The sequence below is a fragment of the Poecilia mexicana genome, unplaced genomic scaffold, assembly GCF_051168715.1.
Source record: "Poecilia mexicana isolate PSO_F unplaced genomic scaffold, ASM5116871v1 scaffold_1, whole genome shotgun sequence".
Lineage (NCBI taxonomy): Eukaryota > Metazoa > Chordata > Actinopteri > Cyprinodontiformes > Poeciliidae > Poecilia > Poecilia mexicana.
The window spans coordinates 11,070,832-11,183,695 of NW_028263370.1; the positions used below are offsets into that span (position 1 = coordinate 11,070,832).

Consider the following 112,864-nt stretch of genomic DNA (forward strand, 5'->3'; position numbering starts at 1 on the left):
CGTCAAATGCATACATTTATGATGAAAGGACGTATTAAAAACTTGATGGAAAGCCTTTAATAATACAATAGTGTAATTAAGCAATAATTTTCAAAGCCAGAAGGGTCCTGTGTGAAATGTCAAAAGACCTTAATTTATTAATCAATAACAGAGCGAATTTCATTGCAGAGTGCTAAAAAATCCATGACTTAGCCATGTATTCATGGAGGCAGACTGGGGAGACTGAGCCTGATTCTTAAAGAGGTTTTAAAGAAATGCGTCCTAAAGACAGGAAATGCCCCATGGGCATTTGGCAGGATTGGCCTGTTTCTTTTGACTGGCACCACATTAAAAGCATCTTTACTTCTGATTTTCAAAAATTACACAAATGAAATCACTTTCAAGATTAAAGTACTGTGCTGCATTATTTATCTTATCACCTTAAAAGTACTACAGTGAATATTGGTCAGGTCTGTTCAGTCAACGTTCAGTTGTGGAGAAACACACTCAGTAAGGTCATAGTACTTGTATTTATGCAGAATTGTATAGTTCATACTGCCTCGCTAAAGTATTCCCACCCGAATGTTTACCACATTCGGGTGGGAAAGTTTTACTTTAAGGTTTCTTTTTCACATGCAAACAGAACTTTCATTTTGTTTAGAGTAGCAGGTGCTACCTGTAACACTGATTTCGAACGTGTTTTATATGAGGGTCTCGTAAAATAAACATGTTTCCAACACATCTTACACAGCATATTGTGTAAGGTCTTACCATTAATAACTGGGGGTAGTTGAAGTTGCTCCCACTTCCCCAGTGGTAATTCTGACTTCAGAGAGCATTACATTTTATTTTCCTGTAGAATTTCCCAGTTCCATCTACAAATGGAACGCACCATTTGCTTTTAACAACAAGAAAGGTCTACAAAAACATTCACATCCATCTAGGCAGACAGGCCTGGGGAGCAAGAAAATCATTAGACAGAGGGGCACCCTAGAGGCCCATCATAATTTTGGAACCTGTAGAGATCCACAACTCAGGTAAGAGATTCTGTTAAAACGACAACTACTGGTGGTGCAGGTCCACAATCTGGCTTTAATAGCAATGATGGAGAAATTAAAGAGTCACAAGCCAAGTACAGGTCACAGCTAACCTACAGAAGAATGTAGGCTGGTTAGATGCTCATGTACATGCCAAACACCATTTATAGTGGAAGAAAAAGAAAATGCTCATCAAATTAAACAAAGTATGGTCACCATGAAACACGAATCATGCAGTGGGGCCACTTTTCATTAGCAGGATATTCCCGCTGGATGATGATAATCATACATGTGAAATGTTGAGACAAAGCATATTCATGTTTTAGTATGACCTAGTCAAAGACCTAAATCCATTTTAAAAAGCATGACAAAACTTGAAAATGTATGTTTTCAATTCATACTGGTGGCTCAACAAAATTCTGACTCATGGATGCTTACTAGGAATGCAAACTACACTTTTCAGACTTTTACTTGAAAATAATAAAACAAAAACATGCATCCTTCCCCTTCAAATTCACATGTGTACCGTTTTGTTTGTTCTGTGACTTGAAACCCCAGTAAAGCACACTGAAGATTGTAGTTGCTACAATCTGAAATCAAGAAAGTTCCACGATCACCTCTGTATATACTTCAATAATGTTTTCTGGTTACCACAGTTCATAAACATGCATCAAGATATACTTCTTTATTTACTTTAGGTGTGTAAATAATTTTGTACTTTTTTCTGTGTTGGGTCTGTGACAAATTGTCCTGGCCAGTATAGGCTGCAGTGGGCTTCCGACCAGCATGGTCTAAGTGGGACAAAGCTCATATAGAAAATGAGTGTGTTGTATTTTTAAAATGGCCTGAATTTTAAAGGCACAGTGCTTAAAATGCAGTGGATTTACCTCACTGTAATCTAAGGCAACAGCAATCTAAAAAATGTCATCTAAACTGTATATTTGGAATACAATCCTTCATTGTATTCCTTATCAATAGCCTATCAGTGCTTCTCCATGTCCATAAAACAGTTTTTCTCTCTCTTCATGTGCCTGGTCTCATGATAGTTCCCTTTCATTTGCCACTGCTAATTAATTCATTGTATCACTGTCTAAAGTAGACATAATAAATTGCCAGAGAGAATTTACTGAAATACAACCCACTCAACTGCCTAAGGCTTTCCAAGACAGCAGTCAATACAGCTGGGTGAGTGTGTGTGTCTCACAGAGGTGAAAATCTCCATTTATACCAGAAAATAGCTGTTTTAACTGGTGATAGAATGCCAAATGCATTAATGTGGACAGCACATTTGTAAAAACAGGATATACTGCACAGATTAAAACAAATCTTACAAAAAAATAAAGCTAAATCCATTCTGTCACATGAATATGACGTACAGTACACTGTGTTACATGAGCAGCTTCTTGGTGTTTAAGTAATACAGTCTGCTTGCTGACTTATGTGTGTATATGTGTGGGCATAGATATCACAACAGCAGGCAGAGAGGTGTTGATCACTTATTTGGCATTTTGACAGTGATAAAGGACATTTGTTGCCCTTGGCAATACAGAAAAACACACAAATATACATGCATGCATCATTTTGGCAGTCAGAGCTTTATAAAATACATTTATAAATCCAAAAAGCATCTCTATTTGCCCATATCTCTGACATGATTCCAGGGCATGTGCAGTAATTTGACAGGAAGCAGCTGAAGTATGGACCGTTGATCCATCAGCAACGTTTCGGCAGATTTAGATTTTATGAACCACAGCGCTGCATCTTTTCACATTAGCCCAATCTGAACGCATCTTTTGTTTAAACAGACATATCAACATGCACAAAGACACTTCGGCACGTTGCACCAGGCAGAGTTATTACATCCTTAGGCCAAAAAGCAATTAAACAGAAGAAGATGCCTCATAGATCACAATTTCAGCAGAAGAGGTACGGAAGAAGCTAAACAGCATCAACACTAGGGGTGGGAAATAAGATGGGTTTGTTAACATACTTGATGTTACAATGATAAAATAATTAAAAAAATTCTATATTCAAAGCCTTGGATTGCTTTTCAGCTGAGGGTAAGTTATGCCAATTTTATCCACCACTCCCACACAGAGCCAGCCCAATGCATAAGGGAACTAAGCTGCTCTTTAGCAGTGACATGAGGGACAATTTGCAAAGGCTTGAATTTTAACATAGTTCACAAGTCTAAATATTTACATTATTGAGAAGGAATATTAGTAAAATTGATTTGAAATTTTCAGCATAGATAGGGTAGAAGCTTTTAAATTGGTAAAAAAAAATTATACTTAATTTTACATAATAGCCAGCCACTCCCACCCTTTATGAAATTGTATTTTTCTTAAAAATGTTTTGAAATTGTGTATAAATACAATGATACCAAAGAATGTTCACTTATATATATATATATATATATATATATATATATATATATATAAAAAAATTCCCTTCTCACCCTCTGCGGGTGGTCTCTTTCATCCTCTGAGCTCGGGTCCTCTACCAGAGGCCTGGGAGCTTGAGGGTTCCTCCAGTATCTTGGCTGTGCCTAGAACTGCACATTTCTGGACTGAGATGTCTGATGTTGTTCCTGGGATCTGTTTGAGCCACTGCTCCAGTTTGGGGGTGACTGCCCCGAGGGCCCCGATGACCACAGGCACCACTGTGGTCTTCACCTTCCAGGCCTTCTCCAGTTCCTCTCTGAGGCCCTGGTATTTCTCCAGTTTCTCATGCTCCTTTTTCCTGATGTTGTGGTCACTTGGTATTGCTACATCCACCACAACGGCTTTCCTCTGTTCTTTATCCACGATATATATATATATATATATATAAAAACGATTGTTTTTTCAGAATCTCAAAAAATGTCAGAGCTTCTTTATCCATCAACTCAGCAAACTACAATGCATTCAGCTCCAATTGTTTACAGTCCTGTGGAATTACTGGTTTTCTCCCTCTGAATATTGCAGCACCAGTTCAGAAACCACAATGACTCCTCTCATGCTCAATGTTGTAAATTTAAAAGGTGGGTTTGGCAAGTTATGACAATTCAGGCCAAGAGTAAGGTCAAAAGGAATTAAGAAAATGTGAATTTCACTTGTTTCTTACAAAAAAGTGTAAAACAAAAGTTTTTAAACTATTAGGCTGACATTTGTATATTTTAACTGGACAACAACATACTTTACTGTTGCTCTATTGTTTAAATCTGAGAAGAAGCTGTTTTGTTCCTTTGTCATTTGAAATTGTTTGCTATCCAGCTAGCTTTCAATCACCATGGGGGATGAGTTGCATTCAGTCAAATGCACAAAACCATAAAACAATCTGTGCTTTAATTTTGTGTATTCTAAACTTCCACATGTTGAGTGTTCTTGAGTATACGGAAATCCAATAATTATTCACTCATAATGTGGTAAGAACCGTTCATTAAAAGTGATGTTTGATTAAACTTCATTTCTGTATTTATGTCATCCTTTCCTGTATTTCTTTGAATGTTTTTTTTACAGTCGGTGTGGTCCCTTATCCGACTCCCCTGCTAATTCTGATCCAAGATGAACCTTTATCCGATTGGATCTCTCTTGCTCCCAAGGGCAGGGTCTGGAAATAGGCTTATGCTCTGATTGGATCGTTAGCCCCTGAGGGAAGGTATAAGCGAGGTCAAAAAAGAAAACTGTGCTGTCTTTTGGCTGGGCCACACAGGGGGCCTTGCCTTCATACACACACAGTCACACAGATAGCAAATGCATCAAATCTTTGCAAAGATGATAGTGAAGTATGATGGCACCATAGAGGGCAAGGCAGAGACATAAGAATGGTGTAGTCTGGATAAGAGTAACCACTGGGGTTTCTGAAGATCAATCTGCAGTTTTGTGGTGCTTGGAGTCTCTGGGTGTAGACATGGCATGATGAGGGCCTGGCTCCAGTATATGATGTGTACGTATATTAAATATTGAAGGGTCTCTCTTTATTGTAATAAGAAAGTAAAGGCAAGTGGAAATTTACACCGCCAGTCACAAACTAGAAAGCTCTGACATAAAAGCACAAAGACAGCCCATTGCTTCAATGTCTTTCCACCTTACTGTTACTCTCATGTTTAACTGATGAATCCTAATTTAAATGTAGGATAGGAGCTGGCAAGTTTACTTTGTAAAAGTGCAAAGATTTTTTTTATTTTTTTATTATTATTATTAGTCATCTATTTATACAGAAAAATCTCTTGAGACTTGCCGTCTCATTTATTTGAGACCTGCTAAATCTTATCTTCATGGTTTAATTGTTGTGTTACCACAGCTACAATCTGATGCTATGAGTTTAATTTTTGTGTCTGACTTCTTCACAAATACATCTCAGCAAATAACCAATTATCACTAATTGCTTTTAAGCTTGGCCAATTAAACTTGGCTCTCTTTCCCAGATTCCGGCAAATCTGTATTAAGATGCTGTGGTGGGGATGTTCTTAACAGGAAGAACGACTCCTACATCATATTCTGCTTATGGCCCCACATAACCTTGGGTCATTTAATTACAAATGAAAATTGCACCTGTAATGGACAATGAGTCAATTTGCCTAAAAAAAAAATCATCATCTTACCAATGACAATTATTTGTGTTGATTTGGTCAGCTAAATTTTCTTGCTGTAAAAGTATTTCTTGTTTAGTAATGTCTACACATTGGTGAAGTATGTTGATTTGCTGGTTATGGTAGCGAATCCAATATAAGGAATACTCTGAATGCAAAAGATCTGACTGCTGGTGCGGTTTATTTACATCAACTTTATAAAGTTGAAAGAGTACACATAGAACCAATCATACTGAGCTAGCATGTTTCAGACTTAAATAGAGATCCCCCCCCTCCCAAACCAACATAATTATTTGTTCACAGAAATATGTGCGTTCACATCAGTCTTATTGAGTGCTCAACACAAACCACTAAAAGCGCAGCTATATTTTGAATTATATTTTCAGGACATTTTGACCACCTGCAGGCTGAGCAAGCGGTGACGCTTTTATTTTTGACATCAGCCATATTCCCTGGAAATTAGTCCTCCTAGAGAGTTCATACAAAAGCCGGTACAAGCGAACCTGCTCTGCAAGAACACCTTCCAAATCGTCCAGTTTTAGTGAAAGGTCTGTGCTGAAGTATATAACTTCAGAAGTGCATTGCCAGACACCGCACCACGTGAAGCCAATGCGTGAAGCGTGGAAAATGGGACAAGTGCACGCGCCCTGGCCTAACCCTATTTAAAATAAATAAACAAGCAACACTTAGCCTAGCTGGGGTGCAAGTAACACCAGGCACCCCCTCACCCATGCTTACAATACAGTGGGGGGAACCCTGAACTAACTAAAAGGCTATCAAAGCAAAGATAAGAGGTTGGTTCATGTCAATATAAATCCTTGTAGAATTTTACTTCTGGTTTATCTGTTAGTCAGATGCTACTTCACCACTTTCATTTCATATTAAACATGTCTCATTTATTATTTCTAGAAGCATGAAAGGCCTGTGATAACATACTGCCAGGTGGTTAAATGTTAATGTTGGAGGACAAATTTAAACCAGCTATGATCCTGCACATTTGTATACAAGTTTTCATTTCTATGGTCTTCTAGCAGGCATATGTGGACATGTCTGCACAGCCAATAAAGATGTAATAGTTTGAAAGGCGATATGGAACTATGGCTTGTTATAAAAGGGTAAGCCATAATGATTAGAACTGTTAGAGAAGATGGGCAAACAGAAGAAAGGTTTAAAAACCTGGCGGATGAAAGCACCAGCATGAGAGGAAGGATAACAGAGATAAAGTCAATAAAATGAAAAGACTATTGCAGGAGATGGGTTTATGAAATGTTCAAATTTACAACAGTTGTAAAATCCACCATGATGAAGAATAGGCATTATGTTTGAGAACAAATTTAAACAGAATTTAAAGCTCAGACCTGAAACAAAGCATATGTGACTACGCATGACAAAACCAGGAGACGTCTACCCAGGGGCGTTTGGAGTTATTTACAGATTCTGAAAGTTCGTATTCTAAGCTTTCTAGTGATGTCAAACACAGAGAAATAAAAAAATATGAAGAAGATATGGCCATTTGAATGTTGGCACACTGTCCTGGCGCATCACATATAATCTGACATGATAGATTTAACGCCTTAAGATCATTTTTAGGGGATGCTTTTCACCTGACCAGTAAAATATGGGTGTCAAATTGTTGAAAGCAGAGGACAGTTCATCTCGCAATAATTGGCTGCTTCACTGTCATTAAAAAGGTCCACAACAGTCAACTGCTGATGCCTCAGAGATAATTAGAGGCACTAACATTTTAGTATCCCAGCAGCTCATGGAGCACATTATGTAGAATATCAGAGCACACACACACACACAGGGGGAAATGATGTTTAGACTTGGTTTGATTGAGGTTATAGATTTTGTTAGGAATCGGCTATCCTGCTGTTCTTAGATGTTTTAGATAATTACCTGGGAAATCCTAAAGAGAATACATCTGAAAGAGGGAAGAGAATTTCATTATATTTAAAATGTTTAGCATCAGGTTAACAAACTGTTCAGTTAGAATCATGTGAAAAGTTTAAGCAATTAAACAAGCTGAGTAGGAATGTTTGCAGTAGCTTCTTCAAATTATACGACTCTAAGCAACTTTACTGGCTCCACAGGGGTTCTTACCATTTGATATTACAGTACAACTGCATGTAATATTATAGCCTTACATTACTTCATTAACAGACAGCTCCCTTTTTCATCTTTCTTGATCAACATTACAAAACAATGCAACTTAACAATAAATGCGCAAAAGATAAAAAAAAAAAATACACCTACACAAGACTCTGTGTGGTGTCCCCTTTCCCATGTGTCAAACAAAATGTTCACCAAAACACAAATTATATGCAAACCAAAAGTATTCTGACCTGATCACTAACAGGATATACCCAATCAACAGGGTCAGTTGATGCAGCCGACATCTCCGATCGATGAATGAACACTTGATGCTGCTCCTGGGAGGGGGAGACAACAGGAAGAGCGCTTTGTGGTGCTGCAGAAGGTCCAGGGATGTGATTTAAATAATGCATCTGAAGAGAAAAAAGAAGAGTATGAGTCCAGAAATAAAAATAAAAACATAAGAAATGTCCTATGTTCACTGTACATGTAAAACACAAAGCGATTTTTTTTCTGAGATGCAGTGAAGAAATGCACTTCAATAGTATATGGGAATGTTATAATGATGCTAAGCTGACAATAATGCATACTGTTATGAAATGAGCTCACACAGTTGACTTGTCTTGATTGCTTTAACCTGCTTAAAGATACTGAGATCAGTGACCAGCAATGGTGTTGCATTGCTTGCAAGTTGTGTTGTAAGAAGGCAATATTTGTTTTGCTTCACGTTTTAAATGTTTTGGCACAGTTGCAGCCTAATGAAAAAACAAAAAGTGTCACTTTAATTACGAGTCCTGCTATTTAGGCTTGTGTGTTAACTATCATAAAATGTAGAGTTTGACTTGACAGTTGAAAGCAATAAAACAAATTTGCTAGGCTGTATATTGCCTAGCTTATTGTTTGGCTAGCAAACCTAGCTGCTACACTACACTCTGCTAAATAACTAAACCAACAGGTAATTCCATCACATTATTTTACTTTACCTCTATTTTTGTCACATTTGTCACGTTTTTCCTCTTCTTTTATTCTCTCTGAGAATATGTCTTCAGAAAGCATCATGTCGAAGCTTAGGAAGCTTCGACATGATGCTTTCTGAAGACATATCCGCAGCAAAACTCACCCAATCATTTGGAAAGAGCGAACAGCGGGAATGTCAGTGAGGACCAACAGAGCGGTGAGGGGAGAGTGGCGCATGCGGTGTAGCAACCAGCGCCGTTGGTTTGTTCCGGCCAGCGTATCATTGGCGCTGGCCGGAACAAACCAACAAGTAGAGAAGGAGTGGGCGGAGCTAATCAAAGAATCATTATTTTTAGATGTAATAATATTTTTTGATGTGCAGTTAATTCAGTGCAGAAATTTTCATGTTAGGAAATTGTCACCTACAAGTTAAAAAAAAACGGTGAAAATCTTTTTTTTTTCCTCTTGCCGCTTTTTATGGCACCCCCTAGAGTCCTGGTAGCCTTAGCTACGCTGTAGCCACTGCTCTGACAAAACAAATTGTATGCACCAGAAAAGGACTTTAGATGCTTTCTTTTCTATGCTTCTAATAAAACTCTGTAAGAGGATGCAGATTAGAAAACGGAGTCCGTAATTCCTCTAATTTCAACTGAGTTTCTTCTTATTTAGGAAGGCTGCAAATCTTGTCCCAGCAACCAAACAAGCAACTTTTCAAACTGATTCGCCCAGTCAGTTTGTTTACTTCGGGACTCTGTGTTCGCCTTAAAATGTCTGCAGTGGATGTGTCAAGTTGCCCTCAGGCTGGCTGCCAGCTTACCTGCAGAAACTGTCTTCTTTTGCACAGAAATAAAAATAAATAACCACGCTGTCCACAGGAATTTATTGCTTTGCTGTGATGGATATCTCCCTTGGTATGCTCAGGTGACCTTCCTAGTTAACCTTCCTTTTTGCTACTGTTTAGCATCCCAGTAAGAGAACTGCCCCATGCTTAGCCATGCATACCAGCAATATTAATAACATGCAGGCAAAGGGGAAAAAGACATGTGCACACACTGGCATGCTAAAGCAGACACAAACAAGTGAAGCCATGCATAGCAAATGTGTGGTGGCAGGTCAGATTTGCTCTCTAGGATTTGAGGAACTGAAAAAAGTGGCAAACAGTTAAGTGCACTAAAAAGGTGATGCCGCCTCCTGTAACAACTTTACAGTTCAAAAGACAAAGTAAAGAACCAATGTGACTAAATATTTCACAGAGAGGAGTGTAAAAGCCCAAGAAAATTGAGATAAGATGGAAGAAATTGACATTTGAAATCCTGTATTTGAGAAATAAGTCAGACAAGCAGAAGGGAGACAAAATGAAACAGAGTGAGACAGGTGAGGAGGGAGAGCATATTTGCTAACTCCGAGAAACAAAAGTCCACATTTCATCCTGATGACAGCTAATCGATGAAGAGAACAGAAGAAAATATGATAACATGACAGAACACAAAGAGAGCACATGCTGAGGTTGGACACGGAGGTAATAACGCACAAACATACTCAATCTACAGCACACACACAGATTTTAAAGGTCATCACTAAGTCTGCCTATACCCTCAAGACAGCTGGCAATCAATAGCTGAAAGAAGACAACAGAACAATAAATAAGGAGATTGTTTTTTGTGTGTTTTTTTTTGTAGATATATTATTATTATTACTTTGTTTGCTTAGAGACAAGAAAACTTGATTGTTGTTGTAGCTGACCTTAAAATACCATTAGTGATCCAAACAACGTTGGAGAACTTTTTAATACGCTTCTTCTCTGTGCAGCCATGAGTAGACTGTCAAATGGATATTTTGACAGCCTGTACTCTCCCGGATGATGCAGAATCTTCGCACTTTTAAATATGTTACATTGTGTTTTATCTGCGATTTTACCCATTGTCAAGATGCTCCTGGTGTAACCAGTGTGTGTAAATCTATTGACATCTTAAGGCCTCTTCAATACAGTTAATTTTTATTCTATATTACTGCATCTTCTAGAATCACCAATTTTTGGGTGGATCCTGGAATGAGATAGGTCCAGGTGGTGTTAGTTTCATAAAACAGAAAATGAAAGCTGAAACTAGGTTCATCACATTGCTATTTAGGGTGGCTTTGGCTTACAAATTCACAAAAATAAGCATATAGTGCTGTATATTTACATTTTTTTTGTATTTTTCAGATGCTAGTTATTCAACTGTAATCAGACAGGAAGAGGACATGTGGCAAAGGGACCCAGGATGGGAGTCGCACTCAGGAGGGCCACATCAAAGTCTGCAGCCTCTGTATACGGGGTCTCCACTCTAAGCACAACCCCATGCAACGCCCACAAACATATTTTAAATTTCAGATAAAACTAACCTGAGTAATTTAAAAATAAGAACACACAATTTCTTTAGCAAAGTAAAGAAACCATTCATTTCATTCTAGTTCTGTATAAAAAGGTTGTTTCAATCTAAAGCTAATAACCGACAGTGTCACCTTTGGCTGCAAGATCTTCCATCAAGTGTGGCAATGACTCTTTTATACCATGGGGGAATTTCGACCACTCTTAGCATAATTATTTTTAATTTAGCTTTGTTGCCAGATTAATTGCAAGTATGAATGGCCTGTTTAAGGTGTAGCTAACATCTCTCTGAAAGCTCAATCTCGCCCCTGGCAAAGTTTGAAAAATTCCAGAAAAGTGAGAGGAGCCAAGAGACATGGTCACCTGTGGTTGTGGGGATGAGCAGAGGGGGGTAACATTTTGAAAGAGATGATCCAAAACCGTCGGCAATACATTATTTCCAAATGGAGAAACTTAAGGCTATTTTACTGCTTGCAGAAAAGAATCCACAGCGACACTAAATATAACACACCACAGCACATAAAACTGTTACAACTGGTGAGACACTAGAACATCTTTAAAAAATGGAAATACTTTCATTCTGTTTGAGGCAGTGGCGTCCAAACTCTTTGCCAAAGGGGCCGCATTTTTCATGTTTAGAAACGTTGTGGACCAAATTTATTTAAATCCATAAAAACTTTAGTGTAACACTTTCACTTGTACCTGCATAGCAATAAACTAAATACTCAATACACATGAGTAATAAAAACTTACCGTATACACTGTGTTGTGGTTAACATTTTCTGTTTAAGATTTAGTTTGTCTTTAATTATTATTTATATTTAATTATTGATAAGACCAATGAAAATTCAACCATAAATGTTTTTAAATCTTTTCTTACCACTTTGGCCAAATTTGTATCATTCCTGAATTGTGGTTGTAATTGCGGTTGGCCACGATTTGGAAAACCCTGGTTTAGTGTCTTCTCTGTGCAAATCTTCATTTGACGTTCCACATGACATTGTCTTTGCACCTCATCCCTGCAGCACAAAAATAAATGACCGCTAGAGCGAACGCGCAAGTTTTAGCAGGAGTGCGAAGTAGGAGCAATGGGTGAAGTAGAGCTCACCCTCTCTTTCTCTCATCGCTGGTGTCAGGATGAGGGATATCCAAGTGTCTATGCACCTGTTGATGTGAGGTTCTGTGCTGGAGAGGCACTCAAATCAAGTCTGGCAGAACCCAATAAAATGAGAGCTCTCATTTATTTTGAGTGACGCTTAATGAAAGTAAAATGGCTTTACACAAGTGTGTGTTTCCTTAAGAGAGCACATCTGCAGGGGATTGTGTGCACCCAAGGATGATTCGCAGTTTGTTGCTCAAATGCAAACATTCATTTTTCTGTTGAATTAATGAGATTTTGAGTTCGCTACGTTTTCTTTTTTTCTTTTTTTTTCTTTTTTTATTCAATATGCTAATTTTGCAGGACTGAATAATCCCCTTCCATGATGCAAAACGGACAAGCGGTAACGCGGGAAGCTTTGCAAGGACACACCTCAAGTAAGCAGAAGAGAAATAACATTAGTATTTTGCTTGTATCTTACCCTGTGCAGCAAAGATAGTAACGGAATCTCTGAGGAATTAAAGTCAGGCGAAGTCTTTCCTACCTCGGGGTATGTAGAAGAAGCTTGAACAGGTGCTCTTAAAACCTTGCGTGTTTAGGGAATAAATGTGAAGAGTGAGCGCAAGCATTGTCTAAACTAATTATACACACACACACACACGCACACGCACACACAGATGGCAATAAATGACTGTGTTTAACCCCTGTGTTTCCACAAACACACCCTCACCATCTTAGCCGAGCATAGGTGACACAAACCGTGGTGGCTCCAGTCATCAAGCAGACAGTCACACAGTTGTGTTATATCGGCAGCACAAAGCAACACACACAGAAAGCAGGCTTTGTCAGGGACAGTCACGTCTCTGCGCTTGATAATCTATCTCCATTAGCCACAAGTGATAGCTTCTGATTAATAGGGGCAAAGCCAATAAACACTCCCAAGTACAAAAACAAACGAAAATACTGATATTAGCATGACACCACTATCAGCGATCATTATGATGTATCACTGCTGTGCAGACTGCCAACAAAAATACAGTTTGTGCAAATGAAATAGTAGTTACTCTTATTTATTTACTATTGGTGAGTGAAAATGAGAAAAAAGAAATTAGCAGTGCTTTTTTAAAGGGAGGTGTTATGTAGGATCGATTTTTTGTTTTTAGCTTCTTATCGTGTTATAATATTATTCCCTCATCAAAAACAAACCAGAAGTGCTGCTTTGATTCTTTCATTCATGTTTGCAGAATCCTTAAACCTCCTGTGGCAGCCATTTGAGGGAGTCTAAACTCTTGCACTCACAAAGCGCTGCATAGTTCCACAAAGCTTCTCCTTGGAGCTGCAGTCTCCATATAAATATTATCTTTATTTTTTATCTCACAAATGTGTTTGTGTGTGTCAATCATGAGTACTATGACAGCGTTATTGTCACGAATCAATACATTAGCCTTCTTCAAAGTTAGCCAACACTAGTTATCTAACCAACTAACTTAGAGATAAGGTGAGAAGGTCAGATATCCGGGAGGGACTCAGAGTAGAGCTGGTGCTCCGTCATGTCGAGAGGAGGCAGTTGAGATGACTCAGTATCTGGTCAGGATGCCTCCTGGACGCCTCCCTGGTGAGATGTTCTGAGCACGTTCCACCAGGAGGAGGCCCCAGGGAAGACCCAGGACACATTGAGGATGTTTCTCAGCTGGTCTGGGAATGCCATGGGTTCCCCCAGAGGAACTGGAACAAGTGGCTGGGGAGAGCAAACTCTGAGCCTCCTTACTTAGGCTGCTGACCCCGTGACCCAACCCAAGATAAACGGAAATGGATGGATGGATGGATGGATGGATCACACACATACACACACTCACATGCGCGATACATATAGCATAACAGAATAGAGACAGTAATGTTAGCTAGCCTGGTTAGCTCGCTAGTTTCAAGAAATGTGCTCTTTTCCATCCCCCTCCCATGCACACACACACACACACACACACACACAGACACACACACACAAACACACACACACACACACACACACACACACACACACACATAATAGATGTTAACATTGTCCATTATTGACATTTCATCATTGTTGTTGTTAAATTACTGTTGTTGTCATTTTGTTTTAAAAATGTTCTACAAATTGTTCTAAAAACATTTAAAAAAGTGAAAGATGAAAATATTTCAAACATGAAATAATTCTTGTATGAAATTAAACACAGTAGAAAGTATTATACAAAACATTATTTTGAATCAAAATAACAAAAGTAGCATAAAAACACATTAATTGTAACCCGGGTCAAAAAGAACCCAGTCACAGAAGACTGTATAGTCAGTCACTCACGCATCAGAGGGTTAAAGAGACAGAGGCCAATTTCAAGGCTTCAGATAACTTTTGACATTGCACACAGATGCTGTGTTTGGGCTGGATAGTGGCGGCAGAGCTGAATCTGACCCAGAATAGTTGCCAAAATATGAGAAATAGTACCCCCGCAAAAATGTGCTTGCTCTATTCCTATGCAGTCGAAAAATTGCTAAATTTACACACGTCATTCCAGTATGGGCAAGATATGTAATGGTGTAACATCTTAAATAATATGTCAGGTTTAGATGTGTTACAAAATGCACTTCATCTCCAGATATTTGGACCCTCATTAAAAGGGCTTTAAGATACATTAATGATCTTTTTTGATAGCTTGCTTTTTAGCAAAAAATGATCTATCTATCTATCTATCTATCTATCTATCTATCTATCTATCTATCTATCTATCTATCTATCTATCTATCTATCTATCTATCTATCTATCTATCTATCTATCTATCTATCTATCTATCTATCTATCTATCTATCTATCTATCTATCTATCTATCTATCTATCTATCTATCTATCTATCTATCTATCTATCTATCTATCTATCTATCTATCTATCTATCTATCTATCTATCTATCTATCTATCTATCTATCTATCTATCTATCTATCTATCTATCTATCTATCTACCTGATTTTGCCAGCAGATCCTGCTGAATCCTTCAGTTTGCCTTCTATTATATAACCAGAAATGTATTTGAGTCAAGAGGTTGTTGAATTTTTTTTTTTTTTACTTTTGCTCTGAGAGCCAAGAGCACACATCGTCTCAACTCTCCCTGACACAGCCTCAAGACACTGCAATTTCATTTCTGCTTGTGTCCAGTTCAATTCAATCCAATCCATATTTGATCTCCCAGATGGCATGCAAGCACAGTCATGTGTACAGCATGTGTGAAGGCCAGTACGTAGGAAACTGGATGACAGACACTCAAGCACACCTAAGCGAGACAACAGAGTATTATTTCCCCGGTGATTTTGAATGGCAGGGTTGAGTGGGAACATTGAACCAGATGCTCTTTAATCCTGTAATGAGAAAACCAGCCAGCCACACATGCCGAATGCACACACACTCGCACTGAAGCAATAATCTGGTAGACACAATGCTGCTCTTTTAATCCTGATCCCTCTCTCACTCATAATGATGACACTAAGACTCCCTCTCCTCTGTTACAACTAATCATTTATCTGTTTATCTGACTACGCACAGTGAGAAACACAGATTGGCTTTGTGTAGCCGTCTGTTCCAATTTAATAGCATGGGAAGAGGCTGGTGAACAGAGAGAAAGACAGATGTGCTGAGAAACTGTTGTACACTGATTTCGGTTCCGTCATTTCCTTTGTGTTGAACAGACTGGCTGAAGTTTTACAGCATACTTTTGGCAAAAAGTATTTGCCCCCTTATAGATTTCTGTTTTGTGGGGATTTTCAGTCATACTTAAAATGCTGGTGTGGTTATCCAAACCCACGTAGCCCAATGTGAAAAAGCTATTACCCCTTGAAACAAAACCAGACCAAACTTGGTGGCAATGATCAATCCACATTATGTCACTGATCAATTTTGACTCACTAGTCTTTACACAATTCTTAAACAATTCAAATGCAGACTTGCTGGTGTTCTTCAGATCATTGTCCTGCTGCATGATGCAAGCATTCAAGCTTAAGGTTGCAAACAGATGGTCAGACATTCTGCTAGAAAGCAGGATTCATGGTTCCATGACAGGATGTCATCACAGTCCTGAAGCAATATCACCATAGCATTACACTTTCATCAACATGTTTGACTCTTAGTATAGTATAATGTTCTTTTTCTTAAATGTACTGTTTGTTTTATGCCAGATAACAGAGGCCTTTTGTATTTTACGATGTTCTGGGTTATTTTGTGACCTCCTGGTTTAGTCATTAATGTGCTCCAGAAGGTTTCTTGGTGGGCCGGTCACTGCTGGGAGGACTCCCCTCTGTTCCATGGTTTCACATTTTCTGAATAATGGCATTTCTTGCGGTTCACTGAAGTCACAAAGCCTTGAAAATGTCTTTTGTAATTTTACTGGGCACTTTTAAGATCCTTTAGCCTAGTTCAGATGTATTCAATTAGAATCTTCCATTATGTTTCTTGATTCTATTGGTCAGACAGCAAGTAGGTCTGGTTGTAGCTAGTGATCGGCTTTTCAACAAAAGTTATTACTCAGATTTAGGATTTATTAAGGGTGGTATGAATGTTTTCCCCTTAGCAAATGAAATTATAATTTAAAACCTGTTGTTTGTATTTATTTCTGTTATCTTTGCCTAGTATTATAATTTGAAGAGCTGAAAAATATGTTACAATAAAAAGCAACAACAAAAGACACCTACTAGGAGCCAAATACCTTTTCATAGCACTATATATATGAATGTCTCTGCAATATCAGATGCAAAAACTGCAACCAGCCAAACAGATTCTGGTAACCAAGCAACTGATTCACTCCAAAATCTTTTAAAACCTTACATACTGCTGTCATTGTTTCAGAAAGTGTATGCACAGCAACACGAATGCAAAGACACACAAACGCAGACCCACAAATCCCTGTGTGGAAAGTGTGGTATACTTAGAATATAAACACTTCATTTCTAAGCTGCAGAAACTTTGAAACATATTCTCTCCCAGACATGCTGGCATCCAGAAATAGACGACAGCAAGAGCACATCATACGCTTTGTTTAGACCCAACGATTGAGATTGTACGGATGGAGAGAGCCTGCTCGTATGCTAAGTGAAGAGAGGTAACAGAAGAGAGGGACATGGGGAAAGGAAGGTAATCACAGTTCCACCCAAACAGATCTCTCTCGCTGTGGCACAGCTAGGCTAAAAATCAATAACGCTTCTCTTTTTCTCTTTTTCCGTCACCAGCATTGCTAAGAACAAACTTTAACACACACACACACACACACACGCACACACACACACCTACACACACACACACACACACACAAGTAGACAAATGCAGACAAGCACAGACATCAGACAAAGCACAAATCACTTAAACACGCTCATGCTCCGATTCCTGCCTCGGGGGCCTCCAAGTGCCACCACATAGATTCGATCAATACAAGTAATATCAGAGTTTATGCCATTTGATCGCATTTGATGTGTGCTATTTCAACCATGTTTTTTCTTGGCAAAGGGAAAATGTACACCCACACTGATAAAAAAACAAAAAAATAGCTGACACATACATACCGGTTAGCATGTGAACGGCTCTCGCACAGATGCCCACACAGATGCAGAGCAGTCAGAGGAGTGAACAGGAGTGAGCTGGAATCTGCTCATGCAAATCAGCTTTTTTTTTTTTTTTTTACAAGCATGCTCCATTTTTAATCATTTTGAACGTGTGAACCCAAACATGCAGACAGAGGGCCTACAAGTAGGAGAGATGAAGGAGAGATGAAGGAATTTAGTTTTTAGAGAGGCTCAGAGAAATCGGCTTGCCCAACTCTGATGACCGTGCCAGCGGAAAGTTCTCTCTAATCAATGAACGTACCGTGCCAATTGTTTGAAAAATGTTCATATTTTAGCCACAGCAGTAGTGCTCATCATCTGCCATCAGAGGAGATGACGGCATTGGCATTGGAATGACAAGCTCCTTAAACTTTGGAGCGGCTACGTATGCAGCATTTTTGGAAAACTGTAGACAGTGATTTTACAGAAGAGCTATGGATTCAACACTTTAGAATGGCAAGCTAAACTTTTGATGAACTGTACGACGCAGTGAGACCTCTTGTGGAACCAGCTACACATAGTCTAACGAGATCAATGTCTACAAATAAGCATGTTGCTGCTGTATACAAACTGGCATGACTTGTGTGATGCCAAAAGGTGTTTTTGCTGCAGTTTGGCAAAGTATGCAAATTTCAATGTGGCTGAAAAGCCACCTCATCCTAAAGAAAAAAACTTTTCATAAAAAAAAAAGCAAGTTTCTTTGAAATTGCAGTGTTTCCTAAATAAGCAAATTTATTTTCATAATTCCAATTTCACAATTTTGTGGTCAACAGAAAAGCAGCTTGATACGATAGGAATTAGCATTCCTCAACCAACTTCAAACTGTTTTTGGTGCAGAATGTTGGACACAGATTTGAATAACAGAAATACTGCAGTAACAGAATGATGAACTAGATATGAATTATTTGTTAGGACAGTGAGGATGCTGCAATCTCACTGTTAGTCAATAATGACACTAAATGTTTTGGCAGTGGGAAGACTTGAGTGAGTGAGACAGGCATGAAAACTAATGGAGGTCTTCTAGTTTTCCTAAAAATATACATAAACTCATATTGTGTCTCCAATAACTCAGCACTGTTGCAAGTATTGAAATCAGGTCTTTACGTACACCTAAATGCTTTTGTTTTAGGTTTAGGGTTTAATGTAACACACTTATAATTAGGCATTATGCTATCGTAATCAGAGTTAGCATAAAAAGACAAAGAATCACCAAAAACAGAATGCCTCTTCCTCACATACAAGCACACATTTTATTACAAATTTAACAACAATCTCACCTTGTGCAATACATGCATTTAGACCTATCCTAAAATAAATACCCAGTGTGTCTCTTGTGTGTGAGTGCGTGTCAGGATAATGGCTTGTTTGTTTGTTTGCCGTTTGACACCGGTCCGCCCTCTCCTATTGATTAGTGCTCCTGCCTCCCTCTTTAGATCTCCTCCCAGTTGGCTGGTTATGAAAACACTATTGTTGGAGAGACAACTACTTCACCTGAAAGCTCCAAATGCCCAGTGCTGTGACTTCACAGGTCGACATAAGGCATTCACATCATCTGAAATCAGAATTGGATGCTAAACAGCAACTGTCAGAAGGGTTTTATTCTTTGTTTTTTAACACATTCCCATGTAAATTCTGACAGTCTCTCTGAGAGATCTGATGTAAAGTTTGAGGTATGTAGGCTGGTTGAGCAGATGATGTATTACAACCTGTCTCGTGAGGCTAAAACTAAGTACCCCCAGTGCTTCCAATAAATCTATGCGAACCATTAGCTGGTGGCTTGGGATTCATCCTAATCACTTAGAAACACATATACTTTACAGCGTTGCACAAGGTTACAAATGCTGCACCCTTCCACTGGGATCTGTGCTACTCAAAATCCTGACTTTCAGCAATATATTGTGGGCTTACATTATATTAAATAGGAGTAAGACAAACTCTTACAGTTATGACTCAGTTTTATATTGCTCAAGCCTCAAACACAAGTATGGGGCGTATCAGAGAAGTAGGTATTAAAAAAGTAATTCAAATCAAAACCAGAAGCTTGGATTTGTTCCAAGTGGAGCGATACCAATTTAAGTTTTCCCTATTTTAATTTTGATGATTATGGTGTGCAGCTGATTAAACACAAAAGTTAAACTTCTCGGAAAATTAGAATATTGTGTAAAATGAATCAAAAATCTGATTTTTATTATGGAAATGTTATGTCATGGTCATGTCATGACCTAAATAATCATGGGAACCATTGCGGGATAAGTGATAGCTGTCTGGTAGACAGTCATTTACACAAAGGACGACACTCCACAATAAGTCCATGCTAAAGAAGCTGGTTGTTCACAGAGTGCTGTACCCAGGTATTGGAGCAAAATTTATGGAAAGATTATGCAAAGCATTTGTGCTTGGGGCACCCAAATGGCTAGCACATGGTCTAAGTGTGTGGTAATTGTCCATATTAGAAAAACTACTAATAACTCCATTAAAGGGACTTTATGGAACTTTATTATAATGACATTCCCTCATCAAAAACATACCTGGAGTGTTGCTTTGATGCTCGTTTAGGAAACCCCTGAATCTCCCAATGCAGCCATTGTCATGGAAGATTCAGGCTTTCATGACAGCCATTGTCTTGACCTGAAATATGACAGTCTGTGTGAAATTAATCTGTTTCTCTTTTAAATCGAAATGCAATGTTTTCAATGGTATTCCTGAGACATGACTAGCTCATATCTCTACTTCCTACAGTTTCTTTCCTCTCTATTCTTTGCCTCTCTACATTCCCTTGGAGAAAGATTGTGACCTATTAAAAGGACAAGTCAGCAAACTGTTTTGCCAGTCTAAATATTGGAGAATATTCATATTTTTTTGTTCTTTGTCCTTCACTGAAGTGCACATTCACCTGCCATTTCTCCTGTCACCCAAACCTTTTTGTTCACCTCCAGGGTCTCATTTATGTGAGTCATTAACATGTATTACTGTCTCATTTGCTTCCATCTTCGTGCCAAACTCCTCTCTTTAACTTCTCTGTCGATCTGTCACAGCTCCAACGCATCATCAAATACAAATCCAGCGAGAGAACACGGTGAGATAAGACTGGAAGGTGAAAAATCAGTGCATTAATAAGCTTATTGTAAATATAGAAATGGAATAAGGTGAGGAATTTAGAAGGGAGAAAGGAAGCTAAAATGAACTGAGCTAAGGTCACTGATAATTGGATCCTGATGATATGTCGAAACTATGGTTTTGCTCTTACCTGATGCAAGTGAAAACACTTATCCAGGTCGACATTGTGGGAAAGAAATAACCAATCTTGACAACTCTTTTGAAATAATTTTAAAAAATGCAGATTGACAGTTCATGCAGTTCAGTACAGATTATCTGGATACGTCGTCACTTTGCCAGAATCTGGAAAAAGATGCAAACTCTCACCTTCAGTTAAATGGAAATTGGCTCATTTGGCGATGTAAGTCTTGCCCACCCGATGATCTTGCAGGGTCCCAATCAAGAAGGAAGCCACAGCTCCACAATCAACATGTTCAAGCTTTACTTTGAACGTGCTGATTTCACCAAATTTTACTGAAATTTGCTGCTGCCAACATAAACAAGACAAATATCTTTTTGAGAAGTTCTATGGTCAGATAAGAGTAATATAAAGGTTTTCAGCTACACGGACAAGAAGTATGTTAGCAGGAGACAAAGTGAGCTTTGGCAACTTAACAACACCATGCATTATAATTAAAGCCCAAAATTAAATGTTATACTTATTCCCATGACAAGTGGTAATCTTCTGACCACAAATGTTACTGAAACATATTTAACTCTTTTTTTTTTAGACCTGGAAAAAATTAGGAGAATTTCCAAAGAGTTCACATAATAAAAATCATCAGGGTTTTTTATTTAAGTCAAGTAAAAAGCCTTTAATTTGTTAAAGAAAACAATATCTTAGGGGAGCTAAAGCTAAAGTCATTTTTTTATCCTTTCCAAAATATATATCCAGTATTCTTTTTTCTCAGTCAGATGCTGCTTTTCAGAACCAAATGATAATATATCCATGTTGTTTTGGAAAGAGATTGCTACATATAGTGCTCAGATTGTGACTCAGTGACTTCTAACAATTTATCTGGATTATAGTTCAAAGGTGAAGACATCAAAAGAATGAATGAGTGAAGTAAAACATGCTCCCATTCAAAAATGCATTTCTCAACAGACTATTTCTGTGTGTGTTGGATCAGACACATTCCTGGACACGGAGACACACTTTTACTCACACACAAAGAAAGTGAAATATAGATGAAACCTGAAGCAAACACAAACATCAACACCATCTGAAGAACACAGCTGCTGGACCGATCCCCTTCACCTCTGACAATAGCAGGTCAACTGCATCTTTATTTCAGAAATCAGCCCCATTAATAATTCATAAAATTCCATCAATATTTCAGCGATAAGCAGTCTTTATTTCTGTCCTGCCGGTAAGACTAAATCATTAATGACCTATGGAACTCCAAAAAAAAAAAAAATAAAAATACAGCAGAGAGTTAGTGTGCGAGTGTGTGTTAACGTTTCTTCGTCCGGGCATGTGAGCTGCCGACACTGGCCATGCAGGTCCCTCCTCCTCTTCCTCATCAGTCCTGCTTTGACGCATGTGCAGCTATCCTTCAAATCACTTCTGCAATGGTGATCCAACACCCTGGGCAGCATGGGTCCAGTCCACTGATTAAAAGGAAATTAGTCTTTATTTTTAAAACTGGATTATCAGTTGAGACTTGTCTACACTCACACAGAGGGAGGTGTCTAATTTTCGCAATGAAACGGCTGTTACTGGGAGTAATGTACTGGACATGCAAAGGTTTTCAAACTGTTGAGGCCCCATAAATTATTTCAGATCTCATACATTGAATTTCAGAAATTAATACCGACCTGAACCTTTTTCCACATTTTGATACATTGCAACGGTAAATTGTGATTCTTGGGAATATATTGAGTTTAAGTACTTAGTTGTCATCGTTTTATCGTAGACCCCAACAAATAAATGTGAAGCAGAAGAAAAATTGCACATGATTTTCAAAATATTTCCAAAATAAAAATGTTCTCTGTGCTGTGCCTTATTTATTAGAAGGGCCCCTTTTATGTAGACACCCCTAAGTAAAATAGGGGTGTGGAAGAGCGTTATTGAGAGAAGTGCCCAAGAAGGACCATGGCAACTCTGAATGACCTCCAGATATCACCAGCTCTTCAGGTCATTCAAAATTAAAAAAAACATTCACACTGAGAGGCCCAATCTGACTTTTTTTCCCCATAAGCAAAACAAATAAATAAAATCACACCCCGGCGTCTTTCATATGTGACCCTCAATCACACATGTTGCCCTATCTGACGGTTTTCCAAGTGACGTCAGGCTGAACAGTCATGTTGTATTTATTCCAACTTTTGCATCATCGGTTGTGACAAGTTTGCACTGGAGGAGGCGGGGAGCTGTGAGATCAAATGTAAACAGTGGGGGGAAACAAGCATGTTTAATATTTGATAACTGCTTGCTCCCTCCAATGTTCTGTTAGTTTCAGCTAACTCTTTAATCAGACGTTGTGCGACACAACGCTTCTTACATGTAAGTGATGTGGATTAACAAGGAACTCACTACGTCGGTCTTCTTTAAAAGAATAATAATAATAAAAAAACTTGCCACAGCCAGTATTTACAAATTTTACTGCTAAGATCCCTCATAGAGCTGGTCACAATTTTTATTGGTATAAATAGTTCAACAGTTTCATTATGAAGACATATCTGCCATCATGTGTAACATCAGTATTTGTTTCCATAATGTGATGTCACATCTCTTTCAGGTGACAGAACACAAGAAAGTTGAAATCTGTATCTGAAGCAAAGATGAATGTACTAGAACTACTCTTTTTTTTTGGATGCTTCGACTTTGTAGCTCTTTATCACATCTAATTTGCTTTATTTAAGCCTTTATTACCTTATATTTTGTTTACCCTGTAAAGAGCGGACACCAAAACTTCTCATAAGGAGCTACAAACAAGAACAGCCCAAATGTTACCAGTGTTAACTGTACCATTGTTTGAGAATCATGTTAAGATGAAAGCATTGCTTATTCAAAAGTGTGTAGAACTAAATCCAACAGGGAATGATCACTATTGTCTCGTAACACAGCATTCTAGTTCCACTTCATAGCATTGTATATCTGGTGGTTGATAAAAGGTACACAGCGACAGAAAAAGAAGTAGAAAAAAACTGTAAAACCTCAAGGAAGGATGGTTTTTTTTATGAGAGGTTTCGGACTGTGGACATGACACAGTGAGGCTTTTAAATGGCTTAATTCCAAATGAAATTCACAACAAAAGCGAAGTTTTTTTTTCTTTTTTTAGTTTTACTTATGTTTTTGATATTTTTGCTTTTGTCTACAAACATAGGTGCAAAAAAAAAAAAAATCTAAAACAGATATGTATTCTGGTCATGGTGTTTTATTTTAAGCCAACACGTGTTTATGTAACTGGAAACAAGACATTTGGATGACTCACGGGTGGCTTCTATGTGCATTCGTCTGTTTCATCGCAGATGTAGTGGAGTTTAAAAACACATTGAGTCGATGGGTTCTGCCAATGTCATTGACAATATGCGATGGCTAAAGCTCAGGCAGCGCTGAAAAAATTGTCAAGGAATCTCATTTCTTCACCATCACACGCAAGGACAAAAGTTATGGGTACGCTAGTGTCTCTCACTTGTCTGTCTTTTATATGACAATGTCCTTTTGGTCAGTGCTGGATCTTAATCGCAAGACAAATGCATCCATACACTTCATCTGATTCCATAGCCAGTGCTGTTGTGTCACATTGTAACTAAATTGTAGGTATGAGACAAGTCATACAATTGATGTTCGTAGATGTTCTGCATTCACAGGAAGGGAAAATCAAGTGACTTGCAATTGGTTGCGCTAGAGTTTATCTAAGCGGTATCAGAGTAAAGAGGGTTGAATGCAAAGGCGCGTCCCTTTTCCATTTTACTTTTATTTTTACAAGTATAAGCTACCCAGTGTTGGCTCATGGGATTTGATTGAAATCACCTCATCAAAGTGTGTGTGGTTGTAAAGTGACAAAACACAATAAAGTTGAAGCGAAATGAAAACTTCAAGGCTCTGCTGGTGACTGTGGAGCATTAAAACAAACATAAACACATTTACCGCCGCTATCCAAACTGCTACCGAATTTAGACGTCAAAGAATTGTTCAGTTTCCACACTCTTGCTGACACAATTAACTCAGTACAAAACAAGACGTCGGGGAGGGGGAGACGAAATTCTGCATATAAATTAAACAAAATGTAAATGGAAGTAAATGGGGCAGCGATTGCGGAGGCCACACCAGCGTCACTAACACGAGAGCTCGCAAAATTTCTTCACAGCTCCATGATTTCATTGTCATTAATATTCACTGACCAGAATGGATGAGCGTAATAGCTGGTAAAATGGCCCGACTGTCAGAGAGCAAATTACTTTCATTTCAACGCAGTGCCACCAAGCAGCGAAAGGCAATGACATGTAAATAGCAGACAGGGGAAAAAAAGAGAAAAGAAGAAAGAAAGGCACTTACACAGAAGTCATTGACATGTAAATACCAACAGAGAGGAGATGGAAGATGAAAGCGGGAGAGAGAGTCAGAGCGCCAGAAGCCTTTTTACTTCAGGAGTGCTGTAATTGTCTTCGCTCTCATTCATTTTTTAAACATTTAGGTGGAGAGCTTTGATTGATCGAATCACGCACGAGGCATTATGTTTCGAACACGACCTACGAAGAATGAAAATGACACCCTGCTTCCTCCTGCTGTCTCCACCCAAGTGCCGCTGCCACCCATATGAAACAGAGTTGTACACGAGTCACATAATATCCTCTCTTCGCACTGAAATGGCTTCCTCAGCGCGTCAAGCGCCGTGCTCCGCTGGCTGCAGCCGTTCGCCACTGCATTCCCGTGCCTGTGTGCTGTATGAGTGATGACGGGGAGCAACTGGCTTCCATTGGGATCTAATCAAATGTGAGGGTCCATGCGGGCTCGCGGCCTGATAGAGAGGCGCTTTAACAGAGCTGCTCAGGGGAGACTCATCCATCAACCTGCAACCAACCAAAGAGCAACGGGGCTACTGCTGGCAATGATGGAGAGCCAGCTGACTGACTGGATGGAGGCACGACAGTATGTATGGACGTGTGTCTGCACATGCGCCGCAGACGCATCAGTGTGTGGGAGCAACAGATTGTGATATAAGAGAAGATAACCACGTTATCCCATGCTTTACCCCCCCGAACAGTAAAATGAGTTATGTTTGAAAGCCTTGCATTGGACAGGTTTAGCAACACAGATATCAGTCTGGGCCTCCTTGAAGACGGCAGTGTGACAGAGCAGAGCGTCACACCTCCCCATATGCATAGATGTCCACCGCCATCCTTGTTTTTGAAAAGTTTACCATTAAAGAACTGAGTCGCCGAGTCTCCACTGCAACTATTAGGCACGCTGTGCATGCCGACTAGTTGTTTTAGAAGACATGCCAGAAAAAATAGCCATATTTCTATCTCAAACTCTGTCATGAAAATTTTGCTAAGATCCTCCTGGCACTTTCATTTCAGCTGTTCAGCCTTATATTAGATGAGACAAAGTTTGAGCTTTTCAGGTGGGTGGGTTTGTTGGGTATCATAAGAAGTGTATGTGGAAAGGAAACTTGCTGTTAAGAATGGTAGCATCCGTAGGTGGGCCCCATGTGGGGAAAAGGAGGGCCCACATGGGTTTGCCCGTGTAGGGCCAGATCCCACATGGGCCCTAAGTGGGCCCTATATGGTGGTGGCCCACATGGGTTTGTCCATTTAGGGCCCATGTAGGGCCCATGTGGGCTGTGGCCCTACATGGGCAAACCCATGTGGGGCCATCGTGGAACCCACGGACAAACCCATATGGGACCCATATATCAGCCCTCCTTTCCCCCACATGGGGCCCACCTAGGTATGCTGGTGGGCCCCTGGTAAGGTTTTTGGTTTTTCCGGACGAACCCCCAATTCTTATTATCCGGCTCAAAGGCCACAACAACTAGGGAAACACCCTATATATAAAAGTTTCTTAAATATGTGTTTATTTAAGGTTAAACTTAAAGTTTCTAATAGAGGTAAGGGCAGTGAAATTGGTGGCGCATTGTATCCATGAGTGGGAGACGTGGTTAAAGTGTTTTAATGTGCAATCAAAATAATTTTTCTCCACTCACTAAAGCTTATGTGTAAAGCAATAGTGATAATGGTACTATTACTGCTACCATTAGCGATAAAAATCCTGGAAACAGCATCAAGACTGAAGTACAGCAGCATCATGCTGTGTGTATGCTTTACTGCAGGAGGAGCTGGTACACGTCACAAAGTGATGGCTTAATAAGAAAATAACATGATTTGAGACATCTCAAGACATCAAGCAGACAGCCAGCCTTCAAACCGGACTCAGATCAGTTCTGTCAGTAGGAATGGGCCAAATTTCCAGCAAACTATTATGACGTTCCAAAGTGATATTCAAAATATTTGAACGAAACTATACAGTGTAAATTTTAAGCAATTAAAAAACAACTCTGCTTATTATTTTTTGTATTTAGGAGAGATCATTTTGGAAATCCCAACTGACCAAAAACAGGAAAAGGTAATTAGGATTAATGTCAGACGGTGGGAAAATGTATTTTCCTTTTACACATCACACATAAATATCTGGATTTAGATGGAAATGTACTCAAATACATATTTTGCTCCTGCAATACAGCATTCTTTTAAAGTTTCTCACACAGCAGGTGGTAAATGTGAGTGCCACTGTGTGATAAAACAAAACAGATAGAAAACCAAGAAAAAAATGAAACAAAACGAAACTGATAAGGATCAAAGATAATACAAAATTTAAATGGTATGAAGGTGTGTGGGTGATTTTCTAGGTGAGTGTGTTTATCAGCGCAGATCTGCCTACGAGGGCAGTACCTAATCACAGTGGAGGTTAGATTTTTATCTCATCCCCGTCTTATCTCCAGAGTCCCCTCTCTTTCTTTATCTTTTTGTCTGACTGTGGGCCTCTCAGGCTGAGACCCGCTACCGGGGAAAGAATTCAGATAATATTAGAGAAACGATTGTTTACACACACGAACACATATAGTGCAGAATAACATGTTTTATTCTTGGTCTAAGTGAGGCAGTATGGAAAGTTCTGCAAGAGCAGGAGTAGGTGTTACGATGTTCTTCAAGCATGCCAGGGACAACTGTGTTTATTCTCTTTTTTCTTATTTATTCGGTCACATTACCTCTGCGCCTCGTCCCTGCAGCGACACAGCTATAATTCACTCCCCTAATTAAATATCTGGCTGCAAACTCAAAAGCCTGATTTTCTCCAATTGAATTTCCAATTCCTCACAGATACGCTGCATCAGCTTACGGATTCAGCCAGGCTCCGGGGTTGGAAGGATGCTTGGAGATGGAGGCTGGAGAGGCAGTAGATAGAAAGTGGGAAGATGTCGTGGGTGTATAGTAAAAGAAAAAAACAAACAAACAAAAAAAAAACAAAACAAAACAAAAAGGAAGAGATATTCAGAGAGGAACAGAAAGTAAATCAGAGAGCTGAATCACAGAGAAGCTTGAAAGATGTATCCAGGGCAACATTTGGCTGAGCGTCTCCTGCTGGGCGTTGTCCAGGCACTTAGAGATGGGTGACACATGCTGGCATCTGTTTGTTGTGTGCATGCGTGCGCATGCATGTGTGTGTGTGTGCGTGTGTGTGTGTGTGTGTGCATAGGGCCGTGTGGTCACTGGAGTTTAGAGATTACAGCAAGAGGTGAGGCCAAACTGACAACAGCTGCTGACTTACAAACCACATGACATTGATTTATTTTTGATTCCAGCCTAATACCCTTCCCTAACCCCTTAGCGCTCAGACACACTTGTCCACACGCGTACAGTTATAAGTCAGCATGATTGATATAAAAGCTGTCATTCTCTCTGCCAGCCTGTCGGGCTTCTCTTATCTCCATGGAGACACAGTGACAGGGCTTCATCCATCCCAAACACCCCCGACACAAACACATACATACAAATGTGCACAAACACACGCGTGCTAGCGCATAAAAAGTACACATTTCACCACATGCACAGATTTATTTATCTATATAGCCGTATATGAGGCCCGCATGCACAAATATAGCACATGCTAATTATATTTTTTTCTGGCTGCAATTATTTATTACCTTCCTTCGTCGCCTTCTGGCTCAATCTTATCTTTGAAGCAGCCGAAGAGAGCCCGTTTCTCCACAAGAATCATTTAACTTTTATTTGAAATCTTCACTTGAAGGCCCTTTGATTTTGAAGGCTTCTCTTTACCCACCGACGGACACATCTGTCATGCCGAGAGTGGGTCCAAAGAGTGTTACCGGAGGAGGGGAGCTTTAATTGGAGTTGCAGCTGTTGACGCACAGGAGCAGAATGGCAATAACAGGCACACTTTATATGTTGTGCCACACTTTTTCTCATGACAGCTACTGTAAGATCTTTGCAGTTTTGGCATCTGAGTCGGAAGTTTAGTCAACAGGCTCTTCAGATATTTAGTCAAACCAGGGAAGCAGTTATTAGAGAAGTAAAAAAAAAAGTGAATCAAATAAATAAATAAAAGCTAAACGCTACAACTCAATATTTTTTTATGACATGCTACTACCCTCTAGTGGACAGAAAAGCAGCCTGCAGGGTTTGTTTTGATTCTGGTTTGAAATGTTGTACATGCACCAGAAGTGGTGCTTTCATTATCAGTACATGCTTCATTTTATTCAGAGTTATGGGTGAGTGTAAGGGGGGTCGACATGTACTCCTTGCTTGCTTACACGTAGTCCCTAATCAGCTCAAAATCACCATTTAACCTAACATCCACAGACAGGGTGTTCTTAATAATGACAGCGAGTCTCATAATTGCATGATGATGTAGTTTTGTAGATTAATGTCTGCAAAATTCTACTGGAAGGGAACAAGGTATCAGATCACACCTCTGTCCAGTGCTGTTAGTCATATGCAAGAAAACACTAAGTACTGTAATGCAAAAAAAAAACATTTTGAATATGGATTTCTAATGATTATCCTGCATTTAGATCCACATTTCTTTTAACAACTGAGACCACCAACACAAAAGGACCATACAGCACGATGCTGAAACCACCTTATTCGTGGTAGACATGCTGCGTCAAGTGACGGGCAGTCTTAAGTTTTCTACAACGCAAAGATTTCTGTGATGTGGCTCATAATCCTCAAATCCTGGTTTCATCTGACCAGAGCACCTTCTTGCACAAGTTTTCTGCACTGCCAGAAAACAGACCCCAAATGAATCTTCTTTTGAATTTCTTTCAACAGTGGCTTTTTTTTTTTTTGCCATGCGAACCAAATCTCGTCTCTCTTGTTTCAACAGTTTCTCCCACCTGAGCTGTGGCTCTCTGCAACTCCTCCATAGTGACCTGCACCTCTTGCCAGCTTCTCCATGCATGAGGAGCGGCTGTTCTTGCCGGCTAACAAAAAGAGTCAAGTTTTAAAACTTTATTGTGTATATTAAAATTAAGAAACAATCTTTCAAGTTAGTTTTGACAATAAATAGGCAAAAAAGGAAAATGTTTCATCACACATCTTTAAATATTAAAAAGACTTTTATATCAAAAGCTCTAATTTTATTTGAAAAATCATCTCATAATCTTTCCCTGTCTTTTTTTTTTTTTTTTTTTTGCTGTCATGCATTGTCAAGGTCAGTCCGATGCTGAGACAGCCTTTCTGTCCCGTCAAACCCGTTTGAAGAAATATTACACACTCCTGGCCGGATCTATAAGTAGAGCACTTGGAATATACTGCGACAGAGACAGATAAGCACTGAAGGAAAACCATCACTCATTTAGGGCCGTTTGGGTTAAGTCAACAATTTCAAAACCGGCCCACACCACCCGGGCATTATAAAACACACAGACGCACACAAACACTTAAAGCCTGGCATCCTCCTGCAGGACTGCAGCACGCCCTGTTGTCAAACTATTGGCAGGTCCCGACTTTTGTTGGGAGTCGGGACTTTACTCGCCCCGTACGATGTGCGTCCACTTAGCTCCGCACAGTGTTTAATTGGTCTGAGGAGAGGTGGGGGGGGGGGGGGAACAGATAATAGGCACTTAGAAGATGTGAGGAGGGGTGTGTGGCTAAGAATGAATGAAGGATGTCATGAATGATGCCCTCTGTGCTTTCTGTGATATCACGTTCCTCTTTAACAGTCCAGACCTTTAATGCCCATCCCCCGCCCCTTCCTGTCTCAGTTAACAGGAGTGTCTGAATTGGCCACCAGCAGCAACAAAAGAAAACAACTTCAAGAATGTAAATTAAACATACTGCAGATGCTTTTGACTTGCTGTGTGTGTGTGTGTGTGTGTGTGTGTGTGTGGGGGGGGGTGTGTGCGTGTGTGTGTGTGTGTGTGTGTCCGTGTGTGTGTATGTGGGCTACAGGGCCCTCCAGGCAGGGTGAATAATTAACGGGGCCAGTGAGTGAAGTAGGGTACCAGGCAGGGTGTTTTGTTACCCCCGCCTCACTCAGCACGAGCAAACAGCATTAGATAAGCCTATCTCTATCCCCCTGACTTGTGTGCATGTGTGTGCGCAGTTGGGCCACTTTAGATGATTCAACCATTTGATACCTTCAAAAGCCTCCTGCAGCTCGGTAACAGTTCCCGACAGAAAGCCTAGACATCCCTTGTCAAACGAAGATGGGCTCCAGCAGCTGCAGCCACTGAACATCTTGTCACGTCTCACAAAGTTAAATATATTTCTTCCGTCAATACATTGAAAGGAAACCAGCTTTTAGTCCAGAGAAGAAACATGTAGTTTCACACCCCTTGAATATTTATAGTTTTTTTTTTTTACATGTTAAAATCACAGTCTTTAAAGTATTTTTATTGAGATTGTACGTGACAGACCAACACAAAGTAGTGCGTCACTGTGGATCAGAGCAGTACAATGCGTGTTGGTATTCACACACCTGGTAGAATCCAATTGTCTTCAGGGGTTTGTGTGCATCTTTAACTCGGTGTGAAAGCAGGGGCTCTTGGAAGACCTAGAGGTTTGCTAGAAAACATTAGTGAACAAGCAACATCATGAAAACCAAGGAACGCAGCTGACAGGCGAGGGGGACAGTTGAGGAGAAATTCAAAGCAGCTTTAGGTTTCAAAACTGTGGGGATACTTTCTTCCAGCTTTGGACAAGGGAGAAGAAAGGCGGTGAGACCTGATGGGAAGATGATGGAGCTAAAATACAAGGCAATCCTGAAAGAGAAGGCTTAAGGCTGAGAAGGAGGTTTCAAACATATTCAGATATGTGGAGGTTACACATTTCCTGCATCCTAATTATCCACTGCTCTGTTAGTTTATCAGATAAAACAATCTAAAATCTAAATCAGTCTAATAAATTCTGAGCTTTGAGGTTGCCGTGTAAAAGAGTTTGAGGGTATCAAAGCTTTTGCGAATCACTGTTTTTGAGACATTTTATCTTAAATTCAGAGTAAAACGAGCCTCTCATTTATTTTAGAGAAAATAATTTTTCCCCCCAGAATTTAAGGGCTGCATTTTGTTTGCAAAGCTAAGTGCTGCATTCTGTCGGGCTGCACGCTGTGCCCTAGCTGTTACGAAAATACAATGACTTCTCTATTTAGCCTTTGTTGAACTGACAGGCTGCCACCCTCAACTGTTGTAAGGCAGAGACGAAGTCTGTGAAGGAGAGAGAAGAAACAACGAGCTGAGAAAGTCCGCTCTGCGAAATGCTCAGCTTTAGCTTTCGTTGTCGGCGAAGTTGCGTTAGACTAAAATATTCTGTCACACTCAGTTGTTTTCATTGAGCAAACAAAATTTTTAGCCCCACTTTTTATTTTTTTTATTTTTTATTTAAACCACATGTATTTTACTTGCAATGAAGCAATATTTGTGAATAATTTCTGCAGGTTTACTGTAAGAGAAGATAACGCCACATTCCGACATTCCACACCCAAAGTTTGCCTTCCATGTTTGCGAGATAGGAAAGAAGGTTTCCATCAGGTCTGCAAACAAAATATTTGACTTTTATTCAGCGTTAGTATTTTGTTTACATTCTATTTACAACATAAGACACGCATTGGAAGTCGGCGTGGAGGGGGAACAAAAGAGAAAAAAAGATATCATCCCGTAAAGAGGGTAAAACAAAAATCTAAACAGCGTCAGAGACAAAAGGAGAACTTTTACATCCGAGGTCCAAGAAGAGAGCAAAGTATGTGCACCAGTGGAGGCAGTATTCAAGCTGATGACATACAAACTTCACAGGACTGGTGATGTGAATCTAGACATTAAAGAAAAAAATATCAACGCCTTCTTTTACAGGTCGGGGCTACAATATTAATACTGCAAACAATGACAAGGAAGGAATATCAAACGTGTACTAAACTTCAGACCCTGTTCATAGCCTGTTGTAGCACCTGCAACGCCACCTACTACCAGAGCCCGACTGCTGATATCATGACAGATGATTACTGAGAAAGTTGATTCAAGTATGAGAGTCTGTTGTTTTTCAGCAGGGCTTGGTTTGTGTGGTGCAAGTGTAAATGTAGCTCACAGAGAAAGAGAGATAGAGAGAGAGATCAAGTTTTTCCCCCCCCTTTAAGTTGGTTATTTTATATTGTTCAAATGAAAATTTTCTTTAGTTTAATACTTACAGCACCCTAAAAAAAAATCTATTGCCACCCGTTAAATTTGTGTAAGAACAACTTATGAACATTTGCTGCAATTTTACAACTGTCGATGTCGGAGAATTTTTATTTTTATTTCCCTTTATGTCTTTTTCACTCTGCATAAAAGTTGGATCCTCATTTCAATCCATCTGTCGCAATTCTATGCTTTTTTAAAAACTCTCTAATTATTGCTCTGATTGGGTTTTCATAGGAACTTAGCTGATTAGCCATCATCTTGTAATCATGTTATTTATCTGGATTAGTTTACCGTTGGGTTCTGTTGTTTTTCCAACTGTGAAGAGAAATTGGCTTCTGCGTCAGATTTGTTTGTTGCAGAAAAACAAAAAGTTTGGGGCTACAAATGGTTCTTAAGGAAGTAAACCAAATATAGAAATTAATCATAAAGGAAATATTGGGGGGTGCCAAAAATTGCTGGAGCTGTAATTCAGTTAATTGTCCCCACACGCTTGGCCCCCATCTGAATAAATGCTCTCAACCTGAAGGTTGGATTCTCTGAAAATGTTCACAGTGACATTATACTACTGAAATGAAAGAGTAATTTATTTCAGGGATATTTTACAAAAAGCATGGAGGGTGTCACTGATCCCAGCTTTTACCTGTGATTGAAGCTTATATGAGTCTGAGTAGAAAGCATACACTATACCCGATGCCAAAGTGTTACAATGAGCGGAGGTTGCCGTTGCCCGAATATTCCCAGCTCTATGTATACTTTCTTTTAGCTTGTGTCACATTACAAGAAACTATAAAATCTTTTTTTTTTTTACACTATGGCTTCTTTTGATCTTGTTTCACCCATCTGTTCCTAAGGAATGCCAAGAAACAAGATAAACGGGAAAAAAAAGTAACAGAAGACGGCTTAAAAACACACAATTATTTGCACGTTCTAATTTCATAGAACAAAAATGTCATCGAATCTCATAGAGCTAACCGTAGAGCCATCTCATTCCCATAATCAGATTAACGATGTGTGACGAAACACAGAAAAGACAGAGAAACATACAGTGCACTCAACAATTATTGGCACCCCCTGGTAGAGTTTTTTTTAAGTTAGAAAATAATTGATCTTTTACTGCAAGCAGCACAATCAGACACATAAGAAGTTTACTGTTGACTAATGTTGGTAATGCTTCTCTTACCAACATTTTCCACTGCAGGGTGGGAAGATGATCTTGGGCTAAACGTGGTGCAACGAAAGCCCATTTTCTGACATAGTAATAGTTCCTTTCCCATTTGGAAGAGTGGCCAAGAGAAATAGGTCCCTGCTTTATGTATACATTCTCCTAGAAAGTATGAAGTCTTTCATTATTGTGACGTTTACAGACACTGGTCAACTTCAATTGGGATGAGTAGCATATGTGCTGCTTAATGTTTTTTTTTTTTTTCCCCTCCTAAGTGACCTTGTTTGTCACAGTTTAAGTTTTTCCTAAAACTTGTAATACTGTCTCTGCTGCTGATATTTTCAAGCTTGAATGAGTAGCAGTTTTCTTCTACTTATTTTCTTAACTTGTTCTCTTTTTTTCCCCATTTGGAATATTGGCTAAAAGAAAATGGCATCTTGGTGATGTTTCTCCAGGGAAACAAAGTTTTGGGTTACCTATGAATAGTTCTTAGACATAGAAATTAAATGTAAAATTAAATTAAAAAACACCATCAGGTATTGAAATAGGCCTCTGTGACTTCATACACATACTCTAAAGGGAAACAGGTCAATTATTACTAAATGATCATAAAACATTTTTTTGAAGAATGGCTAAAACACATATTGTGAATTTATTATGGTAAAGTGTAAGAATAATTTGTTCAACAGCTGCTTAAAGATATCTAGTAGAGATGCCAATAATGTGGAGAGCCCTGTAGATTTTACATAAAGCCTTGAGAAGGCACTTCATTCAAGCGTTGAAATTATAATAAGTTCTATAAAGTCTGCTGGTTTGCACATGGATGGCAACAGCAATGTCTTCCAGGCTTATCAAAGTAAAGCTGTGGGAAAAGTAATTTAAGGCTAGCAATCATGACGAGTTGAAATTAGTGCACAGAATTTAAGTAACAACTAAATAATGGAGAAACGATGTACAAAGTCAAGTGCAGCCCTGACAATGGCAACAGGGTAAGAAATCTTTACTGCAATAAATAGATTACGGAAGCAGAATGAAGAAACGGGACTACGGTAGCAACAATCGTAAATGAGTGATGCTCTGACTCATCCTCGATCGCTGCTGTCAAAGTTGCTTGTTTCACTAATACAAGGAGAGATGCGATCTCGGAATAAGGAGTGTACGTCCACCGTCATGCTGTCACATCTCTGACCGACAGATGAAATAAATTAACAATAAAGACAAGGTTAAAAAGGTCCATCATTAAAATGCATTCGAGCAGCAATAAATAGATTTTTCTTCTGTTTACAGTTATCACCAGACACTTTAAAACACAGGATCAATCCAAAGCAGTTTGATTTGTTGCTTTTGTTCTTAGGATGAAGGCTTGGTGGTCCTCCCTCTGCTGAGGAAGCCAGCAGGGAACATGGAGTAGATGAGATGCTCGTATAGATGTGTCCTTCCTTTGTTTCATCCGTAAAAAAACAACTTGCGGTGTCTCGCTGTAGCTGTGGTTATAGTTTTTTTTTTTTTCTTCTTTTTTTTCTGTTAATTCTGCCTCATAGCACAAACATTCATCTAAACACACACATACACACAACAGATTTGGAGCACCCGATGCCTTGCTGTCCCCACACAACGCAGTGTATCCTCCTACAGCCTTGTGCTCGCTCTGAGTAGCAGTTGCCTCGTTGACACAGACCTAAGAACAGCTTTTGCTCCACGCTTTTTGTCAAAGCAATGAACCAAACCTAGAACTGAGTCCTTAGGGCAACTTCTTCCTCACGTCGCCATTCAGAAACACTAATTTATCTTCTTCTCGGTTTTCAAGGAACCGTTGCGTTTGTGCTTCCCGTTGGCAATGCTCTCAGAGTGACAGTGTCCATTGGTCATGCTGCCGTCGACTCTTCTGCTGTGGTCGCCGGCCTTGCCCCTGAGGAGACGTACCAACCTACGCAGTAAAAACACTATGAGGGCGCCGGCAGCTGCAACAGCAAGAAGGACGTCCACAAGGAAGTACTGGTAGGGGGACACTTCATACACAGCCGAGCGCAGGTGGTTAGCGCCACTGTGACGGAGGATGTAGCCGATCCAGTACACAGCCCTGGTGACTGGGTGGCCTGGCTGGTCTTTGTGAATGTTGGAGAGGAGACGAGCCTGCTGGCGGTACCTGGGAACAGGAGGACAGCAGAGATGGGGGTTAAAAAAAAACACACCCAAAAAAAACATGGGGACAACTCTGACTATGAAAAAAAAGAGATGCAGAGAACACCATTCCCCGTTACAAACTACACAACTGCGAGCTCCTTTGGCTTTCTTTAAACACTGGAGTTTGTTCTGCCAGCTACATCGTAGAACATTACGTCGGGTCTAAGTCTACCTACACCCAAAAGCTGAAAATGGCATGCACCAAAATAAATCTTGGTTTATGAAACCATGAGCACACACACCAGAAATCAATTTCACCTTTATAAATAGCAGCTGCAACTCGTTTGCTGCATCCACCTCAGGTTCTGGCCCCCCTACACACCCATGTTCAACCATGGAAGGCGAATGCAGCTACCTTGTGAATGTCGGTGCATTTCAATGAGTCAGCAAACCAATGTTATTTCATGGTCAACAATGGAAACGGCAGAGAAATGAGTAAAGAAACACAATTTGACAAGGCAGAACTTGATGTGAGTGAGGTGGAGAGTTGAAAAGCTGTCACTTATGGTAGCCACGGTAGTGGCGTGACAAATACAAGTTACACACTGCCGCCAGCATTTTAGGAAGCAGAAGGTTCGCTCCACAGTGGAGCGCTCATGGGTGTCAGCGGTACTAAAATGCGCCTTCTCTGCGCTTTTTTGGGCAGTGGCTACACCTGAGGCAGTAGCCACTGCCTCCTGAAGCTTTCACTGGAAGAGTGTTTCAGCACCTCAGGCCTGAAATGTTTCAGGCCCTGGTTGTTGCATACGCCATGTTTGTAAATGTTTGTAGATTGTCGGAGAACAAAATCTGAAAAATGGTTTCAGATTTTTATTTGTAAAATAACTTTTCTTCTCCTTCACAATTATTTTATTTGTGTTGGTCTATCACATAAAATCAAAATGAAAAAACAAAGATTAATACATTTCAAAGCATTGCGTGAGGTGCTTACAAAGAAATGTACGAGTAAAGATAACACCAATCAGTCCAACCTGGGGTCGTTGATGACACTGCTGAGGGAAGCGTAGAGATCTTCCTCCGTCATGTCTTTCCAGTGCAGCATGACTCCCATCCCTTTGGCTGCCACACGAGTCATGGTGTCATAGTGGTCTCCGAAGAGAGGCACACCCACCACCGGCACCCCATGATACATGGCCTCGTAGATGCTGTTTAAGCCCCCGTGGCTCAGAAAGGCCTTAGTGTGAGGATGGCCTGGATGGTGGGAAGCATAGGTGTTGAAATTATTAGTAACTATTAACATGCTGCGTTTCCTGCACTCCTGTTTTGATATAAATATTTACAGTTCTCAGGGCAGGTGACAGAGACTCATCATTTTAAGTGGAACATATATTTTAAAAACACATTATTTCAAAAGTTTCTCCATAAAATCTTGATTTTATCACCTCTTTATAAAAACAAAGCAAACCTAAACATGCATTTCCTTTGTGCCAACAGAGTCACTTACTCTGACCTTTGAAAAAGGTCAAACATGAAAATGTGTAAATATTTGCTAACCTTTGTTCACACATCTTTAGAGCAGAACACGGATAGCATTCACATTTAGATTTCACCACTAAAGTGGCTAATGAGTCTCTGAAACGTCCATCAGGCACAACCGGGTAAGTCCCATTATCCAACTGTCTATCTATACATCTATTGGCTGGGCGATAAATCTATTTTAACTATTACTTGATTTTTTTTATTTTATTTTTATTTCTTTTACCATTGCACTGTGTTTTCCATAGTTCATAGAGTTATCAGCATGGCCAAGGCTGTCAATCTCATTTGACAAGAGTGTTTTACAGCGTCTGTTTATTTGGACTTTGAATTCAGGCCAACTCTACAATGAAATGCTCTTTTCAGGGACCATGAAACACAGTACACAAAACCAGGCTAAATATAAATGGTACGCACTCACCCAATAGGTCATTCTGTGGCATCCAATCAACAAGCTTGGTGTTGTTGCCAAGGTTACTGGGTGCAACTCCAGAGAATCTAAAAGAAAGACAAGGAAAATCATAGTGAAAGGACCCGACACTGAAACAAGTTGTTCAGAAGAGACACACAGAAGAAAGGTGAATCTTTTTTTTTTTTTTTACTATTGGGACGTGGTTAATTTCCAACCTGCAATATTTTTCAAATGCACCATGTCTGTGGCACATACAACACAATGCGAGTGACTGAAATTATTTGCATATATACTTTTTCAGTCATAAGAGATGCTAAGATTTAGACAAATCAAGGTCCTAACAATACAAACTAAACATTTATTTCCTTCTGTTTTTGCATAAACACCCCTGTTTCACAATTGAAGCAGAGGTATTTATTCAAAATGTCTAGAAGGCAAATATTGTTCAAAGTACACATAGATTTAGACATGTGTTTTTAAGGTTTCCATGTACAGTTAAACGAGAAGCCATTAAAATCAATCCCCTAATTGTGCACAGCATAATTAAACTGCAAGTGCTAACAAAACTTCTTAACAAGGTAAATTGCAATTCAATTAAGTTCACAGTTGTTTTAACATCCTTTTATACACTCACACAGAGGCTCGATGTACAAAGGGAGGAAAATATTAATACATTACTCACACCAGAAGCAAGTTCTAAAGTAATAACTCATGATGTCATATTGTTTGCATAACCACACGCCTCATGGACCAACCACTAACAAGCCTGTCAGCTCGGTTGCTTATGCATCAGTTAATAGATGCCATGTATGCACAATAAAACAATGCCAGAAAGATCTGTGGATACTGTCTGCGTCTATTTATCTTATTTAATCAGTGAGTAAAGGACTCGGGTTAGATTTTTTTGTATCACGTTAAGTCAAATGTATTTGTACAGCACATTTTCAGCAACAACGCAGTTTAAAGTGCTTTGCATTATAGAAACATACAGTCATCAATGATGAAACAAGCAATAAATGTTACATTTTGTCAAATGTTTTCATGTATATATTTTCTTGATGGATTTTGATATCAATATTAAACATTTTGTAGCTACTTTTGTTCCACCAATAGCCACTAGGTGGTGCTTGTGGGTAAATAAAACAATGGTATAATCTTATTTGATTAAATATAAGCTTTTAAATTATTAATGAGTGGATTTTATTATATTTACAGAAGTTCCTTCCTTCCCAAAAAAAAAAATCTCTATGGAAAATTGATAAATTTTGCATGCAGTGTTCACCACCATTTATTTTCTTTAGATAACGATAGGATAAGAAAATAAATTCTGCCTATCCAAATACATTGTTCATAAAATAGTGTTTCACAATGATTTAGTTAAAGAACTGGATGACTCCCAAGTTATGAAGGAAATGTGAATGGAATGCATCTAAGTATTAGAGTTTAATATTAACTGGCACTGTAAATGGCAGCAGTCTTTTCAGCAATTTCTGTGGCTCTGAGGGGAAGAGGATTGATGTATAAAGAAAAAAAAACAACTATTCATATTGCAAACTGCACCTGGTAAATCATTTAAAATAATGTCATAACCAATCTGTTTTTTTGGTTTGTTTTTTTGGTTTTTCTATTTCAAAACAATTGCAAAAATAAAGTAGTCATGATGATTTTTTTTACCACTTCTAAACTCTAAATCTAAAAAATGTAAAATCAAAATAATTAACTCTGCTGTGCTTGATTATTATTTATATCTAAAGCTAAAATATAAGGTTGTTGTTTTACATGTAGCTTTTTTTTGACCAGATAAAGATAAAGAGTAATATAGTTTTATTTTCTTTCTGCAGGCTACAGGTGCAGAAAGTGGGTGCTGATGTAGCGTGACATTGACTAATGATCCTGCTATTCAAACTAAGTATTCCTGGTATACAACAAATCGGCCAAACGTCATAGTATGAAAAACACCGGCATACCATGATCCCTGAGCCACAAAGCTTTACAGTGTTTGAATGTTCCCTGACAAATTGCTTGGAGAATAAAAGAAATATTTTAAGTCTGATGAGTCCATAAAATGTTGAGTCTTTTCTCTTTGGGGAAGTCAATGCATTTTTGGGAAAATTAAAGTCTCTTCAGAGCATATCAGTATTTTCATCAATACAACTTTACTGGAGCTTTTTGCAATACATACAGGTGTTGCGCAATGTTACCAGAACCCACAGGTATCGGCAGATCTTTGATCACATTGGAGCTGATCATGACTATAAACCGATCCCTCCATACTAGAGGGATATGGAATATAACCCAAAAACCTTTTTAGCTGAGCACTTTTTACTATGTTTGCCACTATCAAATGAAATGTTTAATCAAAGTATGCTGCTCTTCTGAAAAAATCCTGGAATGGACACAATGTCTCAATAGTAAAAATAGGCAAATTTCATTAACGGGTGAATCTGAGAAAACAAAAGGTTACAGAAGGTTGAACTGGCAAAGAGTGACTGAACTGCATGACACAGACCCTTAACACTTGTCATTGTGTGAAAGCAAGCAGAGTGCGAGATCGGTGGATGTGAAAGAGTGCGCGTGTAAAGCATTTCCGTTAACGATGCATATGCATGCTACAAAACAACCTCCATCTGTCCATCTCTGTCTGCTTCCCTCCGTGACTCAAAGTCTTTTATCCAGAGTCAACAAAGCCTCGTCTCATTGTCGTGCCAATCAAAGCCGGCATTCATGGAGGCATTTATCAATGAAACAATTCATTTGGTTTGATCCCCCTTTCGAACACATTGGCCCTCCATCTCTTACATCCTCTTGGTTTTAATAAACACTGAAAGCCTTTAAACAGAATCTTCTCTTTGTCTTCATTTATGCATCAGTTCATGGATTTGATTTTGATTGTATGTAAAACAAAAAACAAAAAAAAACAAAAAAGAAATCAAATGTGACACGGCAACACAAAAACTACCCTGCAGTTGAACAAGGCGTACATGACCATTATGTGGATGTGAGGCTTGGCTGTGTAAATATGCAGATCATGGGAACATTTAGTAAATGGGAGCAATAAAAGGTGTCGTGTTCCATGTGACTGGGATACTTCTCTCCTGTGGCACGACAAAAAAAAAAACAAAAAAACAATCTTATCAGAGTCATGTTCACAACAAATAGTCAACTTCCCTGGGTGCTGCATAACTGACATCAGCTTCTCGATATTTTATCACTGCAATCCAGTTTCCAAAATAACAGTGGTTTAGTTTGCTAAATTATAGTAAAGGAGAGAAACAACGCACCAATTTTTAGCTCATATTTACATTAAAAATAGAGAAAGACAGCATGCTGCATCTTAATTATGAGAACTACTGAGCTTGCTATACGTATAAAAGAACAGAAAGAATGTGCTGCACATCTAGTCTCAAGATTATTGATATCTGCTTCTTAAATCACAAGCCAAACAGCACCCAAACGTTTAACATATGTCGTTTCTCTTATCTCCTGCACAGAAAAGGCATTCTCTTCCCTGTCGTCCGTCCTATCTTTACAAAGTTAGGAATGCGGTTTGTCAACTTTGAACTTTATCCTTTCACCGCTTCTTGTGTGTTTATTCATGAGGTGTGGAGTCTAAACAAAGATTCGTTCATTAAAAAAAAAAAGACTAAGTCACAAAGTGAGTGAAGGGAAAATGTGGGATTACTTTTCCTAATCATAGGTACTTACTTATTGTGTGTTATATAAGTTAACTAACAAATATAGCATCAACAAAACTTAATCTATAATCCGATTATAATTCATTATGGAACATTAAAGCAAAGGTGAAAGAAAACATGACGATCGATATAAGTTGTCCCTAAATTTGGAGCCGATAATGTTTGTGCTCACAAATATTCCTAAATAAATGTCAGCAGAACATTTTTGATGGAAAGGTGATGAAGAGTGATGAGTATTACTGTTGGATTCCTAGGGAGAGGACATTATACTGGAGGCCAGTCAGTTTTACGATGAATTTCCTAATCATGTACGGGATCAGAACAACTCAGAGATCTGGGTCACTGCAGTCAATGACTAACAACCGTCTAAATATACAAAGATAAGAGTTAAGCATTAACATGTTCAGAGGCTATGTTTGGAATCACAGCCCCTCCATTTCTCTCTTTACTCACAATCTTTTATTTCTTCTCTTATATTGTACTTACAATAAAGGCCAGTGTACATCTCATGCTTTTATTCCCACAGTTTACCTAAGGCCTACCTTACTTTGCAGTCATACCTACCAAAGCACATTGGCAATTACTGTAGTTATCCGTCTTCATGTGTGTTACAATACACCAGCAAAGACGAAGTTTAGAAAATAAACTAATCCAGCTTTTTATACTCTTGTGATCTGATGCAGTAATTAAAATGAAATAGTTCCTTTGCTAAAAATGGAAGTCATCAGGTTTGGCAGAGGCAAGTCTCATGATGTAAAGGAGATCACTGCGCATGAGATGACTCCAGATATTACGTACATGTGGGTGGGTCCGGACTCTGAACTTAGCAAACAGCCCAGCACTGAGGGACAAAGGACTGCCTTTATTTTACAATGCTCCTGACCAGCTATATAGCTGATTACGGGGTTCCACGTCATGTGACATCAAGAATGATGAGTGTGTATATATATATATATATATATATATATATATATATATATATATATATATATATATATATATATATGAAAAAAAAGTCCTGTTCAAACATTATTCTGTGACAGATGAACGGGTGCATGCGAGCATTACCTCCAGATGACACGCTGTGGCAGACGGGCCAGAGCTCCTGCCAGTTTGTGAGCAATGTCCTGGGAGAGATACTTGACTCCAGCGCCAAACGACACCACCACAAAGCCATGCTCTGCTGTGTCGTTCACCAGGGCCTGAAGATACTGAAGGAACAGAGACAAAATAGCCACAATAAGCTACAGATCCAGAACAGCATGCTAACGTACAACCCGAACTTTGTTTCTTCATCTCTTCACAATCATTCAAACCATCTTATGTTTGATTGATTTGATACTATTAAGGAAAAATGTTTCAAGGAAAAATGTTTCAAATTACAATGAGGCAAATGTCCCTACAGGGACAATATAAAGTGATAGTAAAAAAAAAAAAGAACAGTATTTATTTCTCAGTGATTCTTTTCTGGATTTACAAATTGAGAAAAAGTTATTGTATCAATAGCTTTATTAAAGACCATATGCGATGTTGGAATGCGTAAGTGTTTAGTCTCTAGTTGGTACCAAAGAAATATTTCTTTTGGGAATAAATTTAATATTTCAATTTTAGCTTAAGACCCTTACTCTGACCATCTATGTAATAAATTACATACATTTTCTGATGCACAGTCTGCGAAAGATCAGGTTGTTTGTGAGCGTTACACAAGTTTAGATTATTAAAACGGACTGCATAAAAGAGCTGCACAATATATCAAATTTATAGACCAGCTGCAGATTTAAGAAACTGCACAATGAATGGGAAAATACGTAAAAGTGTCGACTAACAAAGACGTATCTCTAGTTATTCTGAAAGTATGGAGAGCAATGAATGACAAAAAACTTTTTTTTTTTATAAAAATTGTTTTATTAGTGCTATGTCTAGAACAGCAAAATATTCACAGGAAAATGACAAGCTGTATTTTTTTAGGTCATAAAACACACAAACAAATGTGGGTAATCTTTCTTTCACGAAATGCTAAACTTTTGGTGAACTGACACCAGTTAACAAGGAAAATGGAGTTTTCTTTCTTTTTAATACTGTAAACATTTTTTTGTGGATGTTTTCAAAACTGCTTCTCAGCACAATTGTGATATCAGTTTGTTATTTAAAAAAAGTTTATAAAAAAAAATTCTGTTCAGGATACATTTGTAAAACTTTACTTGTCGGATCTGGCATAATGTTCCACCATTGTATGACTATATATAGTATATAGTAAGAAGTAAAAATAAGGCAGAAAGCTTGTGGGATTTTATATTTGTTATTGAATTTTAATTGAACTAGATTTCTTTGAGCACTCAGCCCCATTGGGACATTAAGGCAGGAAGCTACTTCTGTCCAGGTTGAGTTCCTGGAAGACAAAAACTGGTTCCACGATCTCGTCAGGGGACTTCTTCTCATTTTTGAGAACGCCCGCTACTTGGAACCACGGCTGTCATATTACAGGATGTCGTTACACAATGTGAATTATTTCTGAATAGGCATGAAGAGGAGCTAAAAAAAAAAAAAAAAAAAAAAAAAAAACTGCAGACGTTCTCCATTTCGACTCAGCAGAGTAGATATTTATCTGAATTAATTTTTTTATAACATTTTTTTAGAAATTTTCTCAAATAAAATATACATTGCAACCCACATTATTTAAAACCCTTTACAAATATATAGCTATTTTATTGCAGTAGTATAATCTCTTCATGACAAATCCAACCTTTAATTTGAGACTGTTTTTCAGCGTTAAGAAATAGTTATTTTCAGTAAAATCCCTCGTTCCTGTAACGTAAAGAAACCCAACAAATACAGAAGAACATGCCATCAGAGAAAGGTGGATGTGCATTGAAGGGGAAATGTCTACTGGTGTAAACCTGTCTATAGAGTCAGAGATATACTTCAAGTCTTAAAACTACCAAAACAAAGACAACCAAGACTGAAGAATAACTTCAGTTTTTCTTCCCACCTATCTAGTGAGCAGAATGTCAAGAGAGGTAGATAAGGCATAAAGAAAGATACAGCAAAAAAAAAAGAAAAAAAGATGAATCTATTTTAAGTTTTCCTTGCCCTTCTTGGTTGGGGTTGCCAAGCATTCAGGAGGGCACCACAGGTAAATTGTTATGGGAGACTGTATCGATGAGCAGTGCTTACAGACTAATTAAGGATGTTGAAGTCACAGGAGAACAGGACAATTAGAGGAAAGGGACTGTCGGTCCAGCTGCAGCAGCTCAGGTCGGCCCTGGCACGGAGCAACCTCATGGGCACACTGGGCCCAGTGTCCCTGCGGATCAGCCCTACCATCCCTACAACGCAGCCTTAGTGACCTCTTAAAAAGAGTCCCAGTGTCCCCAGAGTTCTCCTCAGAACAATGAGCGCGTTCTCCCTCCACTTCCATTATGACTCCCTCCACACAGTACGGCACAATGCTCCCTATTCGCCTCGAGTGGCATTCCTAAAACCCCCAGCAGCAGATACCGACGGCCCGCGCTCTCAATGCCCAAACGTTGAACGAACTCCCGTCACCGCCCGCCTCTGCTCCCCATAGCTCCCATTATCATCTGCTTAAAATTTACCATGTGCATTCAGCTCTAGCCCGTCCTAACCCCCACCTCGGCCATGAAGGCTCACTCTGTTGCAGGGTGTGATAAGATATACATAGTGATAAAAAAAACGAGAAGAAATACACCCAATGTTTTGAAAGAAAAGCTGAAAAGACTCCCTAAAAAAAACCCAAACAGGGATAAGTTATTAACGGTGTGCAAATTCAGTGTTTTAAAACAAAAACCTAAAAATATTGTACTTGAATGCTAGACAACTTTAGGAAACAAATTTGCTTGTTTTGTGAAACAAGAACAGGTTCTTGCCTTCGCCCTTACTGTAAGTATATTTTGTAACCTAAAACCAGCAGGGACTGATGATGCTAAAGAAATATCAGTTAGGGAAAAAAATCAATGTGGGAAGGAAAAAAAAAAAAAGTATTTTCCAAAGTACAACTTCAAAACAATGAACCTCTCCTCAGTCAATGAGGGAGCAGGAAACAAATTTTGCATGTGAGGCAACACATTTCCATAATGACATAGTTACCCTCAAGTCATTATGCAGCACTGTATTTCAATGCCATGGTTACAAGCACTTAGCTCTGGATATTTATGGCACTGCCTGTAAGAAATGTAGATTTCTACAACTTCTGTTGTAGTGGAATAAGAGTATGAGAGTCCCACAGGATAACATTCTTGTAAAGAAATACCACAGTATTACTGTATTTAGATCAATATTAAAACTAAATGTGTACATCGATCTATTCACTTTTATGTAAAAGCCAAACAGCCACAGTAATTCCTTCTGCAGATAGTTTCAGACCTCAGCATTGAGATAATTATTAGAAGACTTTTATCCTGAGCCAGAGAAATCCAGCTGGGACTGGGAGAGGTGAAAAAAAAGTGCATTCTGTGGGGGAAGCAGCTCTGCTGTTACTTAAGCAACAGCAAAGTTGCTTCCTCCGCACAGTCAGGCTGGATGGATTTATCAAGCTTGACTCATTAAGCTGATCAAAAACATTTCTGCGGTTATTTGCAAAAACAAGAATTTCTTCTCTTACAGAGCAAATTAATAAACGCCAACAAGACAAAATGTGGAAATCCTAAAAAGTACAAACATGTACTTTTTAAAACTTCTTACTTTTTCCATCTCCCTTCAACAAGCCTGACTTTCTTGAGGCCAAAGAAAGTCAGATAGTTTATAGTTTTTTTTTTTTAACTATCTCATATCACTGGATGTGTACTAGACAGAAAATCGAACCGGTCTCGTTTTGTATAGTGAATTAATTTATACCAACACGATGACTGTATTTTGGACGGTGTGTGCTTCTAAACGGCACACACTTTGAAAAGTGAAGAGTGGAACGCTCATCACCGGAGCTAAACAGCAACTTTACATAAACTGATCATATTTATGAGGCAGAATGAGTCTCTGTGAGCAATCTGTCAGAGGATGGGTAGTCAGTTTCCAAGTATTATATTTTTTTATAACAATAACAAAATGCTCTAATGATTTATTTTAGCAAATTAGCACACTTTTTTTAGTCATTACTCAGGCTGCTCACAATTAAAACAGCCGAGTAAAAAGATTATACTTATTTAACATACAAAAACCCATCCTAGTACAGGTAACGGTATGATCCATATTATGTTAATATGAACTTATTTACAATCTATAATGCTGTTCTTGTAAAAGTGCCTGTTTCTGGACTGAGATGAGCTCCAAATTTGTCAGGATCATAAAAATGCCTCTGCTTAATATTAATATCGGGTGGCCAATAATCAGGGTTCAGTTAAATTGACTGCACTCTAGTTAACTTAGCTTTCAAAAGACATTAATAACAGTAATTGGTGTTGCCCTTTAGCTTGCAGCCGGCTGTCTTCAGTGTAATCAGAATGGGGTGGTGGTGCTCTGAAACAAGTAGAGAGGCGCGAGTGTGGAGCAGCTTTGCTCCAAACTCCACTCGCTGCAGAACCTTCTCTGGCATTTTAATGAAGGAACTTTGAACTGTAACAATGGCATGATGAAAAATTAGAATAGTTTAGAAACTGCAGCTTTTTCAAAGCAGTAACATTCCAGCCCATGTTTTATTTGCTGCTGTAAAACGTATTTGACCCTTTACAGATTAGGATCAAACACGATTTAGTACCAGATTAAGGTTAAAATTAGAAAATGCGTAAAGTTGTTTTCAAATTATAATTTCATCTTGTAAGAGAAAAGAGCAATCGACACCAATGTGATAATATAACTGCTCTGCTTGTTAAACCATTAATTAGTGGTTCTTTTTTTTCTGGACAGCTGAGCTTAATTTCAGATTATTGCCTGACCTGTAGTACTACGAAAAGTGTTTAACAGAATCTGAGTGACAGACATAAAGTAGGCTAAAAGTTTTCAAAGAGCAGCACATAATGTCCTGATCTACAGAAACTCAATCAACGATTAGAAACAATCTCATTGACATATATTATTCTGAAAATGATTTGAAGGAGCTGAAGGCATTTGTGGTGCTTTTGGACTCCAGCAAAACACACTGAGGGCAATCATCCTGAAGTCAAGGAATCATAAAACAGTGATGAACCTTCCCAGAAGCGGCCAGTCTACCAAACTTAATCCAAGATCTCATCAACAACTCATCCAGAATTACATAAAAGCACCTAGAATGATATTTATAATTTCGGATGTCACTTGGCTCAGTTAAGAGAAGTGTTAATGATTAAGCAGTAATCACAAATAAGAGAGCTCTGCAAAGAACAGCGGGACAAATTTCCCCCATGAAAAGGCATGACGGCAGGAAGTACAGCAAAATCAGTTTCTAGATTTTTCTTTGATATTATTATTCGTTTAATGATCTGTAAATGTATGTCGAAAAAGCAAAACTGAGAAAATCTTCATGGGGCAAATAGATTTTTCACACCATAAACATGCATCTTTGCACTGACCTGTGGTAGTGGGCTCGGGGGTTTTGTCAGGATGCCTCCGATGTAGACGACATGAGGGAGGGTGGGCCTTGGGAACTCCAGAGCCATATCAGTGCACAGCATCCACAGCCTACTCCCCTGCACCAAGTCGGCCATGGCCGCGTAAGGCTTTACTCCATGCTTCTTCATAATCCGGTCATATTTTGGTAACACAATGTAATGGACTCCAAACCGCTGTGCCAGGTAGACGCCCGTGTTGGCAATTCTCTGCATTAAGGACATGCGGTCTGTCAGCAGTGAGTTGAATTCTGGCACGTACGACAACGGCGCTGGCGCTCCGACTTCAGCAGGGTACCACAAGCCTGTGCTGAAAACAGCATATTGCACGCCCAAGATATGAGCAATGACGAAACCGCACATTTCATTGGGGTCCACCAGCAGCAGGTCGAACTTGGCCTCCTTCAGGCGGTTCATTACTTCACCATTGCCGACAACAGCATCGCAGTTCTGAGAGTAGTGGTCAAGGATGTCGAACAGTTCAAGAAATGTCAAGCGGCCTGAGAAGATGTTGCTGACTTTGGACTGGAGGAAGTTGTCAGCTGTTGTGCTGTTAAAGATCCCTGGATAGCGCTGCAAATGGTAATGAGGAGAGGGCGGGACCTCACGGCCCTCTGAAACTAGAAAATGTGTCTCGTGGCCCTCTTGGTGTAGTGCCGTCGCCAGCGTTTTGAAGATGTAGAGGTGCGATTCGAACATAATGGGTGGGACCACGATGATTTTACCGGCCCGTGTCGCACTGGGACTCCAGGTGAGGAAGCTGAGAATGAGCAGCAGAGACGATGGCAGCAACATGGCTATAAAGATGATTAAAAAAAAAAAAAAAAGATTATATGTTAGCAATGTTGAACATAAAAATGGCAGAAAAAGAAATCCTTAAAAATAATGTACCATGAACAGAAATTATTTACTGCACTATGCAATTTATCTTGCATTACTTAGGTGTAGTATCTAAGATGATGTCATACAAATTTTAAATTTAGAAAAATACAAAAAATGCATTAATCACAAACAACAGAACAATGCTTATCATAAATAAACAAAATTAGTATTTCCTTGAAAAATCGGAATGAACCAATTAACGGTCTCTGAGCAGGAATTATTCTTTTATTTCAGGATTTATGCATACATTTTGATGTTTATCCATTCCATAATGGTGTTTTATTTGGGAGACTTATTTTCTAAAGCTATTTTACATATTTCATGGACTTTTATTTTTTTTAACTGTTTTGATTTCAGGCTCTTCTCAGCTCACATGCCTATATTCAGGGGGAAGGCAGTAGAGTTTTTTTATTTGGAGCAGGTCTGGTGGTGCAGAACTTGACCAAGTGAATTCACATCTGTTTTGAACAACCAGTCCCTCCAACCTTAACGGCCAGTCATGAATCAATTGGGTTCATGTAACCAGTCAGAAAAAATTGCTTAGCGGGTAACATGACAATGGCAACATGAGAACTTGAAGATGGTGTGCTGGTTTGCTAATGAAACTGAGTGACACCATTCAACATCCGATTTTTATTCGCTTCTGCCACATCAGTATGCCAGGTGTCATGTGGGCAAGACAGGCCTTGCATTCCCTTTGGAGCTGGGTAATTATGGTTTGTTCATGTGTTCTGATCAGTCCCTTCAGATTGTCAAGAGCTTATAAGTAAACGGAGACAAGTTCCTATACTCCAAAGAGATTCCGCCTCTTACATTGGCCGGTACGGTACGTCAGCTCAAGCCCTAATATAACTTGAGGCTACACCCTCATGAAGATGTTGACGTTTGCTTCACTCTGACCAAACCCACCCCCACAGAGGAAACTCTGCCCCTTTGTTTGAATATAAAAATATGTGGCATAAAAAGAACCAGAAATTAAAATGGAGTTTAAAAAAATAAATAAGTTCATGAAATACATAAAGTTGCTTTACAAAATACGTGCCTCAAAATAAACACTAGTATGATTTCATTTTGACTGAAACAACTCTCCATATTTCCTACAAAATACAAACATAAATGTGTGGAGTTTGCTAAACACCACGGGTATTTTAGCTCAAACTGTAAACATGTTGTCATTTGGCATTTCTGCAGACGCATGATCCAAAGCCTGCTCAGATCCCCACAGGAGAGACTACAAAATCAGCCTCAATGGTCATCAAATAAGCCCTATAGAACATCTTTGCCATGAGCAGCAGAAAGGTCTGTGGAAGAACCTGGAAATCTTTTGTCCTCTAAATAAATGTTCTATGATAAACAACAGCAGGAATACATTTTGAACTAAGTAAAAGAAAGCCTGACATGAAGCCTTCTCTGCATACATATAATATGTAGGTACACTGACATAAAAGAACAACTTGCACAGTTTGATGAACACGGCTAGGCCAGCAACACTGGCTAAAGGGCACCTTAACAGTATAAACACATTACGTCTAACCAGAGGATGTTGATTGGGGGTCTGCAAATGATTGTGTATCCTAATAAATAATGCTAAGTTTACAGGTAGACTACCGAGGGTGAGAAAAAAACATCTTATCTTTATCTAATCATTTAAAGGGTGAGGTTAAAGAAGCGGTCAATGTAAATTATGCATTTTCTGTTTCTTCCATAAAAATCTCAGCCTTACAGAGAAGATGTGTCAGCATTCATCTAGTTGTTTTTCCTTTAGACAGATTTCATTTACTTGACCTCCCTCAATAATCAAACGTTTTTCTGTCAGCTTGCTGATCATCGGCTCCGTTGGCCGATTTAACAAAAAAAAACAAGTGTCGAATCAAATATAGTTCTTGGAAAATAAAAATGGAACAACTGCTTCCAAACAGACTCAACATTTAGATTTGTGCAGCTTTTATGTCTTTTAAGCTTCTGTTTTGGTTTGACGTCGTCGGATTAAATCCCTTCAGTGTGAGCAGGGCCATCGCTGACATGGTGTGGGTAGTACCAACGTCACTCCAGTTAAACCTCCGGCCGCTCTATTCACAAACACAACCACAAAGAGCCTTTATCATGCCACTGCTCCTATAGGCCCACTTTCATTCCTTGTGGCTCTCATTTGTATTAATGATTAACCACCTTATGACGAGTTTCAGTTATGTTGGTTATTTTAAACGCCGCTGTATGCTCTCTTTTTACAGGTTGCTTCACCTTAGAGAACATGCTGACATTTTAGCATAAAAGTGAAGAAAAAAGAAAAAAAAACATCACATGAGTAGGTCTGTGGTTCTACATAAAAAGAACCACAGACGTTTATTAGTTTTCAACAAAGCTTTTTTGCAAAAGGAGAAGACACAGCGAACCGCTTCGCTCACCGTGCATTCTGAAAACAATCAGAGCTCGTCTTTTATTAGCAGGGGAGGGAAAGATAAAATGGAAAAGCAAGTTTTGTCTCTATACACAGGTCATCTAGTCCTTTCTCATGAGAGCAATTTCTACCAAAGGCGGGGGAGCATTCTGTTAGAAATAATCAAGCTGCAGAGACATTCTGTAACTGTGAGTCAAAAGTTTCAATGTAGCATTGATTCACACACAGTAGAAAGCTAAAACTAAATGAAAAACAAATTATTAATGTAAAACTACTGACAGTTTCCTGCAGTTACCTTTTAGGATTTTGTCATGTTGAAACAATGCACTTCAATTTATTTTATTTGAATTTTATGTGATGGACCAGAAGAAAAAAAAGCCATTTGATGAGAGAAATGAAAATGAAACATGTGACATGAATATGAATTCAACCCCCTGTACTCTGATACACCCAAAACAAAATCCAAAAGTGATAATTTGCATTCAGAAGATGCTTAAACATTAGGTAGCATGTAACATTAGATAGCAACATTTAAAAATGCAAAGAATATGGTACAACGTACCCAGATATGGCCTTCGAGGGAGAGCACTAAGGATAGAGGTCCATGAAGAGTTTTAGAGAGCCACAGCTCAGGTAGAAAACAGCTGAGAGGAAAAGTGTTAATTGTACACTTCACAGAAAAGGGACTTGGGGAACAGTAGAAAGAAGAAAATCAGTGAAGAAAGAAAACCTCAGGAAGTTATGTGTTCTAGGCTGGACTAAGTCACGTAGGGAAAATGGCAAATGTGGAAGAACATGCTCTGGTCAGCCGAGACCATCGCTGAACTTTTTGGCCTACATGCAAAATGACATCAACATGTCCCTGAACACATCATCACCAAATGGAAACAGGATGATGGAAAGTAATTTTTTGAGAAAACTCAATGGATGGGAGGATGTACAGGGCAATTTGTTAGAAGTTGCAACAAAATTTCACCTTCCAGCAATAGAACAGCTTAATCTAACTGAACGTCTTTGGCAAGACTTAGACACTGTTGTTCATAGATAAATCTAGCTTTTTTTATTTTGTAAAGAACTGGTGACAATTTTAGACTGTAGTTGTGCAAAGCTGGTAGAAACATGCCGCCACAGACCTGCATCTATAACTGCAGCAAAGGATGTTTCTACAAAGTACTGACTCAAGCTGCTGGAATAAAAATGCTCCCCACAGTTTTCAGGTAAGTATTTAAAACCTAACAAACAAACAAAAACACAAATTTAAAAACTATGTATCAATATTTTCCAATTACATTTTATCTTAGTTTTAGTCTGGGATTTCCTTCAGTGTATTCTAAGCCTGGCGAGCCACCAGGCTTTACTTGTGCCCCCATGAGGCTTAGCATTGTTAATTTATTAAAAAATAATAATAATAATAATTCAGTTTGTGTTTTATATGTACACTGCGTTACAGGGCTCTTTGCATATTCTTTAAAGCATCTCTGGAGAGACTGATGATGTGTCAGCAATACTCAGACCCAAAGCAAAAGTGTTTAATGATCAGTTCTTTGCATCAGTCCAGTAACATATCAAGTCTTTCGTATTTTATTACTAGATGTATAAGACCTACCGCTAGCATGAGCATTTATCTGTATCTACATGAAATGACAGAATTATCCTTTCTGCTAGCCAAATATCTATTTTGTAGTATGTAAACTATGACATGAATAAGTCGTCTATTTGTGCACAGTATGCGCCTCGTCCCTGCAAACAGCTGTGGCTCGTAAGAGGACTCAAGACAGGTCATCATTTTGTTTGGCACTGTCCAGAGTATATCGCAACAAGCACTCAAAAGTCCAGACTGTTGACAGTAACTATAGAAACCGGTCGCCATCTACCCAGGACTCTGATGCGTCATGACTTAAATTACTAACAATCGGGTCTAGTTACCCCGAGGCAGCTTCATGTGGATGAAGGGGATCGTTTGATAAGAAATTTTGTGGAATTTTGCAACAGTTTGGAAGAAATATTTACTGGGTTAGAGATGTACCTGTAACCATTAAACGTTATTCCTTTAATGGAAGTATGTTAAAGTTATGGGTTTAAACAATTAGAATATATATATATATATAGATATATATATATATATATATATATATATATATAGATATAGATACTGCGCAGAACCCTCAAGCTCCCAGGCCTCTGGTAGAGGACCCGAGCTCAGAGGATGAAAGAGACCACCCACGGAGGGTGAGAGGGGAATTTTTATATATATATATATATATTGGAAGAAATATTTACTGGGTTAGAGATGTACCTGTAACCATTAAACGTTATTCCTTTAATGGAAGTATGTTAAAGTTATGGGTTTAAACAATTAGAATATATATATATATATATAGATATATATATATATATATATATATATATAGATATAGATACTGCGCAGAACCCTCAAGCTCCCAGGCCTCTGGTAGAGGACCCGAGCTCAGAGGATGAAAGAGACCACCCACGGAGGGTGAGAGGGGAATTTTTATATATATATATATATATATATATATATATATATATATATATATAAAAAGGAAATTTACCAGTAGGAACATTAGCAACATACAATCTTGTTTAAAATTACTGCAAAAGTTCTCCCTCTAATGACATATTCACTGACGGAGAGAGAGAGCAGAAAAATCTCACAGTAATTGGCAGTTTTTGTGTAACTAATGACCAGTTTGACTTCAGCAAACAAAATATACCCTACAAGCACCCTGCAGTCAGAAAATGTATTTTGTACCAAGGGAAAAAAAGCCACAGGACACCTAATTGTGTTGTTTTTCTGCCTTAGCTCCATGATATACATCGGTCAAACAGTACAACAGAAAGGCCTAATCTGTGTGACACGCATACAATATGCATGTGAATATTTAAGCCATTGAAATACTTGGCTCATCTTGCAACTTCCTGTTTTGTCTCAATGGAAAGCAAATCTATTACAACACCAAAAGAAAGAAATGTATAACCTGTTTTGTTATACTATAATTAAACCCCATAAAAATGACGTTTTCTTGATCTAGAGCAGAACTGCTTCCACAGTAGCGAAAGGCGAATTTTACTTGTGTGTTCTGAGAAGGTCAGATCTTGACATCAAACACGTGGCAGGCTCCTATCTTTTCAGTACTGTAAAAAAATAAAAATAAAAATTCAACAAGACTTATCGAAGGTGTGACGTGTCTTCGCAGTACGTAGAAACACGTACACACACATACAAACAAAGTGGGTTATAAGAATGAAATCATGTCAGCTTTGCAATCAAAGTATGACTGCATAATGAAAATCTTTCTAAAAATAATGATCTAACTTGCTAGTGCAGTTATTCCAAGGGTCAGTTTTTAAAACACCGCACACATAAAACATTGCAGCACATTTGTCAGCAATATGACAGTGTGTCCAGTTACTTGTACTACAAAACTCTCAACAGCAAGACGAGGAGACAGCAGAGCAGTTAACATCTTCAATAGTTTTGAAAACAGAATGGAAGTGGAAAGAAAAATCACCTGACTTTCCCAGGCCACGGCACATGAGATGCTGTTTATAATGGCAACATGATCTCTCGGCAAGCCCTTATCTTTTAAAGCTTCATCAGCATTTGACAGACAACCACAGGTCAACTTATGCATACGGTTAAGTAACACCTGTAAATATTAAAGTTGTCCAAAGATGGACAACAGCACTAGAAAGAAGCTACTCTACATTTAGCTGCAGGAGTCCACTCATGTAAATCTACTGTCCTTACCTTATATACTTTTTGCTAATTTACAGCCATCAAAATACAAAAACTAGTTCAACAGGTATTGCCCAAGACGCATCACTTGTAACAGCGATAACCCCAATGGTGGCTTGATGATTAAGGGATAAGAGTTAAATAGTTTAAAACACTGGGTCACAAACTGTTTTTCAGGTCAGAGGCCAATGGAAGATTAAAAAGTTGCCGTATTGCTATAAGCAGACTGCATGTAGCTAAATTAACATAGTTTTGTTACTGTGTTAAATTAACACATACCTGAATCAGTCAATGTGTGACCCAGGTCAGAGTTAGCAAAATAACCAAAATTATTTTAGAATACAATCAAGCTGGCATTAGGCACACAGGAAGAAGGTGCACATTACTAATTTCCCTGATCTCTTCCACCACAAAACCAATCTTTCATGTGCTCATCTGCAGCAGTTCCATCAGTCAGGGTTAGGTGCGGGTCAGTACCGAGGTACACAGGTTTTTAAGAAGGTTGTGGTTTCCAAACTACCAACATTGTCCAACATGCTAATCTTCCAGTTCAAAGTTCTTTCAGGGAGGTGATAGTAAATGTCAAAGAGAGACCAACTTTTTTTTTTTTTTTTATTGCTGTATGCTGCCGATTACCAGGATGACAGCAAACTGATGCATGTTTTCTCCACAAGTGAAACATGGCTGCTTGACGATCTTTCAGGTTACATCGTGGAAGCTAAAGGACCACCATCCATTATTCTTATTAGGGTAACACAGTTGCGAAACTACAAGCTAAAAGCTGACTGGCAAGTAGTTGGAAAAAGCAAGGCAAGTGGATCAAGTTACGCATCTTTCTTAATAATCCATCTATCATTACTGTGATACTGTGCTGTTTTTACTATAGGTCGTCATATCAAAAGCATCTTATACCTGTGTCAACATCCTGTCCAGCTGAATTTAACTCATATCATCACAAATAATTATTGGCTTTGTGAGGACTCTGAGATAGACATTTTTTATTGTTGAAACAATGCCAGAAATAATAACAAGAGGATAAAAGTCATCTCACACTAAGCAGGTGGATTACACATTTTACTCTAGCATGAATAGCTTACTCCAATTCCTGCTCGAATTGGACATTTAAAGCCAGGCAGACTGAAAGTAGCACTTTTTAAGTAATTATGGCAAAACTTTTGAAATACCTCAGTCATTAGAGGCAGTCAAGACATTTACACCAACCATACATTGGCGACTTCCAAAGAGCTATGCCGAACATAGAAATGTTGTGTCTTGTCTCCCAAGAGAAAGTTAGTAGGTAATTTAAAGCATCAGCAGCAGACAATTTTTATCAAGTTGCTTGAGTGACGATTACTAGCTCCATCATTTCCACAAAAACAATGTTTTATCTGTGACTGCGGGTTGCACTTTCAAGAATTTATCATGACAACGTGAATAAACTGAGAATATAAGTTACATTTTTTTAAATCAAGTTAATAAAAGCTGGGTGCTTATTTTTGAGATTTTGGCTTCGCAGAATCATTTTTGACTTACATAAAGATGACTAGATTGTTTTTAATCAACCAACTAGTTTGTTAATCATGTTTTCATGTACTTCTGTACTAAAATCCAATAAATTTATTATGTGAGAACATGCCTAATTAGCATGTGCAAAGACTGGTTTCCATCAGAAATAGTAAATAATGTATATCTTACTGTTGGGATTTAACTATGTTTCCTTTGAAAAATAATATAGGCAGTTGTAGTGCATTGTTCTTTGTCACAGATTTTAATGATAAAAATGTCATGCTCTATAGTAATGAATGTGACCTTTGGACTGAATAAAGAGGTCTGATATGTGTCAGTTGTGTGGCATTTAGTCGAGCCATTAAAACTAGTTGATTATTCATTAAAGAGCCCTTGTTGAGTGAAATAATTTGAAAGGAATTTGTATCCTAATCTCAGGATCTAGCTGTAACATTTTACCTAAAAAAATAATTCAAGCAGAAATGTCTTACTTAATTTTTTTTTGCTATATGCTATGTTGTAAAAGGCACATAATTTTTGTTAAGTTCACATTTTAGCTGGTTATAATGTAAATCAAAGGCCATAAATTAAACGATTTTTTTCTTGAAAACACAGTTTCTTAACCCTGATTTTAGTATTGTTTGAAATACTTATAGTGTCCGTTTCATTTCTTTGACATGCGCTTCTCGTTGTAAGTTAAAAAATGTTAACACACCCATAGGCCAGCTAGACGGAAAGCAACAATTTGTTTGTACCATCAGGTGATCACTATCGTAGTTTTGAAAGTATTACGGATGACTGTAGGACGTCAAAAATGCTGCGTTTACTATCAGTTTGTTACGTTCGAACATCAACATTAAACGAATACATGCAGTGGCAAAACGAGCAATCTAGACATTTAGGCAAAAGCTGTTAGAAAACTCATGTGTCATTCATGGAAAATTTCACACAATTTCAATTATCCCTGATTAAGTTACCTTTATGTCAAGTAAAGGCATTTTACCTGACATAAAATACTTTTTTACGTCAGGTAAAACGGATTTTTACATACAAAGCAAGATTACAAACTATAAACTAATGTTTAAGACAGTGATCCTTATGGACTCAAACATAAGACTTTACGGGTAAACGAGGAAAAGAACAACACAAAAACAAAAACAAAAGCACTACATAATCGCTGATAAGTAAATTTCGAGTATTGATGATTCGCAAAGTTCCTGAACGCAACACTGGATCCCGGCTACACCTGTGAGTCTGCAATAAGGATTCGACTGTAACGCAATTTAAATAAATAAAATAAACAAACTGACAAATACGCCATAGGAACAAAGTAAAGTTTCCCTCACTCATGACAAAATAACTACTTAAATTAAACGTAGCATGTAAGAAGAAGAATGGGGCGAACAGTTTGGCTGTGTTACCTAAAGGCAAACTGTGCTGTACACCTGTTGTAAAACGCATTTTCATTGGCCTTACCTTTAAGACTTTCGGGTAAGGAGAAAGAAAAGAGAGGTAAAATTGCAGTCCCGAATTTACTGTGCGGAGTTTCAAGTGTTAAAACCAAAGAATAGACTTTGGGTGGGAAAAAAAACTATTAGCTGAAGTTTAAATGGGTCCCGAGAATCGAATACGACAGAGGAAAGCGTGAAACTCGCTCTCTTCCTTCAGGGGGGGTGGTGGAAGGCGGGACTTATTAGTGTTCCAAGATGGAAACAAAGGGAGTGGCAAAAGGAAAAAAAAACAAACACCGACTGAGTAATTGGGTGACTCAGGTATAAGTGCTGGGTGTAAGAGCCCGCACAGGTAGGCTGTTCTGCAAGTCGGTCCATGGCTGCTGATATTGGAAGTTGGGATAAGCTTAAAGGTCACAAGTTCCTTTGAAAGAAAAGGAGGTCCAAAGTGCTACATTTCTACCTGAGCCACACGACTGGGATCAAACAGGTTGTTCAAGAAACACGCAAGTCCTATGCAAAAGTACTTGGCCTGAGTCTTATGATTTATCTTTTACTATGGGTGTTTTTTTCATTCACTTTTTGTTCTGTCTAACAAATGGTCATTTTCAGATCAAACCATTTTTCGCCAACAGCACTGGCATTCATGTGCTTCTCAGTACTTAAAATAAAATAAAAATTTTACTTTTTCATCATTTGAATTAAAAAAGTGAAACTCTTATATTATTTAAATAATAAATCAAAATAAGTAGTCTGATTTTTGCAGAAATTGTATCTGCAAATCATTGTAGAACTAAAGCGCCAAAAGGGTCTTGGTCATACCTTATAAAAGAAAAGCATACAGTGTCTTGCATTTTTTTCTGCATTTTTTTCTTGTTTTTTTTGGTGGTACAAAATCAATCAGAGGGCCACAATTAAATTCTCCTGAAATAGAGAGCTCTTGCACATTTAAAGAAACAAGTGGAAAGATATATATCTGATGTCTTAGATAACTAAGGCTTACCGCTAATAAAATTCCAAAATTCAGTTAATATTTGATGCACAAGACAAAATAAGTAATTTTAAGACAGAATGACACAAAAGATCTTTGCTAAATAAGCTGGATGTTCAAAGTGTGCTGCATACAAGCACATTAATGAAACATTAGGTGGAAGGAAAAAATGTGGTAAAAAAATGTGCAAAAGTAACAATGATAACAGCACATTTGAGAAGATTGTTAAAAACAACCTCATTCGTGAGTCAGACTGAGATTCACAAGGCTTAGACTTGGGCTGAAATTATTGCTTCAAGAGCCTCTACAAACAGACGTAATTTGAACATTGTCTACAATGATGTTTTTTTTTCTTGCTGTATGCCATGCCGCCTCCTAAAGTTGGCTCACTGTGTTTTCTCAAGTTTGCAGTCAGTACAGATGGCATCCAGGAAATTATAAAGCCTTTCACCTGTTCCTCTGACAAGTTTTTGGAGAGATGCTGATTTAATTTTCCAACTGGACCACCAAAAGCACCAATACCTGAATGGGCCTCAGGCTACCAAGCTTGTTTGACCTAAGACACACAAAGAATCTATGAAGTATTATTAAGAGTAAGATGATGATACCCCACCCAACAATAAAGATGGGCTGGAGACCAGTAAAGCGGCTTAGTCTTCCTCAACACTCAGCATTATCACAGACTGATTGCCTCCATGCAGCTGCACATTAAGGCAGTAATTCACACTAGAGAAGCCCCAAATATTTGAGCGATTTTGTTTCTGTCATGTGTCAGGACTTTGCAGAAATTCTTTCACAATTTATTTAAAAATACTTTCAAAAACTGTTCATCTGCATGTATTATTCTGAAGCGTTGTACTTCCTCTTTAGTAAACTGATTTTGCACTTGTCATTTGTTTAAGGGGACGTAACTCAGTCCCCTTAAACGTGATAAATAAAATTTCATAATTTATATATAATTGTGGAAGGAGTAGAAAGTAGTTTGGCTTTTTTATAGTAAAAAAAAAAAAAGGATAATGATGAACATTCTCGTTTTAAGTTTTTGTGAAAATTCTGCATTATATTTGCTCAAGTGTATTATATGAGGAGAATTGCACACCAAACCTTGATGCAGTATTTACAAGAAATGGGAGGACAGGGTTAACTCCCCACCTGCAGGAAAAGTGAAGAAAAGGAAAGATGCTTATCAGGCAGAAAGGAGGTGAAGATGACAAATCTAAAGGCTGAGTTCTTTGTCACAGTGCTGACACTAAAATTTAACTGTCACACTGTTTACATGACAAATACTTGTAGGCAAGCAGCAGTACAACAAAGGGGACAGCAGAGCAATTTCGGGGGAGCAGTGAGGGGAGGTTGGGTGCCTTTGAGACTAGGGCCGTGATGTGTGTAGTTAAGACACAAATACAGGTCTCTTCTCCAACAGTAATCCATTTGTTAACTGCCACACACACACACACACAGCCGCAGGCTGCTCATCCCTTTCGATGTATTTGCTGTCCTCTCTATCCCAGTTCCTCAGCAATGCCATGAGTCATCACATAATGCTGCCTAGCTATTGGTCAACGTGTCTCAGCGTTCACTTGGTACTCCAGTGGAAAAAGGCCCTGTATGGGAACTCTCAGCAGATGTGACTCCATGATGTGCTTCACACAATTTTTCCCCCATCTTACTGTTTTATTCCTCCTACAATGCTATTGTCTTTCCCCTTGCCTTCTACCCCTCCTTCACCCCAACAACCCCCTCAGATATCAGGTGCGTTACCTGAGCTTCGTATCAATAGTTTATCACCCTGGGACATCCAATCTACGGAGCACAGCGGAACTCTCCCATGGAGAGTCGTGGTGGTCACGTCTGTGTCTGTGTGTGGGACAAGAAAAAGAGAAAGGTGGAAGAAATGGTCAAACAAAAAAGATGGAGCAGATGTGTTTGGGGATTGCATTGGGTTGGGATGAAAAACTGACACCAAAGCCTAAAGGTTTAATGTAGGCCAAGATATAATCTGTGCAGGCAGAAAACGTTCCTTGAAAGTTCAAATTTTAACATTTTTGTGTGGAACAACACCAAACTAGATAAAGAGAGCAGCACCACAGTAAAAGTTTTCTTATTTAAAGTGGAATTTTAAAAAAATGAATTAATGGAAACTTTTTCTCAAGTCCTGTACTGACATCTAGAGGACAAGTTAGGGAATAGCTTTGATACGGATAATCGCTATGTATGTGAAAACCAATTTCAAAGTCAAACAAGGAAGGGATTTTACCTTTGAAATGTATTAACAAATATTGAGTATTACTACAGTTTCTGAGAGATGTTTAAAAATTACTACAACCTATTGAACAGTTTACATACACTCATTTGGGACAAAATGAGTACACAGTGGAATGATCATACCAATTAGCAACTTAAAAACAATAATGAAGTGCACAAATTTACTTCATAAACTTCACAAATATATGGTCAATATTACAGCTTTGTGATGATATTGTACCTACCCTATAACATTTTTTTCATTTTCTGTTTTTGTTTCAGCTAATCAAAAAAAAAAAAGAAGTAATATCAAAAATTACCAATATATATTGATCAAGACGGTGTTATTACTTTTGTTGGCATTTCGAGTAACCATGGTGAAGCAAGTAGCGAAAAACGATCCAAATTCAAATTAAAACACATTCAAATTAATAGTAGTTAAGCCCCTTTCGCACTGCAAGGCCCGGCACGGAACGGACCGGCACGCTTCTGTCCGGTTCCACCCGTACTGCAGCCCAGTTGTGTTTGCATAACTGAGGGCGGCATCGAAGCTGTACCTGACGTCATTATTTTTTTAAACGGCCGAAGCCTTTTCCTCAGAGATGCAGTGGAAAACTTTCTCATTCCTCGTTGACCGATCTATCTCATTCTGTACTCGTTCATCAGCGAGTAAGCGGAGGAAAAAAAATTAACTCATCATGGGACCAGGTAACAACAGAATATTGAGAGGAATTCATCGCACATTAAAAATAGTAATAAAATATTAAAGAGAGCACTCTTTACAAAATACAGTAAGAACAGTTTAGTGAGAGCCAGTTTGACCCGATCAATGGCTGACTCTAAACCAATCAGCTGTTGAATTTTAAGTAGCCTCGCTTGGCCGGCCCGATTGGAACCACAGCTCTTGTGGTTCCAAGGAGCCATGTGGATCATGAACTGCACAATTCATGAAAAGTGGGATTTTCGACAGCTATTTATGAGAGGCCCCATGGGCCAAAACCTACAAACTCTCTTACACGTGATAGTAGTGTAAGAGAGTTTGTAAGTTTTGGCCCTTGGGGCCTCTCATAGGGTGCGTTCACACTGCAGCCTGAAGTGACTCAATTCCGATTTTTTTGACGTAATACGACCTGTATCCGAGCTTTTCATGGCAGTGTGAACAGCACAGGTCGGATTCTTTTTCGAATCTGACCCATATCTGATACGTATCCGATTCAAATGCGACCTAATGTCCAGGTCGCATTCATCCGAACTTAACGTCACTGTTTCTCAACAAATCTCACTATTCTGCGTCCTGATACGCACAAGCGGGAAGAAAAACAACAACCATGACGGATTATATGAGGATTAAGTTGTTAATATGCTGCTCTGGTTGGACAACAACTTCAAATATGTAAGATCGGAATCTGATCTGTGCTGTTCACACTGCCATGAAAAGATCGGATACAGGTCGCATTACGTCAAAAAAATCGGAATTGAGTCACTTCAGGCTGCAGTGTGAACGCACCCTATGTTACGTGAATGAATTAAGGCTTTTTACCTCACATGTTTGTGTCTGTTTGTAACTTTTGCATTCTGTATTATATATAACATTAATGTTGTCTCCTTTTTTCACTATGCACCCTGTCATCCACGCTTCTTACTTAATAAATTACAGAGTCTGACAGTCATTTGTCCTGTGGAGGAATGAGGATTTGATAAGCACTGCCACAAAACATCAAATCTTAATCATTTAACTGCCTGCTTGATAGCATCAGTGAAGGTTTAATGGCTAATTTGTTCTTATCAAAATTAACTGGAGACACTGGTTGTGTCCTGGTTTCCAGGAAATGTAGTACAGTGGTTAAAGAATTATGAGTGTAATGTCTCATACTATCCACTAGGTGGAGAACAAACTCAGTAAGAACAATGTTCTCGTAAGATAATACACAACAGTAAAATGAGCAAGGAAATTCAAACTAATCTTTTCCAAATCACAAACGTGTGTGTGTTTCAGAGGTTGATTTATCAACAGCGTATGATTTTCACAGGCTCCAATGTCCATCATGTTGTGTTCCAAGCTTATAAGGACTTAAAAGAGAGGACTTAATTTCTGATTTTCTCAGATTTTTAATTTGATTTATCCTGTAGGTTTGACTAAAAATACCAACTGTGTTTTCCAATAATAGGTAAAAATAAATAATCAAAAACATCATCACTCTGGTTGCAGTTTGCCCTACCTTTAGAGCCATTTGACTGCAATGTTTAGTTGTTGTTGTTTTTTTGTTTTGTACAATACTGTCATTTATTTTTACTAGATTTGATTAAGCTGGAGTAAAGTTCAGCTGTCTGAAATGATATTTTCTCATTCATATTATTTAACTTAAGCTAAAGTTTACAAAGAGGCTACAAAAGAACAATATTAGCTTATTGCACAAACACATGTGAAGGGTACAAAAATATAACGTAGTAAAAAAATAAAAAAAATAATGACATCACTCAATCTGGAGATTAAGAACAAAATTTAAAAAGGTCAAGTAGTCAAGAGAGTACATCTTATACTTGTGAAAGTTTTGCTGTAATAGCTAAGGTCTCAAAAATTTATTTTCTTGAAACATAAAAACATAAGCACTTCTGTGCAGTGCTTTGTGTTTCTTAGTGTGCGCACAGACAAGAGACGGAATAGGCAGGGTTAAGAGGACTGCTGTCCTCCATAGCAGCCATTTTGAGGATATTTGTGACTATAAGGTCAGTGTTTTAGCCTCAGGATGAAAAGCTAACAGCAGAGTAATGACAGAGGGGGAAACTGGAAACAGGAGATAAAGCCAAATGGGCATGGTTGAAAAGGTTGATTACAGAGCCAGTTTGCCATAAAGCAAAGGAAGGAAAAGAAGGAGAGAATAAAGAGGCTGAGGGAGAAAAAGAGAAGTCAAAAAACAAAGATATCACTGAGAGAAGAAAGGAACTAAGTATTTACCCACAATGAACTACGCCTTTGCTGTTTTATGTTTTATGTGGATTTGAAAAAAATATTTTTGTTTCCTATTCCACAAGAAAAATTCTTCATTTCTTCAAAGTTACAGATTTACCCTGGAGTTATTATGCATTGCGTCCACACAGTTTAGGAAACATGGCACTACAACATTTCCAAGCAACACTGGAAATGTGTCCTTGTGTGACATCACTGAAAAACAAAATCAAAAGAAACCAGGCAAGATAATGAAGAAGAATATTCATCTTTCCAAGTCTGGTTTACCTTTGCAATAGTCAGTGAAGCAGCAGAGGCCCCCCGGAAACTCAGGAGGAGCAGCAGAGATCTGCAGCTGAGGTGGAAGAATATGTTGACGTGACAACGATTACACCCTGAGCAAATTGTGATGGAATAGACTTAAGCACAAAGCTTCTTTCCATCTAAAGAAGCAAAGTGAAACTGTTACTAGAAAAATGTTCACATAAAGAAAATTGTAACTGAATATGGTTGTGGATGGTAACATGGGCTGAACAATGTCTTTCTTTAGGTTCAATTTGCATGGAACAACAATCAGCTGTAAGCGCAAAAACATCTTAGGTAACAGAAATACAGACCTGAAAACAGTCTGTGTTTAATGGTTTAATTTTTTAGCAAATTGTGTTGTCAAAAATAAATTTAAGTGATGTTGTAATTTATTCAACATGATTGTGATCATTTCAGTTCTTCACCCTTTTCATTGTTTTTAGACATTTGGCTTACTTTCACTTTCTCCTTACCTTACCACCCATTTTTATCTTATTTTCTCTCTCCCTCCATCCTGGTGAGCAGGTGCACAGTGACAGAGTCACTGAGCCATGAAATCTCTCCTTCTCAAGACACGTTTCTTGCCTCCCCTACTCAAACACACACACACACACACACACACACACACACACGCACACACACACACACACACACGCGCTTACCCATGCAAACCGTTATTTTTTTTCTACCATTTTGCCATTTTCTTCTCTCATTTACCTTATCCTTCACTCCCGGCCTGATCAAAGATTCAGAAAACAATGTGCAGTCTTGATTGTTTTACTGAGAGGATTACAGAAATTCTAACGCCAGTGGGATGGAAAATGTTTCCAGAGTTTCATTAGCAACAACAGAAATCTTTGTATGCACGCCCATGCATGTGTGTACTTGTGTGTGCAGCCTCTGCTGCATATGTCTCTGACCACATCTACATCTTTAATGTCTCAGACTGAATAATGTATGAACCCTGCGGGCTGGAAGACGCACATACACGTTTTCCACCGACACAGAAAGCACAACTAAACACTCGAGCCACAAAAAAAAAGTTCAAACTAAGTGTTTTGTTTTAAGATAAAATCATCTTTTGTGGATCAAAGAAAGCAAAGCCGAGCTCAGAACAGACCAACACTTCCTGTTCTTTTAACCATAGTGGCTTTTCTACTACCAGTTTCCTGTTTACATGCTGCAAATTTCCTCTCGACATGAATTCAGGCTTCACATAAAATGTCTTTCTTCTCTGCCTGCACCTGTACTTTTACGTGCTTTTGCAGCTGACCATTCAGCTTGTCACTCGTCTTGTATTCCCCTCTCTTGTTGTTCCCAGGCTTCAGCCGCGAACAACTTAAAACTTCTAATTTGACTTTCAAATGTCTGCATGCTGTCATTTTTTACTTTTTTTTTCAGCATACCCACACACACTTGGCTTTTCCCCGGCCTCTTATGAAGATGAAGATGTGAAACTGAGGTCAAGGTTGGTTTCCACGGCAACGATGCATAATGACGGCATGACCCACCTGACCAGCAAGCTTCTCTCCTCCGCTGCTTTGTATGAAGACTGCTGGAATTAACGAGCTTCCGCAAAGCTGCAAGTGATTCCTTTAAAAAATTGTCATGTTACTCTTTATTTAAACACCACACAACATTATGCATATATTGGTTTATCAAGTTTTTGAGAATATGGATTTCATACACAATGCTTTATTAACTTTGTTTTGGAGTTTGTATGCTTTTAATTGCTTTAAACACAATAAAGTGTACAAACCCCCAGACCAAATGTACAATATAATATATTAAAGGGATGATATTAAATTTGTTTTGAGCTTAGTTGGAATCATTTTGACGGGGGCAAAAAATCTCTTAAAACAATCCTGACACAAATAGATTCTATGGTAGCTACCTAAAACCTTGAGAGCTTTATGTTCCTATAAAACCTGGAATACAACAGAAAAAAAAAAAAAAAAGCGGCCACTGAAAAGCCATCCAAACAGCAGGATACGGCGCCCTCAATTATTCTTTCATACGTGAGACAATGGTTCACTGGATAGTTTAATGAGGAGGAAAATAAGTGACTCACTTTGAGTTGTGATGCATATTTATTAGGCAGGGACCCAACTATTCAAATCAGTTTTTAGGACACATGCAGAGCGCATATTTTAGATAAACCTGCTTCATAACTCTCCAGGGTCCCTCGGCATTTCTATTTTTTTGTGTGTGTGTGTTTTATTTATTATTACTTTTTGTTTGCATATATTTGCTCATGCAAAAAATTAAAAACTAGCCTGCTTTTATATTGTGGGGTGGATTTAATTTTTCATGAATGTTTTTATTCAAGTCTTTCATAAGACAGCAATCTGTGTCTCCCTCTGGATTTTGCAATTCGTTTTGTAGGTTTGCCCTAGCAAAACACTTCCTTTTTTGAGATATTGGTGTTAAAATGTCTTCAGAATTTAATATTTTATTATTTTCCATGGAATTAAGGTGTCTTTTTAAATCTACTATAAATCAGCAATTTTAAGGGACTTATTTTTTATATTTTTAACTGACAAAATTGGAAATTAGCAGGTTAAAATTTCGGGAGATTTAGACATTTGTTATTTATTTTGAGAATTGAAGCTAATGCATTTCTTAAATTGGATATTCTGGTTATTCTTGTTGTATTTTTGTCTTGCGACTTGCTTTTGTGTCCGCCGAAAGAGAAAGCCACCAGCCTATAAGTAGAGACTAGCTGCGTTTTGAACTTTGCATGTCCCAGAGCCCACTAACCCCCCGCAGCGGGCGGCTGCGCTATACTACAATCACAAATCAATCAGGATGGGCTATTAGGAGCGTGGAAACCGTGCTATCTTGTGGCGTCACGTTAGACTGGCTGCGGCTGATCTCTGCTGGGAATGTGAGTCACTTCTGGCGCAAACAAAGCCCACCCAGTCCCTGTTGGGATTTGGAGGGTTAGCAAAGCAGAACAATAATAAAGGAAATACAAACTTTTACTTTTTTTTTTTTTTTTTAATTCTCAACATTTTTTACAACGTTCTTTATCTGTCAGTTTTAAATCATATTTTCAATTAAACGCGACTCCCGTGTTTACTTTAATGAGGAATAGGCTTTTAATCGGTGTAGCGACAGAATGATAGTAGTAAACCTCTGCACTGAAGAGACGGAGCGCCGGGCACGCGTACGGTGCCTTGCGCGCTCCCGCCCGCTGCTGCGCACAGACAGCCGGTGCGGAGAGAGAGAAAGAGAGAGAGAGAGAGAGAGCTGCTATTAGTTGTGACAGAAAGCGGCGTCAAGCACATACCGTCTGAGGAGCAGCTGCTGCGACAAGGTGGGTTTAAGGAAATATATTTTATTATGCTCACACCAAGATTCGTTTGGCTTGGTCGCATATTTGGAGCGCTTCTGTTTTCAGCGCGGTTGCCATGTCCTCCAGCTTGATCCAGCGTCCTCCTCTCCGCGCTTGTTGTTGTGTATCCGCAGATGCTGAGCGTCGCCGTGCTGTGTGTGTGCGCCGTCGCCTTCGGGCACGTCTCTGCTCGCTCGGACAGCGGCAATTTTCTGGACGATAAGTGGCTCACCGGAAGATGGGATAAATTCAGAGATGTAAGTGACGTTTCTGGGTTTTATTAGCAGATAATACCCCCCCACCATCACCAACATCACCCAACCCCCATCCTCCCAAGTCCCCCCTTTTTTTCCCCTCCTCACAGCCTCACGCATTGGGTTGAGATCATGCGCTCCTCGTTTTCATCTCGTTGTCTCAGCGACGCGTCACGGGTTCCTCTGTTATGTTTGTCACACGTTCATCAGCCTCTTCACTCAGGCTGTGAACAAACCAACAACCATTCAGGGAGGATCCTTGCTTGTGTGTGTGTGTGTTTTTGTTTTTTTGTTTTTTCTTTTTATAGCTGTGTGGTTAACAGCGGTAGCCAAGGCCTCAGAGACACAAAGCTGTCTGTGAGTGACCGAAAAGGGCCCAAATAGGTAGAGACAGGGCCGCACCGAGGTTGACTGGGACCCTGAGGAGAATTGGATCTGGAAGGCCAGTTTTAATTGACTCTTGTTTAAGCATCGCAAGGTGCAGCTTACTGTTGTTAATAAAAGTTACAGATATAAAACCATTACAATTTATCACCATAGTGTTCTAAAGAAAACTTTTGAGTCGTCATAGTTTTTTTCCATAGCGCCACCACCTCTCCCCCCACCTGCAGCTGCACTGTGCTAGTCCACTGTTTGTAAGAGGGTTTAAATAGTCAAAAGGAAGAAGAAGAAGGAGGAGAAAAAAAAGCATTTGGAATTAATTGTGAAAAACGCTGTGAGTCAAGGAGTGGAAACTAATTAAGGTACTTAGGTTTCAAACTGCAGTGTGCAAAATGTCTGTTTGGGGTTTATTTGCACCTCGGCCAGTTTGGTACCTGACTTACTTGGATACTTCAGTTTGAAATTTTCAGGTGAACTTTTTATGTGTACTTTTATAAATGAGGATTTATAATAATTTTCTATATTAGGGAGTCATATTTTGTAAGAGTGAATTGTCCCAAACATGAATCAGAACCTGTATAATTAGAAACAGGGTTTAAAACAAGATTTTAGTTAAATTCCATAAAATAACATAACATATAATATAAAAATGTACTGATGTTTGAATTGCCGCAGGATGACACATGGCACGGCTGCCTTTCTGCTTTACTTTGCATGTTCTCCCCATGAACATCGGTTCTCTCAAAATACTCTGGCTCCCTCCCATCATCCAAAAACATGCATGTTGTGATAACTTGGCTCTCTAAGTTGCTTTTAGGTGCAGTGAGTGTGTGTGTGTGTGTGTGTGTGTGTGTGTGCCAGTTTCTGCCATGTGTCTCTTTCTGTGTTACCCTGAGGTGGAGAGGCGACCCTTCCAGGACGTAGCAGCCCTGTCCTCCACTTACCACTCAAGATAGACAGATAAACAAGGAAGAAGAAAATACGAGATTTGCCCATTTGTGTATTTTACTTCACAATTAATCAAAAATATTTGTCATCTAAGATAACTGCATTGATACACAACTAGATGTGGGATGAGACAAAAGGGGAACATGTGGGTAAATGGGGGAGGGGGACTTTACCAATTGGCAAAGGGGGGAATTGACCTGTAGCTGTCTGGTAAGCGACCAGCTGTGGGCCGGCTAGCCTGACCGATAGCATGGCTAGTTAGCTAGCAAATATCAACTTGTTACAATTGTAGAAAAGGGAAATACCAGAAAATAAATAACAACAAGCAATCGGATGATGTTTTACAGTCGTGTTTTGAATGTTTGTGCAAATAGCGCGGAAGCCGTGATGTTTTCGCTCGAGGTCATCATACCACGAGAATCTTACAGATTTTCATTCCTATTTTAAATTCTGGTTCTGCTAAGCACATCTATCAACTTATTCATTTAACATATTTAATATTAATTAAATTCATGTTTAACATTTTAGATTCTAAAAAAAATAATTTCATATGAATTATCTGAAGCAATGGGGAAACTGGATTTTTAAAAATGTGTTGGTTCAAACTGAGTGAATTTAAAAGTTGACATATTTTTGAAAACTGGACCACAAAGCAAACAATGAAATGTATTTTTCGTGAGAATTTTGCGGCTCTTGGCAACCTCTCACTGGCCTCACTGGCAGGGGGTTAAACTGTGTTTTATTTGCTCTAGTCCGATGATCAAAGTTCTCTGTAGGAATACAATAAGAACATTTGAAATAGGACCAAAAATTTCGCATCACCAGACACATTTTGGCTACAAAGATGGCCCATAGAACGTCAGCCTGTGAAGAAATATAAGCCAAGATGTTGCGAATATATTATTATTTCCTATTTGGTTTTGCATAAATGATATAAAAAAAATCTCGAGGACTTATTAAAACACTGAAATGTAGAGCATGTCCTCTTGGACATGGCATCCTTGTGGGATCATTAAATGAATATTACAGGCTGTCTGTCTGATTAGGCCTACCTGTAGCCTACATATGCTTCCCTAGTGATTTGCCTCTTCTCTCAGCATAACAGTGATTTACTGTGAAGTGATCTGGCTGATTATGCTGCTGCTGAAAGCCCTCAGCAGCAGACTATATGTCAGCCACCATTAACCTGGCATGCTAAGGCCACTTAGGGCATTAATGCTCCTGCAGACTCTGGCGGATAATACCTCTGATCATGTGGTCCTGTTGCTCAGTTTGCTGCAATTAATCACCCTCCTCTGCACTAATTCCTGTATCGATTAAACAACCATTTAGTAAGAAAATGCTGTGCTTTTTTTTTTTTTTTTTCCTTTTTAGGAGCGTTGTTATTCTTGTTTTGTGCACTGGGGGACTTGAATGCTGCTTCTTAAGATGTTTTCAGCAAGTAGCCGCTGCTGTTGAAAACTATTGAAATTACTGCTCTGTGCTTCACATGGTCTGTCTTCTGCTAAAAAAAGATATCATGCCTCTAGCCACGCATTTAATGGCTCCACAAGCGCAACAGAGTGCATGCTCCTACTTGTACTCACAAACATACACACACACACGCACGCACGCACGCACGCACACACACACACACACACACGCACACGCACAATAACAAATATGAGCTTTATGTGCAGCAAAAGGATCGGCGTGCACATTAAGCCTAGAAACCATCTTTTTGAGAAAAACTTGTCATTGGATTGAGTCAGAAAAACATCAAGGTAAAGAATTGCAGTAAAATAAAGCTACACTCCAAACTCAATAGAAGGTCATTTCCTGTGTGCTACAAATGTAGGATTTATAGCTCTAGAGCCAGAGAGAGATACAGAAGTGGTGTTCTTTCTGTTTCTTATTTTATTCGATTTTTCATCTCCTTTAGTGTCGGGACAGACGTTTTCTCTGCTAGCCACGGCAAAGCCCTTAAGCGCAGGTGGACCCATGTGATACGCCTCAGGTTCTAAATTGGATTATGCAAATACGCATCCAGGAACAAAAGGTTGGAGAGTAAATTTTACCGGCCATGTGTCTGTTCTATTTATGGTTACCTCTTTTCCTGAAATAAGGAGACAGACAGTAAAACAGACAAAGCCCCTTGCACAACTATCCATACGCATTTTTCACATTTTGTCATGTCACAGCCACAGATTTTTTTTTTTAAAAGAATGCATGGTTCAATACAAAAAAAAACAACTAAATTTGAATATTGTGGGCTGTACACATAATCGGTAGAGCTGGGTAATAAAATTAAAGCAATTTTGATTTTTCCTTGATAGATATATGAGAAAAGGTTGATGTAAGTCCTTCAATATAAAGAAAAGACGATAGCCAGTGATAGTAAGAGCTTGTCCAGTTTGGAACAATCATATGACTGGAAAAGACAGACTCAAAGTTAGGTTGACACATGCAGCACAGTAGCAGTCAGACAAGCTAACTTCTAATGTTTGTGCAGCTGCAGCCTCTTAGTTCAGATAAAGGGTACGGCATGACGGGAAAAAAAAGAAAAACAATGAGACATATTTAACAGGAATAGTTTAGTCATGTGAAAGTATTTTGGCTATTTAAAGTTGGACAGAAAACAGAGTAGCATGCTCTGCAAATTATGTTCTGATGAAGTAAATGAATGTCACCAATCAGTACTCCCCTAATTTGAATTTGTTTGTGTCTGTTTATTTTAGTCATTCATTTTTATTTTGTCTTTGAAAATGGCTAAACTATACAATGAGGATATAAAGATTGAAATTTGTTTCCTTTCTAAGCATAGACAGTGTCTATTTTACTGTTTTGATTGTTTTCCTTGAAAGCTGCTAAAATTTTCATTGAAGATATCAATTTGTTTATTTTGTCTTTGCCTGTTTATATTTCTTTTTCTTTACTTTACTAAAATAAAGCAATATTTCAAATGGGATAAACAAAGGAGACATTTTAAGAATTTATATTTAAATTCCTATTTTATTTATTTGACATCAACAAAAAGTGTTTTTGTGTTTAGTCTTTAATATTTTAATTCTAATATGCCTCTTTTATTAACTCAAAACATGGAGCTAAATACAGGATAATGACGTATTTGAGGCTGAAACAGACTTGACACTATGGCAGAAGTTCACTTTCCAACAGACCTCTAAGCATACAGCCAGAACTACAATGGAATGGTTTAGATGAAAGCATATTTGTTTTATATTTGTGCCTTAGAATGATCCCAAATTTATAGCTAAACTGAGAATCTGACATGAAAGACATACAAATTGACATGCACTAAAAATCTAAAGAAGCTTCAGTTATTTTGAAAAGAAAGACTCTTACTTGTTAAACGATAAATAGAAAACCATCATTTTCCCTATGTGGCAACAATTGGGCGTTCTCACGTAAAGCAGTATGTAGGTATGATAATTTGTTCATTTTCTTGCTTTAACCTTGAAGCTTAGCAGTAGAAGTGGAGCTCTCTATATTGGGTGTATTTCATTTCCTGTTTCAGGTGCTGTCTTCGGCTGAGATTTTTTTTCTTTCAGCCAGTAGCATATCAGTACATTGTGGAAGGTGTTTGTGTAAATGCCAGCGGTTTTGAAAATGTTCACTTTTTATTTTGCAAGCACTGCAGACACTTGGACTTGTATCCCTGCACAGCTGCCAAAGCTGAAATATTTTCAGAAACAGAGCCCAAATAAAACTTTCTAGATAAATGCTTCAGCATTTTGTTGTGCAATTATATTCCTAAAGCTAATACTAAGGTTAATTTTCTGGCCAGATGCATGTGTGGTAGGCAAAACTTGGAAGTGATGCCAGTCTGATTTATGCCGCCATGCATAATGGAACAAATGCATCCTCTCCTGTCACAACACTGCCAAGTTGTACATTGCACGCTCTGTAGAGGTTGCACCTCAAGGCACAGTCCGCCTTGAGGTGCAAGGCTGACTGTGATTGGAGTGACACAAGCTTTAAACACAAACACAATGCAAACTGTAGTTCTGTGACACGCTGACCACTTCGAATTTTATTTTCAGGGGCTTAATAAAGTGGCAGAGGCTTTTTATTTGCATCTATTGTCATTTCAAGTAAACTACCCCACTGATGTTAGATGGAACAGTGGACAAGCAGTAGTGTAAAATCAAACAAAGAGAATATGGTGGCCAAACCTCAGTTCATTTGTTTATTTTACACAGAAAAACTCTGCAATCAGTTTCCAATCTAGGAGGTAAAGCAGACGAATCCCAGATATCCCACTTACATAACTTCTGACTTCAGTTTTGTCCTACAGTGAGATTATTTGCCATGTCTTTGCTTTCCATGAAGCTTTCGCTTCCAATCAGTGCTGCTAAAGCTGATCCAATAACCAACATATATGGTCCTCACAAGTCTTTACGCCCAAATTACTCCTCCAGGGTAGCCATCCTGTGCAGAAACTATCCATATAGTGCAACTTAAAGTATATACAGCAAGCATGTGGTGCAATGTTGCTTTCATTCGGCTCTAAAAGCCATCACTGGATCTCACACTAAGTGCACAAGATAGACGCCTGGCTGCTGACTTACTGTAAGCCCCGTTAGGATGGCTGCCGAGACATGGGGCCTGAGATAAACTCAGGAGAAAGATTATTGTAGCAATGAATTGGAAAAAAAAAGTGGTGAATGATTTGTGATGACAGAGACTTGATTGCATGGTTTACCGTGAGAACAAGATAATGTCCTGGTCAGGCCAGTCTCATTAGAAGAGATTATACTTTTTTTTTTATCTTTCCCCCATTCTTTATGTATTTTTTAGCGTCCGTGTGTGTCCTGTGTTGTTTGTGTTGTGGAGTGTGAATGATGTTGGGAAGGTACAGAGCTTGAGGCCTTTTCCACTTCAGAGCACCTTGGTAAGAATTTGCGTGTATTTTGTGCGAGCATGCATGCCACAAGCTTTGGCAAGAAAAACAGCCAGTAGAATTTAACGTGCAGGTCTCCTGTTGGACGTTGGTAAAAAAAAAAAAAAAAAAAGCAGCAGATTAGAGACAAAAAGAAGCAATTGGGGTACATTTAGGAAGAGGTATAATCAGACCAGCAAAGGTGAGAAACACCTGGATTTTTCTTGTGGGCACACACCCGATGCTTGTGGTTCACTTTATTTTCACATCCCTTTTCACATTTGGCAATTTTAGACAAGGCAGCTAGTGGACACAAATACACTGTTTCGTTTCCACGTTGAATGTTTCTATTCCCGATTTTCATGCTCTTAATCAGAAGAAAGTCTTCTTTTTTTTGTTCTGCATGTGTGTGTGTCTGGAAATATAGGACAGTGACACAAGTGTAAGCATGCCAAGACACGGCCGGCCACCTGAACTAAGAGGCTGCCCAAAGAGTGCATTAATCAGAGAAGTAGCCAATTGGTTGGTTGTTGCGAGAACGAAGCTATTAGTCCCTTTCAGATACACTTATGTATTTCAGTTATTTTTTTTTTAGAAGTATTTGATATGCCTCTCAAACTGAAATATCAGCATCTTCTTTAAACTGTAAGGGTGCAATATGGGATTGCAGAACTAGTGTAACGCAGCACAAAGCAAAGACAGCTGCAGCAGCACGTGTGCAGGTCGGCTCAGAGCAGATACATCATAAACTGGTAGAATCTGATGATGATAATGACATGCTTATGTTGATGCACAACAACTGTGTGTGTGTCTAAAGCACTGGGTGCATCTGAACTCAGCCGAAGGGAAGTCCTCAAGGAGAAACCCACCATAGAGGCAGGCTGTCAAACTGCACAACCTTTGTGATTCCAGCTAAATGGTCATATGGCCTGCAAAGCCTTGTTTGATGTGAAGGCTGGTGTTAATTTAGGAACTGTGATGTGAAAGGGGTCTACTGAAAGCCACAGAAAGTCCCATTTAAAATTGGCCACGTGAACAAGCACGCGGAAGGAGGTCAGACGAGACCAAATTTGAATTCAGCCACTCTAAATATACAACCAGAGCTACGGTGGAATTGTTTGGATCAAACCATTTTTGTCTGTCAGAATGACAAAGTAAAAGTTCAGACCTGTATCCAAACTGTGGCAAAAAAACAAAAAAAACCCCCTAAAAAACAGAAGTTCACAGACACTTTTCATCCAGCCAAATTCTCAAAGAACAATGGGCAAACAAATTAGTCTCTAGATGTGTGAAGCCAAAAGATTTGAAGCAGCAAGAAAAGGTTAAAGGTGATTCAACACAGCGTTAGCTAAGAGGGAGCTGAATATAAACGCTCGCGTCTTCCAGATTTGTATGTTGAAAATATCCACGTTCCCATTTCACCCAACTGTTTGTATAATGTGGAAAAAATGTTCAGTGGTATGGACACTTGTGCTCAGTGCTGCATTTGGTGTTTTGAGGCTATAGTTGAGTTAGTGCTCCTCCAATTATTTAATGTGTTTAATGCTGTCAGATTCCAGCGCTCACATTGGGTGTTTTGTGGTTTGCTAATGGGACCATATCTGGGTGCAGGAAGCGCTTTCGTGTTTGTTTGTTTGTTTGTTTGGATGTTCTTCTGTGTTTGCGTTGTTCTGTTCCGATGTGTCCGTTGAAGCCATTAAGGAATCAGACCGCAAGCACTTTCGTTGTCTTTCTGCTGTGTTCGCTTCTCTGGAGGGCCCGGCCTCTGTAATGCAATGTTCTCATTATTCTGTCTCAGCCTGCAGAGCTAGAAAGGAACCGACATTTTCTTTCCATTTTTTTTTTTTTATTACATAGGTGGACAGTAAACAGGGAAAGAAGAAAGGGGATGGGTGCAGAGGAGCCTCTGCTGAATAGGTAGAGGGTTAGGTAGATCAACAATGCAGGGCAGAAAGGAGAAATTAATTTGAGCTGTGGAAGAACAGGAGTCGACCCCGTGCTCCTTATAGGAAGAAAGGAAGTGTCACCCAGATAAAGTCACTGTTTTCCCCTCTGCTTATCTTTTTATAAGCATCTTATCTTTTTCAAAGCCGTAACTAAGGGGATGTTTATAACACCCCAAAGTCCGCTGCTGGAGATTTTTGTGGACAATTTTGACCTACTAATACTGATTTTAATTTCAGTCGTAAACGTTTAAAGTAAATTTCTGCTCCTACTGCTGTAAGGGGCCACTAATTATTTGTATCCGGAGCAGAGGGTCCAAATAAAATGAGCTGGGATAGTTTAGGAAAAATTCTTGTATAAAGATTAATAGGCAGAAATAACTGCCTAACTTTACTTTAAAAACAAAAAAAAAAACACCTGATATTATCAAGTAGGTTCGTTCATAACAGAATTATTTCAAGCAGAGCACTTCAGTGAAGAAATATGATGATTTTTAACCTTCCTCACCCAAGTCCCAACTTAAAAGGTTTACTTCCGTTTCCTTAGAGGCCATTGTTTTATGTTTTCAAAGCCCTCTGAGCTGCATAATGCAGCAGTTCCACTTGGCTGCCTTTAGGTGTTATCTTAAGGTTTTTTTTTTATTTTTAGAAACCATTCAAAGCATATCAAGCTTTTCTGGTTTTAATAATATGATGGCTTTTTCACACTTCATATGCTTCCTGTCAAAATCCTTGCAGGTGCCACAAACTTATATTAAATTGTGCATTTGTCTGATAATTGCCTCAGCACTCCATTATAAACACTCAGGTGCATATTTATATACTGTGGTACACTGCTGTTAGGTTTTCCAGTTCTTGTACCAATGTTGACCTAAAATTGAAAATGCATAAACCCCAAAGTTTAAAATCACCAGATATGAAAAGCTGCACTGATAGCAGCCTGGATGTCAGTCTTTAACTGTATTGAAAACAGTTAAAGGAATTTGAAGGGTTGAATGTTTTATTTATTTATTTATTTATTTAATTTTTATCAGTGACTAGGGTTTAAGGGTGGAGTAGCATCATCTGTAAGTATTGAGCATGTTGGGGTCAGAGAATAATGGGACTCAGAACTTCTGAAGGCAAACTGCGTGCAAGTATGCATGAGAGTGACTGACTGCGAATGATAAACACAGAAACAATGGAGACCTGTGAAGAAACAAGAAAAGCCTATCATTGTGGTGGAGAACAGAGTGTAGGCACCCAAAGACAGACAAAACGTCTTTGGAGTGAGACGTCTGAACTCACACTGGGCTAAACAACTGAGCGCTCACTATTTCATAATCCCCTTTTACATTTGAATCAGAAGCCAGCACCTGCTGGGATTCTCTGTGGCTCGTCCCTCTATTAAAAGCCAGCAAATCTCTCACCTTGACGCATTCCAGATTTAGACTGCAGGGCTGCAGTCACAGGGCACTGAACTGAGTCACTACCTCAGGGAAGATTTATGTGAAGTATCTAGTTACACAAATGTTTCACCTGAAAAAGCTCTATTTCATAGCTACACTGAGGAGGTTTAAAAGAATATAGCAATGAGGATATGCAAAGGAAAACATGTAGGTAAAAGGCTCTTCTTAAAGGTTTTTTTTTTTATTGATGTCAGATGATGAGAGTGACATTGACTCTCAAAAGCCATTTATCTGCTTTCCCTTTATTATTTATAAAGCAAAGAACTAATGTCAAAATTAGATAAAAAGTTGCATAAAACAAGAGTGTGCTCATTCAAGCAACAAGGATTTGAAGCTTTCGTCTATAATTCATCCCTAACAGATTTGTGTGATTGAATTCTCAGGATGGGGAATTTTTTTTCCATTGATTCATCAGGATCTCATTTTTTAAGATGACAAAAAGCCTGGGAGTTTTGACAGCAACGTGTGCACTTTAGAAACTCGTTGTGTGCGTTTATATGTGTGTTAAGGAGCAGAGCTGAGAACCTCTGAATGTTACCGTATAGCAGTGGGATCTCAGATCAAGGCCTCTCCATCTTGTTAAAGCCAGAGCAGTGCTGACTCTGTTCTTCTCCCTCTCTTTATTTGAAGTCCTTTTAGCCACAGAGAGCAGTTTCTAAGAAGCCCCCCTTCCCCCCTCCAAAAAAAAAAAAAAGTTGCCTCCAGCAGCTCACAACAGACCCTCAATCTGCTCTCCAGCTTTTATATTGCAACCCTTTTTACAAAATTCAACATGTGGCTATTATCTTCAGTGGAAAAGGGTACAAACAACATTCAGTCCCATACCAGATGACTCTGGCTGGAGGAGTCTCCCGGCTTTATTTGCTGAATCTCAGACTGCTGCTGTGTGAGTAAGAAGTCCTCAGAAACAGGCTTAAAAACAAGTTTATCAACTGAAGCATCTGGCACAGGAACTCTGAAACCCACAAGAGTGCCCGCCTGCAAATAAAAAGAGGTACAATAAATCTTGTGTACCTGTCAGCAGGGCGACTTGCACCACATTTTCAGTTTCACTGCATGTGGACCTGAATTCGGCTCTCTGTTCAGAAGTTCTACACACTTCCTCTCAGAAAGTCAGGAATTGTCAATAATAGTTTGCAAGATTTTGTCTGAATGTTGCCTGTGTGCTTATGGCAAACGGAAGCACGTTACTTGGTCTTAGTGATTATAAAGTGTCCAAAGTGCAGTTATTTACTAAATACCTTGGTTGTATTGTAAATGAGAAAAAAGGCTATAATTTTAGAACGGCCATGGTAACACATATTATGTCTCAGAGATGAATATTTGGACCCTTTTCTTATTTTGTTGTACAGGATTCATTTTCTTCCATTTCATGCAGCAACCGCAGCATGTATCTTATCAAATTTTTGCTGATGATAAACTGATTTACATATCCCTCCAAATCCTGATAATGTCACATACAGAGCTCACTGCCCTACACTGGCGCTCCGCAGAGATTAGAAACTAAAAACAATATTCTCTAGCGAAATGACAATAAGACAGATGCTGACATTCCCCCCCCCCCAAAATCCAATAATATTGCCCAGTCCTATAGAATCTTAGGAATTACTATAAAATACTCTACTAAAAATAATATCTAGATGTCCTCTTAGATTTTATTTAACAAATTTAACAAATGAATTATTGGGAAGCTTTTGCTACAAACAGCAATTCATGGTTTTGTTCAGTAACAAAGCTATCCAGAGCTATCGTTATTCCTTCTTAAGCTGAGAGTCAGTTTCAGTCTTACAGATGCTTCAAAGTCTAACTGACAGGAAGCTTAATGAGCTCCTTTCCCAGCTCGTATTACCCGAGTCCTCGTGTACCCTCACCAGCTGCCAGTTGCTTTATCGATTATTTACAGACAATTTATTAGATCAATATAAGAACTTTGTGGCCGATTCCTAATCTGTGATTTTGTAAAGTTCTGACCTGCCAGTATACTGTCATATTGATTTTTTTTTTTTTACATGATTCTGATTTCTCTCCAAGAACTATAACATTGCATGTATCTTTTTCACCTTCCTGTGTAAGTGATGATTAATTATTTATTCTCTGATGCAAAGTAATGCACTGCATAATAAAGAGTAGTTGCTGTAAAATATGGTTTTAGTAACTGCAAGCAGCAATGTCTGTGTCTACCAAAGAGGAATGTAGATCCATCTCTTAAATGTGACATATCCAGCATTTCCAAATCCAGTATGTTTCATGACTAAACTTCCACACCAAGAGTTGTTTTTTTTTTGTTAGTGCGGCCTGATCATTGCTTTTATTTACTCTTAAGAATTACATTCCTTTAGCTCAAATTACCTTCAACGTTCCATGTGCAACTACAAAGTTCTGAAGAATATTTTTTATATTAAAATGTTTTATTTTTGTTAATAAAAGGTTAGTTAACCGAATTCCTTTTATTTAATAAATCACACAAAGTCAAAAGACATGTGTCCAAAAGAACCAGTGTAGTTATTTATATTTTAAAACCTAAAATATGTGTATCGTTTTACGTTTATCCTAGAGTGAAAATCTTGCAATGACATGTTCGAATTTCTTGTAAAAAATAATCCAAATTCCTGCCAAAGATTTAAAAGTTAACGCATGTGAGTGAGGATGATGAGCAGCTAGTTTCAAACCAGCTCTTTATAATACCGCAAACACGTATTGCTACAACAATATACAATGCAGTAGCATGTGTGGTTTTGTTTCCTAGATAGCCACATGCCTATTTTATAAGGCAATATCTATGTTTTAAAATTAATTCCTGGTTCTCTGTCTTTGTAATGCTTTCTCCCAAAGGAGGTTGAGGTTTGTATGATGATTATTTTTGGTATTCTGCATTGAAAGACCTATATCGTTGTGCTTGTAGTGAACAGTAATACCTTCTCAGAATATTCTCTGAACATTTTTTTTTCTGATTATGTTTATTGACTAACTGTGTTTCAGGAGCCTGGAACATGGACTCCATCCAAGCCCTTCGATCAAGGTGGGTGAGAATGAGAAAGAGCAAAGCCCGGGGTGTTTTAGTTATGTAACAAAATAATGAAAAAAAAAAAAAGAAAAGGAAAGTACTCCAAGAGCGGCTCGCTGACCTCTAATTGTTCTGAGGTTTCACTAACATCATTCGAGTTGCAGTTGTTATTAAATTCTCAGAATTTGAAAACAAATGCCAGTTTTATAATACAAGATGTAGATGATAAACACATGTCATGAAAAAAAAGTTGGTTGGGCCCATAAATATCTTTTTTTTGCCCCGCAAGCATAGAATTACAAATCCATTGCAAATGGATTAGAAACAGTTTTTGATGATCATCTAAATATGTTGCGTAGATTTCTGGGTGAGAGGTTAAAGATATATTTTACAACTATGATACATTGCTTCTATGCTGCCAATCAATGTATCTTAAACTTCTTACTTGAACTCCAAACTTGGTATGTCTTGGTTATAAAAAATTTTACTATAGGGAAAAAAAAACCTGAATATAATTAATAAACTTTCCAAGTTATTTTGTGGGTGTGATGGGTAAGACTAAAATTTAATGCTTATCTAAAGTCTTATAAATTGAGAAATTTATTACTGTAATATTGTTCCCAGAAAACAAGTCTTTTGTCCAAACAGGTGTTCGTTCAGGACAACTTTAATGTGCTCTTTAAACGAGGATTAACCAGATTAAGCTGTGTCACAACACTTCACCTTAGACATGCAGATCTTTAGCATTTGTTTCTTAACAAGTTAACTTGCTACACCCTAATGAAGTTTTCAACAGTTTGCGCTAGTGATAATGTTTGCATGTTTTCACTCTGTTTTGACATGACTGATGATTTGGCTCATAACATATTTCAGTGGACTTTCCCAGTTGTTTATGAGGCTTAGCAATTTATCTTGACAGATTTATAGACTACTCTTTCAGCTGGTGCAGGATCACAATGCTCAGAGGAAGTCACATGACTCTTAACAGACAGGAAGCTGCAGGCAGAACAGTCATTTTTCTGTGAATGCGGGTAAAAATCCTTAGATTCCTGGGAATCTAAGGATTGATTAAATCAACAAAAGGACATGCATAGCCTTTTATTACAGTCTTACAAACCTGCACACAAAAATGTCATGTTTTTTTTTGTGTTTATTTTTAAATCAGCTGCTCAGGTTGTGGATGCAGATTAAATCACAGTCAGTGCAACAACATCATGTCCTTGGGGACTGGAGAGGATGCATTCTGTTGGGCATCTTGACTCGATAGTGGTGATCGGATGGAGAAACGAAAAGAGAAAAACTCTTTTCATTTAATGTCACCGAGCAGCTAAAACCAGGAGGATTTTCTATTCTTTGATCATCTCATTGCTATTTGTATTACAGACAGTGGTAATCTCCTGCGCTCATCCAGGCACACCAGGACATGAACATATCCTCTCACTTATCAGTGTATCGACAAACACACGCACACACACACACACACACACACACACATACACATACACACACGGACTGGGAAACAATAGCATTAGATAGTGCGTTGGAGGATGGAGGCAGGATAATCTGCCAAAGCTGCTCTGAGATTACAGTAAGGTTCTTTCGAGTAGAGGTCATTCGCAAACTGTCCTGACCGCAGCCAATGGCTTTGGATCTTGCTCTTAGGTGTGTTGCTTAAAGTTGACATTGGATCAAAAACTGTATCTACTGAGATCAAACCATCTCCCAGAGAGTCAGATGTAAAATCAGCTTATATGTATAACCCTAACCCATGAACGACTCTTCTACGTTCAGGCTGCTGTAAGATCAAAAGTAACCACTAAAACCAGGACCATCTGTTTTTAGCTCTAAGGATATTTAACAGTGTTACAGTGTTCTGTTGAGGGCAGCGGAAACAGCTAGTAACATACAAAGAAAGAGTGACTGAAATAAAAAAAACAAAAACTGAAACAGATATCACATATATTCATGTTGCTTAGATCTTAAAAAGGAAAAGGAAAATGCACAGCTTAACCCGAAAGCTTTGATGCTGCGTTAAAAGAACAAAAGGAAAAGTGTATCCATGGAGGATTTTTCCTTTTTCTTTGTTTACCCTCGCAGGCTTTTGCCGGCTGCTGTCTAGGAAACTCTGAGGTTTCAATTTGTTGCAGTGTGCACACATAGATGCACTTTACAGAGTTCTCATCATGCACGACTTTGTTCTGTGTTTGTAGCTCTTGATCCAGCCAAAGACCCCTGCCTGAAGATCAAATGCAGTCGTCACAAGGTGTGTGTAGCTGAGGATTACAAGACTGCCTCATGTGTCAGCCAGAGGAGAGTTAGGTAAACACACACACGTTGCGTCTTTCTATCTTCACAAGACAGAAATTTCCTTTGATTTCCATTAGTTTTTCATTCATTTCTATAGCTTAACTCTGACCCCAACCTTAACCATCAGCAGTACATGCCGAGCCCTAAATCTAACCTAAATTAAATTCACAACTCGGTACTAAATCTAGTTCCATTTCATGGCTTTTTTTTTTTTTTGTCATGCTTAAATGTTTCAGGTCTTCAATCAAATGTTAATATCAAACAAAGATAAATTGAGTAGATTAAAAAAAAACAGCATAACATTTTTCAAATGATGATTTTCTTTATCTAAGTTGGTGTATTATATATTTTTACATTTTTTTTATGTCTCAATCAAGTAGCTATGTTACCTTCAGTTCTCATGAAAATAGCTTTGTCCCCCCTCTGAATAGATTAAATAATTATTTGAAAACAATTTTATGTTATCACATACTCTATCTTGGTCTGGAATTCAATTTTGTTTGATGACCTGTTGACATTTTCAGTGCACTAATGAAGGAAGAACAGGAGAAATCTCCGGGGGGGAAAATACTTGTTTTGTACATTCTCTACTTTTTTTCAAATGTAACATTATCTTCTAAAAAGATGAAGCTCTAAAATGCATATTTTTAAAAAATAAATAAAATATTAACATTAGTTTAATTTCTGCCCTATTCTTCATCACATTTCATCCCATTCTCAATTGTACAGCATGAGCAAAGCAACTGTTTTCTTTAGTTTTTCCAGCTGGTCTCCTTGTTGCCCGGCTCTCTTGTGACTGTTGTGTGACATTACAGCTTGGTCCAGTTACCCAGGCGCTGGCACTAACTTTCAGTGGACATAAAGTGCTGCCAAGTGATATGAATGGGCTTTGTTTGTGTGTGTTTGAGTCTGGGATGCCTCAGACTGGACAGAGGACAGTAACACCACATTGACCTCATTTCCCACTCTTAGCAGCAACACAATTCCCAGGACATTGGGAGAGCAAATCAATCAAAAATAATAATTAAAAACAAAAAACAAAATAGTAATCGTACACAAATCCCAAATCCTTGTTCAAAGTCTAAAACCATCGCGAAGAACATGACGTTACGTTGCAGATAGAAAAATGCTGACTGTGTGACAAGCGACTGGTGAAATGATCTTTTTATGTTTTTGGTTGTCACCTCCAGTTTTAAAGATGCCAATATGCACCCGAGCGCCGGGTCGAAGTGCAAGCCGTGTCCTGTGGTTCACCCCTCGCCTGTTTGTGGAAGTGATGGCCACACCTACTCCACGAAGGTACCCTCACATTTCAACACTCATTGGGCTTTCTGTTGGTTTTTTTTGTTGTTGTTCTGTTTTGTACACAAGGGCAACACTTTTTATTTTATATTTGGTGGAGTTGAACCACATCTGAACCAGCTTAGCATCTCTAATCCCTCTCAAGACAATACTCTGCAATTCCTTTGGGGCATTTCTCTATAAGATTCATAAAGAGGAAGACTAAGATATTTGTTCTTTCATCTTTATAAAATTGCTGAAGCGTGTCAGGACTGCATGGAGAGGATTTGTAAATCTAAATATTTATGTCGTACCACAGGTTCTCAGTTCGGTTTAGTCCTGAATGTCGACTATAGCATCATTCTAGCAGATGAATATTCTTCAACGTCAAACATCCTGGCTGTATGCGAAGTCCGTTGCAGTCATTAACAAACAGGACTGGCCTGTATGTAGTTCCATCCATCTTCTAAACAACTCCGACCGGCTTCCCTGTAACTGCTGAATAAAACCTCCGCAGCATGACTCAGCCACCACTATGTTTCACAGTGGAGTGGTGGGTTCAGGGTTATGTGTAATTCAATTAAATTCAAGTCAGTTTGTTTAGATAGCATCTTTTCACAACAAATGTCATATCAAGGCACTTTATAAGAAAGTCATTTAAAAATAATCACACATATGTCCCAATTTATCCTAGTTTTCAAACAGTTCTCTTCATTGTTCAAACTAGCTTAAAAGGTTTTCAATTATTGACTTGCAACATTCACCATTCTGGAATGAGCATGCACAGTATAGACAACAGACAATTGCTTGTGTTGTGTTTGTTGACTTTACAGCAATCCCTCATACCGAGCATGCATGTAGCGACAGTGGAGAGGAAAAACTCCAGCAGAACACGGCTTAGTACAATCGGCCGTCTGCCGTGACCGACTGGAAGTTTGAGAAAACTGAACAGATACACAAAAAGAAGCAGACGGACTGATGTAGAATTATTTTCTATGTTCATGAAAAGTCAAATGTTTAATTGCAGGAGAGGGAGATCGATTAGTTGATGCCAGCAGTATCCTCGTTCTCCAGGAAGGCAACACAAGCAAAGTTTGTCCCGCAGTAACCTGAGCTTATAGCAGCATAACTAGAGATAGTTGAGGTTAACCTAACACCTGGAATGAGGCCTGAGACAGGCAGGGAGAACTGACTTTCTGGATTAGATTTCCCCGACGGATTGACTCGTACTTTCTACCTTCCTCTTCTCTCCCACTGCTCCACTTGGGCAAACATCACTGTTTTATCTATAAGCTGTATCAAAAGGAACATTTTTTAAGCTTAGTCTTAAAATTAGACTGGGTTTCTGCCTCACAGACTCAAACTGGGAGCTGTTTCCACAGGAGAGGAACCTGACAGCTAAAGTTATCAGGTGTCATTTGTAGATTTGTTTGACTATGGATGCCACCCATTTTTAATGTACAGTCACTGTACATTAGACGTAAACTTCAACAGTGTACTCTACATACTGAAAATGCCACGTTTGGTTCCTGAAACCAATGGACACTATACACTTGACTTGACTTCATTATGTTGTCTGCTCCTCCTTTCCACTCGAGGCACATCTCAGACGTTTCTCTCAACTCTCACCCTATAACTCTCATCATTTGTTAATTTCCTCTTCTCACATTCTGGTGTTGCTTCTGTCTTTGTTTCCCTTTAATCAGTGTAAGCTAGACTACCAGGCATGCATCACCGGAAAGAAGATTTCCGTAAAGTGTCCCGGCATGTGTCCTTGTCCCCCTCAGCCTGAGCAGGGCTCTGAAGAGAAGAAAGGTAACACCGTTCAGCTGGGAACGTCATTTGTATGGGCTACAAAACTTACATAAAGTTTCTGCAGCGTTTTTATTGTTAATATTAATGAAGCTTAACAATGAGTCATAGGATGAAACTAAAGTTTAAATCAATAACACTTCACAGTGTGCAGTGAATCAGATCTGAAGGAGGTGGTGAGTCGCCTGAGAGATTGGTTCAGAGTGCTGCACGAGAACGGAAACCACCAGAGAGTCAAGATCCAAAAACCGGAGAAGAACAGTGAGTCACGACACACTTTCACTGAGTCAGGACTTTGATGCTCACGTAGACGGTTCATAGCACATCCTTAAACTTCCTCACAGAGTTCGACGTTGGGACGTCGCCGATCTGTAAGGACCCTCTGGGCTGGATGTTCTCCCGACTGGACACAAACTTTGACCTCCAGCTTGACCAGTCAGAGATCAAGAGCCTGTACCTGGACAGGAACGAGCCGTGCTCTGACGCGTTCTTCAAGTCATGCGATACGCATCCCGACAAAGTCATAACCAGCTCTGAGTGGTGCACGGGCTTCCAGAGGTACACAGGTGGGTCACCTTCAGTTTGTTCAGGGCTGAGTAAACATTTCTCAGCTGTGACTCCTGAGATCTTTGTGAACTCAACCTGAGTCTAATTAGGCCTGACTCCAGTAACCATTTTCGTAACTTTTTTCTAATCTTCTTCAATTCTCCAAACGCAATGTATCGACACATTATGTTTCAATAAAATGTCTCAGGTCTTTTGCAGCATTTGTACCTGGTTCTTTCAATCAGGTAAAGAACAAATATTGATCAAGTGTGTTTAGTTAAGATAAAAGAGACTCAACAAAAAAACCCCAAAAAAAACAAGAACTCATCTGAAAATCTCTGCACGTTCGCCAAAATAACCCCCTTTGTTAAAGAGGCTTTAAAAAAAATCATTTGAATGGGAAAAAAAAAATCTATTTTTAATTAAAATCATTTGGAAAAAGTACAATAAGAAATGATTTCTTAAACTGAAGGGATTTATACTATGATGCATTCAAGATTTTCAGTCTGAAGACATTGTGTGAAACAGATTTGCTTGACTAAGGACGAGAATCTGTATATATTTTGTTACAAAAGAACAACAATGGGGTCGCTCATTGCAGCTGCAAGAGCGGACGCGGCATGGTGAGGAAAATCGTTATCAAAACAAAAGGTAGCTCTGCAGCTCGTTACCAGTGTCCCCGTCTCTCCCTTTCAGATTCCCCGTGTAAAGCAGAGCTTTCTAGCATCAGCAAAAAACAAGCTGGGAAGAAGTTACTTGGTAAGCCACCCTCTGGTGAACAAATTCACCCAAAACATTTGCTTCTCCTGCTTACTGTGTGCTCCTGCTAAAACCTGCAGGTCAGTATCTGCCTTCCTGTGATGAGGAGGGTTACTACAGGCCACACCAATGTCACAGCAGCAGCGGCCAGTGTTGGTGTGTGGATCGCTTTGGCAACGAAGTGGCAAGCTCACGCACTCACGGTCCTGCAGACTGTGGTATGCAAAAAGCTAGAAAACAGTGTCAGGTTTCTGAGCTGGTGGAAGAAGTGAAAGCATGTTGTCCAATTAATGTGTCTATATTTATATTCAGGGAGCTTGGGTAAGGGCTGAAGACATTATTTTGTTCTGTAAAATATCAAATCATAATGAGGCAATGTGGAAGGAATGTCATGTATAAAATCAAAAAATAAAACTGTTTTTTTTTTTAAATGCATCTTTGCATTTAAAAAAAAATGCAAAGATGCATTTAAAAAAATGCATCTTTGCATTTTTTTAAATGCAAAGATGCATTTAAAAAAAATTTTTGAAAGGCATGTCAAAAATTATTTATACACAAGTTTTGAACTTAACTGTAAACTGTCTGTACAAAGAGTTTTGTTAAAGCATAACATTTAAATCACACATTTTTATTGAAGTCAGTGCAATACGGAAAACCAATGGTGATAAATGATGCTTTCATTTCCCATGGTAGATGGAAATTGTTTTATGAAATAATCTTATAATCAACCTAATTAGATTTCAATTTTAAATAAAAAACTACCTAGCTATTTGCAAACTGTTGTGCTCATTGACAAGCTAATCTCAATTACTAGCATTTTTAGGCACTGAAAGATTTAGGGAACATTTTCACAAATCAGTGCTGCGCTGCGTAATGTTTGGAACGATCTTGAATGCGGTGCAGTCCGTCAAAAGAGCAAAAAATAAGATTTTTTTCCCCCGAGATTACAGTAGTATATTCACAAGGCTTGTGTATTGGACTGTTCATAAGAAACTTCTGACTTCACAAAGTGTCCTTGTAACATTTTCCAGTTTGGAAATATTCCACCTCCAAGATACAAAAGCAACAAGGCACAAGTCCATCTTATACTATGTAAACAATCTTTTATTAAGTGATTTTTTTTTTGTTGTCTCTTTTTGATTTGTTTTTTTGATCTAGGTGTAATCCTGGAGTCTTCGGGGGATCTCGGCAGCGGCGACTCCCTCTTCACCGACGACGACGAAGATTCATTCGTCCTTAACGACCAGGCAGGTATGGACGACGAGGACGATGAAGATGAGGACGATGACGATGATGAAAACGATGAATATTTGTCATAATTATATATATTATATAAAATGACAGGAAAAAAAATTTAAATTACTGTATGTTTGGTCAAATTGCACGTTTCTAGGTGAATCCTCCCCTCCCCACCCAGGCAGATAATTCATCATACTAACAGCCTACAGACTATTCTCTGTGTATTGTTTCTCTATCGGTTGAAAGGAAAGAAAAAAAAATCTATATTTTAGAAAACGGTTTCAGATTTTTCCCTCCTGTTTAACTAGAAGATATACGTGTACACTTGTATTTCAACCAAGCAGAGAATATAACTATCTGACAAACTGGTCCATTCGCTTGGATTTGGTCACTTGTGCAAAGACCTTTCCTTACAGTGGACAGTCCATGTCTTTCAGTGTCTCGTGTCCTTGTGGAACACTCCGATGCCTGAGTGTGTTGATGCCTGAAGGCACATTGTTAAAGAGATTTCCTTTTTCCCTCATTCCTCCGTCTTCTTCACTTCATCCGTCCGCTCTTTTTATCCTTATCAAATGTTCCCGTGTATAGGTGGGACGTCGATGATGTAGATAAGAGAATATTGCACTTGTTAGGTTTCTTTTGATCTCGTTTCTTTTTCTTTTTTTTAAACTGTGACGATAACTTTGTGGTAAAAACAAGATAAGGGTTAGACATGCTGCAGCAGATGAATTAACGTATACAACAACAAAACAAACAATCATAACAAAAAAAAACAATCAGAAATATGAGCTGCTGTCGGACGCAGATCTAGTCGAATCATCACGGGCTCAGAAAGGATAAAACAAATTTACTGTTTGGCCTCATGTTTTTTTTTTTGTTTTTTTTTGCTGCAGAGGGGGTATTATTGTTATCTATTTTTCTAATCCGTCGTAGGCCGAATACTGGAGATGAAACAGATTTGTCTCAGCATGTCTAATACTGCGTAATGTTGTTTCCGTCTGTAGAGGCAGAGGCCAAACCTTTGAGGAACTCAAAATGAAAAAGAACAAGAAAAAAAAAGAAAAGAAAAGAGCTTGCAGTTGTAATAAAAAAAAGGTCTTAAGTGTGTACAGATGAAAGCTCCTTAGAGTTCAGAAAATATGATGTTGATGTTTTTATATTCGCAGATGCGTGATTTTAGCACACAGCATAGCAGATTCAATTTCTTGCACATTAAAGAAAGAAAGTAACAGAGCCATGCACATATGTTGGAACATAAATGGTGGATATAAAAAAGTGTACACATCTCTGTTTTAATGCCAGTTTAGTGATGTATAAAAAAGGACTATAGTAAATCATTGACTTTCATATGTTATGACTACTCTATATAATTCAACTAATGAACAACAAAATCTGTTTTGAGGAAAATGTGATAAAAAAAAAACAGCCGTATTAATCTACACAATCTGGGACTAATATTTTGTGAAAAGAACTATTAATGCAGCCACAGTGTTCAGTCTTCTTTGACAGGATTCCTTCAACATGCCACAGCTTGACAATATTTGCCCAGAGTTTTCTTCTGGACAACTCAAAGAGCTTCTGCCATTCTCAGTTGTCGACTCCTGCAAGGCCATTCCAATTTTTTTTTAATTGTATGTGTATTTGAACTCAAAACATGCTGAGAAATAAAGCTCCTTTTCATCTTTGGCTTCTAGCATTTTGGATCGTTATCCACTTTTATCATGATGCTGCCACCACCGTGTTTCACTGTGGGTGTTGAGTGTTGTTTTTATGCTAAAATTAACTTTTTGAAATTGTGGCCAAAACTTATGCTTGATTTCATCATCCACAATGATTTGGTCAAATTAGTCAGTTTATAAGTTTCTTCATGGGAAGAAAAGGCTTCTATCATGTAAGCCTACTACTACTGATTTCAATAGACAGAGAACACAGGGGAATCTTTTCGCATGCAGAATGCAACCTGTACTTGACAGTAACTCGTGCAGCTGCTTCAGGATTGCTGTTTAGAGCCTCACTGACCCGTTTTAGCTTTGTCTTTTCATCAGATCTGGAGAAAATCCTCGTACAACAGCTATACATTGGTTTCAGATAAATCTGATTCGCTATAGCTGATGGCAAGGGCAACCTCAAGAAGACTGGAAATCAAAACGGTGCTTCAGCAATGTTAAATTAACACTGTGCTATGCAATTGAGTTAATGAAGCCCTTTTTAATGTTTGCATTTGTCCCTCTGACAGGTTTGCTTGTTTTTCAGTTGAAATGCCACATTAAAGGTGGAAAATGTTTTTAAAAGATTTCACGTGGTCCAGTTTTTCCACATTAGAGACGCTTGGCGTTTTACCAGCGGTGTGTTGACTTTTGAGATCCACCATGGGCTGTGGGGGTTTAGTTGTAAGGTGTGCCTTTTTGCTGGTAAGGACATGTGATGGGTGGGCAGGATCACTGACGGCTTTACTCTAAAGCCTGTATATTACATTGACTTAGTTCTGCCATGTGTGTGGGGTTCTCATTTAAGATGGCGTTACAATGGCTTCCACCACTCGTTTAATTTGTCACATAGTTAGAATGCAGAGAGATACCTACCAGCTAGGGCATATAAACACTGCTGGATATGAAAATGTTTTATATAGATTGTACACTGGCTAGAGGAAGCTTTGGTTTAGACAGCTTTATACCAGAAGAAGATAATCAGCGTTTGCTTTTCCATTGTTTCAGTAGCTTAATCTGATCTGCTGTATCTATTTATAGGGTAACTCTTCCAGGGTAAAATAAAAATCTCTCAGCTCAGATGTGTGTGTTGTTAAGTCACATTAATACATTAATGCAGACCTGAGATCAGCTAATGCTAACATACAGTAATTACTCTACTATTTGGCTTCATTCTTAATTTTTCTAAACTGCTAAGATCTGAAAAGTGCCATCTAATTGTCCCTTTTTCTGTTTTTTTTTTTAAATGTCCTTCCAGTGTTTGTAATTCTGATTTTAAATTCACTTAGAAACTGGACAACATTGCAGTCTCGACGCGTTTTATGACTGTGACAACATGCAAATCTTTTTTGAAGACCTCGGACACTGTAGCCACTCTTTCACCAACCCCACACTGTCATCACAGCTCTTATAGCGTTAGGTTATGATACAGATGCATTTTTTACAGTGTATGTATAATTTGCTGAAATAAAAGCTATATTGACCAACGTCTCTGTTGTCACAGACAGTATTTGGACATGAGCTAATGAGACGGACCTTCCTCATTTCCGCGTCTCAGTTCCGCGTCGAATGTTTGTGTTCCTTATTCTTCCATCTCATTTAGAAAAAAGAGAAGTTGCTGAGGTTTGTGGGCTATAAGTAAAGAGTTATTTTAGATTGTCACAAGTTTGTAGGAACTGGGTAAAGGGCCATAGTCATTTTACACAGCATTATGACGCAACATATAAAAGGATAAAATAAACATTTTCAAGTTATGTCAGTAAGAACAAACGACAAATTAAACTTATTTTGAAATGTATCACTTGTCCTCCAATCCGATCTTGGACTACTTTGCGTTGTTGTGTCACACAGAATCTAAATAAACTACTCTCAATGTTGTAGTTAAAGTCTAAAACTGAAATATGAAAAATCTTTGCACTGCAAGATAAAAAAAAAAAAAAAGAAAACCGACTGTAGGCATGTGTGACAAACTCTGCATCTTTGCATGCCCGGACATTAATGCATTATGTATGAGAAAAACAAGGTGAATTTTTTATGATGCCCACATTATCCAGGCATGCATTCACTGAGCCCATTCAGGTGTACGCTAACAGATGTAGATCAAAATAGCTATATAAACAAAATGGAGAGAAAATACATGTATTTCCTGTCTCTAAACGTAAGAAACGTCCATATGAGCTTTACTTAACTGTAAGTGAGGTGCTGGAACTCACACAATAGACCAACACATGTGAGAAGGTGTTGGCAGCAGAAGCTGTCAGTTTGAGCTGCAGATAAGGAACTTACTGAGTAAATATAAAACATTCATTTTCACACACCTTTTCCCTGGCCTTTTTTTCTTTTTTTTTGTGCTGACCATAGAAATGAAGGGAGATACCATCTCTGCGGCTCATTTCCAAACACTGGAGAGAGCCTGCTGCTGGAGACTGTTCAACAACAATAAAATGTGATCTGCCTGCAGATGGGGAGTCGGGCTGACTGATGGGAAATGCCTCAAATTGCAGGAAGCACTTTTCGTGTTCGGAAATCAGGTTTCTTTGGATAAGCAACTTCATGGCACGGGCTCTTTTATCACTTTTACGCTGATAAATAACGTTTAGCTGTAACAAAGAGATTAAGCCAACTTAAATATTTACTTAAATTGCCTGAACCTTTTGTCTAATTAGTAAATAACAGAGTAAAACAAGCTCAGATTAATATTATGTTTAGTCTTGACATTGACTATTGTGCTTTCTGTGGTTTCCCACAATAATTTTTAATCAATTTATAGCGACTGATGTTTCTATAAAATTGTAATTTACTAATTTAATTCTTTTAACACCTGCATGTTGACAAAAATGTTGTAAATTAATGTTGGAAGTTTTACCAAAAAAAATGTAAAAAATTGCATTGCTATGTAAAATTAAAAGGGATTGAAGATTTAGCCTTTCCTGGAATCACAGAACTAATATTTTTGAAAACTGCCCAACATCTGTGTTGCATAGACTCAACGTATTTCTGCCACCTGTGAAGAGGTATTTTAGATCAGGAAATCTGGACTATGTTCCCCATTTCCTTTGCATTTTTTTTTTTTTTTTTTTATAGATTTTGCCTCACAAACATCATGACATTCATGACCTTGATTTGGCCCAAAATGAAAATGAGCTTGAAATCCCTAGTGTAATGGAACAGAGTAAATAGCTTCGGTGAAGGGATGCAGCTAAAAGTCACACTTTCATAAATATAAAATGTACTTGTCAAAATTTTATTCAAAGGAAAATTGAAAAAGTCACTCCAAGCTGATGCGGTTCGTGTTTAAAATGCTGACAGACAAACTCCAGCAAGAGTGAAACACTCAAGCGCTCAGGCAGAAAATAGGCTCACATCTGAAACTAATTATGATACGCAGGTGAAAGTTTGGAGAAAGAAGTTATTAATTTATTTATAATGTTATCTGCACATGCCGTAATGCATGTAAAGAAAAAACTATGGCAAAAACTCTTACTCAAAACTCCTTTGCTTGCCCAGTTAATGACAGACTCATAATAAGAGTAAGGCACAACAGGTAATTCCTAAAGAAGCTGGCTGTTAACTGACCGCTGGATCAAAACATATTGATGGAGAATTGACAGGAAAGAAACAATGTGGAGGAAAAAAAGTATACAAGATTTTTTCAAAAAAGTATACAGTCACAATATTGGCAATTAAATTGCTGAAATAAATTAACTTTTGATGATACAGAGGCAGAAAGACTCAGTTCAATGGTGAAGTCACTTCACTTCCCCTGTCCATTGATGAATGATCAAAGGATCTGGTGAAAGCAACTGTATGACAACCTGGCCTCTATCAGTCTGTCCTGGCGGAAATGTGTCTTCAGCATAGCGTACCATCACCGCTGTGTGCATGAATGAGTGAATTACTAAATTTAGCATAATGTGCTTTGGAGTCCTCTGACTTGATAAAGCACTATACAAATGCAGGCCATGTCAAACTTTGACAAAACTGTTGTAAGATACTGTATGTGTTGCGTTTCTTGGGTCAGCACAAACAGAAGCTCTGTAAGGCTGACCAGGCAACTTACCATTTACAATTAATTAAAATTTTCTGTGAAGGAATGTCCTTTTATACAGTACAAACTCAGGTGAAAGGATGAAAACATAACATGATGATTAGGAGAGAAACAAGGGCACAATACCAATTCTTCTTCTGCAAACTAAACATAATATTTATGATTTTCTGGAAATTATGAATTATTTAATTTTCAAGTTTTGGCTTTGTGAGTTTCACTTCCTTTTCATCCATAAGAGAAGGAAGTCGTGCGAATGGTCATTGTGCCGTTATATAGAAATCAGCCCAGGCTGAGTCACGAGTTGGGCATCGAGAGGTTTTCCTCTCGATTCCTGTATTTTATGGAGGAGGACAGAAGTGTGCAGAGACAGCTGTCCCATTAATAACCACTAACTGCTCAGTGGGTTTGGTCCGTGGCTGTTCAACAAACTGAAAAGGATGAGCCTATAGATCAATACAGTTAGGAGAAACGGATGTAGATCAGACCGAATTGGCCTTCTGCTTCCACTAACTTTTTTAATCTATACAGAAAAATGAAGTAGGTCATGTGTTTAAACATATACAAAAGTATTTGAAATAATAATTTTAAAAAATCCCTTATTTTAAGATTTTCAGCTCATAATTGTTGGTAAAATAATAACTCGTATATGGATTTGCTGCCCTCCAGTGGTTAATCAATGAAATGTTGATTTTTTTTTTTTTATATAAATGCAATTCAACAAGCCTCAAATTTATTCATGAAGTTATTAATAGGTTGTCCCTATGGTGATACCACCAAGTCAGAATCCACCCTACTTTTTAAGTAATAATTGTAATTGTCACAAAGAAGACTGAGGACAGCAAAGCAGAATAACAAAACTGTTTTTATATTAAAAAGATTTATTTAGGCAACCCATTTAAAAACAAAACAAAATCAATGCATTATTGGACACCAGTGTTAATACATCTGTTGACCTCAACATATAAAACAAGAACATACACATGAGTTAACAGTAATGAATGGCAGCAAAGGGTAAACAAACCAAAACTCATCAAATGACTAAAACAAAACTAAAAACATCTCTTTTCCCCCCTATTAGTTTTCAGTTTTTATGAAAATCTCTCTCTTTACAACTGTAAAACACGGTAAAATCTATAAAAGCTGTAACTGTTCAGAGCTTCTGTCCAAAATGCATCGTAAATTCTGCTGAAGCCTCTGAATTTGACGTTGGTTACTGGTAAGCCAGGCTTCATTCTTGTCATACTGTGCGCATTTCAAGAGCTTTTTTAAGCAGCTTTTATGACATGGTAGTTAGATAATTGGTCAAGCTGAAGTCCCTCCACCTCTCTGCAAGATGGGGGAAAAAAACAACACATTTAGTACTTATTTACTTAGAAATACAACAATCACCACATCACATGAAGATTTTTCTACTCACCATGGGCTTCATTTCCTGTCCCGCTCCCTCTGGCGACTTGTATTTACCCATTTTACCGCTCTTCTCAATATGCTCCTGGAATTTTAACAAAAAAGGAAATTACATTGAACTCAATTTATGAGAATCAAGACCAGGGTCAACACCAGTTTTCCAATTCAAAATTTCACACATATCCAGACTGAATGTTTAAGTTTTTATTATACTGTTATTTTAGGAAATCATGAAGCAACAACAACAAAGTGCTGAAGCTAAGCTCTAATTCATCTGTAAGGTAAATTGCTATTTCACTTGTACCTATCACAGCGATAGATGGATATGATTTAGCTTCAGCTCCCCATGAGATATGAAATTTTATGAAAATTCACCATTGAATATCAGACCTTCAATGGTGAAATACAATTTTCTCTAGAGTTTAAAATTTATCAGTGAATTTTCATAAGATTTCCCCCTTGGGCTATCATGAGTCATTGGGAGCTAAAGCTAAAACATGTTTAGCCACTGAACCATGGAATGATAATGACAACAACTCGCAGGCACTCAATGAGCCGCCTCACCATCAATTCCTTGTCCATGTAGTACGGTCGCCCAGAGCTGCCGTCATTGAGCTTTTTGTCCACAGCGTAGCAGAGAAAGAGGACGTCGACCACGTTCTCAAACAGAGAGAGGAAGCAGTTGGCCACGAGGTAGGCAAACAGACAGGAGATGAGGAGAGGTAGCACCCAGACGGTGTAGTCCTGTTGGTAATTCAGAGCCAGGACGCCCGCAAAAGCTGTACAGGAGACTATTAGAACCTGACAGACAAGTGCTTGATTAGAGGTTTCTCAACAGGGACAGAACAGATATACATTTTGCCCACTAGATGGAAGCATAAGCTGTCAGTTCAAGTCATGTTTGAATACAAAGTTAAACATCACAATAGTGTCAAGTTAACCTGGCTGTCATGTTCCTACGCAATTCTGTTTGACTAAAATCCAAGATTTCTCCCATTGACTTGGATTCCTCTGGTAGAGTTTGTACCGGGCCAAACAGATGGAGAAGTTGAACGATGATGCCGATTTTCTTAAAGTCAACCCTGCCCCCTTTTCATTTCAAAATGCATTTTAAATTTATGTTTAGAATCGCAAACTATTTAAGAGGACAACGTAGTGTTAAATTTTTTGCATTAACAAATGTGCACTAAACCCAGCTGGGTAAGGGAGAGTGTTTTCCCACCGAAGAATAAGCTCACTGAAGAAAAACATCAAGAAAATAACCATAATATAATTTATTAAAAAGAAATCTGATAAATTGCCGTTTTGTTATGTCACAAGAGTCATGCGAGTGTGGAAGCTTGTTTTAGGAGAATTTAGGTTTTACCTTGGTTAAATAAAGTTTAGGGAGAAAAGAACTGAAACTGACCATGTGATATTGTCAAACTGCATCCAAAATGTGCGATTAACAAAATTCGCCCCAAAAAGAGAAAAGATAAAAAAACAAATGTGTGATGCATCTTACCTTTCCCATAAAGAGGACAAAGTCCCCTACTGTGTTAATGACTGCCACTTGGGCCGCGTTCTCAAGCAAGAGCTTAAAAGCATCACAAACTGAAGAGCAGAAGTTGGTGCTGTTGATGGCCGTTGCAGTATAGGCATTCTGAAACAAGTCAACATTTGCTTTGTTACATTGTACAAAAACAAAATGGCTTTAGTGAAATCTTGTATATTCTGTCCTCATATCCCCGTTGCTACTTACTTGGTTTAGGAATACCAAACACTTTTCAAGACAATACAGACAGCAGACGCAGGCTTTCAACATGCAACGAGCGCAAGCATTTTCCTGGAAGAAAAAAATAAAATATATATATAAATTCTAGCTTGCATATATTGCATAAAAATGCATGTAATGTCAACTTGCACAATCTGGTTATAAAGGTTTATGGCTCACTTTTCCTTTGAGCTGGGTGTGGATGTACGTGAGGATGATACGAGGAATCTTAACCAGTGTGATGATGAAGGATCCCTTTGCCACAGTGCCCATGTGGTAGCGCAAGGTGTTAATTGAAGAGGAAACTACCGTAAATTGTGGCAAGTTATCCTTGTCCCTAAATTCAGTCACACATAAAAAGACAATGTTAATTGAAATCATGTAGCATACAGTTGTTCCAAAAATCATTCCAGAGTAGGTTCATGGGCAAAATCTGAAGTTATTTTGGTGTTTAGTTCATAGCAGCCGCAGTATGTCTGGAGGAGAAGGAATGAAGCATCTGCTGAAAAGAACATCATGTCTTCAGTAAAGCAAGGTGGTGACTGCGTGATCCTCTGGGGCTTTGACTTTCCTTCCCCTACTAGCAGAGACCTGCAGTTTAGCCATTTAAAGTAATTCTTTTTGGATGCGTTTATTGCAACCACCCTCTAGTTTGTATGTTTTGCCAATGAAGCTACTTTACACTGACTGGTTGAATACTTTTTAGGTACAGTTAAAATAAATTGGAAACATGGGTCTTTTCCTACCTTGTGAAAAAATAAGTGCTGACAGCTCCAGCGATGGTCATCTGCTGGAAAGCGAGGATGAACTCACTGATCCAGATGAGACCAACGAGGTGATACCACACCATGTACTGAAGAGGCCCCTGCATCTGATACTCAACCACACCTGTGGAGTTGTTCTTTACAGGAGATCCTGGAGGACAAAACAAGTTTTACAGTTGACAAGAACCGAGCAGTTTGCCTATTGGTGGATTTTCTTTCCCCTCAAAACTCCTGGAAAGTTTTTCTATCTAACATTCGTTTCCTATCATGCATTTTTAATTGTTCTCTTATCTTTGTCAGTCACTTGAAACTGCAGGACATGTTTTCTTTCTTTTTTTTATATTTTACTTTAGAGTACATATGAATTTTAGATTAGCAGCTGGAAACGTTCTGCTTCCCTGAGTAATAAACAGAATGCAGCATACCGCATATTCAAAACTCTAAAGAAGAGGCAAAATGCATATTTTGCTTCCTAGTTGAGCATTGAAGGTACTTTGTATAGTATTCTGGCTGCAAAGTGAACACTGTGTTCAAAGAGTCAGCCTGGGGGAAGAAACTGTCTCTGCGGGAGCTGGTTTTTGCGCTCTGTAGCACCAGCCTGAAGGTAAAAGTTTCAACAATTTGTGTCCAGGATGTGTGGGGTCTGCAGAGACACTAGCTGCTCTTTTCCTCTTTAAACCAATTGGAACAATGACAAACATGGAGAAGAACCTGGGAAGTTTACTGAAGCCATAAGTGACCTCTCAGGGGAATCGAGATTCCATAACTAATAGTTGTTATAAACGTCATATGAAGTGACACTGGGCATTTAAACGATTAGAACATGTGATTAAGGGACAGAAACTGACAAAAATTAAGATAAAGTTAGGCTTTAAAATTCAATAGGACAGATAATACATATTAAAGCATTTTAACAAAATGAAGACATTCCAGTTGGTTGTGTGAAACTGATTAATGATTTTTATGCTTGTGCTCAAACATATTTACACTCGTAAACAGTACTGAAAACTGGTTTTGCATTTCAATATGTTGCTACTTAAAACAATGTAACTTTTAAAATTGTAATTCATAATGTCCCTCAATGGTTAAGGTTGTTTTTATATGACTATTTTTTGAAAAGAAATCTCTTTTACCAATAACACTGCATTTAATTTGTTATATCAGTTTATCCTTGTTACAAATACCTAAATAGTTCAATACAGATAAGACGGGTTTTTTTTGTCCATGCTACTGAAATTGATGATGAAAAACCTTTTTTGTTCTTCCTGGAGTTTGCAAAAGTGCGACAGTGATCAGAATAGAAACAGTTTGCTTTAGGTGTAAGGTCTTAATTATTTTTACACCTTTAGTGTTGTTTGCTTTGGTCCGAAGGGGGATCTGAAATGCTTTGGGCCCGTTTCTGTTCCACAGGTTCTTGTTAGACTGCATGGTATCATGAAGCCTTGAGAACTTAAATAGAAAAAATTGGACAGACTCGGCAAGAAAACTAAAAATGGCTCATCTGGTGTTTCAGTTGGATAATAATCCATGTGAAGAATGCTTCCATAAACACAAAACCAACCTTTTATGCTTCTCTCGGTCCCAACATCTAAATCCTAAAGGCTACTTTCTAAAAGTGCGAGATTTTGCTGTTCCAATAAAAGGTGAACTTATTAATTTTTTTTTTTTGCACATCTTAACTGGGAGTGTCTGCCAGAGTAAAAACACTCTTGCACAAATATGCAATTATGAACACAAAGAAAACTATGCCCTACAAATTCTCATCTCTGCAGTGATTTTGTTTCTTTTTTCCCCCAGCAACGCTAAACAAACTTTTCTCCACTTGATAAAGTAAATCTACATTTACTGTAACTAAAATTCATACTTCGAGGTTTTAATAGAACACAAATGGAGGTCAATAAGGAATGAAATATCTCTTCCATAAAACAAAAAAATGCCCCAAAACACAAATAAGGCATAAATTTGATTCATCAGCTTTTCTGCATTTGTCTTTTGTTTTCATTCTGACTATTTCCCAGCAGAAAGGAGAAGTGGGAGATGAATTGAGAAAGCCCATTGACCTTGTTCTCCACATCATGAGACTGCCACAGGATTCCAGATGTGGGAGTTCAGTCATGACACAAAAGCCCATCTAAATGCCGCACACTTAATATTCTGTTTGTTTGGGAATGGTATCAAAGACCATGAGAATTTTGAAGAAATGACTTACTGAGGAACATTCATAAAATGTAAATAAGTTAAGTGGAAATCATGTGTGTTGTGGCTGACCTGACGTCCCGAGGAAGAGAAGCACGGCCACCCAGTAGACCCAGAACATCATGAGGCCGAGGAAGGTCCAGAAGGGATGCAAGAACAACAGGGGGAGGCTGGTGAACACTTTACCTGTCACATGGAACAGGCTGATGGTGAGAGACACATGCTTCCTCAAGAAAAACATCAGCAGCAGCAGCACTACCTGCAAGATTAAACACAGGGTTTTCCTTACACTTTTCTAGAATGGATCAGGTGGCTAACAGTATGCATAACACAAAGGTTTTCACAATATTATTACAAAAGTCACTGCATTTTAGTATTTAGAGTGACCCTGATTATAATTATGTAATTTTTCCACAAAAAAAAAAAAAAAGTCTACCAATAGTGGAAATACATACTGTGAAAATAGTAGCACCAATAGAATAAACAAGCAAAGCTTTGTCGTTGTCTCCGGCCACTTCTTTCAATAATACACTTGTGCTGTTATTGCTGAGGCCATGTTTTTGGTCCGCGTACAACCACCAGAGGATACCCGTCCCACCTGAAAAAGATCAAATACATGCAAAGTTTGAGTTGGAAAATAAAGGTGAAACTGCAACATTTTGTGAGTCATTTTAATTGAGTAACAGAATAAAACAAATTACCTACTGAGCCGATGATTACCAGAACGGTGAGAATTATAACCAGCACTTTAGAGATGTAACGAATAACAACCGTCATGATCAGGGACAAGACTGGATAAAGGAGAGAAAACGTAGAACACACCATGAACTCATAGAAAGACTATTTTCTTTGTGGTAGATAAAACATGGCTGCAATGGTACAGTTCAAGTCAGATGTTTAAATAGGTTCATTTGCACGAATATTTTAGTTTTGTGCTTTTAAACCATCTTTTAAGTGTGGAACCACAAGACTAAGAAAAATACAAATTGCTGCTACCTACATGGGAAACCCCAATGTCCTTTGGAGAAAAGCTTAAATGTGTGGGATGGGCCCAACATCAACAACGTCGACGATTTCTGGAGTCTGACTAAAATCAACAAATTCAGGCTCTTCCAATCTGTTCTGCAATAAATGCAAGTTTGTTCACCCAAAATAAACTTTAAAAAATCTGTCTGTTGTGTATACCTTTCAAAAACCAAAGTTAAAATACTTTGTTACAAGCCCATGATGAATGTGTCTACTGTTGGGCAAATAACCTGAATTACCTTGAAAGCACAGCTCAAACTCATTTTCGTTATGTGCCACATCAAGATAACAAATGTCCCCAAAGGGCCAGTTGTGTCCCTGTAGAGCCTAGAGGGCCACATGAAAAGTTATGGGGGGGTCGAATTTGGCCCCCAGACCTTGAGTTTGACATATTAGAGTCAATGACAAACGTCCCTCTAAACCAAGAAACAAAATGTCGTCTTGCGATAATTTCTCTCTTGAGAAACAAACCAGACGAATCAAATAAAAAGATAAAAACGGACAAAGATTTGACCCATTATCCCTGCTGTACCAGCAGAAGAACTCAAAGCAGAAATTAAATTATTGCCTAGAGGATTAACTGTGGAGTATCCAACGTATGTAACCACTCAGACACTTCCTGTTTTTCCCTTTACGCACCAAAAATTGTTTCCCTGCCAACTATTTCCTTCCTGCTAAAATCCCAATAAGCAGCTAGAGCCGAGCAGTGGGACAGCAGCAGACCAAACCTCAAGAGTATGTTTTCTTTCATGACACTTCAATAACCGATTAAACGTTCCGCTATATAAGATGCATGTTACAGATAAATAAAATAGTTTTATACCAAAAGCCAGAACACAAAGACCCATGATGATTTCTTTGCTGGTGATCACTCCTGCAATGACACGCCGCAGCACAGTGTTGTCACCAACAAATGTGATGAAAGCGTGGGCGAACTCAGCATAGCAGCTGATGTCCACAGGGATGCAGCGGTGGAAGACGGGGACAGCATTACTGAGAACAAGGAGGAGAAAAACATTATTTGAAAACAAAAGCAATGGAAAAAATAATTTTATTTGTTATTTTTACTCCATCAAGCAATCATTTTATTATGTCCACTTAAAGTCCCTAAGCTTTAAGTGGATTGATCCAGTGAGAGGAAATTTATTATTAAAATTGACTTGAATCCCAATTTCCATCTTGAAAGTCCAATATTAATATCAAAAGTATTCACATTGAACCGTTCCATTGTTTTTGTAACATATCAACTCCATATTGGTGTCTAAATTACCCTGCAATAGTATTCATACCTCTTAAACATTTCCCCGTTTCATCATGTTTCAACCTCAAACTTCACAGAATTTATTTGGATTTTATGCGGCAGATCAACCCACTGACGCAACTGAATCAGTTGCGCTAGAGCAGGGTCACATCTAAAACCCGGCAGTGGGCCCTGAGAACCTGGGTTGGAAACCCCTACGCCAGGGGTGTCAAACTCATTTTGGTTTAGGGGCCGCATACAGCTTAATCTGATCTGCAGGGGGCCACACAAGTAAACTCATTGCAAGATTAAACAGAACCAATAAAAGTGGACTTGTTGTTGATTTTTATATTAAACAAATTTCACTTTTACAAAATATATTATGAGTAATCTCAGTTTTTAAGAAAGGTATCTGCAATTTCAACAATACTTTTACTCAGTTAAGCATTTATTTAAGTGCATTATGCATAAGAACTGATCTCAGTGATTGTACAATGTTGCAAAACATTTATTCACAGTTTTTGGAACTTAAAAACACTGTCCTGCATCACAAAATACAACAGACAAAAATTAAGAAAAGATTTAAAATCAATGTTCAACATCTGGGAAGCAATTTGAACAAATTATCTGGCTTCACACATTTGAAATCTTAAGTGTCAGCTGTTTTAAACAGACATTTGATTAAGTACATTTGTTGATGCATAAAATGCATACATATAGAAAAACTTGCATACATAACATGTATGTATGTTAGCATGCACGAGAAATATGAGGTTGCCAGGGCCAAAATAAAAAGCTGGTAACGCATAGAATCAAACTTGTGTACAGAACCTGAAGCTCAGTGCTGCCATCTGCTGTTAGTTCCGCTGCAGTGTTGCATCATGTTGTGTGCTCTGAATAGAACACAGTGCCCCTCGTGGACAGTATAGGAACTGCAGATTTTCAATTAAACGAAGTATATGTTTTTTCATGAATAATGATAATGCATTTAGCCCCTGGGCCGGACTAAATCGTTCGGCGGGCCGGTTCCGGCCCGCGGGCCGTATGTTTGACACCCCTGCCCTACGCCATAGAACATTAGTAAACAAACAGCATCTTAAATATCTAAGGAACACAGACAGGGATTGTAAATTTTGAAGAAATGTTAAAAAGGGACACGTCATAGCAAACCACCCAACACTAGTTTGTGATGTTCTATGACTATGATGTCAATACTCAAGTTTGTCATTGTAACGCAACATAAATGTAGAATTCAATGGGTATGAACACTTTTTGTAAGCTGCTGAATGTAGTGTAAAAAAGAAAAAAATATTTTTTTAAAAACCCAAAGCATAGAAATGACTCACCTTTGTGGAACGGGAAGTTTTGGACATTTTGAGAATCTGTCATTGCTGTTCTCATATTTTCTTGGAGTAAGCTCATAGGAGCAGAGATAAGACCCTAACAACAGAAAAAAACAAGTAAATGATTCAAAAGAAACACAGTTATGATAAGAAAAAGTGTCTTCAGATTATTTAGACCTCCATGTTGGGGACATTTCCAGAGATGTCCAGAAACATCATTAAAAAGTCTACATGACCTAAACAATCAGCTGTAGGGCTGGGCATTATTAAATCAGTAATGATAGACATATAATCAATATCAATAGAAAATACATCAAATAGTATATTCAATCATTTCATTGAACGCTCAATGAAATGAGCGTTTGATTCTGGAGGATGTAAGCAGAGGAAACACCTAAACGCTCAACCTTTCATGGCCAGCTAAGCAAGGTGAGCGGCATCAGCTAACTCACTCACTCACTGGTTACCTAGCAACAACCTGTTGATTAACTTGCACAGTTGCATGCTCAGGTTTTGCTACCTGCCTCATAAATGCTTCAAAATAAACCAAAGTGTGGAGTGAAAGAAGAATACGAGTGCAACAGCTCACGAAGAAACTATGGATGGTACAGGAAAGCTAACATCACAAGTATTTTAGATATTTAGGACAAAAAATAAATAAATCAACAATTGATACACTCTTCACGATACGTTTTTCAGCTATGTTGCCCAGCTCTACTCAGTAACCAATGTTCCCAAAACAGAAAAGGAAAAAATGACCTGTCCTTAGTAGCAATGTTGTTGATGAATACAACAACAAATACAACACCAGATCTTAGACATTTAACATTAGATATTTAACTTGAGCCATTTCCACTTCTGATAATTTACTCACCATTACTGAGCGCAAAATCTTTCAACTCTCTGTAGGTCTTCAGTTCTGTGGCTGGACATTGGGAGACGCACAAGGCGATGGACTTGAATTTTCTGCTGATTATGTCAAATTTGCAAGGCTCTAGAAAGAAAACGTACCTAAAAAAGACCACAAAAAAAGAAACAAAATTTATTTTAATTTTAAAACTGCTCACAATTGCAACATCTGAGAATGTGAAACAAAAAAGAAAAATTTCTCTGATGAAAATTCATTTTGTGGTGGCCATGTTAACGAGGGCAGAAACTTAAAAGATGTTGACATTTGCTACCCCATCAGACAGACTCTGCTTTGTTGCTGAAATGCCTGTTTTGGTTTTTTTTTCCCTCCAAAGGCTCCATGGGCAATCAGCCCATCAATAAAGCATCGGCCTTTGTTTCCCTGAAGCTAGGCCTTCAGACTGTGGGCTGGTGGTAACCTCCAGCCCCAAATATTCTACAGAATAGAAATTTCCTTTATTGTCCCACAGTGGAGACAGTCATGTAAGAAAAACTCAGAACTGAGAAAAAGCTGCCAGCTTGTGCAGCTCTGGAAGTCAAGGAAAATTAAGAAATATTAAAAATATGACACAAATCAAGAATTTCTTGTTCTGAAATAAGTACATGAAAAGACTCCGATACTTAGATTGAGACACAGAATAGCTGAGATCGAATGATTAAAGTGCAGACATATTTACTTTTTCTCAGTCATGTCAGCGCCGCTGAGCGGCACTCCGTCAATCTTCTTGTTGGTGTTATTTCGGCCACAGGTGTTGCCGTAACTATCATATCCAGAGACGAGGCGGGAGGCACCTCCTGTGGCGATGGCAAAGCCACAAATTAAGGCCTGCAGACACAGATGTCAGAAGAGGACATGAACAGTTAACAGGACACTATAAAGGCACTTGTTAGGGTCTAACGCTGAGCTGCAAAGTAGAAGGGAAGTGATGCTGAGAATTTTATGGAATTATGAAGAGTTCTCACTTGAGTACATCCTGTTTTTATCTGAATGTTGGTGCATGGGCAGTTCTCGCAATATCCGTTAGGATTTTCCAGCCACGAAGGGTAAAAAACAATGTGTTTTCACTAGGCCTGTTAAGAGTTTTATACATTGACACTCTCTTGCTTGCCAGAGACATTACCTTGGTGCTATTCAATCTGAAACTAAGTCCTGCTGTGAGTCAGCATTCCAAATACAATCCAGATACAATATCTGATCTATCTATTGAATATAAATCACTGTGAAAACCACTGCAGTTGTTAAGCATTACTAGACGTTTTCACTTACAAAATTTAAGAAGGAACAATGTCAGTAAAGTCAAGTATTTTTTCTAAACTTTGAATCTACACTTTCCAGGAAAATGATAAAGGTGATCCATACATTTCATACAGAAGGTTTACCACTCATAGCACAACCAGTTTAACAACATTTAAGTTCACTTGTAAAAGTTATTTCTTTGGAACAGCGCAAGAATATGAGATCTAACCTGCAACAGTTAATTAACTGGTCCTACAAGACAAAGCACCAAATTCTTGCCTTGAGAATTTGGTACTTTCAAAAACAACAGGTAATGCAACAGGTAAGCTGTGAATTATCATCATGATCCAGACGTACCATGCCAATGCAAAACAGTGAGAATATGATGAGCCATGGTATATCCGTGTATTTGCGGTTCTCCGTCGGCTTCCAGTCCCGATCACCCTGCCAAGGCATGAGAGACAGACAGGAGCGGTTATTCTTTTGGAGCCTGTTTTTGTTGTGAGCGCCTCTCTGTGTGCAGCTCCCTCAGCAGGCAAACAACCAACTACTGAGGAGTTGAAGACAAAGAGTTCCCACAGTTGGTGCTGCTGCTGCTGCTGCTGAAAAAAGATGTCACATTACAGTGCACTCGAAAGGTGCTGTGAAGAGAGTCAGCCATTACCTCCAGCACATGAACTGCAACTCACCTCTGTGCTACTGCGACATCCCATTGTGTTACAGTAAAAGTAAAACTTTGCGTCTCTCCGTCACAACTTTTCGATTCTTGTTTTTCTTTCCTTTTCATAAGTTATCCGGAAAAAGACAAAAAACACACACACATTCGTTGTTAGCTCGTTTGGTTCATTGAAAGCCTCCCGTTAGAGACACTCCCTACAGCTTCAGGTAAACACGGAAGAAGACCAATGATATACCCCCCCTCCCCCCCACTACCAGTGAAAATATGTGTGCTCATTTCAAGGACTGTAGGAAATAACACACTGGACAAAAACATACAATCTCTCTCGCTCTCCCTCTCTCTTTTTTTGCAAAGACTACTATTTTATGTGTTTCAAACTGCCATGGCTATGTGCAATTTTTATTATTTTTTCTTAATTTCTGTTGCTAAGCTATGGCTTTTTGCTTTTAATTTGGCACTCTAAGCTTTTTCCCTTTGCAGTGTTGTTTTGTTTTAACATGTTTAATAATAATAATAATAATAATAATAATAATAATAATAATAATAATAATAATAATAATAATAATAATAATAGCGGCCAAGAAATGCATTTGTTACTTCCAAGGTTGACTTGACAAATTACGCGCTTCTTTAAATGCATCACGACCAAAGGCATGCATAGCGTCCGTGTGGAGTTTGGCGCCACTTGCTGGAGAAAAGACGTCATTGCTCAATGTGACCACGCCAAGGAAGGGAGGGGCTTAGTGCCAATCTCGGTCTCGCGGTCATTGGGCGAGAGGCGGGTGTGGGGAGTTTTTCCTGATAGGTTGTCAGTGCTTAAAATATCTAATTAGACAATCATTGACGAAACAAATTAACTTAAATGATGTGGTGATAATAAATAGTCCGTTTTATATATATGCAGGACTGAGTTTCTGGAGGATTTTATGAATGAGCTCAGATTAGGACAAGACAGCAGATTAGTCAAACTTCCTGCCACTGGTGAGTGATGACCAGATTTATGTATTCGAAGCACTTTTTTCTCTGAATTATACATACTGCATGACTTATATATTGCAATATTTTTGCAAAAGTATTTATTATCATGGAGATTGAAGTGTGTTGTTGTAACATGATTAAATGTACAAAAACGTAAGTAACATGACAGCTATTAAAAGCCACAGTAAATGAAAAGTTGGCTTTCTTTTGGACTTTATAAGTGGAGACAAATCTCTTGGAGCAGGAATGCAACACAGATGTCACTCTGTTGAAGCCCAGATAATGTATCACTTCCATGCTTATCAACTCTAAATTGAAACTTATGATAATATATTTTTTTACACAGATGTACTTCTGACGGTATGAATGAGCAACCATGCAGATGTTCTGTTAGGTCATTTTGTTACTGAAGTGCAACTGAACATGTTCTGATACAACTGCCAAGAGATCTGCCTCCCTCATCATATGATGAAGCTGCTCATTGCATCTCATATCCTGAAACCCGCCTGTAAATACTTCCTGCCGATGCTGCTTTGGCAACTGTATCTAAGGACAACAGGGCGTTCTGGATCCCTACTGGAGGAGTCGTTGCCAGTGCAGCATATGTTCAGCAGCATTCTTGGTGAAGAGGTGTAGTGCGTCACTGTCTTGGCCTGCCCGGGGTCTGGGCCGAGTCATTCGTCATATCGAGCGCAACACAAGGATAAATATTATCTTTGCCTTTCCTCAGATACCTTCGCAACTCATGAAGTAAGCGGTGTGCAGCCCTGGAGGATGTGATGAATTCCATCCTGGCAGTCTCATGCACCAAACAGCTAAAATATCAGTACTGCCCACTGTCGTATTTGTCTTGCAGACAGGACTGCAACTGAAACTTGTCGTTTGTAGACTATTTCTTATTTCAAATTTTCTTAGAGGATATCTTTAAATCACTTATCTGAGTCATAAACTGCTACAGTCTTTTTTCTTAAGGGCTCACATGGCTCTTTACATTTCACAATGACGTCCACTCGCACCTCAATTCAAGGGGCCCTCAAAACTGTGGTTTAACAGGGTAAACCTTTAAAAGTCTTAGCAATCCTGTGCACCTTATTTACTATGCCTTTAATATGCCGTGAAATTATTCTTTTTTTTTTCCTCCAATTGATATTTCCCCCCTCTGTTCCAAGCCTGTTTATCAGCCTCAGGCACCTTTTTTGGTTTATCAAACTGCTTAACATCGTGGATAACACTCACCACTCCTATTATTTTAGCTGCAGCCTTAGCAGTGACCACAAAATACATGCTTTAATTGAACTTTCAGAGCTCAAAACAACAGGTTCCCTTTTTCAGCTCCATATTTGGATGCTCAGTAGACTCCAGTTTGCTTTTGAACCTACATTTCCTTGTTTAAGCTAACCTAAATTGTGATCTCTTATAGTGAAGTCGTGCTGCTTTCTTGTTGCATGCAGCAAGTATTTGATACATAAATTGTTGGCATGGCTATGAGCAATGTAGAACTGGACCACGGTTTGTGATGTGTGGCTGCTTCCTGGGTCAGGTCTCCCTTAAAAATCAGATATCTGATATCAACAGAACCTTCTGAGTAAATAAAGGTATGAATTAAAAGATGTTCAATTAGTTTGAACCCAGAATCTCACCCGTAAATACTTCCTGGAAGTATTTAGCCAGATGCAACTTTTAATAAAACATTTTTGTTGCGATTGAAAAACAATGAGTTTAATTTGTTTGCAGTAGCTGGATGTACTTCACATAATCTGATAAGTATGTAAGTTTGTTTATTAATTGCAATTTTTATCGTCACCGCAACATGCAGCAACATTTGTCGGATATTACATGTTTTCTCAATTTAATGAGTTATTTTCTGGTAATTTTGTGTTGTCGCTCATTATTGATATAATGTGTTAAAAATGAACATGTTTCTAATTAGGGATGAGCTTGTTTCCGATGTCAAGAAAAACAAAGATTTTTGAAAGCTACAATTTTAAAACTGATACAGTTTTCCAACATCCGTCTTGTTAAGCAACTGATTGCAGGCTAGCAACCAGAGCTAACAGGCTGATAGACCAGCTAACTACTATCAGATTGTTGGCAGCAGGGAACACAATTATATTTTTTTATTTTCTGGTTCAAAATCAGAAAAGTCTTCAGTTACAATATAGATTTAAACATCTTGTTACGACATGGCAGATAAAGTGCTATAGTTCTGCTCTGGTGGGGATTTTGTGCTTTTCTGTTTTTCCTACAACTTATGTAAAAAAAATTTAAATGACAATAAGATGTTTATGATAACATCATTGAAACTGCAGTGATCAATGTTATATTTGCAGCAGGAATAATTGTTTCCTGCTGTTATTGCTCTTATGTTCTTGTTTAAATAAGAGCAAGCTGCACATTTTAGTTTTAAATATTTTTGCATTTAAATCTTTACTAAAAGTTATCATTAAAGTTAAATTGTGAGTTAAATTATACCGACCCATTTGGTCATTAGTTTTTTTTATTTTTTTTTATTACATGAGCACACAAGCTGTAATTGTTGCATGAACAGACGAATACAAGACGGACATTATAAACGTACACATCACTCAAAAAATTCACTGCTGCTCCTTTATCTAAAATGATTATGTTATTAAGCCTGCTACGGTCCTAATAACATATACTTCCTGTTCCCACAGCAACTGATTAAGTAGGACCCATGATCGGTCCAAGGCCCACTCTCCGTCTCCCACGATGACTACTTGTGGTTAGACCCACACAAGGAAAACGCAGTTTGAATCCCCAGATGATTGCAGACATTTTTAATCTTTTATTTAAGACTTCTTTCTCCATGTTCCAAACTTGCATCATCCACACTGGGATGTTACATCTAACATTATATTGCAGCTGTTTGAGTTCCCACCCAGACCTCAAAGATAGTTATTAACCAACGTGACTCTGGGCTTCTTGAAAAGAGCCTGGTAACCACAGGGCAAAGCGAGTGACAGGAAAGGAATCTTGGTGTGGTTTGTTGATGTTATTTCTGGAGCCTCAAAATGAGAATCTAGTGTTTTGTTTTGTTTTCTTTGCAGTCCAAATGACCCAGAGGATTTTTTTTTCTTTTTTGGCTGCATATTTTCAGAGCTGCTTTTCATGTACATTTAAAAAAAGAGCGTTTTTTTTTTTCTTTTTTAACTCTTTAGGGAAGGCTTAAAAAAAGTTGCTATGAAATCGACTCAAAGCAGTCTTTGTATTTTCAAGGACTTAAAATGACTCAGTTATGGGAGGGAAAATATTTTTTCTGTTTTCTTCTGTGCAAATGTCACTAACATTTTCCTGCATGGGCAAACACACAGTGTTCTTAATGCCAATGATCTATGCTGCCTTATTTTGTCTAATAATAAACTATACCAGCAAGGAATGCGGAGTCGTTTCCTCTGGCGTAGCGCTGCCCACCCCTCCTCAGAATTAAACACTGGGGGTGTTGAGGTGATTCTTGAATGGATCTTTCTTGTGTTACTGCTGTATACTTGTGAAGTACCACTTTACATGGATATTAAAATGGTCAGGCTTATGGTTACTGACGCATGGCCTTTACTAAGAACTCTTAAGTTAATAGATGTTTGTATAACAGGACTTGTGGTTTAACTTAGATTTGTCAGTGCTTAGCATCAGCATCATGATCTTTTCCGGAAACACAATTCATACCGTTAGCTCATTTGTACATTTTTCAAAGCAAAGAGAAAATCCTTCTGGGAGGGTATATTTGATTTCTTTTGTCTTTTTGTAATCATAAAAATAGTTTATGATTTAAAGAGAACACAAAAAAATACAGAAAAAGTTCATTTGCATTTTGCTAGAATTTTGTTATTTTCTGAGAAGAAAAAAAGTAAAGTACATATGTGCAATAATCAAATTTGAGGAAAGATGGTGTGATAATTTTTTTTTTTCATGAACACATGGGATATAGTCTTGTGCAGTTTATTTGAAAACCATTCTCAATGTGTCCTGTATTTACTTCTATGATAAAAACTTAACGCTACATTTTTACCGTTC

General features: G+C 38.4%; 3 protein-coding genes across 3 annotated transcripts; 1 reads left to right on the top strand and 2 right to left on the bottom strand.

The window, feature by feature from the left end:
* Positions 1–32,817: 32,817 nt before the first annotated feature.
* Positions 32,818–59,253, bottom strand: ugt8 (UDP glycosyltransferase 8). Its single transcript, XM_014996544.2, has 6 exons — positions 58,946–59,253; positions 48,888–49,720; positions 43,456–43,598; positions 38,702–38,778; positions 37,776–37,995; positions 32,818–36,766 (listed from the first exon to the last, which is right to left on the bottom strand). The coding sequence occupies exons 2-6, from the start codon at positions 49,716–49,718 to the stop codon at positions 36,400–36,402; spliced, it is 1,638 nt and encodes a 545-aa protein (XP_014852030.2). The 5' UTR covers positions 49,719–49,720; positions 58,946–59,253; the 3' UTR covers positions 32,818–36,399.
* Positions 59,254–68,405: 9,152 nt separating this feature from the next.
* spock3 (SPARC (osteonectin), cwcv and kazal like domains proteoglycan 3) lies at positions 68,406–92,740 on the top strand. The gene is made up of 11 exons (XM_014996546.2): positions 68,406–68,727; positions 68,880–69,002; positions 81,578–81,617; positions 83,813–83,921; positions 85,100–85,208; positions 86,897–87,005; positions 87,150–87,263; positions 87,347–87,568; positions 88,245–88,307; positions 88,388–88,525; positions 89,466–92,740. The coding sequence occupies exons 2-11, from the start codon at positions 68,880–68,882 to the stop codon at positions 89,624–89,626; spliced, it is 1,188 nt and encodes a 395-aa protein (XP_014852032.2). The 5' UTR covers positions 68,406–68,727; the 3' UTR covers positions 89,627–92,740.
* A 3,420-nt stretch (positions 92,741–96,160) lies between these two features.
* LOC106923500 (choline transporter-like protein 1) lies at positions 96,161–108,096 on the bottom strand. Its single transcript, XM_014996547.2, has 16 exons — positions 107,865–108,096; positions 107,533–107,619; positions 106,616–106,764; positions 105,904–106,040; positions 105,033–105,126; positions 103,270–103,439; positions 102,122–102,211; positions 101,876–102,018; positions 101,493–101,679; positions 99,207–99,375; positions 98,641–98,797; positions 98,449–98,532; positions 98,212–98,349; positions 97,272–97,508; positions 96,718–96,792; positions 96,161–96,626 (listed from the first exon to the last, which is right to left on the bottom strand). The coding sequence occupies exons 1-16, from the start codon at positions 107,886–107,888 to the stop codon at positions 96,603–96,605; spliced, it is 1,965 nt and encodes a 654-aa protein (XP_014852033.2). The 5' UTR covers positions 107,889–108,096; the 3' UTR covers positions 96,161–96,602.
* Between the last annotated feature and the right edge of the window lie 4,768 nt (positions 108,097–112,864).

Excerpts from the sequence above, each read along its gene's own strand:
- ugt8 (XM_014996544.2), bottom strand. The coding sequence starts at position 49,718 with ATGTTGCTGCCATCGTCTCTGCTGCTCATTCTCAGCTTCCTCACCTGG. Across the intron at positions 38,779-43,455 it reads CCACAGCGTGTCATCTGGAG|ATTCTCTGGAGTTGCACCCA; the intron begins GTAATGCTCGCA and ends TCTTTCTTTTAG. Across the intron at positions 36,767-37,775 it reads AGTGTCATCAACGACCCCAG|GTACCGCCAGCAGGCTCGTC; the intron begins GTTGGACTGATT and ends TCCTGTTCCCAG.
- spock3 (XM_014996546.2), top strand. The coding sequence starts at position 68,880 with ATGCTGAGCGTCGCCGTGCTGTGTGTGTGCGCCGTCGCCTTCGGGCAC. Across the intron at positions 81,618-83,812 it reads ATCCAAGCCCTTCGATCAAG|CTCTTGATCCAGCCAAAGAC; the intron begins GTGGGTGAGAAT and ends CTGTGTTTGTAG. Across the intron at positions 87,006-87,149 it reads GGGCTCTGAAGAGAAGAAAG|TGTGCAGTGAATCAGATCTG; the intron begins GTAACACCGTTC and ends AACACTTCACAG.
- LOC106923500 (XM_014996547.2), bottom strand. The coding sequence starts at position 107,888 with ATGGGATGTCGCAGTAGCACAGAG. Across the intron at positions 106,041-106,615 it reads GCTGACATGACTGAGAAAAA|GTACGTTTTCTTTCTAGAGC; the intron begins GTAAATATGTCT and ends GGTCTTTTTTAG. Across the intron at positions 98,350-98,448 it reads GTTTGGTATTCCTAAACCAA|AATGCCTATACTGCAACGGC; the intron begins GTAAGTAGCAAC and ends GACTTGTTTCAG.